A 135,249-nucleotide genomic window follows, 5' to 3' on the forward strand; every position below is an offset into this window, starting at 1 on the left:
TGTGCCATGCCGGCAGAAACCAGGAGAGCATCTGATCCCCTGAAACTGGGGTTACAGATGATGGTGAGCTGTTATGTAGGGGCCGGGAACTGAACCCAGGTCCTTTGGAAGACTAGCCTGTGCTTTTAATTGCTGAGCCAAATCTCCAGCCCTGCTTTACATTTGGGGTGGGGGCAGGGGATGGGGACGGGGGACAAGTTATCCTCAGACTCACTATATAGCCAAGGCTGGCCTGCCTGCAGCTCCCAAGTGCTAGGATTACAGGCATGTACCACCATGTTCAGCCTCCAAAGAACTTTTCAAAGTCCCCATGTTAAGATTTTCCTACAGTGAATAAAGAATGGAATCCTTGGCTATGTGCATGTTGCCCACTTCCAGGCAAAAGCTGGTCATTTTCACTTCCATCCCTTCCTATGCCTTGGTCCTACAGCTAGCAGAGACTGAACCCAGAACTCCTGATATTTAACCCTGGAACGCAGGCCCAAGAAACACAGTTGTTTCCTTGTGTTGGCGTTGAGAATATGTGCTATACGGCTTTAAATGCGCCACTTGTCCTCTTCAGGTTTCAATTCCCTCATCTCAAAACCGAGTGTGTGGCTACAAACCGGTAATCCAAGTATTCGGAAAGCTGAGGCAGGAGGCTCTCTAGTTGAAGGCTTGAGTTGCACTGTGAGACCCTGTCTTACTCTTTCTACCCTCACTTAAAAAAAAAATTGAATAACATAATGATTGGGTAGAGAGGGGAAACTCCTCTCCACATCTGTGGTTTTTTTGAATTATTTTCGGCCTACTTGGGTTTCACTTCTCAGCGGTCTGTTTGGTAACTCCGGGTTCCTAGGAAGGGCTGTCGGTCATGCAATTATTTGTTGGAGAAGCATCTGCCCTGGTCTTCCTGGGAGGAGGAGGAGCAGTACAGCCAGATGCCCTGGGAGACCAGGCTGGCTCCCTACCTTGTTTGCACAGACAGCCTACGATAATCTAAGTCTCGGGTAAACAGAGGACCAATAAAATCATTGCAAACCTAGGCACACAGTTTCTCTTGCTATGCCCTTGAAGAACCAGTTTCCAGGGTGACTCAGAGAGGCTGGACTCAGGGAAGGCAAGGCAGTACCGAAGTCTCCAGTTCAGAGGTCAGCAGAGTCAGCAGTTTCCACCGTACCAGGTGATGAAAAGTCTTTCGTTATCTTTAAAGACTGAATGCAAAACCAGAGTATTTAGGTAGAGGTGGGAGGACCAAAACAAGCTCAACCTGGTCTGTGTAGCAAGTTCTGGTGCTACTTACTGAGACTCTGTCTGTAAAAAACTAAAAGGTCAGGTGGTGATGGTGCACACCTTTAATCCCAGCACTCAGGAGGCAGAGGCAGATGCAGATGGATCTCTATGAGTTCGAGGCCAACCTTATCTACAAAGATAATCTAAGAGCAGCAAAGAAACTCTGCCTTGGGTGGACAGATAGATAGACAGACAGACAGACAGATAAATAAGTAAATGAATAAATAAATAATAAATAAGCAAGCAAACAAAATAAATAAATAAATGAGCAAGCAAGAAAACAAACAAAATGCCTGAGAAGATGGCTCAGTAGGTAAAGTACTTATCATGCAAACAATGAGGACCTGACTCTTTGAGCACTCAGAACACAGACTTGAGCTTTAGAGCACATGATGCTTTTGCATCAGACCCAGGTTCGATCTCCAGCATCCGCATGGCAGCTCACAACCGCTCATAACTCCAGTTCCAGGAGATCCAGCACTTTCTGTTGGCTTCCATAAAGGACAAGCATTCACATGGTGCACAGACACACATACAGCCCAAACATCCATACACATAAAATAATTTTTTATAAATTAAAACCTAAAAATAAAAGGCTGGACACAATAGTGTATGCCTATAGTCCTCTACTAGGGGGAGAGGCAGAGAGAGAGAGAGTTTCTGCACTTTGTTGGCCAACGAATCTAGGTGAATCAATGAGCCAGCCCCAAGTTCAGTAAGAAAACTTGCCTCAATGAATAAGTTAGAGAACAATTAAGGAAGACACTCAAGATTGAACCAGGGTCTCTACATGAATACACACACACATACACACCACAAACTGGTCTCTACATAAATACACACACACACACACACACACCACAAAACTGAATGAGAAAATTTTTCTCCAGAGGGTTTTTTTTTCTTTCAAAAAAGTAAGCTACAGAGAAACCCTGTCTCAAAAAAAAAAAAAGTCTAAAGTAAGTTTTTTTCCTTGCTTAGTGGCACTGACCTAAACAGAAGGATTTTACACAGTCCCAGCCAAATACACAGGCAACGAAGGATTAGCAAGGCAGAGACAGGCAGGAGAGGCACTAGCTGAGCAAAGTGTACTTGTTCAACCACTGGTGGGGACAGAAAAGCCAGTGTGGCCAGAGACAAGACCAAAGGAGGGCCTGGCATGCAGGTCAGTGGACACAGATGTATAGGGCCATATATGGCCAATGTGCCTGCATTCAGCTGCCCAGGTAGGTCAGGTGACCTGCCACCTGGGAATGTAAGCCATAGGCTCAAACATCCGCTCATTCAACTAATGCTAGGTGCCAATACCTTGGGTGTGGAGGATCTCACTGAGCAAAACAGAGCTCTGCCCCAGTCTGGTGGGAGGGGACAGATAAGCATAATAAACAAGTTTCTATATGATGCCTTAGAGGGTGCTGGGGCCCTGGGAAAGACAGCAATGAGAGAGAATACTGGAACAGAGAGGATAGAGCTTCGGGCCAGATGTCATGAGCACTGCAACTTTAAAATTTCCCAAGGCAAGACAAATACCCTTTTACTCTCTATAAATTCTCTCAATTTTACTTACTAATCTATATTATTTATTAGTTGGTTATTTTGAGATAGCTATCATTTTATTTTATTTTATTTTATTTTATTTTATTTTTGGCAGTGCTGGCAATCCAGTCCAAAGCCTCATACATGGCAGGCAAGTGCTGGACCAGTCAGGTCAGGCCTGCTCAACAAGGACTTTACCAACAGCGCTATCTCCGCATCCCTAATGGGCTATACCTTTAACTCTCTGCAGCAGAATTGGTTCTCTCCCTTAACCTTCAGCTTTCTGGTTTCATGGTTTCCCATCAGTCAGAATCAGCACATTAGTAACCAGCTATGACTATCTCTGCTGGATGAGTTATGGCCCTGGTCTTCTCTGTGTTGAACCCTCAGGTCCCCAGACTGTAACTACCAGAAAATGAAATCAATGGGGCTGGAGAGATGGCTCCACACTGACTCTTCTTTCAGAGGACCCAGGTTCAGTTCCCAGCATCCACATGGTGGCTCACAACTGTAACTCCAGTTCTTGGGGACCCGGCCCCCTCACACAGACATACATGCAGGTAAAACACCAATGCACATAAAAAAAATAAAGAAAATAAAATCATCGTAGACTCAGTTTGTAATCCCAGGACAGGCTGTGTGCCGAGCCTCAAATGGCTGGTGTATCTTCGGACAGCACGATGGCTCAGTGGGTAAAGACACTTGTTATTCAAGCCTGATGGACGGAGTTCATATCTGAGTTCATGTGAAGGCAGAGGAGAGAAATGACCCCGACGTTGTCCTCTGACTGCATGTACCTTACCCCCAACACACACACACACAGAGAGAGAGAGAGAGGATTATTGTGTGTACACATACATGGTGTGTGTGTGTGTGTGATTTCTTGAGACAGTGTTTCCTTATGTATCTCGGGCTATCCTGAAACTCACTGTGTACACCAGGCTGGCCTCAAACTCACAGTGATCCACCTGCCTCTGGACCTCAAGCGCTGGGACTAAAGGCGTGCTCCACTATGGTGGGCAAGAATACTTTTTTAAAAGTAAATTTTAAAAAGGAAACATTTGAACAGCTGTGGGAAGGAGGTGATGGCTTTAAGGAAAATCACCAGGAGGTAAAAAATAGACAGGAGACAACCTTCCTCTCCAGTCTTTGAAGAACTCAGCACCTCAACCTCAGACCTCTAGAACTGTAAGACAATAAGTTTCTGTTATTCACAGTGGTATTTTATCTCAACATCCTACTTAACAAGTGAATAGACCTAGATTTTCAGGTTGTCCAGCTAAACTTGCCCTGTGCACACTGCCCCCCACAAAAGATCAAGTGTTGTAAATGTCCTCAATGCAAGAATGCAGGGTCCTTAAGAAGCTCTGACCTGGTGGATCAATTCCTAATGTTAGCATCATCTTCAAGTTCTGCCTCCTCTTGCTCTCTCTGTCTCTCTTTGTCCTCCCGCTGGGGGATGACAGAGTCAGAAGGCCCTCAGTAGATGCTGACCCCTGGATCTTGGACTTCCAGCCTCTGGCATCATGAGTCAATAAATTTCCGATTGTTATAAATTTCCCAACCTATGAGGGTACTGTCAAAGCAACATATGGGACAACAAAAAACGCAAGCCCTGATAGGCTGGCAAAGGAGATAGGACAAGTGCCAGGGCCATTCTTGGTACAAATAGTTTCTTGTTCCCTTTGAGTATCAGTGGGGACACTGGGCTGGGAGGTATCCGGAGCCCTGCTGTAACCACTGCCTACCTGCTTCCTGATGGACAAGCAGCCTGCAGTTAGCTTTGGGGGATCAGCTTGAAGGGGCAGCTATTTCCAACTATTGAGTATAAATAGGAACAATTGCTGCCGGGGGCACAGAGAAAAAACTGCTTGCTCAGACGTATTCTAAAGGTCCGCTCTTATCGTCGACCCAGAAGTCTAGCGCTCCTCACTATTATACTGTCTAAGAGTCAGTTTGAACTGGTTTCTTTTACGAAGCCACACCAGTCCCTCCCACACAGAAACAACACAAATCCTTTCAAACAAACTATCAGCAGCAACAAAGCCTTCCTGCTGGCCCCAGAAAAGATTTGCAGGGTTTCTAGTTGAGAACAGAAGGTCCTGCGGGGATTGCCCAACATCTCTGGATACAACATCACAACCATAAAAACAAACCAAACCCCAAGGCTTGTTGGCAGAGAATCAGTCATAGGACATGCATCAGTGAGGGTCAATGGAGGTTGCCTGGGCCTTCCCCCAGGCCACGTGAAAAGTTCTTGACGGGTAAGAATTCGGTACATGGTAAACTACAGCCGTAGTCACCTGTTAGAGGATGGTTCAGGTCTGCCAGTGAAGCCCACCATATCTGGAGAAGACATTAAAGATAAAGACACAGTCCAGAGCCTGGCTAACTGAAGCTGTTCTTGGACTTGGTACTTCAGGTCCCTTATAATCAGCCTCTGCCTGAATTTACTCATTTTTGTTGTTGTTGTTGTTGTTGTTTGTTTGTTTTGTTTTTTTGAGATAGGGTTTCTTTGTTTAGCTTTGGTGCCTGTGCTGGAACTCCTTCTGTAGCCCAGGCTGGCCTCAAATTCAGAGATCTGCCTGCCTCTGCCTCACAAGTGCTGGGATTAAAGGCGTGCGCCACCCCTGCCCGGCTTGATTTACCTTTTCTCCTACGTCCTCCTCACCTTTGGATTGCACTCCTGCATGTATGTCTCTGCACCGCCATGTGAGGTGCCCGTGCAGGCTGGAAGAGGGTGTCAGGTTTCCTGGAACTGGAGGTACAGACAATTGTTAAGCTGCCATGTAAGTTCTAGAAATGCAACCCAGGTCCTCTGCAAAAGTACCAGAGGTCTGAATTGCTGAGCCATCTCTCCAGCCCACTGATTTCTTCACCTTTGTAAACTCTTCAGCCTATTTCGACATATCTCATAAATGATTCTGGGACTATCCTGAAAAGGGTGATCACAGAAAGAAAAAAAAAGGGGGGGTTATGCATTGTGTGACTAGAACAAGACTACCTGGAAGTCTCTAGAAACACATATTTCAGCTAATATGAAGAACTTTCCAGTCAACAGAACTATATCACAAACTTCAAGGTAAGCTTGGGGTACAGAGTTACTGAAGACTGTATAGACCACCAAGAATGAGGCAGGGGCCGGGCGGTGGTGGCGCACGCCTTTAATCCCAGCACTCGGGAGGCAGAGGCAGGCGGATCTCTGTGAGTTCGAGGCCAGCCTGGTCTACAAGAGCTAGTTCCAGGACAGGCTCTAAAAAAGCTGCAGAGAAACCCTGACTCGAAAAACCAAAAAAAAAAAAAAAAAAAAAGAAAAGAAAAAAAAAGAATGAGGCAGGGATCCAGGCAAGAAGAAGATAAATGGATTGGATAAACACCTGACACTGGTTGATTGATTGGTTGATTGTTTGCTTCACTCATCCTTTCATTCATTTGATGATACTGAGCACCAGGTGTCGTGGCAGGAACTCGAAAGGTGAGCACAGAACAAACACACCCCGTAGCTCTGCACATATCAAGGTCACATGTTGGGTGACAAACAAGACAAAGGAAGCCTTTGACTTCCTGGAGTTTATACGCTTGCAGAGGAGATGCGTATAATTATGAGGACCATTGGGCACCAAGAAAAAATGTGGGCAGAGAACTAGGGTGAAGGCCAAAGAAAAGACATTTCCGTTGAATAGGACCGCCTGTAGGAAGCTTGTTTATGCCTGACCTTGAACTTTCTAAAGAGTTCAGGTGCCTTCTGGCTCCCGTGCCTGCTTTTCTCGTTCACTAAGTCTTCTCCGAGTCAGCTTAGCCTAGCCCACGTGTGTCAGTCCTGGAACTGAGAGTCCTGCTCCAATGACGGATAACCCGGCTGGTCAGCCCACAGGAGACAGGTGGGCTGCAACCACGCCTCCCCCTTTCTTCCCAACTCCACTGATAAGGCTAGCACAGACTTCAGGGTGAAAGGGCACCAGTAATGCCAGGGCATGTGCCAAGAGTCAGGCAAAGACTCGAGTTTCAGAGCAGCCAGCCCTCATCAGAGCAATTCAGTGACACTGGCCAGCATCCAAAGTAGAACGCACACAGCCTGTGAGACAAGGGCATGTGGGTACAAGAGTTCTTGCCACACACCAAAGAGAATAACACCAAAATACAGCAGCTATTTTCAAAATATCTGCTTCATTGTGATAAACAGTAGGCTAGGTCTTGTGTTATTCATATAGGCATTATATAATCACCAGACAGCCCCCATAGGATGGGCAGAATCCATTGTCCCTGTTTTGCAGAAGCTGCCAAAGTGTATCCATAACCATACAGGTACAGAATGGTGACCCGAGTGTCTCTGGAGCCTGGGTTTCTCATTTGCTCTGAGAACCCTCTCACGGAGTTAGATGAGAGCCCACTTAAGCATAGTGAGTCAAAGTGAGCTGCCCTCTCCGAGTTCCAAAAGCAGGTTAGCCCTCACCAGTGTGCAGTGTAGCCAGAGAAGCGGCTAAACTGTGAGTTTACAGTGGGAACAGAGCGAGAAGATATACAAAGGGAAAGAAAGCGTGTTCCTATCTCAGAGAGGTAGTTAAATCCATATAGCCACATTAGAAAAATCTGACAAAGCTCACAAAAATACAACACTCGGTCATGTGAAGCCTGGCAGTGGTGGTGCACACCTTTAATCCAGCACTCAGGAGGCAGAGGCAGGGGGTTCTCTGTGAGTTAGAAGCCAGCTTGTCTACAAAGCGAGTTTCAGGACAGCCAGGGCTACACAGAGAAACCCTGTCTGGAGAAAAAAAAAAAAAGGGTGCCCTTGAAAGAACAATACAAAGGCCATGTCCCTCTGGAAAACCCTGACATTGTACAGCACAGTGGCTTGGCTGTGCTCCGAATCCTGCTCCATCTGCTCATGCTACCTTCTCCACTATGCCGAGATGATTTGTGGGGTGTCCATGGGCACTCAACCCACCCTGGCCAAGATGCAGGAGATAGCTATCAGAGGACATCCAGCTTGAAGAGGAAGAAACCAGGAAGCTCTCTAACGTGGTGTCCTGTGCAAAATCCTTCACAGAGGTCACTGGTAGGTGTTTGTAGGTGAGTCTCCCTTGTGAAGACAAGCCCTTGACCTTGTTTACAGGTCAAATACGTGATGAACTGACCTACTTCTAATTCCAATTCCTTAGTCTCTGTACTCGCCACTCTCTGCTTCCTGGCAGGCAGATATCTGTGAGTTGAGGCCAGTCAGAGCTACACAGTGAGAGTCTGTCTAAACACACACATACAAACTCAAAAGCAAAAACATCCAACACCAACCAACAAATAGATAGATAGGCATTGATGTCTTCTAAAGATTGCACTTCTCCTCACAGACCAGGGATTGATTCCTACTAAATCTCAGAAAGCTTTTGTAGGCAATGGTAAGAGTACTCTGAAATGGATACAGAAAAGGCAAAAAAGAATAAGAATAGCCAAGGAAATTTTAAAAACCAGGAGAGGTGCTCATGGTTAAGAGTACTTGCTCTTGCAACTCCCAGCACCCATACATATGGTGGCTCATAGTTGTCTGAAACTCCAGTTCCAGGGGATCTAGTGCCCTCTTTTGACCCCTGAGGGTACCAGGCACATGTGTGATACCAGATATACGCGCAGGCAAAACACTCTTATACCTAAATAAAAATAAATAAATAAATAAATTGTAAACAAAACAAAACAATCCAAAACCAAAACCAAACAAACAAAAAACAAACAAAAAAAAGAGCTGGTAGTCTTAGACTACTAGACGACAAGATTGCTTTAAACTGGCCGTGGGGCTGCAAGTTTATAATCCCAGCCTAAAGCAAAGGGTGGAAAGTTCAAGGCCAGTCTGTACAAGCTAACAAGACCTCATCTCAAAATACAAAGTAGAGAAAGGGTTTAAAATATAGCCTAGAGATAAAGCACTGGACTAGCACAAAAAAAAAAAAAAAAAAAAGGAAGGAAGGAGCAAAAGAGAAGAGAGGAGAGAGGGAGGAAAGGAGGGCGGGAGGAAGGACAAGGGAAGGAAGGAGAGAGGGAGGGAGGGAAGGAGACAGGGAAAGCTGTACGTAAAGTGGCAATGATTAAAAACAGGCAGCCTTGGTGTAACAATTCAACAAACAGGAAGTTCAGAGAGATTCAGAAGTAAGGAGCTTTGTGTTGTTGCTTTTAAAGTGTTATTGCATTTTCATTTGTGTGTAAAGGAGTCTGTGAGTGAGTGAGTGTGTATGTATTTGTGAGTGAGTGTGTGTATGTATGTGTGTTATGGGTGAGTGTGGTGTGTGTTTGTGTGTGACAGAGAGAGAGAGAGAGAGACAGAGAGAGAGACAGAGAGAGAGAGAGAGTTTGTCTAGGTCAGAGGATAACTGGCAGGAGTCTGTTTTCTCCTTAATCCTGTAGGTTCTAGAGATTGAACTCAGATCATCAGGTTTGCCAGTTGACATCACCCACTGGACCATCTTGCCAGCTTTGTTTGTTCTTGAAGAGTCTCACTTTGTAGCCCAGCCTAACCTTGAGCTCAAAGCAATCTTATCATAACTGCCTAAATGCTACAATTACAGGCATGAAGCACTATGCCAGCCCAAATAAGTATTTATTTGGAAAATATATCTTACCATTATCCTATGCCATACACAAAACCTGTAATGTCAACACTCAGAGCTGAGACTGGAGACTCTTAAGTGACTTAGGGAGACCTTTCCCCTAGAAAGGCTGCCGAGATAGCCCATGGCCCCAAGTTCAATCCCCAGGAAGGGGTGGGGAGAGCAGAAAACCAACGAATTAGAGATGGAGACATTTACAACCCAAAGACCTCCCTGGTCACGAGTTTCACTGGGATGAGGGTTAAATGAGATATAACATCTGGAACGACTACTGTCACAGTGCTTGGCACACAGGAAGCCTGCCGAAGTTTCCTGTGGTGGGGGAGTTTATTGTGAAATTATTGTCAGGAAGACGTGCTACTTACAGGCACGATCGATGGTAAGCCTTTAAATTGGTAAAGGCACTAAGCCCTGTGCCTTCTGTTTCAATACGAATTCATAATTATTTGACTAGGACAGGAACGAAGGTGATTGAACTCTTGAGATGTCACTCTTGTTCTGTGTCTTCTGTCAAGACTAACATTATTTCTCTTCTACTGAGAGACTGAGACAGAGGACTCGCCCTCAAACCACTTCCAGGTGGATCTCCCTGTGTTTCCCTCCCTCCCTCCCTCCCTCCCTCCCTCTCTCCCTCCCTCCCTCCCCTTCTTTCCTATTTATTCTAGATAGGATCTCTCTGTTTAGCTCAGACTGGCCTTGAGCTAGAGGTAATCCTCCTGCCTCAGTCTTCAAATGCAGCTCTGCTCACTCCTCTCTCCAACACTACTCAGGGAAGGGTCTGAGGGATCTCTTGCTCCTCTGAAAACTGGTCCCTAAAGATGCTTAAGCTACCGCTGGCCTTCCCCACCCCAGCTGCACTATGCATGCAGACCCTGCTGCAGCTCTGTATACAATGGAGGCATTAAAGGATACTCTGTGGGGAGGGTGGGAGGGGAGTTTCCCCTTAGCTGTGTCAGCACTTGGTGAGAAATCCCCCTAGAGTGCTGGAACCTGCAGCGAGGGGGCTGGGGCTGATCACAGGACACACAAGAGGGACTTTCAAGCTGGTTCCCAAAGGGTCACCTGAACCCGACAGAGGCAGGTCCAGGAAAAGTCCCTTCTCAGGGAGACAGTGTTTTCCACTTAATGGGAATGGAGAAGTTGGAAGCAAGGGCAAAGTCAGAGGCCTCCCTCCTCTGCAGTGTCCTAAGTCCCCGGGGGTTCAGCAGGGAGGGGCAGAACATTGGAAGAGCTTAGGTTTGCCCATAGCTATCCATTTCAACCCCCTCGCTCCTGGGGATTTACCCACAGATGCCTCGGGACACTGACATGAGCCAACCCTGACATAAAGCCACCCCATCCGTTTTGAAAATCAGCTAATTCCTTAGGTCAGCTTCCAGACGCTTTCTCAAGCCTTCTTGGCTTGCAGAGCCTATACACAAGCCTTCCAGCCCATGATAGCGCCGGGACCAAGGATTGACCTTGCTCCTACTTTACAGTATCCTGGTTGAACTTCAGAGAAACAAAGTGAATTCATCACAAAAGGTATGGACAAAGAGGTCACCCTACTGTAGACCCTACTTCCACTTAGTGCCCAGCAATGGTAGTCATCATCATCCTTTTGAACATCTGTTTTGTGTGTGCACACGTGTGCAGGTACAAGTAGACACACGTGTGCACATGAAGGTCAGAGAGCAACCTTAAGTATCATTCCTCAGGCATCATCCACTTTTTGGGTGGTTTTGCTTTCGAGGCAGGATTTCTCCCTAACCTAGAACTCACCGAGTAGGCTAGGTGTCCTAGCCAGGTTACTGTTGCTCTGATGAAATGTGACCAAAGCGACTGGAGGAGGAGAGAGCTCACACTTCTACCTCACTGTCCATCACTGGAGCAAATCAGGACAGGAACCCAAACAGGGCGGGCACCTGGAGGCAGGAGCTGAAGCAGAGGCCATGGAGGAGGCCTGGCTTGCTCCCCCTGGCTTGCTCAACCTGCTTTTCTATAGAACCCAGGACCACCAGCCCAGGGGTGGCCCTCCCCTGTCAATCACTAAGTAAGAAAATGACCTATAGTCTAGCCGACAGTTCAATCTTAAGGAGGCCTTTTCTCAATGGAGGTTCCCTCCTCTCTGATGACTCCAACTTGTGACAAAAAAATTAGCCAGCATACTATGCTTATGGCCCAGGATTGTCAAGAAACCACCTAAATCAGTCCGCCTGGTGCTGGGATTATAGATGTGACAACTTCTGTGGCCCAGCTTTTTGTTGGTTTTTTTTTTGTTGTTCTTTTTTGTTTGTTTGGTTGGTTGGTTGGCTTTTCGAGACAAGGTCTCTCTGCGTAACAGTCCTGGAACTAGCTCTTGTAGACCAGGCTGCTTCAAACTCACAGAGATCCGCCTGCCTCTGTTTCCCCAGTGCTGGGACTAAAGGCGTGCATCACTACTGCCTGGTTGGTTTTGATTTTTTGAGACAGGGTTTCTCAGGGTAGCCCTGGCTACAGAGAACTTGGAAGAACTTGCTCTGTAGACCATACTGGCCTCAAACTCACAAAGATTTGCCTGCCTCTATCTCCTGAGTGCTAGGATTAAAGGTGTGTGCTACTACTGCCCAGTTTTTTTTTGTTTTGTTTTTTTTTTTTTTTTTTTTTTGGTTTTTCGAGACAGGGTTTCCCTGTAGTTTCTAGAGCCTGTCCTGGAGCTAGCTCTTGTAGACCAGGCTGGCCTCGAACTCAGAGATCCGCCTGCCCCTGCCTCCCGAGTGCTGGGATTAAAGGCGTGCGCCACCACCGCCCGGCTGCCCAGTTTTTTTTAAAAAAATAATTTATTTGTGTCAGATGGTGGTGGCACATGCTTTTAATCCCAGAAATCAGGAGGCAGAGGCAGGCGGATCTCTGTGAGTTCGAGGCCAGCCTGGTCTACAAGAGCTAGTTCTAGGACAGTCAGAACTGTTACATAGAGAAAACCTGTCTCGAAAACAAATAATAATAATAATAATTTATTTGTATTTTATGTGCATTGGTGGTTTGCCTGCATGTATGTCTATGTGAGGGTGTCGGATCCCCTGGAAATGAAGTTATAGACAGTTGTGCGTCACCAGTGGGTGCTGGGAATTGAACCCAGGTCCTTTGGAAAAGCAGCCAGTGCTCTTAACCCATCTCTCTAGCCCTCTCCCCCGCCCTTTTATAACAACTCCCATGAGTACTGATCCCAAGAATCAAAGCTCACAGAGGTAGACTGCTGCATAGCAGCATCTGGCTGTATCAAACTAGCAAGACCAGAATCCAACCTAGCCAGAATCCTTGGCCAGATTTTCTCCCTCTATCTGCTGCTGGCTGGTTGGACCAGGTAGTCAAGCTTCTTGTCTGGGTCTCCATTGGAAGTGCTTGCATAGGAAGTGGAGGAGGAGTATCATGGGACAAGAGAAAGTCCTCTGTGAGCTGTCTACCCCCAAGGAAGGGGAAAGATTAACCACATGGAGGTGGGGGAGAAAGGTGCTGAGCTATGTTCTGGAGTTGTGGGGAAGGGGTAACCTAGCAACCCCTGGACTCTGCACAGTCACAATGCAACAGCTTTGTTAACAGTTCCGACAAGTTTTACCCTTGATTAGTCTTCTTGTCCGTCCTGGTCAGGGGCACCAGGGGCTTCTTGCTCATATGCTGTAGTGGACATCTTCCTGGTAAGTCCTCTGGAGGGCAGGAAATGAAATAGGCTCTCACTCTAGGTGAGGACAAAGGAACGGGGTATAAGAGGGCATCCTGTGGTTAGCTTGGTGATTACCTTTAGATCTCTTGTACCTGACTGTCAAGAAGCCCAGAGTCAAAGGCAGGGGAGAGCAAGGATGGGCTACAGTGACCTCATCTGTCGCTCCTGTTAGGTCCCTACTGACCCCTCTAGTGTGGGTGGTGAACTCATTGAAGCAGTTTAATGGGTCACGTCTAACATGCATAAAGCTAACACACACACACACACACACACACACACACCAAATAAACAAAAATCACAAGAAGCAAGTATCCACGTGCATCACATATATAGCTACTATTTTTGAGTTGCCCGTGTTCATTGCACATGCACACACACACACACACACACACACACACACACACACACACACACACACACACACACACACGTGAACTGAGACCCAAGGAAAACTGGATTTCATGTTGTGAGGTCAAAAGCATTAGAAAGTTTCTATTCTGAAGAGTACCTTTTCCTGTAGGCGGGTGGATGAGGGACTTCCAAATGCCCTGTCTTCAAGCATGAAGCGTCTAAGCACTTGAGAACCCAGCCCCTGCCATCTCTGATACCTGCCTGATGCTTCCTGAAGAAGGAGCCCCGCTCACTGCTTTTAGACAATCAGGAGCCTGTGAATCAGATGCTGGATGCTGGTCCTTGGCTGTGCAGCCTCAGATGAGGCAAGCCATCATTTCCTTCCCGGATGGAGGTGGCACTGAGGCTTCTCAGAGAGCCTTGCGGTCTCTGTGACCCTGAGAGCCGTTCTCAGAATGCACTCAGTTCTATCCCTCGCACTTGCATCGACTTAATCATAATTCTTCGTTTTTGACATCTGTCACCGTTCATCCATTTTCTTTAATTGGTTTGCTCAACAGTGCACTGAACTGTAGTCCAGTACAAGAAGGATGGCATCACCATTATCACATCTCCTGTGTCCTCTTCTCCTTCCTGTCCTAATCTACTTGTAGGAGCTGGTTTTTCTCTCTCCATCATGTGGATCGCAGGGATTAAACTCAGGTGTGGTGACAGGTGCCTAAAACTGTTGAGCCATCTTGATGGCCCTGTGAAACTTTGTTTTTAAAAAGTATTCCCAAACTGGTCATGGTGGAGGAGCTTTTAATTCCAGCAATCTGGAGTCAGAGGCAGATGGAACTCCGAGTTTGAGGCCAAGGCTGGCCTGGTCTACACATCAAGTTCTAGGCTAACTAGGGCTATTTTAGTGAGACCCTGTATCAGTGGTTCTCAACCTTCCTAAATATTGTTGCTAGTTCACAGCTAATTTTGCTACTGTTACAAATCGTAATGTAAATATCTGATATGCGACCCCTGGGAAAGGGTCATTTGACCGCCAAAGGGGTCATGACCCACAGGTTGAGAATCATTGCCCTATGTGGTTTTCTAAATCATGCTAAGCACCATGTGTGTAAGATTTATCCATGCTGTGGCCGTCACTATGGTTCGCTGCTTCTCACAATACTCTAAAAGCTCTATGGTCAGAATGTAGCCCAGGCTCACTCATGCTTCCAGATATACGTGATGGCATTGGGTTTTGGTTTTTGGTTTCTTGTTTTTGTTTGTTTTTCTGTTTTGGACGCTCTGAACAGCACTCTTGCAGACAAATCATGTTGCACATCTGTAGGAGTTTTTCTTACGTCTGGGAGGGTAACCACTGGGTGATATAGTGTTTACCACACACTGTCCCCTTCTCCCCTCAGATTGCCTGTTCCAGTTTGTACACCCATCACCAGTCCACCAGAGCTGCGCCGTCCATCGAGAACACTGGCATTAGGATTCTAGTCTTTACATCTCTCGTTGCAAACCCTGTGATGACTACGGAGGTGAAAACCCAGTTGGCCGAGCAACCACTAGTGAGGTGAGGGCCGAAATGCACACAGGCCAGATAGGAGTGTGTGTGGGGGGGGGTACACACAAAGGGAAATTAAGGCAGAATAGAAGACAAAGGTAGCCTTGGAGGAACTTGGTAAACAGGGGTCCAAGTTCTAGGAAAGTCCCTCCGTCACCTTGGAATGCCATGCGCCAGGGCCTGGGTGCTGAGTTGGCGTGAGCCTCTGAACTACAGGCTAGGAGGCAGCTGGAGTACAGAAGTTTCAGAGTTTCCAGTGGCTTCCCCTTATTTGGGAGAAGAGGAGGCTACTAACTGTCACTTCAGAGAAGCTTTATTTCTTTAAGTCCTAGACTGCCTAGAGCTGAAAGGAAAAAGGAACAGGAAATTCAGGGGACAGCCCAGCACCCAGCGACATCTTTCCAGGAAAGGCACCCCTGGCTTAGCATATTTCCAGCCCACCTCCACTGGACCAAGGGACCTCCCTCCAGCCAGGGCCAGCAGGAGAGGGAAGTACAGAAGCCACCAGGCAGGTGGTACAGCAGGTCCTCCTGGGATACCTTTGGCTCTAGACTGGCCTTCTCCTCATCCTTCAGGGACAGAGGCTAAGTGTTCTCTGATCCTGGGGCTGGGAACCTGAGACAGCTGGTCTTCAGCCTAGCCCAACAAGACAAGAGCTGGACACATCTTTGCCTCCCCCGCCCCCCTCCCCGGCGGTATCTTTGGTGTCAGCTCAGCGTCTTCTGGGAGGGACCACATGGGGAAAGGACTCGCTGGGACTAGCCTGACCTTGGCTCTAGTCCTGACCCTGACCACTGGGTGCTGAGTCTAAGATAAGAACGGCACGGGGCTGGGGGGGGGTGTGTGACAGCCTGAAGCTGCTTCTTGGGATTGCCAAAATTTTGGTTTGGGGAGGGGCCTCTAATGGGGCCAGCCTCTGTTCCCAGGGAATATATAGAGAAGGGGCTTTTTGGCGCATCCTAGGGGTGTGGTGACTAGGTGGGTCTGAGGTTTCTCTTTCTGGTTTTAGATCTGGTCTCAGGAAGAAAGTGGGGATCCTGGAAGGTTCCATCTGCTCTCTGACAGATGGGCCCCAGCTCCCTACCAAGGCTTCTTAGAAAGACAGAGGCTCACTGGGATCGGATGGCATCACTGGGAAAGGATTCTGGGGAACAGAGCTTTGGGGGTTATAGGGTGGGGGTGCCATGAAGGCAGATTTCAGCCTCTGAGACTTGGGTTCCATGATAGGCACTTGAGTCCTGAGGCCCGGTGAGCCAGAGGAAACAACATTCGCCTCTCTTTAACTATCCTCCTTCAGTCCAAAAGCAGAGCCCGAGCCCGAGAAGAAGGCAGAGCACTTTCCGAAGAGCCACGGGGATGTGGGATTCCAGAAAGAGCCCGTGGTCCCAGGCATTGTGGATTTCGAGTTGATCCAAGAGGAGCTGAAGACCTCTAAGCCCCAAACACCAAGTGCCTATCGCTTTGGACGCCTCAGCCACCACTCCTTCTTCTCCCGGCACCACCCCCAGCCACAGCGTGTGACACACATCCAAGGTAAGGCCAAGTGGCAGAATCTTGCTACAGGGCCTGGCAGAAGGGGGTATCACTAATTGGTCACGAGATCTGGTACAGAGGCGCGCATTCTTTCCCATTTCCAGGCAAAGCCTAGAGAGCATGGGGCCTGACAGGCATCCCACGGCTGCCCAGTGGCCAAGCCAGGACTGACCTGGGGGATTAGAGGAAAGTGCAGTCTGCAAGGGCATATCATAAGTGTCCCCTACAGAATTCCCCACCCTCTGAATCAGAGAAAGGGATGAAGGTCTCAGCCCCAGAATGATGCTCTGACTTCCGACACTTGCTGCCTCATCCTTTTGGCCATCCACTCACTCATCCATCCGCAGCGTATACAGAGTGTGAACTACAGAATGACACTTGTCTGGACTCCAAGGACATGACAATAGGCAGAACAGACCACTGTCACTGCTGTCCTGGAGCTTACATCCAGTTGGGAAGGATGGGACATAGACTAGCTGTCACTGTCAGGTTCCAGAGGGGAAGATGGCCACTTTGACAAGGTTGTCGGAGGAGTCCTAGTCAGTGACAAGATATTGAGAAAGATTAAAGGAAGCAAGGGTGGGAGCCGAATCAATCAAGCACTAGAATGTCCTGCTGAGGGATACAATGGCCCTGAATCTGTTGGAGGTACAGCAGGAGAGCCCCTTGGATGTCTGGAGCAGAGTCAGAAGTAGAAGGGAAGAGATGGTTTCAGAGAGACGTTGGAGCTGGATCAGGTGGACCCTGCAGGTCACTGGTGCTGTCTTAAGTCACCTCAGCTTGGCATGTGTGTACTTGTATAATGCTGGCATCTGGAATGCAGAGGCAGAAGGACCGCCGCCGTAAGTTTAAGGCCACCCTGGTCTACCTAAGAGGTCCTGCCTAGCCTGACCCACCTAGGGAGAGTCTGTCTAAAATTTGTAATAGCAATCACTTCACTGAATCAAGTGGGGGCCATTGGGAGGGTGGCAGTAGAGAAGTGACCATGAGAGGTATTTACACAAGGTCCCGCTGGCCTGGATGGAAGCCGAAACATCAGGCTGTGGAAGTTCCACAGCTCTAGTCCAGAGGTACAGAAGGAAGAACCCCTAGGATTCTGACCACTGACTGAAGATGAAGCATAGGGCAGACAGGCAGCAACATCATTCCTTAATCAGAGTACACAAATACCAAGAAGCCATCAAGGGTCAGTGGAGTAGGGGATAGAGGTGGGGAGGAGCCACAGATGGAGGAAACAGCCCCAACAGGCTGGGGAGACACACTGTGAGAGTCATTTGAGAAAAAAACAATGCATTGTGAAGACACAGAGTTTTGGATTAAGAGGTTGAAAAGACTAGGAGACATTAGAGAAGAAGGGGAAAAGCTGAAGAGCCTAGAGAAGCCAGGAGAGTGAGGATCCTGGGATCAAAGCGGTCAAGGCCTAGCCAAACTTGGTGGCCTAGGCTTGTAATCCAAGAGCTGTGGAGGTAGAGACAGGAGGATCCCCAGTGCTCATGGGCCAGCCATCCTAGCTAGATGGGTGAACTGTGGGCCAATGAGAGACTCTATCTCAAATAAAACAAGGTAGATGGCGCCTGGGGAACAAGAGCCAAGGTTATTGTCTGCACACACGTGAACATGCATGTACATGCATGCACGTGCACTGTTTGATTTTGTGTGTACAGTGTGTCATACATGTCTATGAATATGTATGCACCTATGCCTAGGTATGCGTGTGAAGGTCAGAGGACCGTCTCAGGGGTCAATCCTTGCCTTCCATCTTATTTGATACAGAGTGTCTTTGTTTTTCCACTGTGTAAGCCAGGCTAGCTGGCCGGCAAGCTTCCTGGATATTTCCCCTCTACCCTCCCCCACCTCCCCAGATTATAGATGCTCACACCTTGCATCTGGTTTTTATGTGGGTCCTGGGCATTCGGACACAGATCCTCCCATTTGGAAGGCAAGTGCTTTTACTCACGAAGCCATCTTCCCAGTCCCTTTAAAAAATAAATAAATAATAAAACCACGAGTCTAGGTATTGAACTCAAATCCTCTTGTTTTCAAGGTAAGCACTCACCAGCTGAACTGTCTCCCTGGCCCCCATAGTCTTCATCTTTAAGCCACCTACAATTCATTGACCTGTCACAGGAAGCCAGAAGGACCTCAGGAGGTCCCATGAAGGCCTGACTCTGTCTTGCCTCTGCCCAGCTCACTGATGACCCTGAGCATGTACCCATGAGCATGGTTGTTGCTGGTCTAGGGTTTTGACTCTGATGAGGTGAGTTTGCCATTACAGGAGGAGGAGCACTTGAAGCACTCTCTGGCCCTCATCACCTCTTTCCAGCCCCCTAGAGCTCCTGGGAGTCCACCAGGCCCCCCAACCCACAGGTCTCATCCTCTCTGCAGATCTCACCGGGAAGCCTGTGTGCGTGGTCAGGGACGAGTTCTCTTTGGCACCCGTGACTCAGTCTGTGCTCTTATCCAGCTGTTTGATGGGGATGCCCACCATCTCAGTCCCCGTTGGGGACCCACAGTCCAACCGGAACCCCCAGCTTCCTCCGTCTGGTGAGTACTTTGGCCACACCCTTCTATCTGAAGGTTCATACTTCTCCCAAAGTGTGTGGCTGGGCAGGGGCCTGCGACAGAAAGGGACATTGTTCTTCAATGGGCCTTCCTTTCTGTGTTGTTCCCCAGGCCCTAACCCCCTGGATTTGAGGGGTTTTGTTTTGGTTTGGTTTTGGTTTTTCAAGACAAGGTTTCTTTGCGTAGCTTTGGAGCCAGTCCTGGAACTCGCTCTGTAGACCAGGTTGGCCTCGAACTCACAGAGATCTGCCTGCCTCTGCCTACCGAGTACTGAGATTAAAGGCACGCGCTGCCACCGCCCAGTTGAATTTGAGATATTTGAGGAGTAACAAAGAGCCAGACTCAAACTGATTTTGGACACAGTCAGATGACTTAGAGCTAGAGACAAGAGTGACACTTGTCATATCTAGTGACTTGTGTGCTCAGACAGCAATTTTTCAGGACCCCCAGCTGCTTTGTTGGAGGGACTTTGGAGGCCAAGCTCTAATTTTCTGCTACTAAAGTATGGGAGGGTCAGGAGGGTAGGGTTGTGGTAGAAATCCTGTCGAACAGGGTGACAGCTAGCGCAGGGCAGAGAAATTGAGGGCTGGCTGAGGGATACTATACCTGTCTAGAGAACAGTTCAACGTCTTAACAGTCTTAACAACAGGCGTGATGTCTTTTCCAAATCTCAGTGTTGGCTCCAGGCGTCTAAAAGGGAAGAGAAGCCAGATCAAACTGCTTGTGTTTAGACACAGTAGCCTAATGCCCTCCAGCATCCCCCAGAGAGGACTCAGGGAGACTGGCAACATTAGCAACCCTTATTCCACTGCTGTTTCTAATGCTTCTCCCTCCAAGGCAGAAAGGCTTGTAAAGTGGAGAGGGCACTTCTGCCTAGAATCTTTCTTTCCCCTCCGTCCCAGTCCTGATGACACGGGGAGGGCAAACAGGGCCCCCCAAGATCTTGTCCTGTCCTCTCAGACCTCTGGAAGAAAAATCTAAAGGAACTAGCTTCCCGAGTGGCTGTCTTTACTAAGGAAAACGAGTCAAGGATCAACGAGGCTGGTGCTGAACCAAAGAGCGAGCCTGGAAAGAAAGCCTTGGTGAGTCCCTCCAAAGCTCTGCCACTAGCATGAGAGGGGGTGCTCCTAAGGGGGGATGGTGACAGCTGAGATCACAGGGACACAAAATCACACCTAGCAGAGAAATCCAAGTAGGGTCCCCAGAAGCACCCTCTAGGGTCATCCATAGTTGCCTATGGGGAAGACTTCTGAGCAGAGACCCCAGGCCCACTTAGGGACACTTTTAGGGAACAGAGCCTGGAGCACAGGGTAGAAGTGGGTAGTGAGGGAGAATTGAGAGGAGGACTTTGAGTGTGGGAGGAAGAAGTTCTTCCGAACTTCCCCACACAGGTTAGCATCCAAGCTCATCAGGAGTGGAGAACGGTTGGAGGTTTTCAGACAAAATGGGGATGACTTCACAGGTGCCCTTCAGGGACAAAGTGGTAAAGGCAGGTGGTCTTGGGACAGACCTTTGTAATGGAGTGTGTTTTGGGGTAGTCCATGTATAGAGGGGGGACATGGCTGCTTGTCCCTGCTTGCAACTGACGCACTGGGGTGCTCAGGATAATGCAGCCAAGTGTGCAGGTCTGGTTTCCTTTAAAATGTGGAGGAAATAGCTGTGGTGGTCACTTCTCTGATCTCAGCGTTAGGGAGACAGAGGCATGGCTACACATTTATGGCATAGCCTGTTCTGCACAGCAAGTTCGAGGCCTGTCAGGGCTGCTCACTAAGGGCTTGTCTCAAACCAAATAAAAGCAAAGAAAAACAATGGGGGAAGAGAGGGCTTACATGCTTTAGCTGGAATTACAGTGGCAGGAGGCTCTAAGCCTGCCCTGTACCCAGAATTTCCCAGGGCAGAGAAAGGGTGTCAAGGGCTGGGAAGGCAGCTCATTCAGAAAGCACTTGCCAAAAAAAGAAAGAAAAGCACTTACCTTATGAGCGTGGTGGAGCATGCAATCTATCTCTCCCAATCCCTCCAGAGGCAGAGGTTCTGGGATTGGGGAGCTTTGTGAGTTTGAGACCAACCTGGTCTACACAGTGAGTTTTAACACAGCCAGGTCGATTTAGAGAGACCGTCATTCAAAAGCAAAAAGCACTTGCCTTCTAAGCCTGAAGATCTGAATTCAAAATACCCATGTTTAAAAAGCCTGAAGGTGGGGGCAGGGGGCTGGCTGGAGGAATGGCTCTACAGCCAGTTAAGAGTGCTGTTTGCAGGCAGGCGGTGGTGGTGCACACCTTTAATCCCAGCACTCGAGAGGCAGAGGCAGGCGGATCTCTGTGAGTTCAAGGCCAGCCTGGTCGACATGAGTGAGAACCAGGAGAGGCTCCAAAGCTACAGAGAAACCCTGCTGAAAGAAAGAGAGAGAGAGAGAGAGAGAGAGAGAGAGAGAGAGAGAGAGAGAGAGAGAAAGAAGGAAAGAAGGAAGGAAGGAAAGAAGGAAAGAAAGAGAAAGAGAAAGAGAAGAAGAAAACGAAAAAGAAAAAGAAAAAAGAGTGCTGTTTGGTATTACCGAGGATCCAGATTCAATCCCCAGAATCTACAGGGTAGCTCACAATCATTTGTAATTCCAGTTCCAAGAGATCAACAGAGGTCACTGCACCCATGCGGTATGCTTCAGACATGCAGACAAATACTCACACACATGAAATTAATCTTTAAAAAAAGAAATCCTGGCATAGCAATGCATGCTTGTAATCTTTACTCTAGAGAGGCAGAGATAAGTGATTTCCAGGCCAGTGAAGGACCTTGTTTCGGGGCGGGGTAGAGGGAGAGGATGAGGAATGACATTTGAGGTTGTCCTCTGACCTCTGCACACACATACACACTTGAGCAAATGTGTGTACTTGTATACACATGAAAATGTAAAAACACAGGTAGACACATATGCACACAGGTAGACACACATGCACACAGGTAGACACACATGCACACAGGTAGACACACATGCACACACATACACACACAGGGAGGGGGAAGAGAATAAAGGACGTTAAGCTGTGAGTGTAGGGAACAGACCTCAGATATAGGAGCAGCTGAGCTAGGAATCAGGGTTGACACAGGGGTCTTGGCCCAGGATACTACTCCCACACCTCCGATATTTGGAAGAGGACTTGCCTCTGGAGGAGAACAAAGACCACTGGGGCTATCGTCATTCAACCCTGGAATGCTGGGTTAGGATGCAGAAGGAGCCAGGGAGGACCTGGGACAGGATGGAGACGGCTTGATAGCATCCTAGGCCTGGCCTCTTCTTCATTTCCCCCTGCCTTCTCCCACTTTCATGGGCTCCTAGAGTCTCTTGTCACTTTCCTTCTAGCCAAAGGAAGAGCCTCCTGTGAGGGAGCAGGGGGCAAAGTACTCAGCAGAGACTGGTAGGCTTATCCCCGCTTCCAGCCAAGCTCTTAGCCGCCGCAACCGCCAGGGCCAGCGGGGCCACCCTTCTGCCAGAGACGGAGGAGCCCAAGCCTCCGTTCTGGAGGACCAGGAGCTGCTGGTAAGCCCCACTCTGGAGGCAGGGACTGCAGTGGTCTCAGCCTCCAGGATCCCAGGTCTTGCAGCCAGCACCCTCCTGGCCTGCCTTAGGGTGGCTTCTCCAGAGACAGTGCCCCCTAAGACTGTAAGACCACAAAGACCATGCCCGAGGAGTCAGCGTCCTGGGCTCTGAGCTCCTCTGCTTCTAGACAGCCTGTTGTCATCCTGACCCTCTCTGTGTAAGTCCTCTCTCGTGGGTCATTGGTCAAACTGGGAGCATGGCTATGTTAGCACTACATTACCACCGAAGCAGCTCTCCAGGGTCAGCAACCACTGCTCTTGAGAAAGTGGCACAAGGACTGAGAAGCTAGGAGGGAAGGGCCTGCCCAGAGCATTTCAATCCACAGCCTGCAAGGCTAGCCTGGACTGGGCTTCCTGTGGTCTTTTCCTCATTGAGGCTGGAAATGAGCCCCCACTGTGCGGCAGTGGACAAGGGCATCGGTGATCCCTGGGAGCCAAAGTGTCACCACCTCTCATTGAATGGTAGTGCCTTTAGACCCAGCAACATGGGTAGACCAGACAGATCTCAGGATCCCTATTCAACCCACAAAGAGGTTTAGGCTCTTTTGGGTGATGCTCTATGACCAGGTATCCCAGCGGATAGCCAGCATAGCCAGGCTAGAATTGGTACTTTCTCCACCATAGGGCAGCCACATCGTACCTGGAGTTAGGTTCTCAGGTCCCATGGGGAGGGGGCCCAGGGCAGGTAAGGAGGATGGGAAGAATGGGGAAGGGCCAAAGGGCAGTTCAGGGTGGGTGCTGCAAGTGGGTGCTGGGTGGGTGGGTTGGGAGGATAGGGTGGGCATCTAGCAGGTACAGGCCTGAGGGAGAAGCCCAACCCAGTTCCTACTCCACCAAGGATAAGGTGGGCCTGCCAGGGTCTGATAGACCCCTCCAGGTCCTTGGGGAGGCTGCCTGGAAAGGGCTGAGGAAACCCTACTTTCCTAGGACTCCCAGAGCTCCACCTCCTACGGCGGGCCCCCCCTCCAGCCCTCCATAGATACAGCTGCCACCTGCAACTTGGCCTAGGAGGTCCCCAGAGCACATCCTGGACACAGCTGGACCATATACTGCCGCTACTTGCCTGGAGGAGACAGGGGAAGCCACTGGCTGAGGAGGCAGCTAGGAGTCGAGAGTCCCAGCTGCTTCGCTGGATGGAGCCCCTCACTAGGCACCTGGCAGAAACAATCTCTGGCCAGCAGGCTGCCTACAGCGAGTCCCCCACCTCCTGGAAAACATATCCAAATTCTGGGCGCTCCCGGGTGGGGAGGCCCTTGGGGTGCCCCAAACCACCACCCAAAAGATACAAGTATGCAAGACTCGGTGCGTCTCTGAGGTGACTGGCCAGCACTGATTTTGCTGTCCCAATGAAGGGCCCTAGGTTCCAGCCAATCTCATAGTGGAGACTATGGGGCTGAGAGGTCTAACCCGTCCCGTATCTGAGGCTTGATTCTGTTCTCAAGTCCCCGCGTGACACCTTCCTTTCTCAAGGCCTCACAGAGAGCTTAGGGACAATTCTGAGAAAAAAGTCCCCCTCATCAAAGTTCTAGGTCTCATGGAGGAACCTTTAGGAGGAAGCATTTTAGCCAAGCATGTAGCCGGGGGACCCCATGTCATAGGGAGGAGGCTGCTGTTCCCTGAACCCATGTTTGCCTGCACTTCTGGCTGGAGTGTGGTGGGGGCTCCCACTGACCGCGGCCTGTCCTCTTTCACATAGATCTTGGAGCTTCTTTGTCAGATTCTACAGACGGATTCTTTGAGTGCCATCCAGTTCTGGCTGCTCTATGCGCCGCCAAAGGGTGAGGACACCATAGTGTGGCCCCCTCTCTATGTGAAGGGGGGCTGCCCAGCCTTTGCCCTTGTTCCTGATCCTGCAGGACAGATGTCACTCAGCCTTTTCTCTTTTCTCCTTGGGAGTCCCAAAGCATCCCAGAGGCTTCCCATTATCATTCCTCCCTCCTCCCTACTTCCTGGCAGCATTTCTGTGGCCCTGTTCCTTGGAGGGGACCCCTCTTTAGTACTGACCTCAGGCATAGGTGTCTGGGAGGGGAAAACAGTTAAAGATTGTTCCCAGCAGACCCAGCCCCTCCCGGTCACTGTAGGAAACATATGCACACAAGTGCCAATACCAGAACACACAGGCTTGTGCTGAGAGCCCACAGATACACATCTGCTTCGGAACAGTGAGGGGAAGGGGTGGGGTGAATCCCCAGGGAACGAGTTTATAAGCTCACTGAAGGAAGCCATGGGAAAAAGGAGGAGTTGGAGGTGGGGGGCAGGGGGAGAGTAAATCCCAGATTTCCAAATGTGATCCAGGAGTAGGGAGGAAAGGAGGTGGGATGGGGTGGAAGGAGCCAAGCCCAAAGTGCTTATGGCTCTCACGGTAGGAGAGGGCGATGTAGAGAAGAGGGCTCAGCACACAGCTACAAGCACTGTGGGAACCTTTCTTGGGGGCAGGGGCCTATGAGGAGATGCAGGATGATTAGAGGAAGATGTCCTTCACCAGGGCTGGGACCAGCTGGTTGAGACGGGAAAGGGGCTGAGGACACTGTCCTGCACTGTTTATAGAAAAAGACTTGGCGCTGGGACTTCTGCAGACGGCGGTGGCTCAGCTCATCCCCCAGTCCCTCCCAACCCTCCCAGAGGAGAAGCTCTTGAACCAACTCCAAGAGCTTCAAGAACCTCCTCAAGAAATACAACAGGCAACCTACAGGTGGGCTCCGGGGCCCCTCATCTGCCCTTCTGTTTCCAGAACCATGCCCTGGCGGTCAGTATCCGCCTACCCTGGCTTTGTGACCCCACCTGTAATCCCAGCACCATAGCAAGGGGAAAGGAAGGCGTGATCCTTGAAGAAGGCTGGGCTAGATGTGTCCTTGTGCTTCAGAGGCAGTAGAGAGATCCCGCCTCAAGGAATAGGGTGGAGAACATCCATGTGGGTGCAGGACGTCTGGTCCTCACACGCTAGCTAGCACAGCAAGTGCCTTATGCGCTTAGTCATCTTCCCAGCAACACTGAGGACTGGAAACTGCAAAGTTGGGAGACTGGGAAAAGATCATCTCAGGAGGTGGGAGGTGCCCAGGGCCTGGTGGTCAGGAATGAACAGACTGCAGGGACTAAATTTTGGGGTGCTGGGGCACGGTTAAGAAAGTGGCTTAGGGGGGTTGGAGAGATGGCTCAGAGGGTAAGAGCACTGGCTGCTCTTCCAGAGGTCCCGAGTTCAATTCCCAGCAACCACATGGTGGCTCACAACCATCTGTAATGAGATCTGGTGCCTTCCTTGCCAGCAGTACATTGTATGCTTAATAAATAAATAAATCAAAAATTAAAAAAAAAAGAAAGTGGCTTAGGTTTGGAGGAGGCATATTTTGGTGGGTGGTTGTTTTATGGGTCAGACTGGCCTCGAACCTGCTTTGTACCTGAAGATGACCTTGAATTCAACCCTCCTGCCTCTGCTTCCTGAGTGCTGGGATTACAGGTGTGCACCACCACATCCCATTTAAACAGTGCTGGGGATGGAACCCAGAGCTCCCCACACATTAGGCAAGCATTCTACCACCTGAGCTGCAACCCCAGCCCTGGGGCATAGGTTCTTGCTCGGGTCCTAGAGTTGGTTTTTGTTTTCTGCTTGAGAGAAGAAAGGATGCTCAGGGGCTGGGGTTCATCGGTAGACAGTTGTACAGGCCCCGGGTTCAATTCCTACTGCTGCAACACACAGTAAACATACCAGCAGAAGAAGAGGACAACAGGGAAGGCAAACATTACTGTGCTCAGAGGAGAGACCCCCAAGTCGGCCTCTTTACCTCTCTCTCAAGCCTCCTGCCAGAGGTGTGGGGGAAATGACGTGGCTGTATGAAGGGTAACAATAGCTAACAGATCACACGAGGTAGAAGAACATTAGTCACTTGTCCAGAACTAGCTTGACAGGCAAGAGGCTGTGGGATAGACCATAGCCCTGGCTATCTCAGACAAGAGGACCTTGGTTCCCCATGGCTACAGCAGACACACAATCACAACTGTCTGCTTCCTGCTTTGGAGGTGCAGGAGGCTGTCTGGGTCCATCTGTGGACAATCTCGCACCAGCTCTTCAGGAGGGGTGTCTCGCCTATTCTGTGAGCTGGTGGCTAACCACACCTCTGCCACCTCCCAACTCCTAACCAACCTACCATCTGTAGACTTGGTGTCCCAAGCCTGTCATTTGTATTTGGTTATAGTCCATCCCTGAAGAAGACGAAGACACCACCTCTATCCAAGACAGAGAAACCAGGTAAAAGCCCTCAAAGGGAGCTGTTTATTCTAGAGGCGCACTGAGGCCAGCTCAGGCTGGATTCCTGCCCAAGGAAGTTGGTTCACGTCTTCAATGCAGCAAACATGTATTGCATGCTTACTGTGTGTCAGGTTCTGGTGAATCATGAGGAAAAAATTGGGACAAGTTCCTATGTGATTGGGGTTTACATCTTAGAGAGGAAGTATACAAAGGATAGAACCCCCAGGAGGACAGCAGGTTAACTGGGGGGGGGGCTCCCTATCCTGAGCCACAGAAGTGTCCAGGGAGGGCCTTGGAGTAGAGCTCCCCCTGCCTAGAATACTGATGGAATATTAAGCTGGTCAGGGTATTCAGGCCTTCTGGGTGGGGGACAGCAGTATGAGGTAAGACAAGACCAGGCCAGTCTTTTGAAGAGTGTAGAGGGAATAGGATGTAGTATGTCCCTGTGGTCACTGTGCAAGGCATGGAAGGGGGTGGTGATGACAAGAAGGGACAAGGGAGCCCAGGAGGCCCTTGGAGAAGACATAGTATCTTAGACCAGACATTGTGGGGGCAGCTGGAAGGGAGAGAATGCCTGTCGACAGTGGACGTGATTCTCCTTTGTCAGTGTATAGCGTCCCAAGGGCTCAGAAGAGTGTCTGGCATGCAGTAGGTACTTGACTTGCGTTTGGTATCCAGATTAAAAAAAAAAAAAAAAAAAGGACCGGGGAGTGGTAGGGCTCACAGACGTGAGCTAGCTTGTCCCGAGTCCCCCACTGAACTGAAGGCAATGCTGGCTTTGGCATTGGCCTACCTTCCTGTCAGCTCTCTCATCTCTTGCTTCTCCCCTCCTTCAGAGTTCATGGGCAAAGCCCAAGTCCTCCGTGTGCATCCCAACGAGGACTCAGAGGACAAAACGACCAAGTCAAAGGCCGAGAGCTGAGGAGCACAGCCCAGAGCACGGAGACTTCTGTCTAGCTCAAAGGCAGCTTCTAAGCTTGGGGATGGGGGCTCCTGTCACGCTATGTCAATGCCAGCCCCTGGTCTCCAGCCACACTCTACTAAATAAAATGCTGCCTTCCCTGGACGACGGCAGTTCTACCCTCCCACAAGAGTGTCTGTGTTTAGAAGGTTTACTCTAGCAAAGTAGAGCTCCCTGCCATGGAGAAAGCCCGGGGTGCCACTCACAGTTATCGACAATCTTCCCATTAGTTAATGTAATCAAGATAATCTCCCACAGGCAAGCTGTGGGTGTCCTGTGGGTGATTCTAGATCAGAGATTCTCAACCTGTAGGTCACGACCACTCTGGAGGGCCACCTATCAGATATGTACACTATGAATCATAACAGTAGCAAAATTTCAGTTATGAAATAGCAGCAAAAATAAAAATAATTATATGGTTGGGGGGGGTCACCACAATGTGAGGAAGGGTATTAAGGAGTCACAGCAGTAGGAAGGTTGAGAACCGCTGCTCTAGATCCTGTCAGACTGACGACTAACATAAACCTTCACAGTCACCATGCCTGGCTCCAGCTTTCGGTATTAAAGTGCCCTACTGTTGGTTTTTATTATTTTCCCCCAGTGGCGGTATAAGTGACAGCTGTACCCATGGCTGCCTCTCTGGCTTTATCGTCTTTCTGCCACTAGTTGCTTTCACATCTACCCCCCATCCATTTTTTGGAAAACGTGGTCAAATTAACAGGCAGGTTAATCTTAGCCACCCTGAAGGTGTGGTGGTTTGAATAAGAACGGCCACCATAGGCTCATATATTCAGATGCCTAGGGAGTGGCACTATTTGAGCGGATTAGTAGGTGTGGCCATGTTGGAGGAAGTGTGTCACTGGGGGTGGGCTTTGAAGTTTCAAAAGCCCCCCCCCCGCCTGTGGTTCCAGATGTAGAACTCTCTCAGCTACCTCTCCAGCACTATGTCTGTCTGCTATGACAATGGACTAAACCTCTGAAACTGTAACCAGCCCAGTTAAATGCTTTCTTTTATAAGAGTTGCTGTGGTCCTGGTATCTCTTCACCACAACAGAACTCTGGCAAAGACAGAAGGGCAGTGGTCCCTCCATTGTGGGACCATCATCCATCTTTGAGGCTATTCCATCCTGCAGAAGTGAAACTCTGCACCTAAAGACTTTGTCTAGTCTGGTTGAACTACTACTGCCAATATATACTGGATTAGATAATTCATAGACTACCGAAGTCCATTTCGAGCTCTGGAGATTGAAAAGCCCAAGGTCAAGGCTTAGGTAGGTTTGAGGACCTGTCGCTCCTAGACGGTACCTTCTGTATGCCATGTGTGGCAGAATGGAAAGACAGACTCCCATGAGCCTTTTTATAAGGGTCCCTATTCACTTCCTATTCATGGAGACAGAACCCTCAGGAGCCAACCCTTCCCAAAGGCCTACGTTTCAAATTGAGACAGGGGCTCACCAACATTTTCAAGCTGAGACGGGGCCCACCATTTAGCCCAGACAGGCTTTGAACTCCAAATCCTCTTGCTTCAGTCTCTCAAGTGCTGGGGCTACAAACTGTGAGCCACCCTACCTGGTCAAGTACCAATTTCTTAATACTACCAGCCACCCTGGGGACAGTACCTAATATTATCACCTTTCAACATATGAATTTTGGGGGGGGGGGGAAACATTCAAACTATAGCACCCACAAAACGGTAAGCCCCCACTCCCCTCTTCTCGACTATTGGAAATCACCCTCCTGTTTTGTGTCTGAGAGAGGAATAGTTTCCGGGCCTCCACTAGTACAATCCTCTTTGTCTTTCTGTGTCAGGTTTATTTTGCTTGGCATGACATCTTCAAGAGTCAAACGAGTTGTGACGTGTGTCACAGTCGCCTGCCACCTGCTTTTATTGGTGTAGCAGTTAAGCTCTCCAGCCCGGACCACACAGCGTCATCAAGGTCTGAGCCCCACCGAGGATCTGTTCATAGCGCAGGGGACATAATACCATCACCTGCCTTCACTAACAGGTGAACTAACAAAGTATCCACACAGTAAACGAATCATAGACGACACTTGCTTCAAAAACAAATAACTCCAGTTGGCATGAAACCCCTGACACTATGGTGGGCCTGCCTTTAATTTCTCAAGGTATATTGCTATGGGGTGAATAGCTGCCGCTGTAGATTCTCATGGTTTCAGTCCTTGGTCAGTGGCTACCCTGCTCTAAACCTGCGAGGCAGAGCGTCAGGACAACAAATGTATAGGACTGAGAGGTAGAGGCAGATGCTCATTGCAGCCAAGAAGCAGAGTGGCAAGACGGAGCCTCCAAGGACATGCCCCCTCCATTAGGCTCCTCCCTCCAGCTAGCCCTCAAGTTCCCATCCCAACTCCAAAAGTTCCCATCGCCTCCCAACAACTGGAATCCATCAATGGGTTAATCTTGAGGTAGGAGCCCCTTGCAATTCAATCACTTGGTTTAGCAATGTGCAGGTTGGTGGAGGGGGGGGGCAACTACCTGGCATGTCCACTCTCCTCTTCCAAGATTTGCTTAAAGCCCAGCTCTGTCCAACCAGAGCCTGGTCCTTTGGCACAGGACTGATTAATGGGGAAGATAAGTACTGGGCCAAGCACAAGCTATTTGGGAAGATTTTGTGCTGAGCGTCACAGGATGCTGTCTATCACTGGTCATCACCACTTCATGGAGACAAGTGCTGGACACATCCCACTTTCTGTCCCTGGTTCTCTCACGTGATTCTCTCGCGTATGTCTTCCCAGATGTGAAGTGTTAAAATACCAAGTGTTGCTGGGTTGTTGTGGTGCCTGCCTTTAATCTTAGCACTGGGGGAGGCAGAGACAAGGAGATCTCTGTGTTCCAAGCCAGCCTAATCTACAGAGCAAATTCCAGGACGGCCAAGGCTACTCAGAGAAATACTGTCTTGAAAAACAAACAAAAAACAAAGACAAGTGTTAACTTTTATGCTTATTTCTTCCATAAAACTTACCATCTTCGCCATCCTTAAGAGCACAGCTCAGAAGCATCAAGAATGTTCTAACTGTTGTGGAATCTTCCTCATCCTCTCCCAGAGCAGCAAAACTGAACCTCTACTGCCATTAAACAGGAACTCTCCTCCCTCCTCCAAAACACTCCCAGCCCTGGTTCTTTGTTTTGTTCCCGACTGTTTGGCTGCACCTTAGGAGCACCGTTTCCTGACTGGCTTATTCCACCTACCAATGCTTTCAAGGTTCATTTATGTAGCGTTTATGTCAGGATTTCCTACCTTTTGAAGGCTAAATAATATTCCACCATGCAGACAGATCACGCATTTTGGGTTGGTGTTGGGGCGTGTGCGTGCGTGCGTGCGTGCATGCGTGCGTGCGTGCGTGCGTGTGTGTGTGTGTGTGTGTGTGTTGCACTTGCTAGGAAACTGCTCTACTGTTGTGGAATATTATTTTAACTAGGCAAAGATGTGTTACATTTGTTTATGCTGCAGAGTATTTAACTGTGTAAAGGTGTGTTACATTTTTAATGCTGCATTTGTTTAATGATATAAAGATGTGTTGCATCTGGTTCACATTGCCTGCCTAAGGCACCTGATTATTATAATTAAAGGCTCAACGTCCATAGTTAGGCAGAAGAGGGATAAGCAAGGCTGGCCAGCAGAGAGAATAAATAGGAGGAGAAATCTAGGCGCCAGAGAAGAAGAGAATGAGGGAAAAGAAAGAGACATGCCTAGGGCAAGAAGTCAAGAAGCTACCAGACAGACAGATATGAGTAGCAGTGAAAGTAAGTTATACAGAAGGAAAGAAAAGCAAAAATCCCCAAAGGCAAAAGGTAGATAAAGAGAAATAGGCTATTTTAAGTTAAAAGAGGCTAAGCTAGGCTGATTATTCAAAACTAGTAAGTCTCTGTGCCATGACTTGGGAGCTGGATGGTGGCCCCAAAGAAAAAGCCTGGTACACTCTCCCACTAAGTTACATTCCCTGTCCTTCTGCTGGACCACACTGTTGATGTATTTATTCCTCTGATGTATGATGTTAGGCGGGTCCCACGTTTGCCTGTTGCATATACTAATTCTCTGGGGATAAGCATCACAAGGATAGCAATAGATTTCTATGTCACATGTCAACAAAAGAACCCAGAATTAACCTAAAGATAGGTAACTAGAGAGAAGGTTCTAGAATTAGAATCTTTATCATTGGAGTCCTGCCCTCAGGTTCCTGATGCACAACCCTTCATTCCTAAATATGAACCATGCCCACCTCCCCACCGTGAATTTTGCTACAACTGCTGATTGCCTGTTCTGTTCCTAACATTTTTCTAAATGTACCCATGCACCTATTTAGTTCCTAGATGTAATTCCTTTCCAAGCAAGAGTCTCTTCACAGCGTGGTTTTGGTATATTGTTTATAAAAGTTTCTCCTGTACATGAAAATAAATTCCGGGGCTGCCAAGATGGCTCTGTGGGTAAGGGGACTTGCTTCTAACTAATGATCCGAGTCAGATTCCCCAGGGCCTGTGTGGTAGAAGGAGAAACAGACTCCTTGTAAGTTCTCTGACTCCCACAACTGTTGTCATAGCATGTGTCCCCAAACTCTCTTTTCTCTCTCTCTCCTCTCTCTACCCCTATCTCCCCCTACTCTCTCTCATACACACACTGAATAAAAGGAATAACATCTTTTAAAAAATTAAATGAGCCGGGCGGTGGTGGCGCACGCCCTTTAATCCCAGCACTCGGGAGGCAGAGGCAGGCGGATCTCTGTGAGTTCGAGGCCAGCCTGGTCTACAAGAGCTAGTTCCAGGACAGGCTCTAGAAACTACAGGGAAACCCTGTCTTGAGAAACCAAAAAAATAAAAATAAAAATAAAAAATTAAATGAATTGGGTAGGGAGGGGGAGAGAGGATCTGGAAGGACTTGGGGGAGGGGAAGGATGTGAAATAGAAAAAAAAAAGTAATGTAAATTAAAAGGTCCCACTTACTCTAAATAAAACCAAATGCTTCTCTGCATCACCTCCGTTCATCTCTTCTGATCACGCCTTGGAGAGTGCTGATGGGAAGAGATGGCGAAATAATGCTACAATGAAAATAGTTCTGTGGACACACGCAGGAATGTTCCCGTGCCTGGTTCTCCCACCCAGTCCGCTTGCTCAACCATCAGGCCCCTCCCCTGTTCCGCTTCAACAGATGAGAAAGGGACAGAGAGACATCCATCCCACAGTCTGGCTTCAAACGCAGTACAGACAGGGAGCATGGCCTTGAACTCTTGATCTTTCTTGTTTCCACTTCCCCTGTGCTGGGACTACAGGTGTACGCCACCAAGCCTGGTTGCGTCTTCAATTCTTAAATGTTTAATCTACACAGAACAATTAGGAGGCTGATACTCTTGTTAAGATTAGATAAGGCGCTTAAAGAAACAATGTGTGGGGCTTGGGAGACTGCTGAATGACCTGGGTTTGGATACTCAGAACCCACAGAAAAAGCAAGGCACATCAGTGTACATCTGTAACCCCAGCACTTCTGTCGAGATGGGCGAGAGAGACAGGAGGTTATCTGGTAGCCAGCTATCCTGGTATACAATGCGGTAGATAGCCAGGGACCCTGTCTCAAGAAGGCTAGGACTGACACCTGAGGTTGTTTTCTGACCCCACCCCCACCAGCATAATAATAGCAGTGATCTTACCATGAGGACCCAAAGACATAATCTATAGAAAGTGCTACACAGGATGCTGCTTTTAACAGGCATTAGTGGGCCCATGCTTTTAATCAGCACACAGATCAAAAAACAACTCAGGCCCAGTGAGGGCTGAAGTGCTTGTTTTGAACATACACCACCAGAGCTGAGTCTGCTCTGGACACTACAGGAGCACCTGGTTCTTGTTCTTGGCAAAAGCTCTCAGGCAGTACACCCTTGTTTTCATGGTTTGCCTGGAGTTCAAGAGCCCTACTCAGCCCTCCTACAGGCCCTGGCTGCACACTCTGGAGTACTCAGCCCTCTGACACCCCATGCTCAATGATCCTGCGCCAGCAGCCTCCAGGCTGGGAGACGTTCCCAGGCTCTTCCCATGTCTCTTGGCTGCACCATTGCCTGGTGAGTCTCTAGCTCAGTCACCTCTTTTTCCAGAGTAGCAAAGCCCTCTGGAAGGGAACTATGCCCACAGTCACAGTAGGAAGCTCAATGACACCCTTGTTATTCATAGACCTGCTTTTCAATTATGCTGTTTTCAAGGCAGTCAAGATAAATAAGTGTATTCCCCCCTTCACCCCCCACCTCCCCAACCATTCCATCACTTTCTAATGTATGTCTCTTGTATCCCAGGCTGGCCTCGAACTATGTAGAGCTGGACTTTAAGTTCTGGATCCTCCTGATTCCACTTGCCCAAGTGGTGGGATTACAGGCACACACTACCACATCTAGGTGATGTGATAATGGAGAGGGAACACAGGGATTCCTGCAGGGAAGATGGATTAGTTGGCTTTTCTGTTGCTCTTATAAAACACTCACAAAAAGCAACTTGGGGCTGAAAGAGTTTATTTGGCTTACATGCCCTGATCACGGTCATCTGAGGAAGTCAGAGGCAGGAACCATGGAGGAAAGTATTTTTTCTGGACTATTCAGCTGGCTTTCTTGCACCATCCAGAACCACCTGGCCACGAGTGGAACTGTCCACAGTGGGCTGGGCCCTTTCTTATCATTAATCAAGAAACTGACCACACAGACATGCCCACAGGCCAATCTGATGATGACCGTTCCTCAACCCAGTTTCCTTTTGCCCAGATTCCTTTTGCCAAAAACGCTAGGTAAGAACATTTGAGCCATACCCCAGCCCACTCCCTGTTTATGTGTGCAGATAGGCTGAGGGACCCCAGGAATGCTAGACCTAAGGACCCCCTTGGCAAGGCCTCATGTCTAGCCTGGACTCCATGGACTCCAAGGATATGTGGCAGCCCCAGGTTCCTTGGGCCCCTCTTCCTTGCTTGGGGCACTGAAACCTAAATGCTGACTGAACCAAGGTTTCTCGTGTTGTACATTTAGACAGATCCACTGGCCACTGCTCAGAGCAATTCAAGGTGAAAGTGCAGCAAGGGGCTGGTAATGTCGGCTGTGAGCACAAGCTGGGACTCAGCAGGGTGTGTTCTACATGTCTCTCTGACCTGTTCAACAAGCCACACCACTGCCAGAGCTGGGGCCTCTAGCGCCAGCTCCCTAGGCCAGTCCTCAAAGGTGTGCGCTCCCAGACCCACCTGGCTGTCTACAGAGAGGCAGCTCCCAGAAGCAGGCATTCTGTCAAGCAGCTGAGATGGAGCTTGGCTGTGAAGTCTGCACTGTCTGCACAGGCATGGAAAAAGGCAGGCGCTCTAGGTTGGGGGTGGTGGGTGTCTGTATAGTCTTGGCCAGGGTCCCACAAATGTCAGGGAAGAGCCAGTGTAGTGATAGGTTATTCATGCCTGACATAGACACAAAGCAAGACATGGATTGATTCTTCCATCTCCCCCCTTCCCCAACCTCAGCCCCTCTCTCTTTTTTAATTAATTAATTAGTTAATTAATTATCTTCACAGTGCATTCCAGAAGAGGGCACCAGATCTCATTACAGATGGTTGTGAGCCACCACGTGGTTGCTGGGAATTGAACTCAGGACCTCTGGATGCGCAGCCAGTGCTCTTAATCTCTGCACCACCTCTCCAGCCCCCATCTCCCTCTCTTGGCAGTGTTGGGGTTTAAACCCAGGGTCTCAGATATGCCAGGCAAGCACTCTACCAAGAAGAAGGAGGTGAGGCATAGACAGGTTCCCACCCCCCACGCCTGACCTCCACAGTGCTGGGGACCCAGGGACTCTTGCATGCCAGTCAAGCACTCTGCCAACTGAACTGTATCCAACCCAGTGGACCGTATTTTAAAATCGCACAGTGAGCTTCACATCAGCCCTTCTTGCCCAATAAGATGCCCCACAACCTTTCCTCCTGCTTGGCATCCAGCTTCTGCTTGGATCCTTCCAAGGAAACCACCCTTTGCAGGGTTGCAAGGCTCTGATCATTCAAATACTTTTCTCACCGTGGGCTCCAAAGATATCGCCCAGCCGTCTCCATCCTTTGTGTGGAGGGCTGCCCAAAGCCAGCCAGCTCCTTGATGGTCCTTCCTTGTTTGTTCCCACCTGCAATCATCTTACAACTGCTGGGCCAAGCCTGCAGAGCACTGGCTTCATTGTCCCCATCCTCCAAAACAGAAAAGAAACACACACACACACACACACACACACACACACACACAGAGAGAGAGAGAGAGTGCCACTTTTGAAGTCCAAAACAAAACACCAAGGGCAGTGTTAATAAATAGGTTATATTTTAAAAATCAGACTCTCCATGCTGGGGACTGACTCAGAGAAGCTCCAGCCGCCTGCAAAGGGGACAGCAGTAATGGGGATAGCACACAGAGTCCCTAGCACCCCTGCTCCCCACTGCTTGCAGGCCAGGGGTCTAAGGCTTTCCTTCCTCCATCTGAGGAAGGTGGACGGTTAAGCACCTCTGCCACTGACCCTGAAAGTGAGGATCTAGGCCATTTCCTGAGAACCAGAGGGCGGCGGAAGATGAGCTTGACTCCACGCATCCTCCCTACCCTAATCCAGGAGTAGCAGCTGACATCCTGCCCGGGCCATCCACAGGGTCCAGGTAAGTGGACTCTAGTCCTTGGCCTTGTGACTCCCCCCCACCTGCCTGACCTTCTGAGAATCACACACTCTGTCCCAGCCGGCACCAGAAGGGAAGACCCCCCCCAACTCCAGCAGGCTTTCAGCAGAGTGACGACTGAGGGGTACAGTCTGGGGAATGACATCTCTCTAGGACCTAGTGGTCACCTTTCTGCTGGACCTCCTTCAGGCCTTAGTGACAACTGAAGCTGTTCTTCCTAATCAAACCAGGGGTCAAGCCCCAGCTTGGAAACTCCTGGATGTTGAAGTTATGTATCCAGGCCTCCTTCTCTGGTGGCTTGGATACAAGATTGGAAGGTCAGAGCACTCAGGAGACAGAGGCAGGCGAATCTGTGAGTTCGAGGCCAGCCTGGTCTACAGAGCGAGTTCCAAGACAGCTAGGGCTACACAGAGAAATCCTCTCTCAAAAAACAAAGCAGAACAAAATGTTGAGAGCTCAGTCTACAGCCTGGAATCACCAGTGGAGACATCTACACGACAGAGTGAGTCACAAAAGTGACTCCACAGCCACAAAGGTGAACTGACGTCTGTCCAGGAGTTATTAGCAGCCCTCAGCTGAGAAGAGCCAGGCCTGAGAACACCTCCTCTCCCCTGGCCGACCCTGTGTCAGCCTTTCCCTAGTCTGCCTTTGAGTAGCCCCACCTCCTCCAGTCCCCTTCGGCCTTTGGGAAGAGTGGGGTTGTATGGGTCTCCCTGGTAGTCAGAAGTCATGGACAAGCAAGCATCTCTGTTAGGCCTGCTTCCCCCCTCCCATCCCTGCCCCCTCTCAGTGGCTATGGGAAGGGGCTTTATTGAGCCTAGAGGAATAGATCTCAGGAGCCACTTGGAAGTGGAGCCCAAGCCCTGTTGGCTGAGGTATTTCTGGTTAGGGCAATCCCTGATCTCTCTCTTCCCCCAACCCTGTCAGGGGGTCAAGAGTGTCACAGCCCCAAACAGAACAAGACGGCAAATAATTTAAAAGGAGACCTGTGCTACTTCCTGTCCCCTGTGCTTGAGTCCTCTGAGCCAGGGTCACTGGACCACATGCAGAGTGTAAATGTGACCAGAGGAATGAGTTCAAGTCACCGGGGAGGTAGCAGGAAGGCTGGTGCCTCCATGTCCTGGTTCCTCCCTGGACGGTCCTTGATCCTCAGAGGCTGTCATGGTGGTTTGAGTCCAGCCTGAAGGCAGTGGGGTGGCAGAAGAATCGCCCTCAAATGTTGTAGGGCTTAGCATCTGGGGGGTGAAGGGGTGCTGAGTTCCTGAGGAGATCCTGTCCGCCAGCCCTGGTAGCTGTGTGGGATGGCTTTGCCGATGGTCTTCTACTCTGGCTGGCCCCTTTGAAGACTCCATATCCTCCTGGGTGGCCTTGGGTTCTGGCAAGAGATTCGCAGGAGTGGAGAAGGCGGGTAGTGAGGTCACGTTGGCACTGGGGCCTGAGGTGCAAGACTCACAGCACAGCCGGTGGTAGCCAGGGATGGAGCAGTAGCGGTCCAGTACTTTCATCCGGCAGAAGATGGACCTGTCTCCCACACAGGGCTCCACTGCACATACACCAAGGCAGAGAGATGCCCATCAGGAGTGGACACTATGACTTGCTCCACCAGCAATCCTTCCTCCTCCTTCTGCCCTGGCTGGAATCGCTACATAACTCATTCCAGAGGGGTCATAGTTCTACCCAAGAGGACAGAACCCTTCCATAGGGATGAGAAACTAAAGTGTCCCCCACCCCTGTATCAGCATCACTGGGACCTTGATAGGCTAGTTATCAGGGTCTATGCAGACCTCTGGAGTAGGTCAGACGTTTTAAAAAATCCTCCAGTGCATGGGAAAACCCCAGGGCTATGGCTCTGTCTGGTTCAACCATATACTCGGCTATGCAGTTTTCATCTGGGCCGGGGCCTGAAATTCTAGATCCAGCCAAGCATGAGAACCCTGCTCTAGGAGGAAGCTGGAACCCCTGCCTCTCCTAGCCACCCAATGATCCCTGCAGCCAATGACCAGGCAAAGGTCCTATGAGCTCACCTGTAACCAGGAGATCAGCATCCAGCCTCTTGTTGGGGTACTGGGGGAGCATTAATCCCTTACCACTAAAGTTCAGCCAAGAACACTGAGGCTGAAGTGTTCTAAACTGCTGCTGTGATTGGTCCAGGCACAGCTCTTTAGAGAAAATGTGATGGAGGGCAAGAGCTCGGGTTTGTACTAATTGGTGTTCAGGACTGCTGGGATCAGGAGCCGGCTCTGGAGCAGAGACAGTGGAAGCCAGTGGCCTCTAGATGGCGCCAAAGCTCCAGAGCCAGAATCAGACGGCCAGCTTCTGCTTTGAGGGATTTGCCCAGCCTTTTGGGAGGTGGGGGAAGCAGAGAAGTCAAAGGGTTGCACAAGGTCACACCCTTTAACTAGATTTGGGTTCTGCTCTTTCTACAACTCATCTTTCCAGACTCCATTTGGAGGCCCTAGAGAGAGGACTCTGGTAACCTAGGAAGGGAGTGTAGCATCGCAGGGGCACGCCAAGTCTTTATTCACAGAGACATTCCGGGAGGACCACACAGGATGAGCTCATTGCTACCCCTGTGATGAGATCACTGGAGTAGCAGAGGATGCTCACCCCATGTTTCATTCTCTCAGCTGCCCGGGAAAGAGTTCATATCTATGACGGCAGACCCCAGAAGTGTGGACGCAGACAGGATTAATAATTCAGAACCCTGAGGCATGCATGCTTTACAGGTTTATAAAACAGGACACCCTCACAACAGTGGGACAGTACCTTGTCACCAAGCATGGCAATGTCTCTGCAGCAGAAGCCCATGTGATTTCTTTTTAGCCCGGATCAGGTTTGGCCACCATGGGAATAACAGCAAACTTACAACTCAAGGTGAATGGGATCACAGAAGAGGACACGGGCCAGAACAGAACTTTCATGCTCTCTGAGGCCACCAGACAAGCAAGGCATTAGGTCTGTCCCACTGTCACTAAACCCTGGGGTGCCTGAAAGGCTGGGGGAGGGGAGGGCCAGAGGCGATGCTTACTTGTTGAAATCAGGTTCGTGGGAGTCAGGGGCCTGGATTGGGGTTCCTGGTGTCCCACTTTGGTCACAGGGTCCTGGACCTTGGCCTTCACTGTAAAGTTCTGGAGCCCTCCTGTGAACAGATATGGAGATATACTATACACAGCAGGTAGGCATCCCTTGTCCAGAATGCTTGGGACTCCAATTTTAACGATTTCTCCTGCAATTTGGAATATTTGCCGATTTAATGAGAACTCTTGGAGATGAGACCCAAATCTAAACATGAGTGCATCTGTTTCTTTTTTACTTCATTTCTTTATATTTTGTGTGTGTACAAGGGTGGGTATGTATGTTCCATAGCATGTGCAGAGGTCAGAGGACAATTTGGAGAAGTCAGTTCTCTGCTTGGGTTATCAGGTTTGGTAGCAGTGCCTTTCTCCACTGAGCCATCTTGCTGGCCCCATTTGCTTCTTACACATAAAGTGTGCAGGTAATTTTGTATGATGTTTTAAATGCTTCGGGGAATGGGATACGGTTTGTTTCAAAGTGGAGGGGCCTGGGAAGATCTTTTATCCTCCTCAAGGATGCTGGCTAACTGGGTATTATAGTTTGATCACAACATATCCTATGCAGACAAGAATGCAATCTTCCATCTTTGGCAGCATGCCAGGGCTCCAAAAGTCCTGGATCAGGAAGCGCTTGGGATTGGATTGGGATGCTCAACCTGTTTTTGGACTTTCTAAAGGCCAGGATATGAGCTGTTGCAGGGTCATGGTGAGAGGGTTGGGCTGGGTCTCCCCATCCCATCTGCTCACCTCCACAAGCAGGCAGGCTGCAGACTTGCACAGTGTCCGGCTTGACCCCCTCGCACTGGCCGAGGGCATTGGAACTGTTCCGGCACACCACCTGCCGTTGCTGGATGCCTTCTCCGCAGGTGGCAGAGCACTGTTTAGGAGCAGGAAGGCCAAGAACCACACAATGCCAGGCGCAGGGTAGATAGGAGAGAGAGAAGAGGGGGCAGTAAACTCAGCGACAGGAAGGACCAAGAAGGCTGCTACGCCTTCCTTCATTTGACCAGACGGGCATGCAAGTTCTGTAGCCTCACCAGGACCCTGCCATTGTCGGGTTCTCTGGAGCCAGTGTGATGAACGCTACCCAAGCTTGGGACTCCTTAGATCTTTCCACAATTTGAACTGTGAATGCATCTCAGGAGAGGGCTTCTGGGACCCCGTTCTATCAATTGCGACCTGTGTTCACAGTCTCTACTCAATGCCCCGTTTTCAACTATCTTATGTTTCATCCTGGCAGGCTCCTCTGTTCTGACTTAGCACATGACATAACCAGGGGCTTGTAGGAGCCTGGGTTGCGGCACCTGCTGCTACACTGGCTCTGTAAACCGGGAGAGCTGTAGGGGCCAGACCTTCAATAATGTTGGGGCTCCTTTTACCCAACGTTGATTTGCAAGGGTGTGTCCATGGGGTCTTCTTCCCGGGGGAAGCATCGTTCGAGGACAGAAGGCAAACTGACCTCTGTGTGCAAGGCTATCGTTGCCACCCACACATCTTCCTTGCATTTGACACAGTCCTGACTGATAAATGGACTTGGGGGCACTGTGGGGGCATGGCAGGGTCCCTGGGAAAGCCCTATCACCCAACGTGACTGGGTCACTTCTAGGCACTGCATAGCCTCTCCTGGCAGGACGGGGAAGAATTTGTTCTGGGGCATGTAACCGTTGATCAAGACACAAGTGTCACAGAACCAAAGGGATCCAGGGAACACATGGCTCCTCCTCCCTTGTGCCTGTCACACCCCTTGTGATCCTTGCAAGTCCAGCTGTGCTGTGTAACATCTGCCACTGGTTTGTTTGTCTGTCTTGCTCCCTCACTGGTCTGAAAGCTCCATGAGGGTAAGAGACCAGCCTGTCCAGGGACACTGGGCTTCCAGCCTTCCTTGAATAACATCTAGCATACAGCTGCTGCTCAATAAATATTTCTCGAATATAAGAATGTGACTTAATTTGGTCATCTACGACATGGGGGCATGAAGCTTAGAGGAAAATGGAGATAGGAGGCTCCATGAGGGACCATCACACATGGCGTGCCTGAAGGTTGTTCTCCTTCCTTCTGAGAAATGTCAGATCAACTGTGAGCCCAGAAACCCCTGCCCACGGGTACACCGGAACTCAGACTCCTCCCCTACCCGCACCCATTTCTGTGCCACATGCTTCCACCCACTCTGCCAGGACCACTCACCTGGGACCAGGCTCCTGTCCGCCACTGGGCTGGGCAGGGCACACGGAGGCACGGCCTCTTGGCCTCTGGCCGGTTACCTAGGCAAGCCTTGGCTGGCATGGCCTTGCGGGTGCCGTTGGAGAGGGGCAGTAGGCATTGCACCCCCCGGGTCTGCAGCCCCAGCTTCCCACAGCTCCGGCTGCAGGCATCCCACTCTTCTGCCACCCACCTGGAGACAGACAGGACAAAGGTGGAGGGAGGTGGGACCATAAGGACACTTCTCCTTGGGGCTGCATCCCACCAGAGAAGACAAGTGCTTCAGAATGCTGCTGCCTGGTGGGTTGGCCTCTGGGAGTCTCTCTCGCTATCTCCTTGGGTAAGGGAAAGGTACCTGTGTAACCCTGGTCCCTCAAGTGTCCTTGGGCGGCTGTTAACTCCTCCAAGCCTCAGTTTCCCCATCTTTTCATCGGGATTGCTTTAGTGCTCCATAAAGACTTCAGAGCTACCATATGAAAGACCCATACTGGATGCTGAGACTCAAGGATGCTCCCAAACACACCAAAGCCATACTTCTTGTAGATTTCCCCCCTGGTGGGGGCAAGGATTGTTCTCAGTATCCACAAGACTTCAGTGCCTATAGTTCTGAAGATGGGAGTCTGCAAACTTCTCAGTCAGGGATGAGTTGGTAAAGGGAAGGGGCCCAGACCCCCTTGACTTTTAGCTAACTGGGGTGGGAGGCGTGTTCTCAGAGCCAATTCTTTACTTTGAAGAATAAATCTTGCCAGGTATGGTGGTATATGCCTGTAATCTCAGCACTTGGGAGGCTGAAGCAGGAGGATGGCTGAGAGTTGGAAGTTGGCCTGGGTTAGAGTTTGCTCTCTCTCTCTCTCTCGCTCTCTCTCTCTCTCTCTCTCTCACACACACACACACACACACACACACACACACACACACACACACACACTAGAGATGGGGGGTGAGGAAGAGAGGGAATTGAAGAAGAGGAGAAGGGGAAGGGAAAGGAAGCGGGAAATGGGGAGGAGAAGAAAATCCCCCAACAAACCCTAAGATTGGTTGGGGAAAACCCACCCAGAATCTTAGAGAGTCAGTCCTGCATGTATGCCACATGATCATGATGTAGGAAGTCTTATGAATGACAGAAACAAAGTAATGAGGGTGGGGTGGGGCAGGACACAGACAGAGGGGATGACACTATGTCCCTTCCTGGTTGTGTACCAGGGGAATCACAGTAGACTAATATTGGCTATCAGTTCTCACCCCAGCCCCAGATCACATGTCCAGCCCTGGAGAGCCCCCAGGTTCCACGGTACCCAGTCAGGGGTTATTCCCAGGGAAGCAAGAATGTAAAGAAGACCCTCTGCAGTTTCCTACCAAGCAGCTACCCCCAGCTCTTTGGGAGTCCCCAGGCAGCACTTCTGTGGGCTGAAGGCACCAACCAACCTGGAGTTCTTAAGCCCAGCTCAAGTACCTCCCTTCATGCTCTTTTGTATAATCCTAAAATCATGACCTTGGGTTCCTCAGGCTAGGGAATCTTAACCAGGGATTAGCCACACTGGGGGCTGGACTCTCAGTGACCAAGGAGGGAGAAGGCAATAGACAGTATTCTTGCCCGGAGATAAGAGCCCCCCTGCCTCACCAACAGAAAGCCCGGGGTCTAACAGTGAACAAACACTAGTTGGGGCAAACCAGGTGCTGCCATCCTCTTTTTGGCATTGGAGATTGGCAAAGAAGAAACCCAACAGGGATGGTGGGCCATGGAGGGTTGTCACAGTGCCTGATGTGGGCTGTTGTGTGTCCCCTAAGAACCTGGCTGCAGGCTTTCTGTTTGAGGAAGTGCTAGCGTAGCAACTGCAGCTACCTTCTATGTGGGCAAGGGTGGAGAGAGGCTGAGGCCAAACTTTGCTTCCCTGGAACACTCACGTGGGCTGGGGACATGGGTGCTGGTTACAACGCCGTCGGATAGGCTTGGGCCTCTTTTTGTGGTCACACAGGTGCCGCTGCACCATGTGGTGGTCCCTGCGGCGCCGACAGCCATATTTAGTGAACTGGATTCCTGCAAAGATAGGGCTGCTGTGGGCCAGCTCGAGGCCTTCTGCTCCAGGCCTCCTGCCCTGTTCTTGTCCTCAGGGGGACTTTCTAGAGAGTCTATTTCATCCTTGCCCCAGTACTAAGTCCTACGCAAGTAACTTTCTATAGGGCTCTTCTCTCTGTCAGCACTGGCCGAGAGAGCAGTGGCTTCGGACAGCTGAACAGACAACCTGCCCTGCAGCTTGCTCCTGCAAGCCCCAACTCCACCCAATGCTCTGCTCAGAATGGCCTCTAGGCATGAGAGATCATCAGTGAGAAACTGAGTTAAGAGAAGTTGACCCATCAAATGGAGGCACAGCTAGCTTCCTGACCGCTCTCTCCCACCTCCGCCGCTCCCCACAATAGCTGATACCTCCTCCACAGGCCTTGCTGCAAGGAGACCAGCTCTTGAGAGCCCACTCATAGGTGTCTGTCTCTTCCAGGAGCACATTATTGCTCCCGATGAGGGGTAGCAGGTCCTCGTGGATGACGTACTTATAGGCCAGGCTACCTCGGGGTTTACCTTCCACTGGGGGAAGCACCTGACGGGAGACAAGAGGAAGACAGCATAAGGCCAGAGGCAGAAGCAGGGCCGATGGGGTCCAAGGGGGTCAGAAATATGTTGGGGACTGGGCAGAGGGCCTGGGACATGCCACGGTGGCACTGTAGCCCACAAACACTCCATGAGGGAATCTGATCACAGATTGACATAGGAGAACACACCCACTGCCTGAAACAGAAGCAGTCACTGCCCACAGCGCCCCCCCCCCCCGGGGTTCCATAGTGCTCTTGGGTCTGTGACTGAGACATAACCCACACCACTAATTCACCCTATTAAAGTGTGCAACCCAGTGATTGCTAGTACCTGGCTGGAGCAGGTGGGACAGTCACAAACTCCCACTCGCCAAGCACCTGCGTATCCCAAACCCAAGAGCAGCCAGTACCAGGCCATAAGCCTTTTTCTCTTCCATAGACCTACATCCCAAGGGGGGAAGACCCATGGCCCAAGTCTTTGGCATCTAAACTGTCTGGCTTAACAAAGGTAGAACAGCATGACTTCGAACTTCTGATCACAGGGGTGAACCTCTAGGTTCGGTACATAGGCAAGCATTCTACCAGCTGAGCTACCTCTCCCCCATCTTCCTCTCTCCCTTTTCACTTCCACAAGGACTTGTGTAGCCCACCTCCCAAGTGCTGGGATTGTAGGCATGTGCTACCATGTCTGGTTATTTTTACTTCTTACATTTTCTTTTGAATTATATTTATTATTTGGGGGCAGTGCTGGGGAAGGGGTGGGTGCCCTGAGTATGGAGGCCAGAGGACAAGTTGAGGAAGTGGGTTCTCTCCCTCCGCCATATGAACTCTGGACACTGAGCTCAGGTCATGAAGCTTGGCATTGGCACCAAGTGCCCTGAAGCAGGAACCATCTTGATGGCCTTCCTTCTTACTTCTGGACAGTGTCCTTTAATGCATAAAATGTCTCCAGGTTGGTGGAGTCTAATGTGTTACATCTATCCCTTTTGTTGGCTTATCTCGTTACTGAAGAACAGAAGCTCATGAAAACTTACCCACTTCTTCCTTCTAAGAGTTACAGGCTACCATTCGTACATTTAGGTCTTTCGTCTGTTTTGCGTTACTTGTACATGGCATTAACTAGAGGTCTGGCTTCAGCCTTTTACACATGAAAACCGTGCTGTCTCAGCATCCTTTGTTGAGACTATTCACGCTCCCGTGACCAGCCTCGGTACCCTGAGCAAACATCAGCTGGCTCCAGGCACACAGGTGGCCACAAATACAAGGTGAATGGGAAGGATGTGTTGGATGGAATTCTTACACCAACAGTCTTAGAATTTGCCCTTCAGAGCGCAACGTGACCAATGAGGGCCACACCAGGAACAAAGCCCATCCAAGGCCCCTGTTGTCAGCTCAGGCTGATGACATGGGGACAAAGCTCTTGTTGGCCAATCTGCCGAATTACCAATTCCTGTTCCATGAGCCCTGGCCTAGGAACAGGAAAGGGGGTATAGGCACCAATGGCCTACAGTTAGGATAATGGCCCTGTTCCTTTCTCAGAGGCTGTCGCTGCCATGGTCTCTTCAGGCCAGTTGTCTTAAAGGCCCCAAACCACCTTAAGCCTCACACATATTTCCGTGCCACAATGCACGGGGACGCTGAGGGGTGCTGTGAGGACGCAGGCACTAGCCCTAACTTCACAGGGCTGCCCTTCCAGACCCTGTTTCTCATGCCATGAAAGAGAGCATGTAACTGCTACCTTTGGCCTCCCACACACCTGGGAAAGCGGGCACAAAGGACAGGAAAGGCCACTGCAGGCAAGGAGGCTCACCAGGACGGCGATGGCTTCCGGCAGGGGCCCACTGGTCTTAAGGCTGTCCTTGGTCTCCTCCGCAGCGTGCTCCCACTCCAGTCCCAGTGCAGTGAAGGTCCTGCTAGAGGCTTCCTTGCCCTTAGGGTTGAGGATGAAGCTTCCGGTCACATGGTTCTTCACCGCTGGCCAGGGAGAGGGGCACGGTTTTCTATTGCCCTCTCCAGAGGCCCCTGGCTGACAGTCATGGCTTTCCCAGGTGGCCCCTCCTCAGGTTGCTTGTCTACTTAGCTCCCTGAGCGCCCCCATCAGGGCCACCCAGGAGCCCTTTACAAACCTGTCCCCCGTCTGGGTCCAGATGTACACCACTGATCCTTCATCACCTGCTCGCTTCTTCCACACTGACTAATGGCCGCCTATAGTTATGACTATATAAAGCCCAGCCCTCAGAGATGTCCCTGTAGGATCTATAGCAAAGCACAGAGCACAGGAGAGCAAGCTGTCCCCGTGCAGCCTCAGTTTTACCTTCTATATAAAGTGAAACTAGTCGGGCGGTGGTGGCACACGCCTTTAATCCCAGCACTCGGGAGGTAGAGGCAGGCGGATCTCTGTGAGTTCGAGGCCAGCCTGGTCTACAAGAGCTAGTTCCAGGACAGGCTCTAAAGCTACAGAGAAACCCTGTCTTGAAAAACATAAATAATAAATAAATAAATAAATAAATAAATTGTGAAACTAATGGCTGTAGCCAGCACACAGGGTTGCTTACCCAGATAGACCTTAAACACACACACACACACACACACACACACACACCACACACACACAGGCAATGAAAGGAACTCGTGTATGTAACAGCCTCGACAACCTTTGATGTGCACCAGTTGCTGCCCCTGTAGTCACAGAGCTAACAATGGCATGATGCTAGTGCTGGGAGACCAGGACCCAGGGTAGTTCTGCCTTATCTATCCCCCAAGGGTGAAGGTCCTGAATTGATCCCAGGCCTCAGTTTCTCTGTGGCTACTGTGCCCTCAAAGCTGAAGAGTGGGAACCACAGCAGCTATGCTAGAAAGAAACACAGCTCCAGGAAGCTTGACGTTTCTCATGTTACCGATAATAATCTAAAATGATAACTGGAAACATTTTTGTGATAGCTGAGCTCGCCAAGAAACATCCCATTTCACATAAGTGTTTGTGATGTATAAATCGGAAGTGGCAGGACCTGGTAGCCTAACAGGCTGGAAAGGCCTCTGTGACATGCCATGGTGATAGTGTAGCCTTCATAGCCTCCACGAGGGGATCTGAGCACAGACTGACATTGGAAAACACAGCCATCCCCTGAAGCAGAAGCAGCCACTGTCCACAGCGGACAGGCTGGGTTCCAATCTGCCCTCTTGGGTTTGCCATTGAGACACAAGCCACACCGTGTAATTTGCTCTATTAAAGTGTGCAACCCAGCGATTGTTTGGCACATCTAATCATTATCACTGTGCAATCCCAGAATACTTTCACCACCGCAAAAGAACCCTAGCGCAATGCTCATTCATTGCATCACCCAAGCCCAGCTGCCATGGATCTGTGTGATGTCTTCAGAGAGGAATCTCTTTTGGACATGCTTATTTTTGTGACTGCCAATTGGGTTTCAGTAAAGACAAAACCAAACCAAACAATAAAAACATCTTTCATATTGCATTAATGTCTTAACATGAACTTTTAAAATTGAAAAAGATGTTTTTATCTATTATTACTGGTGAGGAGAGCATATGCCATGGTTTAAGTGTGGGAGGTCAAAGGACAACTTTGTGGGCTCAGTTTTCTTCTATCTTTGTGTGGTTTTCAGGGATCAAACTGTGGTCTCTCAGTTTATGTGACAAGAGCCTTTATCTGTAGACCCATTTGGATGGCTCTTAACTTGAATGTCTATTTCATTTTACATTGAAATAGAGTCTCACTATGTACCCCTGGCTAGCCTGAATTTGCTATGTAAACCAGGCTAGCCTTGAACTCGCAGAGATCCTTCTGTTTTGTTTTCTGGGTATTGGGATAAAAGGTGTACACCACTACCACCACTAAGTTTGGCCTTGACTTTTTAAGTTCAGTATGTTTGGAGATTTTAATTTGTGTGTGTGTGTGTGTGTGTGTGTATATACATGCACATGTTTTTTTTCATATATGTATGTGTTTGTCTACGTGTATATATGCATGTATGTGTGTGGTTATAATGTGGAAGCCAGGGATCTTTGTTACAGTCTTCCTTAGTCACTACTTCATTTATCTATTTCCTCATTTTTGAGACCCTGCTACGACAGATGGTCATGGAGCAGACATCCAGTAAATAGTCCCAGATTTGCTTGCTGGGGTTGGTCATGGCTCAGCCAACTACCAATACCATCTCCACACTTCCTAGACCAAGTAGCTCCCAACCGACCCACCAGTTGCCAGTGTTTGCCTGTTTGGATTCAGGCAACAGTAGAAGAACCACCCAGCCGAGCTACTCATGACCACGGCCACAGAACTGAGATCCCCTAAGAACTGCTGCTTTTAACCCTTATATTCTGGGTGGTTTACCAGGAAGCAAGAGCTGCCTGAGCTTTTTTACAAACACTTTTCTTTAGAGGTCATCTGCTCACATAAGAAATTGGAACAGTAATTGCTCCTCGTGGGAAGAGACTGGCCCTGAGGGATGGGTGTATTTGCTAAACTCCCCTTTAGACCTTTGGGAATTTGAGTTACAGAACAGTTCATCCATTCAGCATAAATTTAGGAATTAGGAAGGGTTGTCTGCCTTTATCTAAGTGTGTGAGGTCCCACCTGCTCTCTAGGATCCGCCCTATCCCTGCCCCCCACTGCACTCACCAATGCGATGGGGCATCTTCTCCAGCAACTCAATCTGAATGTGCCTGGCACCTGCCGGGATCTGCACCTGCTTGAGAGCCGCTGCCACCCGAGGGCATCCAGGAAAGAAAAGAGAGTCCTGAGAGGGTGGCTCCCTGCTCAGCACCCTACCTTTCCTCTTCCACAGCGAGTTTGGTAAGGATGGAGGTGGAAATGAAAGAACTCCAGGTACCAGAAACTCAAAGCAGAAAATGTCCCAGATTTTGTTTGTAAAATGAGAATTGGAAATGAGCGATTCAGTCATAGCCGAGCCATTAATACTGTCTGACCCCCTCACTCTGGCCCAGGGTCAAAGAGATGGCTGGGCACATGCCTTCCCAAGCTATCTACCCCTTTTCCCAAAAGAGCTTTTTGAGCTCCTGGGCTCTACGCTAGCCTGCCAGAAGAGAAGGGACCAACCACAGGCAGTCCGAGGTCTGCAGACAGGTTCCAGAACCCTCCCCTCCCCAGCACTGGTCAAGGAGAAGCACACACCCAGCGGGGCTTACCTGCCTGCTTGGAGGCCTTCCCCAGTGTCCCCTTCACAGTCCTGCAGTGAGAGTTGTCCCCACCACAGACACCGCACTTGTCATCCGCCTTCATGGATCCCACTTCTTTGTCACAACCAAAGGGCTGAGGGTGGAGGTGAGGTCAATGGAAGGAGGCTCCCCTGCCTCCACCTCTCAGGTCCCCTGGCTCCCTCCTGAGACTCCTGGCCCTGGCCAAAGGGGGAACCCTGGAACATGGGAACTCCCCAAAATTCACCCAGTGACCCAGGTGAAGAATTACCCAGTGTGGTAATTAATGAGTCTCAAATTGCCTTTCTTCCCTAACTGTGTAGGGCAGAAAGGGACCCCTCTGCAGCTGTCCTAGCTGTCCTTAAGTGTGGCAGGTGAGCAAACCCTATCATCCTGGGAACAAGGATGGCAGAGCGTAGACAGCTTGCGGGGGGGGGGTACCCACCACGCACTCGCCGCGTGCACAGACGCTATAGGGGTCCCGATAGCTGCAGCGCGTTCCGTCGTGGACTACTTGGTTCATAAATACCACGTCTCCAGTGTCTGCAGACTGGCAAATAAGCTCGCACTTCTGCGCATCTGTGAGGAGAGAGACACTGCTGAGCCCCACTGGGTAGACAGAAAGTGGGAGGGCTCAGGATGTTACCAGCGTGTGAGCTAGCCAAGAAGTCCGGGGCCAGCTCTAGGCAGGGATGGGAGCTCTGTCTGGGGGACGTGTTTAAGAGCCTTGGTATGCATTTAAGGATTGGTTTTGTGACCTGAGGCGAATGTCTTGAGCCTTTTTGAGCCTCAGTTCCTTTATTTTCATGATTGTCGATCAGTAAAATGTATTATCAGTTTGCTGAGAAAAGTCTATTGACAAACCATCAATTGTAAGCCAACACCTACAGCTAGAGAAACAGCTCGGTGATTAAGAATATTTGCTGCTCTTCCAGCAGACCTGCATTCAATTCTCAGCACCTAGGATGGGCCACTAACAACCAACTCCAATTCCAGGGGATCATATGGTCTCTGTGGGCACCTGCACATACATTCACACGAGTGTGTGCACACACAAGTAAAAATATAGCAGATGCTCACTGACTACCAGATCCTCCCAAAGCCCTTTCACACTTTGAGAAACAATAGTAAATGCCTGTCACGATGACTTGATTCATCTCCTTTCAACATCCGAGTGAGGAAGGTTCTAGCAGGATAGGGCATACACTTTTTTTTTTTTTTTTAGTGACCCAGTGAGTTTAACTAGGGTCACTTACATGGACATTGGTAAGGGGTTACTTAGAGGAGCATGGGCAACTAACAACTGCCACAACCACCTCACCCTGCTAGAAGACAACCTTAGTGTTTGCTCAGGAGCTATCCACTTTGGGTTTGTATGTCTGTGTATGTGTGTGTGTGTGTGTGTTGTATCCATATGTATAAATGTATAAGCATGTGGAGGCCAGAGATGGACATCAGGTATCTCCCTCAGTCGCTCACCATCTAGTATTTTAAGACAGAGTCTCTCATTGAACCTGAAGTCTACTGATTTGGCTGGGATCAGTCTCCCTGCCCATCCCCACCAGTACTGGGGTTATACATATTGCCACGGTGCCCAGCCTTTGTATGGGTCCTTGTTGTTGTTGTTATCTTTTATTTTAGAGGCCCGTTCTAATCTTCTCTGTATTGTTCGAATTTTAGTGTATGTGCTGCTGAAGCGAGCACCCTGCCGTGTTTTTTGAGACAGGGTCTCTCATGGGATCTGGAGTGTGCCAATCAGTCTAAACTGACTGGCTAGTAAACCCTGGGGACTCAACTTTTCTATCTCCCTAGTGTTGGAATTTAAAATATATGCCATCATGCCTAGATTTATCTTTTAAAAAAGATTTAAAGAGTTATTTTTAAATTTGTACGTGTATGGATATTTTGTCTGCACAAATGTATGTGTGCCACGTGTGTGCAGTGCCCATGGAGGCCAGAAGAGGGCATCAGATCTCCCTAGAATTGGAGTTACAGATTGATGTTAGCCACCATGTGGTGCTGGGAATCAAACCCGGGTTCTCTGGAAGAGCAGTCGGTATTCTTAAACTCCGAGCCATCTCTCCAGACCCAGACTTACCTTTTTAATGTGGAGTCATTGAACTTCACACATTTGAAGAGCAAACACTTTACCAACTAAGTTATGTTCTCAGCTCACCTCCCCAAGGGGTACTGGGAAGCAAACCTAGGGTCTCATGCATGCTAGACAAGTATTCTACCACTGAGCCTCACCCCAGCCCCGGTTCTACCACCACAGAAGAAACATGGGACCAGAGGCTAAGTCATTTGCTTAAGGCCACACATGGAATGGCTCAGCCAAGTATCTAACTGCAAAGTCACTTGGATCTTGCTTTGGCTCTGCAGCCTGGCCAGGCACACCAGTAGGAGAACTGTATGTCCCAAAGTAAAAAAAAATGTTCCCTTCTTTCTCCCAGCTGACAATGTCCTAAAAAGGAAGTTGCAGAGAACACATAAACATTAGCTGTGTTTCTTAGAAAAAGTGAGGTTGGGGGCTTAGCTCACTTCCTGGAATTGGTCTAAGTTCTGGGAAGGCCTGAGGTCCAGCTGTTCCTCAACCTTCTTGCCCTTCCTGCCCAGGCCTCTCTGCTTAGCTCCCTTCCCAGTGACCTGCAGCCCATCCCAAAACCCGTCCTAAAGAGTCCAGCCAGTGTCTGTTCCTCTCTCCAAGCTCCCAAGACATTGTCATTCCTTGTCTCTCTTACACAGGACTCCAGTATGGAGTCACGACAGCTAAGACCACTTAGAGAACCTGCTTGGGAGTCAGATTCCCAATGAGGTCTGAGTCTGAGAGCTTTACCTCCATGTGAGAAGTAGGGTCCTTGCAGGTGTCTGGGCAATTGCTAGAGGCAAAGGAGTGGTGAGCTACCCAGAGTGGGTGGCATCCAAGTAGAAGGAAGTTCCCGCCCGCTCCTGCAAGGGCAATGCTGAGAAGTCTGGGACTCTGAAGTCCCTTGCAACTTGAGGAATCTCCCATAAACCTGAGTCCAGGAGTTCAAGGTGGTGATGCCAACTTGGGCTTGGGAAGCCACTGTTCTCACAGAAGCTGCCTGGGATCCAAGAGGTGGGAATCACTGCACCAGCAAAGCCTTTCCAGCTTCTGGCCTGAAGAGCCAGGCAACCTGGCCATTCCTGGTCTAATGCTGCAGCAGGAGCTCTTACCGGGCATACATGCAAAGACTGGGGGTTGGTCTCAGTGTGATCCCAGCACCATGCCCTCCAAATCCTACGGTCTCTGTCTATCCTAAAGCAGCCTGGGGTGGGGGAACATGAGGATCCCTCAGGTTCCCACCCTTCTGCTTTTCAAGTGACCTTCAGTAACTGCTAAATGGATGCCTTACCCATGACACCTTGAAGCCTGGCCTGCAGTGATTGAAGCTCTTCTGGACACAGTACTACGTCTCTGGGGTGTGACGAGAGCCCCAGAGTAGGTTTTCCCCAGGACTTTGAGACAAATTCCAGGAAGTAAACTAAGTCTTTGCTTTTCCCTCCCTCCTCCGCCCCCTCTCTCTCGTTCTCTCTTTCTCTCTCGTTCTCTCTCTCTCTCTCTCTCTCTCTCTCTCTCTCTCTCTCTCATCGTCTTCCCCCCACACTTGTTTTTTGAGATAGTGTCTCGCTATGTGTCTTTGGCTGGTTTAGAATTCACTTTGTAGACCAGGCTGACATTCAACTCACAGAGACCTGCCTGCCTCTTTCTCCTGAGCGCTAAGATTAAAGGTGTGCACCACCACATCTAACTTTTTCTTCAATGTTCTCTGTAGTCTCTTTCCTAGAGCAGATGCCTATTTATACCAGTAATGAAAAATATCTGAAAGCCATCCAGCTCTGTGACCAGCTATCAGCATTCCCGGAGAGGGGGCCCCTTCCCCAAGCTGCTTCCCTTGAAAGCATACACACCAGGGATGGCTGGCCTCAGTGATGATGGTGGCTCCAGAAGTACAAGTCACACAAGACACTTAGGCATACCCAAAGGACTTGGGTGCATCTGCCCACCAGTTCCCTGTGCCACCCCCAGGTCCTTGTGCTTCCATAGGTGGGAAAACAGGAGCGGGCACATGCTCCAGAGCTGGGCAGAGCAGGGACACTCACCATCGTCAGGCTCGTAGGGCAGCCAGCTGTGCTTGGCATTCTGGTGGATGTAGTAGGAGTTGCGCTTGGCACACTGCTGGGCCCGGAAGTCCTCGTAGGGCCCAGGGCAGTCGTCACTGTTGCAGATCTGGTACTCAAACATGGGTCCTGTGCATGGGCGGCCTCCATAGGCTGGACTGCAGTGGCAGAGAGACCAGGTGACCTGGCTGGCCAGGAAGGCTGGGCAGAGGGGAGCTTCCTACATGGCACTGTGACACTCAGTCCTATGGTAGCCGTGTGGGAGACCTCCACTGACTTATCCACTCTGAAGAGACCAGTATTGGGTCTGCTGAACTCGGGGCCTTCTGAACCGACTTTCTCCTTTCTTTCTTTTTCTGAGACAGGGTCTCATATAACTCAGGCTGGCCTTGGACTACGTAGCTGAAGCTGGCTTTGACCTTTGGATCTTCTAGCCTCCACCTGCAGAGTATTGGGAGCTATTTGCCATCATACCCAATTTATATGATTGCAGGGATTGAACCCAGGGCTGCATGGTAGGCAAGCACTCCACCAAGGGAGCTACAGCCCCAGCCTCTCCAGGCCCTCTTTCTCCCAGACTATTTCACCTGCAAGAGTAGAGCTAGTTTCTATCTCCCTGGCGGGGGGTGGTGGTGGTGGTAAGAATGACAGACAGATACAGGGACTGGCTAGCCCTCCCCACCAGTCTTGCTTATTCTTCAAACCCCTCCAGTCCTTACTGCAGACTCTGTGGACAGCCAAGGACGAGTTCTCCACATCTACTTTGTTTCATAATAAACTAAGGAACAGCCCAAGAGACTTGGGTTTTGAACCAAAAGAGCTGACATCCTAGTTCTGGCACTGCGGCCTTGGCTTTGCTATGCTTTGATTTCTCCCTTGAAATGTGAGGCTATCCTCTCTCACCTCCTGCTGTGACACAACAGAGCAGGGCAGAGCAACCAGACACTCTTCCCCATTAGGTCAAGAGGATTAGAAAAGACTATCAATACTGGAGCTGGCAAGACGGCTCGGTGGTTAAGAGTACTGGCTCCTCTTGCAAGCAGTTCCCAGCACCCACATGGCAGCTCACTACTGTTTGTAACTCCAGTTCTCAGAGATCTGATGCCCTCTTCTGGCCTGTTCGGGCACTGCAAACACACAGTGCCCATACATACACACAGGCAAAACACATAAAATAAAAATAAATCTTTTTAAAAAGACTATTAAGCTGGATGTGGTAGCACACACCTTTAATGCCCAGCACTTGGGAGGCAGAGGCCAGCCTGGTATACATAGTGAGTTCTAGGCCAGTCAAAGTTACCAAAGTGAGGTCCTAGCTCAAACAAAACAAAACAAACAAAGAAAAACCTATCAGTATAAAGTATCCATCTATAGGATGTAGCAGCTCCCTGCACAGAGACACTAGGAGAACTACAGGCTTACCACTTGAGCACATGGCATCCTGCACACAGTGTTGAGAAAGCTTTTAAACAACACCAGCTCTGGAGTACTTAACCCACGCTCTGGTGTTGTACACACATATTATTCCATTTAAGGCGCATATAACAAAAAGCTATTGCTGCAGGAAACTTACTAAACGATAGCTGTGATCAACGGGATGAGTTGCTGGCACATGCAAGGTGGTTTATAGGAGTAGGCACCACTATGCCTTCCTGCCACTTTGGCTGCGGCGACTCCCAGAGAGGAAAATTACAAGGAAGTCCATGCCGATGGTCATTCGTGCAGCGTGGTTAGCAAAGACACTGGTTGCTCTGGAGGCAGTGAGCCTCCAATCCTCGCAGGTAAACAGTGCGCCATCAGTAACCGCTGTCTCTTTTTTCTCTTACCTCATGTGCATGAGTGTGTGGTGTGCATGTGTGTATGCATAGTTACAAGTATATGGATGTATATGTGTGTGCATGTGCGTGGTGGCCCAAAGCTGACATTGGGTGTCCTCTTCACTTCCCACTTTATTCACTGATCTTGCTGGTTCTGGCTAGTCTTCCCAGCCAGCTTGCCCTGGGGAACCCTGCATCCTCATCTCCCAAGCCTTAGCATTATGAATAGTCATCCTCACACTTGGCCAACTTTTATGTAGGTTCTAGGGAATCCGAACTCCAGTCTAGCTTGCATGACAAGGACTTTAGTCACCAAGCCCAAATGACTATTTCTAAGGGCTCTGGATCCAATGTGGCCCTGTGACCTGTTATTATGAATGTTTATTATGTTACTTGGTACAAGGAGGGCCTCAGCCAGGCCTTGTGGAAGTCCCCAGACCAGTGGACTCGTGGCAGCTTCATCCAGTTTACCCGTTCCTCATTACAGTGTCCTAAGCAAGCAGTTTCATTCTGGAAGATGAGGACTGTGGGGAACCGGGGCTTGGACATTCCACAGCTGTGACAGAGGGGAGGGGATCCTACCAAGATGACAAAAAGGGACAGACAAGTGGTGGGGAATGGAGGAACTGGTATTAGACAGAAGAAGTTAAAAATAATAGGAAAGCCAGGTGGTGGTGGTACATGCCCTTCATCCCAGCACTCGGGAGGCAGGGGCAGGCGGATCCCTGTGAGTTCGAGGCCAGTCTGGTCTACAAGAGCAGGTCCAGAACAGCTAGGGTTATTACACAAAGAAACCCCGTCTCAAAACAAAACAAAAAGGAAAAGTAAGTTTGTGTATGTGGCAGAAAGCAAACCTGATGGTGTGTAATGCATTGAAACTTGTGTTTACTCTGAGTTTGGAAAAGATTGGGTAGTGGGAGGTCTTGAGTACCTGGCAGAGTCCTGGGCCCACCCACTCTCTCTGGGGACTCCTCTGGATATGACAATTTGAAACGCGACTTCAGGCACATTTCTGGAAGTCAGCCCCATGGCTCACTAGCAATGCAAGTAGGAGAGACCTGCCTTGCTCCAACATTCTGGGTTCTTATCCAGGAATCACTTGACTGTCTGTAGGGGTTTCTCCCCTGTACCCTGCCCACTACCTTCCCCTCTGAGTGTCTCTCCTCTGGTAGGAGGTATCCTTTGCCCTGCCCACCTCAGTCCACTGCACTCACGGAGGGTTGTTGCAGCTCCGGCTTCGGGATCGCACTCCACCTCCACACGACCGAGAACATGAACCAAACTTGGTCCAGGAACTCCAGCCTCCATCCTGGCCATAAGTTTGCTCTGGTGACTTCCAGATGCAGTGACCCTTGAAGCACCACTGGGGTAGAACAGAGGGCCTACGGTCACCTTGGGCCACGGCAGTGGAGCCTACAACAAGGGTGTCCCTTGGGGCACACAACATAGCTGACAGATACCACGGCAAGGCCAGAAAGAGAGAGCCATTAAGAGATTAGCCTGGTGAATGAACTGGACAGGATCCCAGTCCTACTGGAATACAGGTAGCTGAGCCACCTCAAAGAAAAGGCTTGCTGTCCTGGGTGTAGCCATCTTTCTCAAGTGCAATGCTGGTAACAGCACACACACAGCCTCCAGAAACAGTAAACATTCATTATCATTGGATAATGAATGAACTACTATTTCCAGCATCACCCTGTCTGGTGTGGGCGGGGCTGAGCGGAGAAGGAAAGACAATCGTCTCACGCTGTCTGAAGCTGACCTGTTCCCTGAAATGCCCCCCCCCCCCCAGAGACCATAAACGTGTATGAGCCAAGTCTGTGGCCTGTAGCCAAGGGATAGACACATAGAATCTGAACAGCCTGGGTTTGAATCCTAGCTCAGCTGTTACAAGATGCGTGTGGCCTCTTCACTTTACTGGAGCTCAGTTTACTCATTGGTTAAACTGCCCAAAGAACTGAAGGTTCAGGGCTGGGTACTCAGACAAGGCCTAAGGTGAATAAGCTCTTCCATTTTATCACAGGGGGTTGGGAAAAATACAGTGCTTTCTGGATGCTTCTCAAGAGAAGAACTGTTCATCTTGGAGTCCCCTAGTGGGGACTGAGCTTCCCCAGACACCTGCGCTTCGCCCAAACAGTTGAGTCAATCTTTTAGGGTCCTGAGATGCTCACAGTAAAGGGTTCTTTACAGATTACAGCGGCTACTCATTCTGAGTGTACAACTCAGTATCTCCACAACCCAAAGTGCATATCCTGCCCGCACCACAGTCGAACTTCAGAATATTTTCACCACCACCCCCAAAACTCCTCTGTACCCCTCAGTGGTCACCTCCTACTCCAGGAGTGGGATTTAAAGTCCCTCAAATGATGTGTAGCCAAGATGGAGACCCACTGGCTAACTGCATACAGGGTTGTTACTGGGAGGGTATGCAGCTTTAGAGGGCTGCTTAGGGCTCTTGGACCAAACAAGGATTTCCCTGCACCATACGAGCCCAAGGAAGCAAACACACACCCAGAAATGCATGAAGGGTGGGCTGTGGAAGAGGAGGAAGAGATGTGGGGTGGGGGAGAGGCAACAAGGAGCAGGGGAATAGGTGGGATAGGTGGAGTCTCTCTTTTATCCCTCTCTGTTAGTCACTTGCCCTGTGGCCTGACCTTAACCCTTTTGGGGTTCAGTCATCTCATCTATACAATGTGAGGAACTGAGCCTGCTGTAGCTCAAAGGACTGTGCTAAACCAGACTGACCATAGAAGCCAAACGACCGTGCTAACCCAGGCTGACCATAGAGGCCAAAGGAGAACGGGCAATGTGAAAGCAAGGGGGTCATAAAAGGACTCTAGGCATGTGTGTCATCCATGGAAGCAAGGTCCTGGCACCTATACCCATGTAAGGTACGGATGGTCTATACCTTAGGAGGGCCATGTCCTCCACAGCCCCACACAGGTACCTTGCCCGGTGCGCACTCCGTCCCATCCAGCGGGGGCCCCTTCTTGGTCTTGCAGAAGTATGGGTTGTCAGGATGGCTGCACCACAGCTGCTTGCAGGGCTCGAAGGTCCTGAACTGTGAGGCAGGGGGATGAGGTAGGTAGTGACAGAGAAGGAAGGAAGGAAGGCATGTGGATGCTGGCATCCAAGACACTACAAGGTAACCAGAACCTCATGTACTGTCAAACTCCACTCGACCCTAATACCAACGGCTCCTGGACCTCCTCTGTGCCCTCCTACAGCCTGAGAAGGAGCCCTTCCCAGTGCACACACCCTGACCTCTCACCATCCTTTACAGAAGCTGTCTGAAGGCTCCACAGAGGTCTGGGCCCAGGATGCCGTTCATCCGTGGGCATGTGGGGGATCTTGAGGGGAAGGGGAACCACGTGAAGTTCAGACTCCCCCCTCTCCTTCTAATATGGACAACCAGTGAGGTCAGAGGTCAGTCACCTTGTGATCCAGATTGGAAGGGCACCCCCAATTTCCTTACTATTTTCTTAGCATCTCCCTTAAGGCAAACAGGACTCCCACAAATACAGCGCTTGGGTACTGAAGTCCACACCCTGTTCTTCAGCCCCAATGCAGTATTGTGTCAAGCCACACGTCCCAGTGTGGCCTGGAGTGGGGAAAATAACCACACAAGGGTTCCATGCTACCAAACAGAGCACCCTATCCTGCAGAGGGGAGGGGAGGGAGGCTTCATTCTCTGAGTTTAGATATAAAGTCCTAACACCCTCAAATGTCCTCTTGTGTGAGTCTCTTTAGGGTCAACCTCAACAGTCAGCCATTGACCTGTCCTGAGGAGTAAGAGCACAGTTATGCTCTTTGATATCTACGGCCTCCAGCAGGAGGACGAAGACGTGGGCAGACCCCATGGAGAGGTAACTTTCAGATGCAGGGCTAAGGAGACAGAATACCATGCCTACTATAGTGTCCAGAGGTGGGAACTCTTCTGACCCAGCCCCAGCCCCTGGCCTGACACCTGGCTGGACTACCTCATAGGTAAACTCCTCAAGGGACTAGACCAGTGAGGGCATTAGTGGCTGCTTGCCCTCCTTGCCTCTGTGCCCAGGCCTCTCTATCTACACGGCTTGAAGTGCGGACGGGATGGAGTCTTCACCCTGCCCCCCATCTCTTCCCAATGCGCTGGAACCAAGCGGGCAAGCCCGTCCCTATGCCCACTGCCGGCAGGATTGACAGTATTCTATAAACCAACAGCCTGGGTCGTACTCGCCTGGCACCCAGTCTACTCACAGCCAAGCAGGTGTGGTACCCAGTGCCGAAGTCGAAACGGCACTGCTCGTCCATGGAGTAGTCGATCCCGGGCAGTTCAGGGGGCTGGGGCCAGGTGCGCTCAAAGGGATCATCAAGGAGGCAGTCATAGGAACTGCAGTGGAGACAGGGAAGGCAAGCCAGCCCGAGGGTTAGAAATCCCAAGCCTTCCATTCCCTTCCCAGGCAGGGGATTTTAATTAGCAAGGAAGGCCAGCCCAGGTTGGGGCTTTTAACTAGCAAGGAAGGCCTCCAGGAATTTGTGCCCAGTGTCCTGGGCCCCAGCTGTCTCTTCCAAGGGGGATGGCCTGTCACAGCATCCTTCTGTGACAGGCTAGCATGAGAATTCCAGGGGCAAGGATACCAAATCCTGGCTAAAGAACTTGGGGTGGATTGAGCTGACCTCCAGATTCAAGGGTCATCCCTTGCTCTGTCCTTCAGGGCAGTGGCAGGGTTATGTTCCCTGGTGACTTTGGCCTCATAGATAGAGCCGATAGCTGGCTTTGGGTATTGGTTTACACACATAAAATGGTGCACTCTGGATAAGATTAGGAGTGGACTTGTGGACAATTTGAGGGTACACCGCCTGAGTCAAAGTGTACCCACCATACAGAAGGCATGCTGGGCAGGCAGTGCCAGCCAGCTGCAATGGAAGGTCAGTGACCGGTGTCCCTGTCTCTGTCTGCTTGAACACCTGTCCTACAGACCTCTCAGGCCCTCCCCACATCCCTGTCTCTGGGGCCCTGGGGGACTGAAGCTCCCCTCGCTCCCCCTGCAGCCCACTTAATGAACACAGATTCCTGGGCCCAACCCACAGAGAACTCTAGTTAGCACCTGGGTAGAGTAGGGAACCCCGGTTTTTAATAGTACTCCCACACTTTGGGTCCCTTGGTCACACCGAGGTGGGCCTGCCTCTCATTCCCATCCCTTCCCTGGGGTGGAGGGAACCTACGGGAGGTAGCGGCTGAGCTCCAGCTTGCTGCAGCGGGACCAGTGGAACCGGTGGAAGGCAGCCTGCACCAGGGGTGCCATGACGCTGCCCAGGCTGGTCTCATCGTCACAGCCATTCCCCTGGCCGTCATGCTCCATGCCAAGCCTAGAGGGCAAGGGAAAGTCATACTGTGGGTCCTGACCCTGGACCCCAAACAGCAGACGCTGCCTTGACTGGGCCTACTAGCCTCAGCCCCTTGACCATGCCTTTGCTCCTCTACTCCCTTCCTGGAGACCCACCCCTCCCTCAGACTAAACACATCCTCCCAGCTCTTGAGTATGCCCCAATGGTCACTCACTCTTCCCATCATTCCTGTGGCCTAGGCCTATCCAGGTCTCTGGAAACACACAGCCCACAGATAGGACTGAGGAGGGTGTACATTCTGTTCCCCCTGCACTACTCCCCCATGTGGCTGGCACCAAACTGGCAGGCCCATCCCCCCCGGGGTCCATTGCCCGCTGGATAGAAGGTCCCTATGGGGGCTCCTGTTGCATGACCCCAGCTCCATCTGCCACATTCATGGTTTAACCTCCAAAGCAGGGGCCACTTGCTCTGCTACCAACAGCTCTTGCCTTGTCCCATGGAAAGGCTTCAGCCTGTAAGGACCAGGCTCATTAAGTTCTACCTAGTAAGCCTCACTCGTTGAATCCCTCAGTGTGGGAACTTCTTAAAACCCTCCTTGATGCCAGACTGATCTACGGAGCAAGTTCCAGGACGGGCTCCAAAAACTACACAGAAACCTTTCTTGAAAAACATTTTTAAAAGACCCAAAAAACACAAAACAAAAAACAAAACAACTCTCCCCGATGAATAGGTGGTGATGGCGCACGCTTTTAATCCACCACGTGAGAGGTAGAGGCAGATAGATCTGTATGAGTTCAAGGCCAGTCTTATCTACACAGTGAGTTCCAGGCCAGACCCCAAAGTGAGATCCTGAAACAAACAAACCGACTGCCCCTCCCTCTGGGTAGGATTCTGTATATAGTAGGCACCCATGGAAGTTTCAACTGCAAACTTTGCTCTTTAAACTGGTATTTAAGATCAAAGCCCAACACCCCTAATTTCTGCCAGTGACTTCATCGGCCCTTGACCACTAGATGGACACGGCATAGACCTCTAAGCCTGACCTTGCCTCTCTGCAGGGAGGGGCCTCTACTTAGGAAAGAGTGGGTATCTCCTGCCCTTTACAATAAGTCAAACCCCTAGCACGTAATAGGTGCTCAAGAAATAGTGAACAAAGCCAACTGAAGAGGTGCACAATCACAATCCCAGAATGTGGGTGGTCTTAAGCAGGAGAATCCAGAGTTCAAGGACACCCTTAGCCAGTCTGAGACTAGTTTGGGCTATACGAGACCCTGTCTCAAAAACCCAAACACACAAACAAATGAATAAGGGAAATACTGGCAAAGGAGAGAATGTGTGTTCTAAACAGCATCCGAGTCCACAGAACTGTCTGCCAACCCCAACTGGCTTACTGCCTGGCCTTAAAGTATGCCTGTTTATGGTAGGCTTGGGCCAGCGCCTCAGAGGGCACAAGCCAGGGTGAGCTGGAACTGGTGTCTAAAGGACACTGGGGTAAAGACAAAGTGGAGAAACAGTCAGGATAGAGGCCACCCAGACAGCAGGTCCTGCCTAGGACAGGCATTCTGCCACCAGCCTGACAAAAGCCAAGGCATGTATGGTCCCCACAGCCATGGCGCTGTGTCCCACTCTGGGCAGCTGGTAGATATCATCTGACCTTGTTCTTTTATGCTCAGGCCCCCTCTGAGCTCAATACTCAGCCCATAGCCACATTGCCACTCACCTGCCCTCCCCATTCTACTTACACGTGACCAGTCTCATGAGCCACCACAAAAGCTGAAGAGAAGCCATCCTCGTGGTTGAGGGCACAGCTTCTTAGGGGGTGGCACATACCAGTGACAGGTGCATACCCTGCCAGAGAAAAGGAGAGAGGTCACCATAGGCAGGTGAGATGGGGTGTGCTGACATGTGTGCCCAGCCCAAACCATGCAGAGGCATCCCAACCTGGTGGGTGCCGGATGTTCCTGGAGAAGAGAGGTTCTCAAAAATCTCTCCCCAGAGAACAAACAAAGGCCTGTTGCTACTGTGTCCCAGTTTTAGGACCTGTTCTTAGCCTATAGTTTTCCACATTCTGAACAGGTGGAACTTCCAGGTGAGACCCAAGCCTGCCCATACCCTAATTCTGTGAGCCACTCAATAAATAAGCTCAGAACATTTTCTGTGTGGAGGTCAGGGATGGCCCTGTGTCAGGTACTGTGGGAAGCCAGGTACAGGGGCACCTGCCTATAGCCCCAGCTATTCTTGAGATTAAGGCAGGAAGGCCACATGAGTCCAGAAGTTTGAGACGAGCCTGGATAAGAGAAACATATTAACAACAGCAACATCAAGAAGGGGAGAGAGGAGGAGGAATTGGGAGAGGAGGTGGAGAAGCCAGAGGAGGAGAAAGAGGAGGAGGAGGAAGAGAAAGAGAGAGAGAAGGAGAAGGAAGAGGAGGAGAGGAGGAGAAAGAGGATGAGGAGGAAGAGGAAGGAGAAGAAGGAGAAGAAGAAGATACCCATGGGGAAAATGGAGATGACCATGCCTCTACTCCCAACACACCCCATCATTAAGGAGGGTCTAACTCAGCAGGGAGATGGGAACTGAGTACAGATGTGCCTGAGGACCACAGTTCAAGGATCAAAAGTTCTAAGAGGTGAAGGGAAGGAAAGGAATGGTCCCCTTGGAAGGTTAGATGGGCCCAGGGAAAGAGGCCAAGGGAGTGACCTCTGAGGGCCACCAAACTGGAGAACAGGCAAGATAACTCTCCTAAGTTTGGGGAGACACAGGCAAAGGTGTAGACGGCCCACATGGACATAGGTCAGGCAGTAACGCTGTTAGTAGGCACCACTGTGTGAAGCCTGTGTGTGAGCCAAGGGTCTGCTTTCAGGAGCACCTCTAGGGCTGAGGGCTGGGGTTTAGTGGCTAAGCCTAAGATGAGCTTGCAAGGGACCATGCAGTTTATCCCGGGTGGCAAATAAACAACCAAACAGACGCTAATTGCGGCAGGAGGGCCGACTGGGACAATCTGGAGATGGAGGTGTGGACAGGAAGGGCTCTTCACCCAGGCCTGCAGCCCTCTGTGACATACAGTGGCACTGATTCCACCTTCCATCTTAACAGGGTTTGGGAAGCACAGTGCCATGGAACAGCGAGAAGAGGCGTGGCACGGGGCCTCTTAGCCTGCAGCTCTGGGGTTAGTGCTACGGGCCATGCCGTTCCACACACACACACACATGTGCGTGTCTGTGTCTTGTCCACATGCACATATGTCTGGGTGTCTGTAACTGTACATATGTATACAGTGTCTCTGTGAACAAACATATGTCTAGGCATATGTGCGCACACATATGTGTCTATACACATTTGGAACCTGGTGGTTCAGACAAAGCAACCCTTGGGTAGTCAGACTAGTTGACTCATTTCTACCGTTAGATGAGTAAAACACCCAGAAAGTCCTCAACAAGAGATCTAGAGAGCAGCGTGGCCTTGTGCATTGCCTCTCTGTAAGAGGCACAGGCAAGTTTGGTCACCACCCTGTGCCTCAGTTTCCCCATATGGGAACTATGATCAAAGCTGCATGTATATAGATGCTTAGTTGTTAGCACACCCCTCTACCCAGTGAGCAGCTGGCAGATGGAAGATGGTGAATATTACATTTCCTCCCAGTTGCAACATGGAAGAATCCAGAAGCTGAAGAGTTCCAGGATCCATGAGGTGGCATGGGGCATGGGCTTCCTTTTCTACAGCCATACAATCTCCCCAAGTGCTCACAGTCTGGAGTAAGCAGAATCATGCCTAAGGTCTCTGAGGTCTTCAAGCAACTGGGGGCTTCAAATAGCAGCTCCAGGTAGGACTGAGGCAGTGGCCACCAAAGTGGGCTATATTCCCTGGCCACAGACCTTAAGTTCCAAGGTCATCTAGGTCCATCTAGGTCCTGTCCCCTCTTCTTCCCTGAGTGAGCCCCACAGACAGAACATTGCTCTCCAGGTTCAACCTTGAATCTCCACTCCTGCCCTGCAGGCTGCTTACGCCTGACCACGGTAAACCCAGTCCCTAACATACCTGAGGGACCGAAGTTCTGGCGGGTGAGGAAGATGACGTGGTCATGGTGCTCAGTGTGGTTAGGGTCTTGGCGCTGTTGGGAATGTGCCCAGCGACACACCTGCTCCAGGCTGCGTGCCGGGTTCCCTCGCTCGATAAGGCTCAGGGACTGCAGGGTGCCAACAGTGTAAAGGTTAAAGACCTCAGACATCATAGGAGCTCTCCAGAGGGGAACACGGAGGCTCCCAGGGACTGCGGCACCTCTCCTAGAGATCACCAGCTGTTGCCATCTGGCTGCTGTTGGCACAATCCTCCCTCCACTGGTGCTTGCCAAGCAAGCACTGTCCCGTACCCATGCCCACTAGAGACTCAAGGCATACGATTTCCATCCTCTTCGACCTGCAAGGCAGTCCACTGGGCTGAGCACTTCTCCAGACAGAACACTTATCCCTCATCCAGTCTCTATGGTAACTCGTGAGGAAAGTGTGACTTCACCCCCATTGGGGAGAACAAGAGCCTGGTTTATGGCTGCAGAGGTCAGGGTCCCTAAGCTCAACAATGATGGGACTTGTCCCCGTCATTGCCCCACCTCCAAGCCTCCCTTCCCCTACAGACTCCTCAAGGAGAGGGATTTGGTGGTCTCCTGATTGTCATCCACCCTGCCCCCCTCCAGGTAGCAGGGGCTCACCTGTCGGTAACCCACTATGATCAAGCGGACAAGAGCGATGTTCACGTGGGCCCCCAGCGATTCATCGTGGTAAATCTCATCCACCTACAAGGAGAGTAGTATAAAGGTAGCAGATTTCCCTGAGAGCGCCTACTGCATGCTACACGTCAGGCCAGGCTCTAACATACAGCACCGTTCCACCCCTCCATGACCTTATCCAGCAGGACTTTTCCTTCGTAATTACCAAGTAAGGAAACTGAGGCTGAGAGAGAAGATGACATGCCCAAGGACACATGGCTGGGATTCAAACCCTAGACACCGAATCCCAACTCTGAGCTCCTTCCACGGAGCCCACATCTATGGGAAGAGCTTCAAGCCTAGTGACTGACCAACATGTTCATCAAGATGCTCATCTGCCCCCCTCTGATGATCTGTCCCCCTCCTAAGATCTGTCCCCCTCTGAAGAGTCTTTCCAGAGAAGTCACCCAACTCAAGGGTCCCCCACTGAAGCTCCCTGTTGTAACATCTCTAAGCATTTTCCAATTATCGCTGGGATGGCATTACTTGCTGGTGGAGCCCAAGCCATGGACCCTTCCCAAGGGAAATCCCAGAATAGGACAATGTTCAAGGGCCTTTGGATGGACAGTGGCAGCATCATCCAGAAGCATCTTAGAAACAGTATTCACACCCAAGTCTCCCCAGTCAGATCTGCATTTGAACAAGGTGCCCTGGACTTTTTTAGACTCTATCAAGGGAAGGAGCTCAGGGGTCCAGGATCTGGGAGACTGGGAAGACCCCACAGGCTGTATCTAGAAATTCAGCACTAGGTACTCCCCTGTCAGGAAACCTGGATAGAGAGGGATTTGAGCCTGTTTGTCTACTCTCAAGGATGGGTTGTTTTTGCTTTTGTTTTTGTTTTCCCAAGACAGGGTTTCTCTGTGTAACAGCTCTGGCTGTCCAGGAACTAGCTCGGCAAACCAGGCTGGCCTCGAACTCACAGAGATCTGCCTGCCTTTGCCTCCTGAATGCTAGGATTAAAGGCATATGCCACCACCGCCCGGCATCAAGGATGGGTTATTCATCCTCTCCTGAGGATGTCCATCTCCTGAGTTAACTGGGGACCTGCGTGAAAGCAGGATGAAATAGCACATGCCTTGGTAATCCCAGTGTTCCTATAGCGAGATGGGAGATGGACAGAAGAATCTCCACAAGCTTGCGGTCCACCCAGCCTGGTGTTTGCAGCAGTGGATGATGAAAAAGACCCTGACTCAAGCAAGACAGAAATGACAACCCAAATTGCTGTCTGATCTCCACAGTTACTGTGCCACGCACACATCACACATCTGTGTTGGAGCCCATGGATGTAGATTCCTTCCAGCTTGACCAAAGGTCAGAGAATACAGGCCTATTCTTGCTTCTTCAAGGTTATGACAGGAGATTTGACCCAGGGTGTGTCTGCCTATGAATGTCTGGCCTCAAGTGTGGTCCCTGCATGTCCTGCCTAAACAAGAGAATACTTAACTCAGGGTATAGTTGCTTGATGTTTCGGGTACTGAAGAGGTAATTACTCTGTTCCCCTGCTTTTGGATTGGGGTATATAAAGCATATGGAAAAATAAATGTGGGTGAATTCTGTACTCACTGGGTTGCCCTCCTGACTCTATTCTGTATCTCTGTTTTTTTCTACCTAACATTTTTAATCCACACGCCCCTTCCCTGGAATGTACCAACCTGTCGAGGCTGGACCCTGACACACCTGCACACCTGCACACATGCACGCACACACACATACACACACACACACACACACACACACACACACACTCATACACAAAGGCTTTTGTAAGGGCTTAAAACCAAACAAAATATTTCACTGTAAACACACACACACAAACACACACATGTATGCACACACACAAACACACACATGTATGCACGCACACACACACATACACCCCCCCCATAAACACAAAGAAAATTAAATCACTAGCAACCAACAAAAAAATGACCACAGTTAACAAACTTCCCATCACATGTGCATGCCCGTGTGCTAGTTTATGCTGAATATACTGTTTGTGTTTTGCTGGCTCCAGGGAAATGTTCTGTATCTTTAATGGTCATTCCTGATGTCTGCATAGGATATGCCATCACCAATGTGACTAACATCCCAGACAGCAGGTGGGAGTCTTAGGAATAAATAACTTCTTCAGCCAGTCAATGTAGGCAATAATAAAGCAGTTCCTTTGAGTCCTGGTTTCAAATCCCAGCTCTGGTTTCTTTTTTTAATTTTTAATTTTATGTAATGAGTGTTTTACCTGCCACATATGTATGTCTGTGTACTAAGGGCATGCAGTTCCCACAGAAGCCAGAAGAGGGTGTGGGATCCCCTGAGACTGGGGTGACAAATGGGAGAGACCTGAACTGGGTGTCGAGCCCTGGCCCTCTGGAAAGATAGTACTTTAACTGCTGAGCCATTGCTCCAGCCCCCTCAGCTCTGTTTTTTTTTTTGTTTTGTTTTGGTTTGGTTTTGTTTTTTAAAATCACCTAGCTGTCTTGGGGCACAGCACGGAGCTCCTTTTTCTTTTTCTGCACAATGGAAATACCAATGGCTGTTTGAGGGCTGCCCCCATATACATGTCTGGAACCCACAAGTGAGACACAAGCCCAGAGGCACTGTCAGTGACACACAGCGGTGACCTCTGACTCCTGCCGCGAGGCTTCCTGGGAGCTGGATGGTTTCACCGCTGCCTTTGTCTCACCGTTTCTGTCCCCTGTGCCCTTTAGCACCAGCTCTTTCTCACGCATATAGAAAGTAACCGACCTACAGGCTGTGGAGGGGTGGCTGCCCACTAAACAGAGAGAACACATCCTTCTAACTCAACACATGAGTCCCGCAAGGAGGGAAACCCAGAATGGAGACCTGATGGGCCAGCACAGGATGAAACCAGGCTGTGGGCCCAGAACTATGAATTAGAAGCTGCCTACACCACGGAGCCCAGCCAGCAGCCCATCCTCCCAGTGCCCAGAGCTGGCAGTGGCCCCTGTATATGAATGTGCAGACCTCAGAGCAGTTAGCATTGGGCTTCTGCCATCAGCTTTCCTGGCGCCTGTGTCTGAATCCAACTGAGTACCGAGACCAAAGCCCAGTACCTGCGGTGGACAAACACACACTGCCAATCCCCACCGCAAGACATGATGGAGAGGCCCCAGGGCAAAGGGTTTCCTCCCATCTTCCCGAGCAAAGACTTCATAGAAAGAAAGTGCTTCATTGTGTAATGACAGCAGCTTCCTCTGCCCACACGCCTGAGACTTATCCTAGGAAGACTGCAGCTTCTATCAGCCACCCCCCACACCCACAGAATGCCAACCTCATGACATTTTACTGATACTTGCAGGGAAGTGATCATTTTTACATGTATGAGGCTGCATGTATGTTGGCACACCAAGTGCATACCTGTTGCACATGGAAGGCAAAAGAGAGCCTGTATCCTCTGAGACTGGGATTACAGACAGCTCTGAGCTTGTCATGTAGGTGCTGGGAATCAAAGCTAGGTCCTCTGGAAGAACAACCAGTACTCTTAATTGCTGAGCCACCTCTGCAGCCCCTGAGAAGAGACTCCTGATTTTTCAGCCCGTCCAGCACCAGAATACAGCCTTTCTTCTACACAGGGCTGGGGCAGTACAGTATGTGGGCTCTAAGATGGCCCAAGGAAGACAGGAGAGGCATACACCATTCAACCATATCAGTGACACACACTCCACAGCCTGACACAGGACAAAGAAAAGACAAAGACAACTGGGTCATTTAAGTAAGGATATATACTGGGCTCTGGGCATCTGGAGGGACTTCTGAGTTATTGTTGCCTTCCATGTGTCCTCAAGTCTTTGGGTTGTTGAAAATGCTGTCTGGATCCTGCATGTGGCAGCCAGCCCTCTGTGTCGGAAGGCTTTGCACCTGCAGGCCTAACCAACTGTTCACTGGAAATCTGAGGAAAAACTATTTATATGAAACACGTGTTTTTGTGTTTTTTTTTTTCCTTTGCCACTGCTCCTAACCAATACAGTCTAGCAGCTATGTGCACAGTTCTTACATTGCATCCACTTTTCAAAGTTATCTAGGGGGCTGGAGAGATGACTCAGTGGCTAAGGGCACTGGCTGCTCATCCAGAGAACCTGGGTTCAATTCCCAGCAACCACATAGCCGCTCAAAACTTATTACTCCCGGTCCAGGAGCTGTGACTCCCTCTTGTGGTCTCCATTGGTGCTGCATGTATGTGGTTCACAGACATGGAGGCAAAACACCCATGCACACGACAGAAAAGTAAACCTTAAATAAAAACTCAATCAATGTTATCCTGAGAGGCTGTAAATCACAAAAGCTGAGGGTTCTGCAGCTCAGGGGTGAAATGCTTGCCTAGCACATGGAGGGCCCTGGTTCAATCCTGTCCTAGTTTTCCAAACAAACAAACAAACAAACAAACAACAGAAACGAGCAAAAAGCAACTTGGGAGGAGAGGGTTTATCTGAGGTTACAAACCCAGTCATACGTTATCATGAAAGGAAGTCACGACAGGAACTCAAGTAGAAGCCATGGAGGAACACTGATGCTTTCTTTGAGCAACAGAACCACCTGCCCAGGGGTGGTACCACCCACAGTGAGCTGGGCCCTCTCGCATCAGTAATTAATGAAGAAAGTGCTCTACATACTTGCCTACAGTCAATCTGATGGAGGCATTGTCTCAATTGAGGTTCCACTCCTCAAATAACTTGAGGTTGTGTCAAGTTGAGAAAAACTTAACCAGGACAAAAATCCAGAACTGGAAGGAGGGGAGGGGGATAGGGGAGAGGAAGAGAGGAGGGAAAGGAGTCAGGATGGGAGAGACAGAAGGAGGGAGGGTGGCAATCAGAAACTTGTATACATTACAAAGGAGATTTGAGCATCTACAGATTTGGGGGATCAGGGTGGGGGTCTTAGAAACGATCCCATTAGGATTCCATTAGGACAGAGGGACAACCATACTCGTTTTGGTCACTTGCTCAGCAGACCACATCTACTCATTAAGGACTTTTTGACATAATTTATTTAACTTTATTTTATGTGCATTAGTGTAAAGGTGTTAGATCCCCCGGAACTGGAGTCACAGACAGTTGTGAGTTGCCATGTAGGTGCTGGGAATTGAACCCAGGTCCTCTGGAAGAGCAGCCAGTGCTCCTAACTGCTGAGCCATCTCTCCAGCCCCTACTTTCAATGACCCTTGTTCCAACTGCCACCCAGCCTAGGACACTGGCAGATTGGATAGGCCCTGCCCTCCCAAGCCCCTGCTCCAGTTCTCTGGGCCCTGGCATGTTCATCTCGAATACCCCTGCCAGTCCTGGCCCTAGAGTCGGGAGTGTCGGTGTTTTACATGGGCCAGAAAAGTGACTGGATAGGGCCATCATATTAGCAGAAACTGCCCCCTAAACATGGTGCCACAGCCAGGGGGGAGGTGTGGCTACCTGGCAGGCCCAGAAACCTATCAACCCTAAGACACATTCACAGGGACCCTCTGACAAGCTCCACCCTGGCTGCATACCCAGGACCTGGCCCAACACCCTCAGTCTCCATGGCTGTGGGGAGAGGGGGTCAGGGAACAGTCAGAAATTGCTTCCCATGGTTGGACACAGAATGGCCACAAGACACACACCCACATGGCAGAATGAACCCTGTGTCTGGTTTCCTCGCTCCTCACCTCTAAGCCAAGTTCAAGGCCACCTTTGCCAGGACTCCTAGGTTAGGGTTTGACATCACCTATTGGCCTGAGATAGCCACTGGGTGTGTACCAGAAAAACAAGCAAAGGTCAGGATGCTGGCCAAGGGGAGACAAAACAGCAGAAGGGAGGGGACAGGTGGAGAGTGCTGGGCTGGAGGGGTGCGTCGTTGCTCCCAGAATAACTACCGGGTGCCAGGCACCGGGCCAGGCTTTCTTCACCACCTCTTAACCATCTTAGAGAACAGAACTATTCCAGTTTTATAAGCAAGAAAACACGATTCTCTTTTTCTCTTTCATTCTTTCTTTCTTTTCTTCTGTGTGTGCGTGTGTGTGCATGTACAAGTGTGTGTGTGTGGAAGGGTGTGTGCCCCATGGGCAAGTGTGAACATGCTCATGCCAGAAGAGGACACTGGGTGTCCAGCTCTGTCCCTCTCCACCTTATTCCCTTGAGACAATGTCTCTCACTGATCCCAAACCTAGGCTGGCAGCCAGTAAGGCCCAGCCATCCTCCTGTCTCTGATTCCCACAGTGCTGAGGTTCAAGGCCACACCCAGCTTTCTTTGTGGGTCCCAGGGATTTGAACTCAGGTTCAAGATTCCATGAGGCTAAGTAAGTGCCCAAGGACCCCCATCTGGGAAGAGAGAAACTCTGCGATTTAAACAGTGGCCCCTATTTACACTTGGGGCGGCTGTCCAGACAGTTTCAGGGTGACAGCGAGCGGGCTTCCCACAGCCCAGTACAAAAGAAGAGAGATCAGAGGACAAAGTCAGCCCTAGCTGGGCACCGAAGCCCTGGCTAGTAAGAGTTCAGCTTCCGTCTGATTCCTCCTGGCGCCACCCTCTGTTAGCTGTGTCTCCTCAGGTCTCCTTTCGGAAATATGGCTCCTGGGAGGGTAGGTTTGAAACCCTGTTGCCCGATGACTGACGGTCCCACTGATATGAGCTGCAATTTGGGGAGACGGGACTAGGAAGCCACGGGAGCGCCATGCACCCGAGCCCTGAACACAGCAACTTCAGAGGGACAGACGTGGAGAGAAAGCATCCTCTGTGACAGAGTGAAATGGAGGACAGCGGTGGAAGCGGACCCTGAGCCAGGACCCTATGCCTCGAAGCTTTCTGGAACCTTCACCCAAATAACCCACTTCCCCAAACACACAGTCTGACTTCCAGATCCCAGAAGACTTCCTGGGTTGCAGAAGAGGGTTTCCCAGCCCGATGAAGAGCAAAACAGCATTAGCAAAGACGCCCTCCCCTTCACCCTGTAACCCTGGGGGTGTCTGGCCCCCACAGTCCTGCGGTATGAGAACTGTACATTTTTTAGACTCTGAGCCTGAGGTGGGAGAGCCCCAGCTTCAGTCTGTGGCTAGAGGGGTAAACCAGGCCCCCAGGAGAACATGAGAAGGCTGTGGGCAGTCTTACCCCGGGTTCCATATCAAGACCAGTCAGTCTCTTCTCGGCAGAGCTAGGGCAGAGAGCTCTACGGAGCACAGTGTCCTGCGGTCTGCACTCCCTCTCTCCTGAGGGACGATGCTCGCTCGGAGGAACCGCTGGATAGACTGTCCACCTCTGTCAGAGGGCTCACGCAGGTTTCAGGCCAGGAGACAGAGTAGAGACAGCACCAAGAGGCAAGACCCTGGAGTCTAAGGCCACCTGTGCTCATACAGAGGCAAAGGCACCAACTGCCACTAGGTGCTTACCCAGCCTACGAGGGTCCTCCCTGCCTCACTTCCCTCCCTGAATCCCAGCAATCTTTCCTGACAGAAGAGGAAGCCCTGCCTGCCTGCCTACTTGCTTGCTTTTTAAGAATTTCAAGCATCTATATAAGGAAATACGACCATATCTATTCCCCATGTCCCTCCTTCAATTTTCTTCATGCCCTCAAAAATATATCCCCCTTCCAACTTCATGTCTCATACACACACACACACACACACACACACACACACACACACACACACACACAATCACTGGGTGTGGAGCCATCTGCTGGAGCATGGGAAACCTGCCAGTGGACACATCTTCAACAGAGAACAATTCTCCATTTCCCCTGTGACTGCCACTATCCTCAGTATGGAGTGGGGCCTGAAGATCATTGCCCTAGCTAGGTAGGAATTCTGACTGGCTTATTCTTGTACGGATCTTGTGCAAGTGACCACAACTGCAGTGGTTCATGTACAGAAGATAGCATGCCACGGCACTCCTCCCCACTCTCCATTCTTACATCTTCCCTGCCTCGTCTTCTGAGACGTTGGTGGCGGGGATGATAAGAATGTCCTGCTAGGGCTGAGCACTCGATGGCATATCATCAGTACTGTGACCCCGTGACCATCTCCCCCACTGACCGCTGCACATGGCAGAAGGAGCTTCTCTGTCCAGGGTTGAGAGCATCCCAGGTCTGTTACGCCCAAAAGCTGTGTAAGTGTTATCAGCCCCGTTTTCTTTTGAATTACAGGTTGAACATCCTAAATCTGGAAATGGTCTCTAATTTCCAGAGTAACACTGTAGGTGGAAAATTCCATACCTGGACTGGTTGACGGGTCGCTGTCAAAAAAATCAGGTGCACTAAAAATAACATGTGAAATTACCTTCTGGCTATGTATCTAAGGTGAACATGAAACACATGTGAACTTCATGTTTCGACTTGAATCCTCTCCCCAAGACTGCTGCTGCTGGCATGCAAACATTCCAAACCCCAAACGCTCTGATCCCAAGCGTTCCAGAGAAGAGATACGCAACTCCTAAGGAACCTTACCTTACAGAGAAGTTTTAGGCTTGCAGAGAATTTGCCAGGCAGTAGGGACATCCCATGCACCGTGTACCCATCTGTTACCACTGCCGGCATCTTGAATAAGTATGGTTCAAATTGTCAGGATGAGCCAACCTACACTGGCAGGGAATTACTAACCCAAGTCTGTATATCTATCACTTTGGTCCTCCAGTGTCCCCCTAACTTCCTATTTTGCTGGGAGGTAGGGTGAAGGGGACCTCATCCAGGATACAATAATGCACCAGATCACACACCTGCCACCATTTCTTAGCCCTTCCTGCCTTTTGGTGGCTTTAATGATTTTGGGGAGAACTAACCTGGGACTTTAGAAACTGTCTATCCATTTGTACCAGATTTTTTTTCCCTTCTTTCATTTTTGTATGAGGAGGGAAGGGACAGGGGTTTCACGAGGCAGCCCAGGCTAGATTTAAACACAGGGTTCCCCAGCATTGGTTTGTCTTCCTGGTGCTCGGCCTGACCCCTACAGTTGCTAGGCCTGGCGCCAAAACCTTGTCCCCTCGGAGCACACCTTGCCAAGGTGCCACCATTCCCCATGTGCCACATCAACAAGTCCTGCCTCGAGTCACCAGCTCAGAGGTAAAAGGAGGATGCTGAGTCTCCTAACTTGTCCCCTGGCCCAAGCCAATGAGCACGACCTTATATTTCAAAGGGCTGGTGTGGACTCCCAGTGAGCGGTGTCTCCTGCCTGCCAATCAGTACACACTAAGGGAAGTGGTGTCTCCAAGGCTCCCCAGAGCCTAAGGGCTGGCCTGCATAGCTCCCCTGGGATGGGGCTGTCTGACCCACCTCAGATCCAGGCTGTTTGTGTAAGGTGGCTCAGAGAGCACAGGGACAGACCCGCCCAGCCCAACAGAGACCTTTTCATCCGTCTACAACGCTCAGAATTGATTTCCCCACAGCCTACTTAGGAAACACAGCGGCCTTGATGTCCCAGGCAGGCCTGCCTGCCTACGTATAAACAGAGGCACGAGGAGGCCTGGCAAGCCCGAAGTGCAACATTTCCTGCCTCCTGAACTCAGTTTTGGGTGCTCACTGTGTGTCTCAATGGAGGACGAAGAGGGACAAATGTCCGGTTCGGGAGCCTGGACTTAATCAATGGCATCTGTTAGATTAAAACGAACTTCTATTCTGGGAGCCATTGTCCTGGAAATAGGATGTCTAGAGTCTCCTTTGTGGTAGATAAAGTGGAATGCCATAGGAGAAAGTGCCCTGGGGACAGGAGGGCCCTCTTCGCTCTTTGCTGACATGATTCTCGTGCTGGGTGGGAGCAGCATCTGTGCTGTGCTTTCTATTGGGGTGAGAGCTGTTTCCTCTCAGGGTGGGAAGGCTTAGAAAACATCCATACCTGTGCGTAGCAGTGGGGGCAAATACCTTAGAGCAAGGGCTTCACCTGCCATTGTGGACAACTTGACACTGGCTGGGCTGGGGAGCTGTCTCATTCACTGTAGGATGCTCAGGGGACTCCCTGGTCTCCACTCATGAGATGCCTGCAACATCCCACCTCCTTCAGTTCTTTTAAGGAAGAAATACAGCCTGAAGCTGCCTGTGCAGTCTCTTTGGTCCTATGCCTTTATCACTCTCCCAAAGCCCACTGCTTTTTCGTTTGTTTGGTTGGTTTTGGTTTTGGAGTGGTTTTGTGGTTTTTTGCTAAAAGTTAAAAGCAACCCATTTCAAGGCAGTGGTTTGTGTGTGTGTGTGTGTTACTGGGGATGGAACCCAGCCCCCACCCACACCCCCTGAACCCAGGACCTTCCTTCTCCCTTCTCCACAACTGCCTGTCAAATTCTGCAACGGCAGAAGTGGTAGGTAGGAAACAAGCCAATAGATGTGACCTCTTAGGGCTATGAGTAGGGGGCCAACAAGCCAGCTGTAAAACGCTCAAGCTGTTGCCTGCATGGGACAGGTGGTCCTGCCTCTTGGGCCTCTAAGTCCTTCTGCGTTGTCCTCAATGAATCTGATTATCCCAGAGGCCCAAGGCTTTTCTGTACAGCCCGACTGAAGCTTTGAGAATGAGAGTCTGTCAGGCTCCTGGCAGATGCATACTACATCCTGAAAATAATTACTCATTATGTTTCAGGGGCTCAAAGGGCTCCCTAGCACTGAGACTTGAAGATGCCCTAAGGAAAGGGACCTAAGGTACAGAGAAATACCAGGCATCCAAAGCCTACCATCAGGTGAGAAAAGAATGAAGAAGGAATCCCTGCCCACCATCTGTAGCTGTGGATCTTTCTAACACAACCCAAGTGAGTGCAGAATTAACCCCGAAGCAGCCTGGCTGGGCATGAAAGGCCTGCCATTCTCTCTGCAGCCTTGACTGCTCTGGGGACAGGATCTCCTTGGATGATGCTAACTGCCTCACTCTCTGAATCTGCTCCAACTCCTTCCCATCTCACCCCAGTCCCCACGTACTAGCACAATAAAAGCATCCGTACTGGCAACCAGATATCTTCCGTGATCCCACCAGGCTAACCTTGGCAGAGACAAGGCTGCTCAGGTAGGCAGAGCTTCAAGGCAAAAGTAAAGTGACACCCGTGTACCTGGATCCATGAAGTCTCCCCAGGGCTGTCTGTGCTTCCAGCATCCCAACCAAATAAAAGTATCACACAATGAAGAGAATGAGCTGCGGGTCCCATGGGAGGGCAAGGCTGTCTGCCACCCATCTGCTCACCTTCACGAGCAGGAAGTCTGGCTGGCCATCCTCTGTTCAACAAAGTCACAGCCGCACACAACTGGCTTGCCTGATGGCTGTGGCAGGTATGTATGACAGCCCCATAAGTCATAGCCTGTGTGTGTGCCATGAACATCCATGCCCTGGAAGCTGGGTTCCATGGCAAGCATTGACCTCAGCTGCACCATCTCAGGCCCTGTGATTCCTGTCCATATGGCAAAGTAGCAGTGAGCAAGCAGCCCAGCCTACGGCACTGAACCCGAGTTGGACATAGTGGCCCATTCCTGTAATCCCAGCACTTGGGAAGGGGTGGCAGTGTGTTCAAGGACAGGCTGGACCACATACTAAGTTCAAGAACAGTCTAGGATACACAGGATGACACCAACTCAAAAATAAATAAGCAAAAAGACAGGAGGGGGGGATGAAAGGAGGAAGCGGAGGAGGAAGAAACGAGAGAGAGGTGAGAAGAAAGAATAAACCCAGGTTATCCACACAACAGTCACCAAAGAAGCCCCCCAGAGCATTGTCTTTAGGAGAAGCTGACAATGATTCCTGGCCAAAGGTATAAGCCATAGGTTAGGGGTCAAGGGTCAAAAACCAGGACATAGAAATTGGATGATCCAAGACAGCCAGAGTGGGCCACAGGCCACTTTGTCGAACAGTAAAATATGGGGAAGTGCAGGGGTCCTGGAAAAGAATGGTAGCTGGATACTGACCCACACACACCTAACCACCAGAAGCCCTGGTTGGCCAACCAGGCTTGCAGCACTCACACGTCCCTGCACTAATTAAAGCTGTCACTCCCACACACCCTCTCTAAGGAGCTCCAGGCCTGAGACGCCCACCCACCCACGCCACCCAGTGCCCAGGGACACTCACGATGTTCATAAGCGTGAGGACGTAGTTCTGCGTGTGCTCCTTGCCATGGAAGCGAACCACGGAGTCATCCACCGCCAGCAGCACCTCGATGCTGTAACTGCCAGGCCTGGCATGCCGCCGCTTCCGGTCTGTGTCACCCAGCTGGTCCCCAACCAGATCCAGCACATTGGGCAGGTCACCAAGGCCAAAGGCTAGAACCGGGTAGAAAGAGTGGGAGGCTGTAACACATATTGAATCGATCTTTCTTTCTCTTTCATTCTTCTTCTCTTTTTCTTTCTGCTTTGTTTGAGACAGGGTTTCTCGAAACCTGCAGCCCTGGCCACCCTGGAACTCACTCCATAAACCAGGCTGGTCTCAAACTCAGAGATTTTTCTGCTTCTGCCTCTGCCTCTGCCTCCCGAGTGCTGGGATTAAAGGTGCACACGGCCACCACCCGACCCTTTCTCTCTTTCTTTTTCAGGCAGGGCCTCCTGTAGACCAGTCTGGTCTTGAACTTATTATGTAGCTGAAGATGACCCAGAACATCTGATCCTCGTGCCTCTACTTCCTGAGTACTGAGATGACAGGGCATGCACCACCACATCATTCCAGGGGGTGCAGCTGGGTGAACCCACTAATGGAGTCATATCCCCAGCTCCTCAAACTGTTCCTCAAAACACTCAGGAGTCCACTTACCTCAAATCCCACTAGAGTGGGCCTGAGCTGGGGGTCTGAAGATCCCACAACCGCACTCCTAGCGGCTGGCAGATGGGTAGACAGACAAAGGGCAGTTGGATGATAAATGGGGGAGGGGGGCTGCACTGAAGTCTACAGTTTAGGTATGGTGCCAACATATAGTCTGAGGGCTTCTTATCCGTTTCAGATCAGCATTTTTGGACTTTGGAACTCATACACCAGGACAACTGAGCATCCTTAATCCAAAAATCCCAAGTTGGAAATGCTCCAAAAATCCAAAACAGTGAAGATTCCCGGCAGCCCGGCATCTAAGCCCAATGGTGATTCCAGCATCTCAGAGGAAGGAGGGAGGCATCCTGGCGGGGTGGAGTGGGGCGAGGGGGGTTGGGGTGCGAGGAAGGAGCAAGTACTCTCCATGAGAGGGGAGGGAGCAGAACTCAGATACTCAACAGTCCTGGAGCCCTTCCCTCCACATTTACTGAAGGGAGGCTCAGAAAGGTCACCTAACTCACTCTAGGTCACACAGCAAATTAATGGCAGGGGCCCAAACTGTAAACCTGAGTATCCCTCCACACCCAGGCTGGGACTACCCAAATTTCCCTCTCCGCAAATGAGAAAAGGGGAGTTGTGTGTCAACTGGGGTGTCATAGGTACCTCAGTCACACTCTCTTCTCCATGACCCTCCAGGCACAGTGAAGCCAGAGCTGAGAGCCATGAGGGAGCCCACCCAAGAAGCCCCAAGTAAATGGAAAATGTACAGCTGCCCAAAACCATCAGCAATCTCCAAGCCCTGAAACCTAGAGGGACCCACGGATTCCATTCCCAGACCACACCCAAAGCCAGCTGTATTCACAGAAAACGGCACGCATGCACGTGTTCAGACCAGCACCATCACAGTGGGCCCCAAAGGTGAGCGGACAGAGGAGTGCAGGCGTGAGGGGGGAAACGACAGCGTGCTGAGACCGCTGTAATGCAAAGCCTTGAACGCTAAAGGGAAGACGTCAAACAGGCCTCGAACTGTATTCCTGTGTTCAGAGGGATCCACCCTCATTGTGGGGAGGACGGAAGATTTTAAAGAGAGTGACAAGCACGTTTTGGAATTAAACAAAGGTCTTGGTTGCACGCATTGTGAAGGTGGCGTAAAGCCACACAGCTATGCAATTTAAAAGGGTGAGTTTGAGAGCTGAGGAGACGGCTCTGCCAGTAAAGGAATTCTACATGAGCGTGTGGCCCGGAGTTGGATCCTTGACCCCTAGATAAATGCTGGGGACGTGTGGCTGCCAGCTTGTAGTCTTAACAGGTGGGAGGCAGGGTCAGACTCCTCAGAGCAGGCTTCAGACCCAAGTGCAAGAGCCTGCCTCAGTATACAAGAACGGTTGAGGAAGACAGACACGTGAACATACATGCTCCCACAAGTACCCCCTCACATACACATAAGCAAAGCATGCACATGAACACACATGGACATACACCTCCTCACACGCATATGCTTATGGCTGAGGTCCAGAGCTCGGCCATAGGAATCTATGCTGGTTCACACATCCAGTTGCCTCTCACGAAGGAAGTGGGAGGAAGGAACAAGGCACAGGGCAGGCCAGGGCTGAAGAAGATGGCGGTGTTAGGAAATGGACAGGGAGCTGGGGATATTGAGGTGCAGCCAAAGCATAGGGGGATACCCCAACAGCCCGGCTGAGCAGTTCAGACTTCTGAGTGCTAAGGGACGGCTGACTCCATTTTCTTTTTAGTTAAACAATGTTAGACTTTGATCATGTCCTTAGCTACAAGTCAGTTGTTTTTTTTTTTTTTTTTTTTTTTGACTGGCTCTTCATCAATAATCTTGTGAATTACACATCATCAATTGTTTCCATTGTTCTGAGAAATGACTGACCAGAAGATGTTTTGTGGTATGTCAACTGTCTGACCATAAACCCACACATGTACCCTTCCTGTGATCATAAAGATAACTGCAAAATTTTACTTTTAATTACTGGCTGCTTGCTATAAGGGGACTCTACCTTTAACCTGGGTTGTTTATTTTCATTCTCCTACTATGGGAGACTGAAAATATGGCCCAGGAGTCATTAAATTTTTCTTTTCCAACATCTCAGTGTTCGCTCCTGGTTTTTTGACACCGGAACACTGAAATTGGGCCATTGCATGCTTGACCACGCCCTGAAAGAGATTCTTTGGGGGCCCAAGTCTCAAGGGCCAGTGAGCAAAAGAGTGAGGGTCTGGGCATTGTACGCACATGTGGGGGTGTATGGTTTGAGAGTGGGGGAGGTGTTCACAAGGTCAAGCATGAATAGGCGAGGGCTCATGAGGAGAGATGTTACTGTAGTGGGTATTTCACTGTGTGAGAATGTGTGAGTGTATAGACGGAAATGTGGGAATGTGAGGGTGCAGGAGTTTGTGTGTGTATACAGTAACAGTGTGTAGGTGTGCAGGTACAGCAATGCTGCACACATACCCTCTGCAAGAAGCTGCAGCCAAAGCCACACCCTGAGGCCCTGGAGGACTAGTCCCCTCCACCCCAAGTTCATGGGTGAATGCTGTATCCCTTAACAAAGAAGCTTGAAGGCAGTCTGCCCCTCCAGAGGCAGCTTGAGTAACAGGTCCACCTGATAAAGCCCCTCAGGCCTCCTGTCTGTCCTCCTCCAGACAGTTGGACACCACCAGCACACACACAGAGACAAGAGTCCATACGGGGGGGGGGGGGTGGGTCACACAAAGGTGATGAAGCCTTGGGATCTGTCCCTCAGGAACCCCTCTCCCAGTGTCTAAAGAAGATGGAACAATAGGAAGCAGTGCTGACTCAAAGGGACAAGGAGAAGGACACTCACACAGGATAGAAACAGGCAGATATGGGGTGACTCAAGCTGGGGCGCCCTCTGCCAGGCTCAGAAATGATACCCTACAGGCCGGGCAGAAAGCAGACCTAAGAGAAACCTTCGGCTTGTGATGGCACAAGGAGACAGGCACACCTGGGATCTTCTCACAAGAAGTGTCCCTACCAATGCCCTTCAGAGTCACAGGTGCCCAACAAAGCGTTCTACCATCCCTTGCCACTCAGACGAAAGACCTTGGGAGACCAGTCTCTGGCCATTGGCTGGTACTCAGGGGTTTCACCCACATAGCTTGAGGTACAGAACACCGGACACAGTTCCATGGGCAGATACCCCCACTCCGCAAGCTTGGCCTTGGGACCTCCATCTGTGTGGCTATTAAGGAGACTGGGGATCAGGCTAATGAAAAGAAGCTCAACTCTCCAAGACACTCTTTAAAGATAGATCCATGGCTTTTGGTTCAGAATTGGAAAATAAAAACAATCCCAATGTTCTCCTTAGGAAGGAGGAACTGTGCCCTTGCCAGCCTGACTCACACCGGCCAAGAATGTCCATCCAGTCCCTTGTGTCCACCTGCTAGCCTGCAGACTCTTACAAGTGACACTTGGAGCACAGCTGAAGCTTCACAGAGCGTAGGGAACAACTGGCTTCTGGGCATTCCTTCACATGGGGCCCCACCCCACGGGACCCTGGCGTGAGGGTGTGGCCAACTCAAGACCAGATTCCAACCAGCCAGTATCATTGCTTCTCAAAGGAACTCCATAGCGAAGCTACAACTCACTGTGAAGTTGGCCGCAGGGCCAGGAACAGCACCTGTCACATTCCCTACATCCCTTCTCTCAGCAGGGGTGCCCAAGTACTGGGAGAGAGTTGCTCCTGCTTTTAAGGGGTTCCTACCTACTCCAAGTGACTGCAGTGAGACCTGCCATTCATCAAGGGTCTGCTGTTTGCCTGGCTTTGCGCAGACTTTACTGTGTACTCCACGATACATGCAACCGCCTTAGCACGTCGCTTCGATCGATTTCACCTCACTCATTTGGAAGCTCTGAGATGTTAAAGTACCCGCCTAGGATCATAGAACAAGAATCCAAAAGGGTGCACTGGACACCAAGCTGTCCCTGTTGCTCTAACACCAGGAACTGATTAGCAAGGACCTTAAGGATCTTCTGTGGCCCCCACACAGTGGGGCTGGGTTTTAGTGGGAAAGAACCAATAGCCATTCAACCTTCTGCTTCAGCTTAGCCACAGCCTCCATCATACCGAGCATCCTCGGAGATGCTGAAATCCTGAGGACCCCTGGTTCAAGACCCAAATGGCTCTCTCTAGCCCCTGGTTTTTGGCCAGTTCTAGCTGCTCAGCCAATCCACTAGGGCTTCTCTCCTGGCTTGGCTGCTCCTTAGGGCCCAGGCCCATTTCACAAATGAGAAAACTGAGGACAAGTACTCAGAGCTTAAACCGGAAGTTAAGCTGTCCATAGCCTACCTTCATTGTGAAGGTCCCCATGAGGCTCTGCCCATTCCTGCTGGACGGCTTCCCGGCGGTATACCACGTGTGTCCTCCCTCCAGCCTCCTTCTCCTGCTGCCCTCGCTCCAGAGGCTCGATGAAGTAGTCTGAGCTGTCTGTGCGGATGAGGCCAGCCTGCGGGCCAGGGAGAGCGGGAGCAAGGTGAGAGAGAGAAGAGGTGAGAATGGGGGACACAAAACAGACACATGTGGGGGTCTCCTTGCAGAGCCTGTAAAGTCCTGGGACTCCCGGAAGTTAGGAAGGCTGATCACGGGATGGGGAGGACCCCTATTTTAAGCGCAGCAGGACCTGCCTTGCTTGTTCTAGTCATTTGAGGCTTCATGTGAAAAAAAGAGTTCTATTATTACTTTTCAAGGTAAGTGGGCACACAGAGCTAGGCACAGTATTCTGACAGTATCCTACTCCCCCTAGAGGCAAAAGGGAAAACCCCAGAACAAAATGGAAATCAGCCTGTGGATAGGTGTGGACCCTGCTCCAGTACAAAGGGTTATTGTTTCAGCCCCAAAGCACACGTGTATGGTACAGCAGGGGGCTATGGGCCCCACAGGAACCTAGCCAGGATGGTGCACCAAGGACACAGGCTCCACTTTCAATCTCACATTCTGTCCACATCAAAATATTCCCTTAAAAAGAAAAAAATCAAATCAAGGGCTGGCCTTAGAAATCAAAATACAAAAATCTAACCTTGGCCAAAGCCAGAAAATGTGTTATTAGCCACCAACCAAGACCATAATGAAAGAGGCCAATAAAGCGTATAAAGAGATGTGTGTTGATATACATATGCCTGCACATGTGTATAGACACACACGCATGCATGTCATCTCCATAAAGCAGGCCAGCCCACCTACCATGGTGTGCGGAAAACAGCAGATACTGTTTAATAAATAAATATTTGTTGAATTCATTCACTTGTTCTAACAAAGACCCACTGAAAGCCTTCAGTATCCCGTACACCGGGAGCCCAGCTGAGAACACAGAGCCGAGCTCCAAGGCACATTTTATAAGCTGACGAGCCTTCTCCATTTGAAGCACAACCCCCTCCTTTCTTAAAGCAGCCACTGCACACCGTTCAATTCCACCCACCTCCCCAGCTCAGCCTGCTTGGGAGCTGAGCCTCGGGGAAGTCCTTCCAAGGACCTGGTGCACCTGCCCCGACAGCATTGGGCCTTTTTTATTTGCTACTGAAGCAGAAAACCAAGCTGGTCAGGACCGAGACGGTCACCGTCACACCTCATTACAGACCCATCCGGGAGGCCAAGAAATGCTCCAGGGAAAAATGGTGGCATTGTGGCAGTGTGTGACCTACCCAGGCTCCATTTCGTCAGGTAATGGGATGGTCTGAGAAAATCCTAGTGTTTTTGTTAAAATTCCAGGGACAATAAGATTCTCAGGCTGGGAAGACTATAGTATAAAGTATATAGAGTATAAAGCACTTGCTGTGTAAGCCTGACAACCTGCATTCAGATTCTCGGAACCCACATAAAAGCTAGACACAGTAGTCCAGGCTACTCCCATAGCCTCAGCATGCCTAGGTGGGGGACTGGAGGCTGAGGCAGGAAGACCTCAGCTATCCTGGCATAAGCACCATGAACAAGAGATCCTGTTTAAATCAAGGTAGAAGATGACTGGACCTAAGCTTGTTGCTCTCTGATTTCATGCATGCTGTGGCTCGTGAATGATTGCATGCACACGCTTGCACCACACACCCATAAGCGTGTGCACATGTGCGCGCATACACACACACACACCACATGTAATGTCAGCATTATCATTCCTTCAAAGACTCAGCACCTACCACTTGCTCCGGGAAACAGACAAATAAGTCTCAGCCTCTGGCTCTGGGAAGGAGCCAAGGACAAGGAACGTCCAACCCTGCCCAGCACTAGGACAGGTGTGGTCCCAAGGGATGGGTGTGCACCTGGTACCTAGTTACAAGAGCTGACACCCCTGCTCAAAGGGGTCTGTGTTGGCCCCATGGAAATACTAGCCAGAATAGGGACTAGAAGCAAGGGGTTCAAATGCTTCCTGGTACCAGCTTCATTCTCTCCCATGTTGACAACATACCTCCATTCTGCTGCCAGACAGTGCAGTCTGAGGAAGAGTGGTGGTGGCTGCAGCTGTCAATCAGGCACCAGGGCTCATAAAGGGAACAGTGCCCTCCCACTCCCCAGGTGACTTCCCATCTCTCAACCAGAAAGGACACTCAGCCCACACTAACCTGCCTACCACACCCCCCTCAGATTCCTCGGTCCTGTCTGCTTAGGCTCACCCCTTGACCCAGGGCAGAGCTGGAGAATGCCCCCACCCCAAAAAAACCAATTTACTAATTATGGCAAAAGAGCTAGACCCAGCAACTAGGGGCACACTTTGTGACTGTGCGTCTCATGGTCCCCAGAGATCAAGAGCGGAGAACAGTCCAAAGATTGTTCTTATCCCATTTGGGGCATGATGCCTAGGCCTGGGCCATATCTGGGCTCTCTCTGGGCCTCAGAGACCCTGGTCTTGGAGAGAGGATAAGGAGGCAAGCCTGGTCCTGGCCCCTAGCTCCAGCTTTCCCTAACCTTCATGGAGACCTCTAGGGTATGACCCACCTGGGCAACACAAACCCTGGCCCTTCCCCACCAGCTTTGCTTGCTTCCCTGACACACAGAGAGGCTTGGCACAAGTTCCCTTGAATCCCTGCCCTGGCCAGGAAGCCAGGCACCGCGCAAGCAAGGCCGACAGCCTGGCAAGCAGGGCCTCCTGGCTCCCTGCCTCCTCACTAAACCACCCCGACTCTCAATTTATGCGACGTTTATATTTCTGAAAAGTGGTAGCTAATTTTAAAGCACTAAAATCAAATCAAATTTCTGGATGAAACATCAAGGAAAAGGGGGGAAAAGATTTGTGGAAGGGCTGGAAAACGAATGCCGGGCCTAGCTATTTCCACCCCGCTGCTTCTTCTTTCACAAACAGTACATAAGCAGGAAATACACACTACAAAGGCTCCTCACACAACAAAAGCAAAACAAAGAATAAATCCTTGGTTACGTCTTAGAGAGCCAGATACCAGGTGGGCCCTCAGCCAGTCGCTCAGGATGGAAACCCTCAAGGGATGGCCTGGCCACCCTAGCCTTGCACTGAACTCCCTTGAATGTGGCTGTTTCTGCAGTGTCCTTCCTGAGAGGCACACAGCTAGTGGGGGCAGAGGTTCTCGTTGGATTTTTCCAATGCGCTGTGCAGTGACATAGATCACTTCAATAGCAAAGGCAAAGGCTTTCTCTCAGTCTGCATCCAGAGTTCTCCAGGCCCAGGGTGGGGAAGAACTCACAATTTCAGTGAAATCCCAGGGCACCTGAAGAAGTGGTCACATGACAGCTGAGGTGGGGAACGGGGTTTAGAAATCACCTTGTGTAAAGCCGGGCAGTGGTGGTGCACGCCTTTAATCCCAGCACTCAGGAGAGGCAGAGGCAGGCAGACCTCTGTGAGTTCCAGGCCAGCCTGGTCTACAAGAGCTAGTTCCAGGACAGCTAGGACAGTTACACAGAGAAACCATGTCTTAAAAAGGAAAAAGAAGAGGAAGGAAGGAAGGAAGGAAGGAAGGAAGGAAGGAAGGAAGGAAGGAAGGAAGAAGGGAGGGAGGGAGGGAGGGAGGAAGGGAAGGAAGGAAGGAAGGAAGGAAGGAAGGAAGGAAGGAAGGAAGGAAGGAAAAGAAGACACTTTGTGACCTGCTATGGACCTAACTGAGCAAATTCAGTTCATGACTGGTAGTCATCTACCATCAGGATAAAGTCCCAGATATTTCAGTAGATAACGGAAGCCAAATTCTTTTGAAATTTGTTCCTAAGTGTGACTTTGCATGTATAAGCATGTTTATAAGATGCATGTATGTACATGGAGATCTAGAGACAAGGGGACATTGAGACAACAAACAAGCCTCCAGGGTGACTACAGGAAGGCCTGGGCTATGTGTTCTCAAACGAAATGGAAATCCAAGCTTAGAAATAGGCCAGACTCGACTCCTGCGATCATGGCTGTCTTCAGCAACACCACACGCTCCTCTGCTAGACCCTAAACACTCAGCCCATCCAGGGATCTCCCCTCCCTACCCAGCTGAGGCTCCAGGCTCATGGGAAAGAGCCACCTACACTCGTTGCCCCATGTCTCACCATATCCCTGTCTCTCTTTCCCCACTACAAACGGGCTTCTGGAGCCACCATTCCCTGAAGGGTGCTCACCTAGGACTACACTGTGGCCAAAGTTGGCTAGCCCTTCTTTGCCCTGGCCTGGTCTCCTCTAATCATATGCTCTCCCTAAGCTTATCCCTGATCCTGGCTTAAAAGACCTCATGCAGGCATCTAATTCCTGATCATACCAGCCCTGGACAGAGAGTGAGCCAGATTTCCACCAGCCAGGCAAACTTCAAAGAACTCTAGGCTTGTGTCCAGACCTACTCTCCCCACTTCTTTGACCCATCTATGGTGGGGGGGAACCCAAGGTAGGCTTAGACTCAAGACCTGCAACTCCTGGTACCCTAACTCTGCAGTCAGTTCAGCTGCATGCAGCACCCTGGAGTCCTTCAGGGCCCTGACCCTGAAAGGCCATACTGGACTATAGTGTCTGAGATATGGCATGAGAGAAGTGCCATCCATCTGCCACCCTAGCGTGGGGTTCCCATCAGGGCTTCTCAATGCCCGGGCATGATGGGGACCAATCAAGGCAAAAAAAAAAAAAAAAAAAAAAGACAAGCCTCTACTAGTCTTAATGAACTCATATCTGGATGATAACTTGATAATTAAGGCAAACAACCCAATTTAAAAATAGGCAAAGGATCTGAGTAGCCATTTCTCCAAGGAATATATTTAAATGGCCAATGAAAAGGTGCCCAGTGTCATTAGTCAGCGGAGGAACTCAATCCCAAACCACAATGAAATGCTGCTTCACACCCACCAGGCTGGCTAGAATCAAGGTAAGATAATAACAAGTGTTGGCAAGAACGAGGAGAAACTGGAGCCGTTACACACTGCTGGTGGGAATGTAAAATGGACAGCCACTTGAAAGCAGGCTGGCAGCTCCTTACACAATTAAACAGTTTAATACAACTTCCAGAAAATCTCCTCCTAAGTAGAGATCCAAGACAAACAAAAATACGTCTACACAAAAAAACTTGCCCATGGACTACTGACATTTATTGTCAGCTTAGTTGGATTCAGAACCACCTAGGAGACACACTTCTTGACTGGTTTGGGAAGGCATTTCCAGATAGGTTTAACAGAGGGAGACCCACCCTGAATGTGGGCAGCAGCATCCCATAGCCCCAATAAAAAGGAAAAATGGGGACAGCAAGCTGAGTGGCGGCCTTCACCTCTCTCTGCTACCTGAACAAAGGTGCAGTGTGGCCAGCTGCCTCACAGACACACCGCTTTGTCTCCCCAACACAACAGACTGTACCTCTTCTTAAACCCTGCCAGACATTTCGTCATAGCAACCAGAAGAGCACTGAACACCAGCACTTACAGAAGCATTGTTCATAGCCATCACAAAGGGCAAGTTGTCCAGACGCCTACCGTCAACATGACATATCTGTGCACTAGAGCTGGCCATAAAAAAGAATGAAGTCCCGATGCATGCCACAGAGCAGATGAGCCTGAAAACGCTGGGCAGAGTGAAAGACGCCAGATACGAAAGATGACAAATTCTCGGAGCGCCTTTACAGGAAAGGAAATAGGCAAATGTGTGGAGAGAGTAGGTAAGTGGCTGCAGGGAGGAGGGATCTGACCAGGGGCAAGAGGTAAGGGGCACCCCCTTCTCTCTCTATGAGCCTGCGAAAACTTTGTGTTAGCTATGGAGATAGTTGTGCATCCTTGTCTAAAGAAAACCCCCTGCAAGCCTGGTGTGATGGTGCACTTCAACCCACACTCAGGAAGCAGAGGCAAGCTAATCTCTAAGTCTGAGGCCAGCCTGGTCTACAGAACAAGTTCCAGGGCAGCTAGGACTATACAGAAAAACCCTGTCTTAACAAAAACCAAGCCAAAGGAAAAAAAAAAGAAGAAAGAAGAAAAATCAAATTCACTGAATCGTGTGCTCTGAACGGGTAAACTGCATGGTGCATGAGTCACATCTCAGTAAGGCAGCTGCAGACTCGGGGAGACTAGAACACAAGAGGAGACACACGCACAGCACCCGAGCTGCCTGCTTCCTCAGAAGTGTGAGTCAGCATGGCTCAGACGAAAGCCTAGGGATGCTGCAAACTCAAACCTGATGTGAGGCCCCGACTGCGGGCGATCTGCTAAGAGGCAAGGGCAGCCAAGGCCTCGGCCTGAGCCCAGGAAAGTCTGCAGGCTGATTCAGACTGAATTGCAGCCTTGACAACAGGCAGAAGCATGGAGCCCTTACAGGATGGGGCTGAAAAAGCCAGACTTGTCCTCAATGGGTATGCTCTACCGTGCCCCCAACCCAGCAACAGGAGGACTTCCAGGACAGGACAAGCGCTGGTAGAAACATCAGGAATCCAGAGTCTCCACCAGTTGGGGCTATTGCCTGGGATGGGATGGCCACTGAGTCTCTGTTTCCAGGGTTGTGACCTCTGCAGGCTCTGGGAAGGGCTAAACCTAGCTCATCTGTAGCAATATCGTGGATAATATGGGGAAATGCAGAGACCCTAAGTTCAATGACTTGTCATTCAAATCTTGGCTCTGCTGTTCATCCAGGTGATCTTGGGCAAGGTGACATTCTGTGCATGTATCTGGTAAAGAGGTAATTATATATGCCAGGCAACATTTCTGCCTTCCAGTGACAGATGTGGAGAATCTATATTTTCTGTTGTTGTTGTCATTAACATCACTCAAAACTATGTTTTAGAGCAGTGCTTCTCAACCTCCTAGTGCTGTGACCCTTTAATACAGCTCCACATATCGCAATGACCCCCAACCATAAATTATTTTCATTACTATTTCATAACTGTAATCTGCTACTCTTGTGAACTGCAATGGAAATATCTGTGTTTTCTGATGGCCATAAGTGATCCCTGTAAAAAGATCCTTTGACCCCCAAAGAGCCACAAACCACAGGTTGAGAATCAATGTTTTAGCGCCTGGGGGCTCAGAAAGGGGATGGTGGGCCCAGAGATGGGAGCCCAATTCTTGAATCCCACAAAGGTTTTTCTCTGACTCCTGGCTCTGCCACAACCTGGCTTTTACCCGCTCAGATCCTCTGCCTGGAAATGGGAAGACATTCCCGAGAACTGGGGGAGGAGGGGACACATCCCACTGGTAGGAAAAGTCCCTGAGAAGAATAGGAGACTAGCAGAGGGTAACTTTAACCATGTGTGATTTCTTTCTATTTAAAAGTGCTGTGTTGTCTGACTGGTTTATGGCTTCCTTCTCTCAGAAGGCAATGGAACTCTACAACTCCCCCTCCCCTAAAGCAGTTTCAAAAAGGAGACTGTGGTCATCAGCTTTTCGTGGCTGTGACAAAATGTCTGAGAAAAATCAAGTTTAAAAGAAGGAAAAGTACAGGTGGCTCACAGTTCCAATCCATGGTTGTTCGGAGTCTGTGGTGGCACCGGGCGGCATGGCAGAGGACATGGGGTACAGCAAAGCTGCTTATCTCATGGTGCCAGGAAGCAGTTGGGGGTCTCCATATATCTGTTCAAGAGTCCGCCTTCAATGGCCTAACTTCTGTTAGTCTCTACCTCCTAGCAGCAGCACAAGTTGGTGACCAGACCTTAACACTAGAGCATCTGGGGGAAACATTCTAAATTCTGACCACAGCACCACTACAATGGACTCCTTCTCTCCTGCCAAGCCTCAATTTCTACGTCTGATACCAAAGGGTTGGGGGTGGGGGATAAAATGAGGGAGGTACAGGTGAATGCCTCCTGAGGTCTGACGCCAGCAGGGTGGGGTTTTCTATTTTCTTTCCTGATCCCCCATGATCTGACCCTCACTTCTCTGTCAAATACATGGCTATGACAACCATCCTCCCTCCCTGGATGCTCAATTTAAATCATCCGAGGAATTTGCAGATCTATTGTCACCCAGGCCATGCCCCGGGCCTGTGACATCATAGCTCAGTTGGAGGAGCCTGGACATCAGTATGCCCTCAGAGTTACCCAGGTGGATTCCCACACACAGTCAGGACCAAGAACCACACACCCAAACTGAAAGCTTCCAGTCCATGAAAGGGTTCTCAAAGCCATGACTAAGGGCTTCCAGGTCTTCTTCACCAGATGGGTGGGTCAGCACGGGGGTAGTCAGAAGAAATGCAGAAAGCTAATAGGAAATAGAAACCCCAGTGAACCATCTGTGCATCCCTGAGTGGGGTCAAGCCAAGCCAGGGTGGTTCTGCATGCCTCTGGCATTAGGAGCATCCCTACCCCTGGAGGGTGTGACCAAGGATTCTCTCCTTCTCAGGACCTCACTAACTCCTCCCCACAAAGCCAACACCTCTGAAAGAAAAGTAACTGCCCAAGCAGGGCAGTGGTGGTGCACGCCTTTAATCCTATCACTGGGGAAGCAGAGGCAGGTGGATCTCTGTGAGTCTGAGGCCAGCCTGGTCTATAGAGTTCCAGGATGAGTTTCAAGACAGCCAAGGCTACACAGATAAACCCTGTCTTGAAAATCCAAAAAGGGGAAAAAAAAACTAAGACTGTCCTCAAAGACAATGAGGGTCTTGAGGTCCAGGAAATGGCTGAAGGGTTATGACCTACAGATAGCCAACAGCAAGTCAGGCAAGTCAGTGGCTACCCAAGGTGAGGAAGTCCACAGTGCAAACGTTCATGCCCCTCTGTGGTTTTGATGGTGATGATGATAATGATGACAATGACATAGGTGGTGACAATGAACTGTCCTCTACTGCCAACCAGAACTCAGTTGGCTAGTAACATTAACAGCTTGGTAAATACGCTTAAAGGAGGGGTGGCTGTTTTATTTCCACGCATGCCAGCTCCAGAGGGAGGGGTCCTGGTATAAGTGACAGGGTAGGGTTAACGCCTGCAGGTGTCCTGAGCCTCCCCTTCCTCTGCAAACCATGGCCTGCAGGCCATCCAGAGTCAGAGCATTTCTCCCTGGGGGCCAAAGCCACCATGTTTCCAATTCCCTATGCCCAGAAGACACATGGCTCCAAGGCTTCCCCATCCCACTCTCTCCTTGCCACAGCCCACCATGATCGGACTGGGAGCTCTGCCTGGCCCCTTGCTTGGCTCCCAGTCCTGGCAGCAACTGTGGCTTCAGGACGAGGAGACAGGAAGCAGGCCTTCAGTGCCAGAAGGCAACGTGGCTGCCAAGCCTTGAACTGAGGAACAGCTCCCTGCACGGAGGCCCTCCTGTCTGCTCCCTGTGGCTCAGATGCCAACCAGAATGCTTGGGGCAGCTCCAGCAAAAGGCTACAGACAACCCCCTCAGCAGGGGAGAGCCAGCCAAGGGAGAGCCCAGAAGTCCTGCTGTGGCTCTAAGCTATATCTCTCCCACATTAGATAACAAGTATAAACGTCCATCTCAGACTCTGACACAGGGTCAGTCTGTGGCAAGTGACGGGATGAGCTCTGTGGCAGCCTAGGAGAAGGGTCCTGTGCGAAGAAGGGAAGCACAGGAAAGTAGGGAGTGGGGCATACCAGACACCCAAATCCCATGTCAACAGGCTCCAGCCCCAGTGGCCCTGACAACACACTGACCCTCTGGGAACCCCCAGTTCCCTCTACCGAGGTGCAAGAGCAGACGAAATACAAATAAATTCTCCTTGGGAACTGCTCCACTAGAATGTTTCATATCGCCAGTCTTCTGACACCTCCCCTGTGTGACTCTCAGTTACCAACAGCACAAACGTTTGTGCTGCAGCCGTAAGGCCGCCTCACCTGCAGCGTCATCCATCCATTCATTCATCCATCCATTAGTTCACTTGTTAACCATTCATCAGGGAGGGGGCCATTCTAAATACTCTCAATACAATAAAAAAAATGTGTCGCCGGGCGGTGGTGGCGCACGCCTTTAATCCCAGCACTCGGGAGGCAGAGGCAGGCGGATCTCTGAGTTCAAGGCCAGCCTGGTCTACAACAGCTAGATCCAGGATAGGCTCTAGAAACTACAGGGAAACCCTGTCTCGAAAAACAAAAACAAAAAAAAAAAAAAAAAAATGTGTCCCTATGACCCCGGGAAATGGCCCAGTGGGTGAGAGCACTCGCACACATGAGGACCTAGCATCAGATCCCCAGTATGCATGTAAAGAGCTAAGGGCCGTGTGCTAGGGAGGCAGAGACAGGGGGATTGCTGGGCTTGCTGGCCAGCCAGTCAGCCTAGTTGAAAACAGTAAGCTCTGGCCAGATTCAGTGAGAAGTTGTGTCTCAAACAAATGATTGATAGAGGAAACCATCTGACATCTTCCTCCTCTCCCTCTCTCTCCCTCTCCCTCTCCCTCTCCCTCTCCCTCTCCCTCTCTCTCTCTGTCTCTCTCTCTCTCTCTCTCTCTCTCTCTCTCTCTCTCTCTCTCTCTCTCTCTCACACACACACACACACACACACACCACACCCCTCATCTTCACATTGAACTACCACTTCACTGAGATGGAGACAGACAACAAACACATCTATAGAACTATAACATCCCAAAGAGGACCATGGTAGATGATATAAAGCAATTATAAAGGCCTCTGGGACTAGGATTTTACTTGTGGCATGGCAAATTGAAGCTGGGGCCTTGTAGATGCTAGCATGCTGTCACTGAGCTACATCCCTAGCCCTCTTATGATTTGTTTAAATTCTGGGATAGGATCTCACTAAGTAACCCAGGCTGGCCTTGAACTCGGGCAGGCTTCTGTTTCTTTTTAAATAAGATAGAGCCTCGTGCTGTAGCTCACGTAGCCTGAAACTCTCTATATAACCCAGGCTGGCACCAAACTTGTAGCAATTCTCTTGGCTGAGCCTCCCGGGTAGCTGGTTACAGGCATATGCCACCAAGCCCGAGGAGGTTGGACTGTGGCCATTACTTTTGACACTAGAGAGACGACTCTTGTGGTTGAGAACTCCTGTGGAGGAGCCGGGTTCAGTTCCTAGCCCCCATATGGTTGTCCACAAGCAGCTGTAACTCCAATTACCAGGAATCAGACACCCTTTTCTGACCTCCTCAGGCACGCATATGGGGCACAGACATACATGGAGACAGAACACTCATACATATAAAATTAAATCTACTTTCCCACAACAGTGGCCATGGTTAAGGGGCCAGCAGGAACTGTGGGGACAGTAACCCCACATCTCCAGGCCAGGAGCCTTCTGGAAGCAGTTTGTGTCCTGACGGATGCTTTCACCTAGAGACCTCCCTCTCAAGCCAGCCTATCTAAGTGCCTGCTGCCACATCACTGAAAGCCAAGCAGAACACAAGGCTTGCCGTGTTCTATGACATGCAGTGAGTTATTTCATAGCGGCCCACGCTGAGATCTGAAAATGGATAGAGGACAAACCACGGTGATTTGAGGCTGGGAAACCAGAAAGTTTCACTGGATCTAAAGCCCCCACACAATATGGGCCATTGATGCGTCATTTTTCTTAGTTGAACTCCAAGTTCTAAGGAAGATAATGCTATAGAGAAGGCGGGCAAGTTAGCTCTTGGATCAGGAGCCTTAAAAACACCTCATTTAGCACCCTGCCGAGCCCAGGAGTCCCCGGAACAGCCCTGTGGCTTTCAGTATCCAGGATCCTGAAGCTGTTGCTATGACTACCATCTCAATGGCCATCACTAGCCTTGAGTTACCACTCCTGTGGACTCTATCCTTTTCCATCGAATCAGGAGAGGCTGAGGGATGGTGGGAGGTGCCTTGGCAATCCCACCCACCCTGAGAAGGCATTCACTTGATTGTATGTACCCTGGGTCTTTTCCCATCACTGGGGTTTGGCTTTCTTAGCTGGGAAATGAAGGACACTGGGGCCCAAGAGCCTTTTCCAGACATAGTTTCTTCAAGGGCAGGGACTATTCTGAGCTGAGACCAACAACAGAAAATTTTGTGATAGGGCCACCTTCAGACACATGGGTCACAGCCACTCCTGACCTGCCAGGGATGAGACGTCATGTGGACAGACAATGGTGATGGGTTCAGGTTTTTTAAGGCAGGGAAAGGCCTCTGTGCTGTTTCTAACAGCGTGCCAGGGACCTGGCAGGACCTTCAAAACTTTCCATTGCAGAGCTAGGAGAGCTCCTACAGGCACTCACTAAGAGCCCACCCAGGTCTCTCCCATGGAGACCAGGAGGTCCACCAGCCCCAGCCACCCTCCCCTCCAGCCACAGCCTGGAGATACAGCTAAGGAAGAAAAATCAACGTTTTTGCCCAGCAAGTCCCTAACCAAAGACTAAGCCAGCTCCCAGGCCCACTGCAGCCCTGTTTTAAGGTAAAAGGACTCTAGTTCAGAGGTGGCTGGGACCTAGGGGTGGGAGAAAAATGAGGGCTGGATCCTGCTTTCAAGGCCCCTCCCCAACCCCACCCTATGCCACTAAAAATGCAGCATTTGCAGAGTGGGAAAACAGAACCAGATGTGACAAATCTTACACGTGTGGCCACTTCCGCACCAGACCTTGACTCTGAGAGACACTGAAGACAGACAGGGAGCACTGTGGAACCAACTCCCTTAGAAGCCCAGCACAGGGACCAGGACCCGGGGAGACAGGCTCAGCTGATAGTCTGGGTTCTGGATAGACCCAGTGAGGAGATAGCCCTGACCAAGAGGCAGAGACCCCATTCTGAATCCTGGAGCCCCTCAAGCACCCACAAAGAATTGTCCTCTACCAGAACCCCATGTTCTTCCAGATACAGAGCAACAGTAGCCATGATGAGCAACCCTTTGTGTCACTTGAAATCACCTGGACACAGTCCCAATCTTGATCCTTGCGCCTGAAAGTCTCCCAGCCTATCAGCTCCTGAGGGAACCCTTCCTAGGAGAAGAACTGGGCCTTCGACAACCCTTGTTTGCTACCTAAACACTCTCAGGCCTTTCTGAATCCGTCCTTCTCTCTGCCGTCAAGAGCCCACGCATGAATCCCTGTTGATGCTGGGCAGTTCTAAGGCAACAGGACCTCCTCCCCTAAGCCTGTCTAAGCAGGGGCTCCACCCTCATTTGACCTGTGACCTGCACCAGAGGTAGCGACCCTCATCGCCCACTCTACCATCCAGCCCGGTGAGCACCTAGGATAGAACATATCGTGCACTGCAGTTAATTCCTGCCTATCACTGGGGATGAACCCAGCTAATAAATAAAGGCAATAAAAAAATTTAAGTGTAAATTCTAGAGACGGGGAAACAACTTATCCAAGGTGACATAGCTGGGGGAGGGGGGGCATTTACACAGAGGCCACGGCAATCAGCAACACCATCCTAGGCATGTCCAGCTCCAGGCCCACCCATCCACCAGCCCCGGCCACCATGCACAAGTGTCGTCAAGTGCACTGCACCATGTGGCCCTGTAAGGTATACCTCACTAGTAGTCAGAGTCACATGGCCCTGGTCCCTGCAGCACCTCGCAGTCAGCCACTTGTCAGCAGACCATTGAACTGTCAATGACAAGGACAGTCCCTGAGGAAGTCTGAAAAGTGCTGCTCACCCCTTTCATACCTTAGTTCGGCCCCAAGATACACAGACAAAGCATCTCCCCATGCCTCGATCCAAGTGGGCATGCAGACAGACTCAGGGGAAGAAGCATAGAAAGATTAGCTCATCCAGATCTACACAGCTTTTGAGTACAGCCACCAGCACACCCGACAACAGTGGTTCTCAACCTTCCTACTGCTGGGACCCTTTAATATAGTTCTGAACATTGTGCTGGCCCTCTATTCATAAAATTATCTTCATCACTACTTCATAACTGTGATTTTGCTACTGTTATGAGTCATAATATAAATATCTGATATGCAGATAGCCTTAGGTGATCCCTGTAAAAGGGCCATTTGACCCCCAAAGGTGTCATGACCCACAAGTTGAGAACCATTGACTTAGGCTATGACGTCCTCAGCCCTGTTTCAGTCTGGGCCCAGAGGTCCCAGCAAGTAGCTTATTGGTGGTTTCCTGTTGAATAAAAGCATTAAAAGGTACTATCCCACTACGGCTACCTCACACCCGGCAGAGCACGGCAGCCAGTAAGGGCATGGTGGTGGCACTGTGTATCATGTCCTTGGGAATGGGTCGGGGGTGAGGGCTGTGAAAGGAACTCGATGCTCAGTAGGAGGGAAAATCTTGTCCCTTACCAATCCATCACAGTTGCTGATGGCAACGGCTGCCCCAGGCATTCCAGTGACACCTCCAGTGTACACACACTCCTGCCGCAAGGGTTGTCGGAAGAGCTCCTGGAAGTCCTCGTGCCACTCCACAGGGGCGCCTGGTGCCACCAACCTCCGGTTGGGCTGCAGGTGCAAGTGAAGCAGCTTCCCAAAAACAGTCACGTTGAAGTAGAGGAAGTGGTGCCTTGGACCAGCGGGCCTCAGAGTCTCTCTTTCCAGTCTCGGGGGGCTGCGAGCCACCCGGAGGTGGCCATGTGAAGCGGCAGCTGTGGGGGCAGAAACCACATGGGACAAGAAGCGTCCCCGAAAATCCGTGCTACAGGGCACAGTCACGACATAGTCACGGAGTTTCCCAGAGAGGTGCAGGTCTGTCGAAGGTAAACACAGAGTCACTTCATGGTACGCTGTACAAAGGTAAGAGGAATCTGGGAATCCCCTTTGGGGAGGGGGAGATGGACAGGCAGCGCTGAGCATAACCTATCACTGAGCCCTTAGCCCAAGTTCATTCATTTTCTCCCCATTACTTCCTGAGCCTGCACAGTCACCCAGAACTTGGCTGAATGACATTCAGGAAGACATAAATTTGTGAACATATATTCCTTCTGTAGCTGTCCGGTCTTTTATTATATTTAGCAGAGTAAACAAATGATGTCAAATAGAGTCCCGTCACCATAGCAACAAGCCTTCCAACTTTGAGCACTGCTTAGAAAGGGCTGAAATTCCAGACCTGCCTCAACTCCCCCAGTGTACTGAAATCACCAGCCTGGAGTAGGGACCTCGCCAAGCTCCCAAAAATGCCGCTGCCAAAACAAACACACCTAGAAACCCAGGGGCCCTTGACACAGATAAAGGAGGGGCTGGAGAAGGGAGTGAGGGAATGCGCCGTTATATATTTTTCCGAGGTTAGAAAGGAAACTTTTTTAAAAGCAGCGAAGTGGCTGTGAGACTTCTGCACTGCCCAGCCCCAAGCAGGATAAATATAGACCTTCAAAAATAAAAAGAGACACGGGGGGTGACCTGCCCACTTGGGCTGACTGAGTGTGAGGTCATGGCCCTGCGCTGTAGGCCATTTGCCAGGCAATGGGCCCCATCCTCATGCAGTCCTCTCTGTGCACAGCCAGGCAGGAATGACAGCTCACTGGCTCTCAGGCCTGGTGATTCATGGACACAAGTTGGAAGGAATTTCCACTTCTCCATAGTCCTATCCCTCGCCTCCCCAGCTAACAGCACTGATAAAACACACAGAGAAGGATGCGCCCTTAAGATCTCCCAGGGACAACTGCAAATGGGGAGATGGTGTCCCTTTATCTTTTTGCTGTGACAAGCAAAGGAACCCAAGACTGTGCAAAAGGGGTCCCACTTGGGCACATGAACCTTCCCTAGAAATGACAGAGCCTTTCTGTATGCCCCCAAAGCACCCGAAGGGTACCCATGATGTAAGATGTATGTGGTATGTCTCTGGTCCATGCCTGGGAGACAACCTATAGTATCTGAGGATGCTATGTGGTGGGCTTGGAGGGGAATAGGGGAAGAGCCTTTTTTTTTTTTCTGATCAGAAGCAACGGTACCCATAGTTTTCTGCTGTGGGAAGCAATCACCTGCTAGCCTGATTCCGTGTGGGACAACCAGACATGCACACTCAGACACGCACGCACGTGCACACAACTCCACAAGTACCACCCAAGTTGGAGACAAGGCATTAAAAGATCAAGAGAAGTGGGGGAAGAGAGGGGGAGGGGGAGCTCACTGTGACTTTTTCTCATGGGCAGAGACGCGTGTTCCCAAACCCCTCCTGCAGGTCACTTCGCCAGTGACAGAATGGGGCAGAAATGGCTAAAAGCAGCCAAAACGAAGCAACTCATCTTGAACCAGGTACATACCGCCTTCTACCCGCCTCGAACCCTGCTAGGCTGGCTCCTGCATCCTGGGGCCACTCCTACCCCTAGCACCCCATAAACCCCACGTCCCCGCGCGACCCGCACGCACGCACCTGGGGTCTGACTGCCCGCGGCCGCGCAGAGCGTGCAGTACCAGGGCAGCAGGCAGGGCAGCAGCGCGCAGAACCGAGCCATGTGGCCGTGCGAGGACGGGAACGGGCAGGCGCCCGAGTCCCCGGACTGCCAGATCGCAGAGCAGCCGGCAGCCACCGCCTCCTGCTGGCCCGCTCCCGGCCCCCACGGCAGGGCGCCCGCACAGTTGGCTCCAGCTGCAGCCGCTCTGTCCGCCCGTGCTGTCCCGAGCCGCCCGGACTCGGCGAGACCGGCTAGGGGCTCGGGGCGGGTACACAGGCAGGGCGGGCCGAGCGGCTCGGGCGGGGGGCGCGGGCGCTGGGGGCGGGGGCGGGCCAGGCGAGCCACGGCGTGCGGCCCGAATCGGAAGTGCCACGCGGAGCCCGCGCGCGGGGGCTCCTGGCGCACGGGGCAATCGTCCCTTCAGACGCCAGAGCTTTCCGGAGCGACTGCCTGAACAGCTTCCCAGGACCGCTCCGCCCCCTTTGCCCGCTCTGTGACTACTCCAGAGGCATTGCTCTTAGGGGTGTCCCACCACATTTTGAGGATGAGGATGGGGAGTTCCCCCTCACCTCCCGGGTTGCCCTACTAGTTCCTGACCCCTTGGATCTTCGCACTTTGCAGATGACAACGCCATGAATCCTAGGGTACTTCTGCCGTCCTGTGTTCTAATCAAGAGCAGGGCACAGAAAGGTGAAGAGAGGGGCCCTGTAGGGTCACACAGCCCAACTGCCCAGATGGAAATCCCAACTCTGAGCCTGTTTCCTCATCTGTGGCATAGCTGTTAGCCACAGGACACAAAAGACACACAATAAACGATGAACGCCCAGTATGTCCGCCCCGCACTCTGTAGCCTGCAGTGCAAAGACCAGGCAGGCACAGCAGATGCTGCCTTGACGACTTGTCGAGACCAGTTCCACAGTCAGGGCCCACAGCCCATCAGAAAACCCCGTGTTCTTGTTCCACTTTACAAGTATGTTCTTAATAACTTGAAATTAGACTATGCTTCAAAGTACTCACAGGTGGAGACTTAGAGGAAGGAGGATCTGGTTGGCTTCGCTATTCTTGTTGTTTTCTTGTTTGTGTTTAACTGTGCCTATGGCTTTGAAATGACACTGAGGTCTGGGGAGGCCAGCTCCGAGAGCAGATGCCCATTATATTCCAAGTGACCTCGAAGCACTCAGTTATAAACGGCATCAACCACCAGTGAGGTCAAGACAGGGCAGAGGGGGCTATGTGTGAAGTTGATGTGGGCAGGAAGTGGGCCAGGGTCAAAGGAGGGTCAAGGAGATGAGCAGGCTATGGGCTGCAAAGGTTCAGCTCCAGAACGCTGCAAACCTACTAAATGATTCTAAGATATCGGCTTGCCTGCCCGGCGCCTCAGTCTTCCAGGCAGTGAAGTGGTAACAGATGTGGCAAAGTAATATAAGGATAGCTCCCTTGCTCCCTATGGGAAAAGCCATCCCTGAGAAGATTCCTCTAGAAAGCTCAAGCACCCTGGCCCCCACTCCTCCTCCTCCTTCCTGCCCCCAGCAGAGCAAGTCAAGAGACACAGACTGCAAATGCAGCCCCAGAGGCTGAGTCATGAGCTGTGGGCTGGGGCCTTCCCTGGAGCCAGCCTTGGCAAAGGGAAATCAAAACCTCATCCTATTTCTCTACCCCCACCCCCTTTCCCTAAGGCTACAATGGTTGCTTGTGTTGGCCGAGGATTATGTGTCCAGGCCCTTTTCCACTGAGAAAGGCTTTGTTAGGGAGAGGGCGATAGGGACAAAAGGTGAGGAAGTGGCTGGGTAGCCCTGCTTCTGGACGTGAACAGGGCCCTGTGAAGAAACCCACTCTTGTAGCCTGGAGGAGTCTCCAAGGAAGACTGCAAGTTCTGGGTTTCCCAAGCTGATGCCTTGGGAGAGTGGCTTGGTGGAGCGGGTGGGTGGCACTCCATGGGCAATGACCTTCCCACACTTAGCCAATGTTCAGTGCAAGGTCCCAGGGAAGATGCTAGAAGGTGTCATTTGTCACTGGGGCCAGTCAGAAGAGATGGCTCATGTTTCAATAAGCTTTGCACCAGGTGAGAGAAGGCTGGAGAAACACCAGCGGCTATAGGAGCAGGGAGGCTAGTAAGGACAAGGGCATGTATTGGAGAAGGAGCCTGGGGAAGATAGGGAAGCCAGATGAGAGAAGGATGTGTCCCGGCAGGGAGGGAGCCATGCACAGAGAAGGTAAACCAGCCTGCCTGGGTGAGTGTCCCACACAGAGGAAAGGCAGCATTAGCTAGACGCCATGATCCAGTTACCGAGAAGGAAAGAGGAAGCAGGCGTGTGCATTGAGAGGTTACATTGTAGCAAGTGTGAGAGAGAGCGACTGAGCCGGCTGGAGATGTGCCCAACCTCTAGCCTGAGCTCCTCGGAACCACCAAAATCCCAGGGGGTAGGGTCTACAAGGGCCAGTCTTCGGCTCAATAGTTCCACTAGACAGCTGAGGTCACACAACTGATTCAGCTGGGGGAGGGGGGGCAGACCCCTGACCGAGGTCCCTGCTGTCTCCGCTGTGGAAAAAGAGCCTCCACACTTCCTCCCCTCCTGCTTGTGGTCCAGGGTGAAGATTAGCTGGCTCAAGGTTGACACACAAGATGTCTTTACCTTGGGGAGTTCCCGATGGCCCCTAAGGGTGTGAGTTTGTGACAAGGGGCAGTGTTGCCACAGAATGTATCCAGCAGGTGGCTGCGGTTTGTTGAGTCTCAGCTGCAGACAAGTCTGATTACTAGCCGGAGGAGGTGAAAACCCCAAAACACAGGAAGGGGGCTCTCATCTTAGAATCCTTGACGCAATCAGTGGCTCTGAAATTCTCAGGAGAGAAAGAGAATCCCACCAGAGCTCAGTGCAAGCCACCACTTTTCACCTAGACAATCAGGACACCAGGCAGCCTGGGGTCACTTCTAAGTTCACGAAGCAGACTCGGAAGATCTTCTAAATGCAGCATCCTCTTTCTAAGATGAACTCATACCCACAGCACCCAGAACACAGCACGTATTTTCCTGAACAGCACCACTCTGTGTTTCTAAGAGATCTCCCCTCTGGCCCCTGGGATCTTCTCTAGTTATAGCCAGAAGAGACAGCCCCTCATATCATGTGGCTCTCTCTGTTTTCGAATCTCCAAAGCCTTCGTCGGGCTTAGGATAAAGACCAGATCCTTTGTTGCCCATCCTCCTGCCTCCACAGCCCTCCAGCCTAGCTTCTTGCAGGCACTATGCTCACCCAGCCTCAGGACCTTGGCAGGGCTCTTCTCTCTCCTCCAAGGGCTCTACCTTCTTCTAGCCAGTTCTTGCTGCGTTCTGATGTCATCCTATGTGATTTCAAGATCAGCATCTGCTTGCTCCCATCTTCCTTAGGGAGCAGGGACGTGGGAGGGCTTTTTAAACTCCAGGGTCCTCAATCCCTGTGCTGCGTACATAGTTGGCCCCCACAAATGCTAAATAATCAAATGAATCGGAGTCAGAGAAGGATTCATCCCTGGAGAATCTGAGAACTCAGGTGATTCCCAGAACAACCCATCACTCCAGGGGAAAACTAAAGACATGCATGGGAACTGGGAGTCTACGTAAAGGTCTCCAGGTCCACACTGGGGCAGGGATGGGGAAGAGGAGAGATCTTCCTGGTTTCCTAATCTTAAAAGATGTTGAAAACAGAAGCAGTCATCATAGCTTACACTTGGCATGCCTACCTTGATCTTCTCAACAGCCCTGCCAGGTCAGGCAGCTCAGTCCAGAACCCACAGCTGGCAAACATCCATGCCCAGGTGCTATCCCACAACCAGTGTGCTTGCAAGCACAATGGCCCCTGGGAGATGCTGCCTCTCTGTGTTCCTTTTTAGTTTTCAAAATGTCTTCATGATATCAACAATAGTTGTGCTGACTAGAGTGATGTCAAATTGACACAAACTAGATTCATTTAAGAGAAGGAAACCTTAATTTTAAAAATGCCTCCATAAGCCGGGCGGTGGTGGCGCACGCCTTTAATCCCAGCACTCGGGATGCAGGGGCAGGTGGATCTTTGTGAGTTCGAGGCCAGCCTCGTCTACAAGAGCTAGTTCCAGGACAGGCTCCAAAGCTACAGAGAAACCCTGTCTCGAAAAAAACAAAAAACAAAAAACAAAAAAAAAAAAAAAAAAAAAAAAGCCTCCATAAGACTGGGCTTATATAAGGCAAGCTTGTAGAGCCTTTTCTTTTTCTAATTTTTTATTGCTATTTACTGAGCTCTATGTTTTTCTCTGCTCCCCTCCCTGCTTCTCCCCTCCCCCCTTCAATCCCAAGGTCCCCATGCTCCCAATTTACTCAGGAGATCTTGTCTTGTAGAGCCTTTTCTTAATTAATGATTAATGGGGGAGGGCCTGACCCATGGTGGGTGGGACCACCCCTGGTCTGGTGGTCCTGGATTCTATAAGAAAGCAGGCTGAGCAAGTCATGAGGAGTAAGCCAGTAAGCAGTACCCCTCCATGGCCTCTACATCCGTTTCTGCCTCCAGGTTCTTGCCTTGCTTGAGTTCATGTCTTGGCTTCCTTCAGTGATAGAGCCAAATAACCGCCCCCCCCCCCCCAATAGCTTTGGACACATTGTTTCATTGTGGTATTAATGAAGACAATAATACATACAGAAATGTGTCAATTGCATATTTTACAGGGGCACAAATTGAGGCCCAGAAAGGATAGATAACTTTTCAAGACCGCACAGTGAGGTCATTCAGAGCATCTAACCCTCTAAGGCTCTGAGCTCCCTGTCCTCCTGCCCAAATGGGCTGAGATTGTAGCTTGGGGATAGACCACTTGCTTAGCATTCATGAGACCCTGGTTCCGTGCCCAGTACTACAGAAAAATCTAAGCACAACAAACATAACACAAGTCCTCAGCTCCTACCCAGGACCACTTTGAGCCACTTATGGTTGATTCAGCCAAAGTGAAAAGGATAAAGGGTTTGGAGTTCCTCCTCCCTCTGCCCAAGAGTCACGGTCTTGCAGGGGTAAAAGCCAGTGATTGTCAAATATGGAACCTTACTGGTAGAATGGGTTTACTCCTGTGCTTAGTTAGAATGCAGGTTCTCAGGCTCCACCCCAGACCTGCTGGATCAGAAACTGAAAGAGTGAGCCCAGCAGCTAGTGCACTATGGGAGATTCTGATATTTGCTCAAATTTAAGGGTTACAGCTCTACTAAACAAGGTCTTAAAAATCGGGGCCAATTAGGACTGAGGATAACACAGTTTTGTGACCTGCCACTCATCCTGGCTACCGGATCTCAGTTATCCCAATCTCCAATGCCTGGCCTGGAGCACAGCTGAGCCCCAGGCAGAACTCTGTGAGCATCCAAAGGACAGGGAGAGATTCGTGCCTTGTGGCCTTTTTCCACATCCTCCTTGTTCTTCCCCGGCGTTTCCTCCACACATTTTTGGCAACTGTCTAATGTCCGTATCTAGGAGACCCGGCTGGGTTCAGCTAACCACAGTGACTGGTCTTGCATTACAGAATGGAGGACGTCCCCTGAGAGCAGCTGGGCCATGAGGTCAGCTAGAAACAGTGCTGTTTGCACCCTGTGTGTAATCGGTGCGTGGCGCGGTTGCTTGGTGTTGGGGGGGCTCAGAGAAAGGAAGTCTCCTTATCCCTGTGGGCTGGAGGCCAGAAAGGACAGCTGTCCTTCCCAGCTCTGGTTCTGTGATTTCCGCCCCAGAAACTATAAGGTCTGTGATTGGGATGTGGACATCCTCTTCCCCAGAGGCCAGTGGGGAAGCAAAAAGTAGCGCCTTCTGGTGCTTCCTGGAGCCCTAAGAGAGTTTCCTACAAGCTTTTCTTCCCGCCTTGGTGCCCTTTCAGATGCCATGGTGGCACCCGTCATCGAAGAATGTCAGGCCTCTATATTGCTCCTTTTTCTAGAACAATTAAGAGCACCTGTAGCCAAATAATTGTTTTTTTTAACGTTAAATAGCATCTCATGAAAAGGAATTCCAGGCTAGTAAAATGACTAGCCAGGTGAAGGGACTTGCCCCCAATCCTGACAACCTAAGTTTAGTTCCCAGAATCCTCACGGCAGAAGGTGGGAAGTTGTCCCTGAGTGTGCCCAATATGCACCCTCCCACACACACACACACACAAAACACATAAATAAATAAACAACTAAAAAAGAAATCTAAAAGTAAACCAATTCTTGAGCTGGTGAATCTACCACCTCAAAACTATTCCACTCATTGTGAAATCAGCCTACGTGTACATCAGCAGATTAATAAAAAAAAAAATGTGGTTCATATACACCACAGAAATTCATTCAGCCACGAAGAAGAAAGTACTTACGTCATTTGCAGGAAAGCTGAACAAACTGGAGATCACCATAAGATGGGAAATAAGCCAGACTCAGAAGGACACATGTCAAGCATCCCCTCAATTATTGAGCCTACATATCATGTAGATGCGCAAAACCACTTACATATTATATTTTTAAGCTCTCCTTCCGTGATGCCTTACTTGATGCTTAGTCTCATCTTCATGCTTGTCCCCCTCTTCGTCACAAAATGACTGCACTACCCCAGATGCAGTAGTGACCAGGCTCAGTGGGAGAGGGGACGCTTTTGCTTTATTACTCAGAAATGTACACTTATGTAAATGAAGGTAGACTAGTACGAAGACCCCCCCCCTCATTTTCTCATTACCCAGCTCTAATCGTTATAATCACACGGCCAGTATTACATCAGTTCTAGCCCCCACACCCAAGTTATTTAAAGCAAACCCCACACATCATCTCTTAGTCAGAATCCATAGCTGACAGACAGTGCCTCTGACTCCTTTAAAAAACAAAATCAGGGCCAGGGAATAGCAAACCTGAGTTTGATCACCAGCACCCAGGTAAACTTTGTACTTCTGAGGATGAAGACACAGAGACCGGAAGTTCCCCCAAAGAGCCAAGCTAGACAAATCAGCAAGCCCCAGGTACCAGTGAGAGAGACTAACTTGAAAAGTTGAATGGTTCTTCATGAAGACACCAGAGGTTGACTTCTGGTCTCCACGTGGCCACACAGGAACACATCCACACACAAATGAAAATTTCAAAGCACAATAGCAAAGCAAAACACAAAACACCATGAGTTTGGTGGACCCAAAAATCCCTAAAAGTCATTTCTCGCAGTTTCCCAATTAGCACAAAAAAATCCACTTGTTTTGATTTTGTAGTGTAGAGGTTGAGCCCGGGGCCTCATGAATGCTAGGCAAGCATTCACACCAGAAGCCATACCCTTAGGCCTTGACCTAAAGTATCGTCTTCTTTTGTTTTATTTGAGGTGGGGGTCTCACGTAGCCCAGGCTAGCCTTGAACTCATTATTTGGGCAAGGATGACTTTGAACTTCTGATCCTCCTGCCTCCACCTCCCAAATATTGGGATTATAGGAGGGTGCCACCATGGCCATTCTATGAGGTGCTTGACATGGAACACAGAGCTTTGTGGAGATGAGACTAGAAATGCCACTTGCTGTTGAGAAAGGACAGAAGACAGGCGTGGTGACATACGCATTTAATATCAGTGCTCAGGAGCAGAGGCAGGCTGGACTCTGTGCATTCAAGGCCAGGAACTTTCTGTATAGAGTAGGCAAACAAATTTTAAAAGAAGAAAAGAGAGAGAGCATGGCAGGGGAGGGGGGAGAACGGAGTCCCACCAGCCATCAGTCCGGCTCTGTGAGAACTAGGGAGCAGAAGCCAGCAGATGGAATGACACTAGGTCTCAATTTCCTCTTTAGTCTTAGAAACTGAAAGTCCTGAATGACTGAGAAGCCCTCCTTGTGACAACCACTCAGTGGTCATCTGGCTGGAGGTGACACTGGGTCATTTCCAGGATGAGTACCCTGTCAAGCCAAGTCATGCAGATACCTGGAAATCTTTGCTTTCGATTTGGTCAGAGCTTTCGCAAGCCTCATCTCAAACATCAGCGGTCCCAAGGTGTCACCTATGTGTTCTTTAAGAGGCAAGCATCTACCACTACCCAACATCCTGTCATTTTAGAGGACAGGGATGTTTATTGAGCGCCTTGTAAAGTATTGTAGGATCCCCATTAGACGTCAGTCCTCCCCACTCTGTTCCCCGATTGCATAGTAGGAAGGCGGTTCTAAGGACTCAAACGTGTACCTGCTTGGGACCTAGCACGAGGCAGATAACCTTATTTTTGTATATGATACCTAACATTTTCCCTACAAGGAAAAGTCCTGCTGAGCATGAGGAGGCCACGTTCCAGTCAAAGCTGCTTCTGAGCAGTTAGGTAGTGAAGGGATGGCTATGTAGTGATGGGGCGGCTAGCGATGGGGCAGCTGGGTAGCGATGGGGCAGCTAGATAGTGATGGGCTGTCCCTCCAGACTCTACATCCCAGCTCCACTGGGGACACTAGTGGGTAAGAAAGGTCCCCTCTACAGTACCCCTTAGTTCTGAGTCATGATGCAGTCCCCAGACCTTCCTTCAGTGTGGGTCCTCTTTCATAGGCTTCATTTCCTAGAAGTCTTCCCTGGAACAGACCACCCCCATGCCCCCACAGCATGTCATTCCATGCTCCTTCAAAGCTGCTAGCTTGGGCTTCTTGTACCAAACCATTAACTTTTTTTTCTTTTTATCTTACGTGTATGAGTGGTTTGCCTGCTCGTGTGTCTGTGTACCACAGGTGTGCAATGACTGCTGGGAGTAGAAGAGGGCATTGGATCTCCTGGGACTAGAATTACATACATTTGTAAGCCACCACGCGGGTACTAGGACTCTAACCCTGGAAGAGCAACTAGTGCTCTCGACACCTGAGCCATCACTCTAGCCCTTCTTTGTAATTCATCAGCTTAATCCATGCAAACCAGGCGGTCTCACTTCCCCCTCTGTATCCTGTCATTGAGGCTGAACCCAGGCAGAGGCTTTCCAAATGTTTCCAAATGTGTCCGGACGATTGCTACATTATTTCTTAAGCCCACTGAGGGTTAGGAGGTTCCTATCATGGTCTGGAGAGACATACACTTCTTGTTGAAGCTTTCTTTGGTTTGTCTGTTTTGGAGACAGGGTCTCCCTGTGTAGCATAGGTTGACCTTGAGTGTAAGATCTCGCTAGCTCAGCCTGGGATTACAGACTTGCAGAATTCTCCTACTTTAAAGAACTATGCTTTTCTTCCCTCTTCCTTTCTTTTCTAGGCAGGCTTGTAGACTTGAGGCAAGCCATCCTCCTGCCTCAGCTTCCTGGGAATCTGGAAGTACACGCAGAGCAGCACCACACCCGCCTCCCTCACACATTTCTGTTTTGTTGTTGCTGTTTATTGGGAGTAAAGGCTACCATCACTGAGATCAGCAGGGCCTGTGCCTGTGACCCCAGCACTTAGGAAACAGAGGCAGGAGGATTGAGAGTTCAAGGCTATACTGGGCTTCTAACAATAGCCTATCTAAAAAAAAAAGTAAATGTATTATTTGCTTTTTGTTTATTTGGTTGGTTGGTTGGTTGGTTGCTTTTTAATTTGTTTTATTCTTTTGGGTTTTGGTTTTTCGAGACAAGGTTTCTATGTGTCTGGCTGCCCTGGAACTTGTTCTGTAGGATTAGGCTGGCCTTGAACTCACAGAGATGTGCCTGCCTCTCCCTCACAAGTATTGGGACTAACGGTGTGTACCACCACAGCCTGGCCCTTGATTCGGTCACCAGCTGGCTACTTTCGGGCCAGTAGAGCTGAGCTCCTGCCTTAGGTGGAGCTCAGCACAGAGCCATAGAAAGATGAGGTCTCTGAGCAAAGTGCACAGAGAATTAAAGTACAATGCAGGCAGGACATGCTGTGTGTGAGTCAGCCAAGGATAACTCGTCCAATGTTGGGTTAAAAATGATGTTGCTGACTTTTCCATGGCACCCTACTGGCAAAGATAGTGTCCTCATTTCAGAAACAGGGCGACCTGAGGTCCGGAGAAGCTTACATACCCAATGTAAGGGCACACAGCTCATTGGGACTTGAAGGCAGGTCTTGAGACTCCAAAGAACACAGTTCTCATGCTCTTGTCAGATTTGCAAGCATTCAACCTGACCTTCCTCACCAAGCTGTGAGCTTCTCCACCCTGCAGGGAGAGAGGTCTAGCCTTAGAGTGCATGCCCTGCCACCACACCTGAACTTGGCCACATTGCAGGTAGATTGCAGGGAACACTGTGGAGCACTGACAAAGTCAGAAGCGGGCCCTGCAGTCAGCTTGAAAAGTGAGTAAGGCTATCAGCCTCCAGGGAGGAGTCTTGACAACTCAGGGTAAGGGATCCATCATCTTCTCTGACAACTGACGTGACACCTGCAGCCGCTACTATTAGTCACCCTCCGGCCATGATGCTGTTCTTTTTTAAGTCCTAGCAGCTGAATCCAGCTGGGCCCTCCAGCAGCCCCAAAGTTTGGCTCCCAGGCCTCAGGGCTGTTTTTGGCAAGATCTCCAACTCAATTAGCCAAGTCAGCATGGGGAAGCTGGGAGGTGGTAGGGTGGGAACCGGGTCAGAAGTTCCTCCCAGGGCCCCTGATTCGGTCACCAGCTGGCTACTTTCGGGCCAGTAGAGCTGAGCTTCTGCCTTAGGTGGAGCTCAGCACAGAGCCACAGAAAGATGAGGTCTCCGGAGGGTGAAGCGCACGGAGGACTAAAGTACAGTGCGAAGACCCAAATCTGGATGGAGCTAAAAATGACCTTGAGATTGTATGGTACAAAATGCAAAGCCAGAACCCCTGAGCTATGCAGCCCTGCAGCCCACGGCAACTGGCCAAGAGCAGCTTCCTCTGGCTCAGAGGAGCTGACCTCAACTGAGTCTTCCAAAATAAGTGGGGAAGACGCCCAGCCCCACTGTCCAGAGAGCAGCTAGAGATATGTCCTCCCTGTAGGCCAAGTGCCCTATGACCTCACTCGCATACTGACTGGGCAAAGGAAGGAAGACTCACTCATTCCATTCCCGGAAACTGGCTTCTGTAGTGAAAGGCGCGTGTTATCAGTGTTCAAAAACCCGAACCTAAGATCCAGTTTGAGTTTAGGGTCTCAGGAAGAAATGTCAGTAATTGAGGTCTAGCAGCCCATCTGTGGGAGGGGTACCAACCCTGCTTTGGGTTTCAGCAGCCCTCTGACCACCTGGGCTCAGTTTGAACCATCCTGAACTCTCCATCAACGCTGGTGTTCGCTGCTAAGTTAGGCAAACTCCTGCACGGGCTTGAGGGGAGAACCTGCTGCTCTTTAAATGGCGGTGAATTTATTTCCAAAGTCGTCGTTTTTGTTTCAGTGAAAAACTCTTTGGAAAAACTTACAAGGAACGTCTAAGGTCACGACGTCACTCCGACTCATTCTTCTTAGGCAACCTGAAATAAACTTGGCTCGTTATAATACTGAACTGAGCACGCCCGGTAGCATTCATATCTGCCATATTTCCTTTCTGAGCACATGGTCTAGGACTTGCAACCGAGCATGCTCAGGAATGTGTCAGCCATCTTTCCTGTTGGAAGATGGCTTTGTAGGAACTTTAAACTGAGCATGCTCAGAAGTATGCCTGCCCCTGCCTTGACTTTCTTATATGGATATGCATAGAATTTCTGGTGTTTCCTTTGTTTCCCCCGGGGGAGCAAATAACTCAGGGCACACATTACTTGCTGCAAGTGATAAACCTCTCATTCTTTTAGCTCCTGAGTGAGCCGTTCAGTTTTGCACTCACTAACACAAAGCCTGCTGCGTACACTTGCAGAGCCCTAGGGTGGTTCTGTGTAGTGGGCTGTGTCACCTCTATAATCCCAGCACTCAGGAGACTGAGGCAGGTGGACCTCTAAAAATTCCAAGCTAGCCAGAGCTACATAGTGAGACCCTGTCTTTAAAAAAGGAGTGGGGGAGGGTGACATTTGAGCAGGTGGTTTCCATCTCAGCTCCTGCTGACAGCTTCATTAGCTCAGAGGGACCCGTATTCCTGACTTCTCACTACTGGCCAACTGTGCTTCCTTTTTCCATGATACCCCCACCCCTCCACCGCCCCCGCCAAAGAGACTTTAATTGCCTGGGTCTTGCTTCTCCCTACTCCTATTCCCTTAAAGCGAACAGGAATCGTGAGCAGTGACTGAACAGGGGTGGGTTGTCTGAGCACAGAGGGGCTGTCTGACGGACCGTGACAGACATAGGAGGGCCCCTCAGGACACAGACTGAAGATCCAGGAGCAGTGTATTAAGGAAGAAAGGATTTCTTTTGGCTCATAGTCTTCGGGGTTACCATCCACGTGGGCATGACTGGGCAGCTACACAGCAGCAGGGATGTGGGTAGAGCACCTCACGTAGTGATGGGCTGTTGGGGCAGCTGGCCCAATCCCTGCGTTCAGGGGCGTGGCTGCCCCAGGGGAGTAGGGTATCCTTAAAAAGGACCGGGCCCGGAAGGAGCCCCTGTTCTTGTACCCCCCCCTCCCCCGCGTTACCTTCTGCTTAGCTGGACCCTTGGTTCTGTAAGTTCCCTTATTTTCTCCTTTTATTAAAACTGATTTATTATAAAAGGATTATTTTGGTTATTTCCAAACTCCTCCGACCGCCAGTACACTTGGTGCCCAACGTGGGGCAGAACCCTGGGGGCAGTAGCCGCTGGGGACCACTCTTACCCCACTGGGCAGAATGAAGCTACATCTGAACATGCTAGCTATGACCCAACAGTCCTACGTCTGCCAGCTAGGGCTTATGGCCAGTAGTCTCAGCAGCCTCTTGCAACAAAAGGGTTCGAACACATGAGCTTATAAAAGTTTTTCATTTAGGGCTGGAGAGATGGCTCAGAGGTTAAGAGCATTGCCTGCTCTTCCTAAAGATCCTGAGTTCAATTCCCAGCAACCACATGGTGGCTCACAACCATCTGTAATGGGGTCTGGTGCCCTCTTCTGGCCTGCAGGCATACAGAAAGAGAGAATATTGTATACAAAACAAACAAACAAACGAATAAATGAATAAATAAATAAATAAATGTTTTTCATTTAACCCATATTTTGTCCCCGGTATGCTTTGTTTTACCCTGGCTCTACCAAGTACCTGTAGCTTTCCTTGGCAGATGTACCACACCCTACAGTATCCTGGTGTGGTGGTTTGAAAGAAATGGCCCCCAAAGGGAGTGGAACTATTAGGAGGTATGACCTTGTGGGAGTAGGTGTGGTCTTGTTGGAGGAAGTGTGTCACTGTGGAGGTGGGATCTGAGGTCTCATATATGCTCAAGATACTACTCAGGGTCTCAGACCACTTCCTGTTGCCTGCAAGATATAGGACTTTCAGCTACTTCTTCAGCACCATGTCTGCCTGCACGTCACCATGTCCCACCATGATGACAATGGACTAAACCTCTGAAACTGTAAGCCAGCCACCCCAATTAAATGTTATCCTTTTTAAGAGTTGCCATGGTCATGGTGTCTCTTCATAGCAATGGAAACCATGACTCAATGGCAGCTCCAACATCCTGGTCACAGTTTGACACACAGCCTACTCGTGAGATCCACGTGAGAAATCTGCGCATGTGACACGTTGCCCAGCCACACTGGTTTTTCTAGAACCCTGGTGCAAACCTCCATGGCCCTGTAACTTTGCATTCTGCATGCCTAAAAAGCAGGGACTCTTTGAAGGATAGCATGCTCTGTTACCAGTCAAGATGTAGCCTAGTGACCTCCGGGTGCCCCTACAGCCAAACCGGAAAATGCTACCCTCATACTGTGGGATCTTACGCCTGCCCTCAAGGTACTATTTCTATTGTCTTAGCTTCGAGTTTAAACTTGGCTCAGAGACTGGTTGCTTCACCCTCAGGACCTCATAAAAACGTCTTAATTTTCTTAAGTTCCAATTTATCCATTTTCCCTTTATACGAAGATCTTTTTAAAATTCTGATTAGGGGACTAGAGAGTTGGCTCAGCACTTAAGGGTGCTTTCTGTTCTTGCAGAGGACTGGAGGTTGGCTCCCAACCCATGTCACACAGCTCATGACTCCCTATGACTTCAAGGCCAGTTGCTCCGATACCCTCCTTTGGCCTCCACAGATACACGCACACACACACACATGCACGCACACACAACACACACATATACACATGCATACACACACATGCGCGCGCACACACACAACACACACACACATAACACATATACACCCATACACACACACAAATCAAAATAAATTAAGTATTTTTTAAATCTTTAATTAAAATTCTGTTTAATTAGTCTTTAATTTACCAACATTGTAAGGAGAATGTGTCGTGTTATCTTCTAGAAACTTGGTTGTTGCTGTTTTCCATGGAATTTTTCAATATGGTGAATTTAAGATCCGCGTCTTTCTTCTATGGGGTATTTCAGTTCCCTTTGCCATTATACCTAAGCAAACACATTTGACAGAGTTCTAGACAGGTCCATTCTTCTCTCCTGGTGTTGACACCCGAATGGCTGCAGCTCTGTAATAAAGTCTTCATGTTTAATGGTATAAGTTCTCCACTCCATTCTTGCTCCTACATATTCCTTTTAAATTATGTTTGGGGTGCATGTGTGTGTGTGCACATGTGTGCATGCACATGTGTGTAAGAGAGACAGAGACAGAGGGAGACATCAAGGCCATAATGAAAAGACCACATGCAAAAACCTCACAAGATGCAGTCTCGAAGAATTATGGTAGCAAAGCTTGAGCGATGATGGCTCGGCAGCTAAGCACACAAGCTGCTTTTCCAGAGGACCTGGGTTCAGTCCCAGTACCCACAACTTATCAGCACCCAGCAGCTCCTAGCTGTCTGTAACGCCTGTTCCAAGGAATCTGATGCCCTCTTCTAGTCTCTGTGGGCACCAGATGTATATGTGGTGCACATATATACATACAGGCAAAACACCCATACAATTAAAAGTTAAATAATTGATTTTAAAAGGGGGCTGGAGCAATGGCTCAGAGGTTAAGAGCACTGACTGCTCTTCCTGAGGTCCTGAGTTCAATTCCCAGCAACCACATGGTGGTTCACAACCATCAGTAATGAGATCTGGTACCCTCTTTGGGCCTGCAAACAGACAGACAGACAGAACACTGTATACATAATAAATAAATAAATCTTTAAAAAATAATTGATTAAAAATATGTAAGTAAGCCGGGCGGTGGTGGCGCACACCTTTAATCCCAGCACTCGGGAGGCAGAGGCAGACGGATCTCTGTGAGTTCGAGGCCAGCCTGGTCTACAAGAGCTAGTTCCAGGACAGGCTCCAAAGCCACAGAGAAACTCTGTCTCAAAAAACCAAAAAAAAAAAAAATGTAAGTAAAGGGTAAAATATATGTAAGAAAATGCCTCAGTGCTTCCTAAAAGAAGACTGAAAATTAATGAGTGTTTCTAAAGAACTTAGGAAAAAGATCAATAGAAGACTAAATAATATAGAAAAGGAGAAGAAAATAGATAAGGAAAACTATTAACAAAGTAGAAAAATGCCTCCCTACAGGGGTGATTAATAAATCAAGAACAGGGTCTTAAAAAAAACATTATACAGCATCTAAAAATCTTCAGAAAAAAATCCTTTAAAAAGCACTATCAAGCCAGGTACAGTGGCACAGGCTATAGTCTCAGCACTCAGGATGCAGAGGCAGTTGGATCTATGTGCATTTGAGAAGCCTGCTCTGCATATTAAGTCCCAGGCCAGCCAGGACTACACAATGAGATTCCTTCTAAAAATAAAATAGAATACCATACTACCAACTTAGAGAGCTATGTTTTAAAGATAGAGGTACCATACTATAAATAACAAGCCCACAGGCCTGAAATTTTCCATTAGAAATGTCATTTGCCAAAACTGATTCTAGAAAACAAGAAGAAAAACAAAAGACAAGAAAAAAAGGAAAGTAAGCCAAAAGCTGGACAGTGGCTGCACACGCCTTTAATCCTAGCACTCAGGAGGCAGAGGCAGGTGGATCTCTGTGAGTTCAAGGCCAGCCTGGTCTACAGAGGGAAACCCTGTTTTGGAAAAAGGAAAGAAAGAAAGAGAGAGGGAGGGAGGGAGGGAGGGAGGGAGGGAGGAAGAGAGGGAGGAAAGTGGTCCTAAGGGTGTAGACCCATAATCCCAGCTACTCATGAATCTTCAGCAGGACCCTGAGCTTTAGCATGAGTTCAGAGCCAGCTTAGGAGCTGGGGAGACGACTCAGTGATTTAAGAGCACTGGCCTCTCTCCCAGAGGACCTGGGTTCCATTCCCACATGGCAGCTCTCGACTGTCTGTAACTCCAGTCCCAGGGGATCTGACACCACAGCCATTACATGCAAATATGCACAGATACATGCAGGCAAAACACCCATACACATAAAATTTAAAAAGTAAATAAATCCCCCCCCCCATTTTTTTTTACGCTCACATTCTTTTTCTGTTTTATACGTCTGGATGTTTTGCCTGCCTGTGTGTCTGTCAATGCACTGTGTGCATATGGTGCCTGCAGCCCCCAAGTTCGTTCAAAAGAAAGGAAAATCAAAGGGAAGGCTGAGGATAGTTAGTGGAAGAGCACTTGCCCAGAATGAGAAGCCCTGGTTTAACACTTAGTAAAGCAAAAAGGAAAGTGGGGAGGGGGAGAGGGAAAAAAAGAAAAGGAGACCATGAAAAAGAAAAAGACTCAGAAATGAAATATTTGCAAACCATGTGTTGGTAGCCAGGCTGACAAAGGCTATCTCAGAGTACATGATGGAAGGACAAAGGGAACTCTGCTTCTGTGTCCTTGCTGGGTGCAGACTTGGCAAGGTCCAACCTGAGGCTGGGCAGAGCCTCCAAGGTGTTACAATTTCAGTTCCTGGTAACCTGACTTTTCCTCCTTGAAGAGGCTAGGTTATCTGTCCCCAGGCCACTGTGTGCACTTGAGATAGCCTGTGTTCCCTTTGTGCAACATTGCTTGGTTAGCTTCCTGCTGACTTTACCCCACTGTAGGACAGCTTTACGCGGACTCTACCCCATATTCCCCCTACAAGCCAAATACAAGACACTGCACTTCTTAATAAACTTGCTTGGCGTGAGACAAACCTTGCGCAAGACCTCCTGATCCCAAACTCTGCTATCTTCTTTATTTCCTGGTCCCCTGGTCCTTCCTCTCAGAAACCTGTCACTGAAGAATGACCTGCTGGTCCTGGTCAATGGTGTATCCCTGAAGGGTCTAGGATCCAAATATATAAAGAGTTATCACAACTCAGTAATAAAAAAAAATCAGTTCAAAACTGGGCAAAGGATTTGAAAAGCAGTTTTCCAAAGAATATAAACAAATGACCCATGAGCACATGCGAAGCACACATCTCTTAAATGAATAGAAAAAATAAAGAAATAAGAAAGGGAAGGACATGACTGCTCCTAGGTGTGGCAGAGGAGAAGGTTTGTTATAGATAACAGGGAGAGCACAGCCAGAGTCAGGGACATCTAAGGGAGTCCAGGGTGGACATGACCAGACTGAGCTGGGCCATGTGTGGAGTGGGGGATGGGAGAGAGGGGAACCAGGTGTAGCAGCCAGGAGACCCAAAAGAGAAAAGATGAAAGGACCAAGTAACCCAAAATGGTTGGATTATATAGGGAAGGCCAGCTGTGGGGAGGGCAGCCCAGCCCATAGGCTGAAGACGTTTAGGATAGGGAGTGATATATCCCAACCGAGAGGGCCCTATAACAGGTAAAGACTGAGGGATGCAAGCCGGGCGGTGATGGCGCATGCCTTTAATCCCAGCACTCGGGAGGCAGAGGCAGGCGGATCTCTGAGTTCAAGGCCAGCCTGGTCTACAAGAGCTAGTTCCAGGACAGGCTCTAGAAACTACAGGGAGACCCTGTTTCGAAAAACCAAAAAAAAAAAAAAAGGCTGAGGGATGTGAGGGATACAGAGAGAGCCTGGCAGCCAGGATCTGCTTTGACTCATTAAATAGGCATCTCAGCCATTCGCCCCAGGTTTGAGGTCTAACATTATCAACCACCGTTAGGGAAATCAAAATCGAAAGCGCAGTGAGCGCTCTTCATACCTGCTAGGGTAGCACAGTCAGACAATCATAAGGGTGGGAAATACGGTGGGGAAGTCAGAGCCCTCACACAGAGTGGGTGAACACAGAGCGGGTGAGAATGGAAAATGCTTTAGACACTTGGGAAAACAGTTCCCACGAGATTAAAATGGAAGCTACCGCATAACTGTGCAATTCCACTTCTAGGCATACACTGAAGGGAATGAAGACATGTGTTCAAACAAAGAAATCTGTGCCGAAATACTCAGAGCAGCAGGGTTCATAATAATGAGTAAGTGGGAAAATATGACCATCCACTGATGCATAGCTGAGCAAATGTGGTATGCCCATACGATCATATATTATTCCGCCGTGGAAAGGCTGACACATACTCCAGCACTTGTGAAGCTTCAAGCTATTGAGCAAAATAAGCCAGACAGAAACAGTCACATTGCACGATTCCATTTATGTGAAAATTGATGTCCTAGTTGGGTTTCTGTTGCCGTGACAAAAAACCATGGCCAAAAGTAGCATAGAGAGGAATGGGTCTATTTGGCTTACATATCCAGAGCCACAGTTGGCTGAGGAAGCCAAGGCAAGAACTCAAGGCAGGAACCTGGAGGCAGGAGCTGAAGCCGAGACCACGGAGGAGGGCTGTTGACTGGCTTGCTCAGTCTGCTTTTTTAATACAACTCAAGACCACCAGCCCAAGGACGTCACCACCCACAGTGGGCTGGGCCCGCACACATTGATTATCAATTGAGAAAAAGCACTTCAGACTTGTCTACAGGCAATCTAATGGGGACCTTTCCTCCACTGAGGTCCCCCTTCCCAGATGACACCAGTGTGTATCAAGCTGACAAAGAAAAAACAGCCAAAACAGAAATAAAAGAGGAAAATCCAGAGATAGAGACTAGGTTAATGTTAAGGGAAAACAAGATGCTCTCTGGCGACTGAGCGCGGGGACTTTTTATTGGAGAGTGGTGAGAATATTCTAAAGTCTGCTGTGGTGGTAGACGGACAGCCTTCTGAGCATAGCAAAAAATCATGGGGTCAGATACGTTCAACGGGTGCGTGGAGGGCAGGAGAATTACATCTCAAATGCAGTCAAAACCTGTATCTCTGAGGAAAAGCTGTGCCGCTGCACATTTCTACAGACAAGACAACTCTCACCAAGTCTGCCAGTCCAGACCTGTCAGAAGCACTGGCGTCATCTGGCACTCTAAAGGACACCCTCAAGGGGAACCTTTGACACACACATCTTGTCATTTGCTAGGATTATTTTTTAAAAAAATACACACACACACACATACGTATAATTTATTTTTGTTTTGTGTTCATTGGTGTTTTGCCTGCGTGTATGTCTGTGTGAGGGTGTCAGAAACCCTGGGACTGGAGTTCCATATTTGAGTTGCCATGTGAGTGCTGGGGATTGAATCTGGGTCCTCTGTAAGAGCAACCAGTGCTCGTTGTCACTGAGCCATCTCTCCAGTCCCAGCTAAAAGGAGTCTCAAAAAGACAAAGGTTTTGTGATGATTATGGTGGTGGTAATGGTGGCGATGATGATGGTGGTGATGATGATGGTGATGATGATGATGGTGATGATGATGGTGATAATGATTATGGTGATGGTGATGATGATGATGATGGTGGTGATGGTGATTATGGTGATGGTGATGGTGGTGATGATGATGGTAGTGATGGTGGTGATGGTGATGATGATGATTATGGTGATGATGATGGTGGTGATGGTGATGATGATGGTGGTGATGGTGGTGATGGTGATGATGATGGTGGTGATGGTGATGATGATGGTGGTGATGGTGATGATGATGGTGGTGATGGTGATTATGGTGATAGTGATGGTGGTGATGATGATGGTGATGGTGATGATGATGATTATGGTGATAGTGATGGTGGTGATGGTGGTGGTGATGGTGGTGATGGTGATGATGATGGTGGTGATGGTGATGGTGGTGATGGTGGTGGTGATGGTGGTGATGATATAGATGATGGGCTGGTGATGCCATTGATATGATAATTGTGAAGATGATACTGCTTATTTGATGAAGATGGTGGTGATGATGGTGATGCAATCATGATTATGGTGATAGAATTGTGATGATAGTGGTGATCATGATGATAATAATAAGGATAATGACTATAGTCCTGAAGGTAAAGACACGGGGCCTTTCGCATGCCCAGCACCCTCCCTTCGATTTCATAGATGAGACTATAAAGAGGTTAAAACTACTGCGAGAGTGGGTTTCTGGTGTAACTGAGCTAGAGAGAGCCTGTTTCGAGTCCAGACTTTCCCTGTGGGCTTTTTGCAGGTATCTATGCCTTTCCCATTGTCTTTCCAGCATGTCTGGGGACTAAATACCTCCAAGATTTGGCCTCCTGGTCAGGCCACTTGGGTAGACTACCAGCATGGGACAAGGCAGGAGCCGTTTCTAGGAGAGTAACAGAAGAGGAGGCCATGTGGTATTAAGACGATGGTATAAGCCAGGGCGAGATATGACCATGTGGCTTGGGGTCTGTGGCTACTTGTTCCCAGCACGTACGCACTTGGAGGTGCTGAGAACTAGCCCCCCTCGCCCACTTTTCCCCACCTCATAACCAGTATGATTTTGTTTTTGCCCCCAGAAGGTGCCTGTGAGTCACTCCACCCATGGAAACCACCCTGCTCTAACCTCAGGCAAGGCAGAGTGGGCAACAGTCTCTCATTCCTTCCTAGCTCTCAACAGTACTAGCTTGCTCAAACCTGGTGCAGGGCTGGGATGTCGGTATGGACAGGAAGTGGGCACTAGCTGTGAACACCTCCCCCCACCACCCAGGGAGGAGGGGACAGTCACATGTACTGAGAATGAGTGACGATCCAGCCTGATTCTGAACACTGCCCCCCATCTTCATGTCCCTTCTCCCAGGACGTGGTGACTTTCCACAGGTTTGGATGAGGAGTTGAGACAGGAAGAGGCCACTCAAGCCCAGGCCACGCTCACCAACTGACAGCTCCTTGCATCTTATACACTCAGAGCAGAAGCAGAGAATGGTCAGCCTGCTGGTCTGCACCAGAGTCCCACACCCCAACACCTCTGCCTGGCAGATGAAGCCCTGGCCTTCACAGCTGACTTCCTGAAGGCTGTCACAGGCCGGATGACGAGGTGACAACAGGGTAGGTGCTGTGGAGACCTGTGACCACAGTCTGGGGGCAGGGCAGGAAGCAGTAGTGATGTGACAGTGACTAGGGTGGGCCTGCCTGGGGACCGCAGCACCATTTCAAAGGCGTCCATCGGGAGCGCGGGTGTCCCCTGTACTGCAGCATCTCTGTGGGACTTCAGGTACGGGACGGGAGAGGAAGGGTGGGAAACAGGGAGGCTGGGATACTCTGGGAAAGAGAATTGGGAGGCAGAGCCTGAAGGAACCAGAAGTGCTAGGACCATAAAACATGAGCCCTGGGTCTCCGAATGCCTTCAGGTCCGTCACAAACTCCTTCATCGGCCTCGTGCCCACTCTAGGGCTCGTGTGTAAATGAAGACTGTCCACAGTGTCAAAGGCTATTTCAAGTCCTGGCAATTAGAGTCTTTTTTTTAAGATTTACTTATTTATTATGTATACAATATTCTGCCTGCATGTATGTCTGCACACCAGAAGAAGGCACCAGATCTGATGACAGATGGTCATGAGCCACCATGTGATGGCTGGGAATTGAACTCAGGACCTCTGGAAGAGCAGCCAGTGCTCTTAACCGCTGAGCCATCTCTCCAGCCCCCAGTTAGAGTCTTTATAAGATGGAAATGGGCCTCCTGGTGTGGGGTACACCTATGATTCTACCATCGGGAAGGCAGCAAGATCCTGATGCAAAAGATGCAAGAAAGGGGAAGGAAGGAGATGGGAAGAAAAGGGGAGGGGAAGGGAGGGAAAAAGGAAGGGAAAAGGAAAGAGGGAAGGGAAGAGGGAAGGGAAGAGGGAAGAGGGAAGAGGGAAGAGGGAAGGGAAGGGAAGGGAAGGGAAGGGAAGGGAAGGGAAGGGAAGGGAAGGGAAGGGAAGGGAAGGGAAGGGAAGGGAAAGAAGGGAAAGGAAGGGAAGGAAGATACAAAATCCTGTAGACAGACTACCTAACAATACACAATACAATGAGTTCCAGAAGGGAACTGATGAACATGGATCAGTGTCAGGAGCATTCTGGTCACCTAAGCAGGATGACCAGAAAGCTTGACAGGATTCCCTCTTGCCTGTCTGTCTCTCAGCCCCACATGTCACCTGAACTCCGCCTCCAAGTCACTGCTTTGAGTAGGGCATGAAAGCCTGCAGCTAGGTGTGAGAGACACTTCTACGCCCACTCCCTGGCCTAAGACCCTGCTGCGCATGGCAGACGGTGGAGGAAAACGATCTCTGAGGGCCCTGGAAGGAGACAGAGTAACAGGTCTAACACTGTGACTTCACAAGTGTAATTTTGCTCCTGAGCAGCGTCTCAGATCCTAGGACCATCAGAAACACATTTTCCAAAGGTCACCACCCACGGGCTAAGAACCGTTGAAGTGGAGGACCGGAGCTAGACTGGGAAACAAAAATGGGCCCCTAACCCATCTCAAAGCAAGGAAGAACCTTCTAGTTGATTGTTGATCAACAATCCAGGTGATTGTTGCCCAGCAGTTGGCAACAAATAGGTGCCTGTCCCTCCCATTAGTCCAAGTACAAAGAACTTGGTGGGGAATGTCAAGACAGGAAACCTGAGCAGGGGCAGGCACACGAGAGCCAAGGGCACAGACACAGGGCAGCCGTAGTTCACTGTAGCACTGGAGCTAGTGCCCTTCCAGGAGGCTCCCAGCAGCCAAATGGGAAGTACAGGGAGGGGAAGGGAGCACACTGCAGGGAGAGACAGAAGTGCTGCAATTAGAAACACAGAGAGAAAGGATTAGCTAGGAGCCCTGCCTGGGCTCACAGGCTTAGGATCCTAGCTCCTCTAGAGCATCAGACATTCAAGGTGAGTCTGGGCTACAGAGGGACTTCAAAGTCACCCTGAGCAGCTTGTCTCAAAAATAAATAAATGAAGAGGTAAAGTGTGGCTCAGAGGCAGAGCACTTGCCTACCGTGCATGAGGCTCTGGGGTCCATCCCCGAGAGAGGGGAGGGGAATCGGGTAGGAAAAGGTACCATGTTGTGGGTAGAAAATGACACTTCTCTAAAGCCTAAACCTATTATAGATGCTTTGTCCCTTCTTACAGTGAGAGCCATCTCCCCACACCCTGTCCATTGCCCAAGGGTCAGAGTCATCAATCTTGATTCCTACTAGGTCTGAGATAGTAAAATCTCAGCATGGGGCTCCTCCTGGCTGTGTGACTCTGGGCTATATGTCTAACCTTTCTGGGCCTCTCTGCACAATGGACCAGGCCTGTGAGAGGCAGCCAGCTCTGCCATGCAATAACTAAAGAGTTATTTCAGTCTCTCTCTCTGACAATCCCTAGTGGTGTGTGAGGTCAGCATCCTTCATCCCTGTTTCCACAGCTTTCCAGAGCTCACGGCAACTGTACCCACAGCTCCATGGCCACACACTTGTTCCTCCTGAGCCTTTTCCTGCTGCTGCCACCACCTATCCCCGCTCCCTGCTACACTGCCCCTCGGTCCGAATGCAAGGAGAAGCGCAAGTTCGTGCCAGGTGCATGGTTGGCTGGGGAAGGTGTGGACGTGACCACCCTCCGCCGCTCCGGCTCCTTCCCAGTGAACACAATGAATTTCCTGAGGCCTGACCGCACTTGCACCCTCTGTAAAAATGCCCTGCAAAAGGATGCTATACAACGCCTGCCTCTGGCCATTGCCCACTGGCGGCCTCACAGCTCAGGCTGCCAGCGAAAAGTGGCCACAGCCAAAGTCAGCTCGACGGAGGGTGTGGCCCGGGATGCAGCTGCTAACATCAATAATGACTGGCGTGTGGGGCTGGATGTGAACCCCAAGCCCGAGGCAAGCATGCGCGTGTCCATGGCTGGCTCCCACTCCCAGGTAGCCAACTTTGCAACCGAGAAGACCCATCAGGACCAGTACAGCTTCAATTCTGACACAGTGGAGTGTCACCTGTACAGGTAAGAGCTGGGGCGGTGCGCAGCGGGAGAGAGGAGCCAGGAGAGTAGTGGGGAACCCTTCAGGGGTCCTGGAGCTCTGAAACAGCAGGAGAGTCTACAGACGGCCTCACAGAAGGACACCAAATCCTGACTGTTCTAGACCAGTGGTTCTCAACCTTCCTGATGCTGTGACCCTTTAACACGGTTCCTTACGTTGTGCTGACCCCAACCATAAAATTATTTAGTTGCTACTTCATAACTGTAATTTGCTATTGTTATGAATCGTGCTGTAAATATCTGCTCTGTGACACACCCCCTGTGGGGCCGTGACCCACCCCCCCAAGTTTAGAACCACTGCTCCAGATTCATTTCTGTTGCTGCGATAAAATGCCCTGACCATGGAGCAGCTAAAAAGAGAGGGCTGTTTTAGCCCCACTTCCAGGTCAACGTCCTTTATCACACGATGTCAAGGCGGCAGGAACTTGGAGCAGCTCGTCACGTCATACCCACAGTCAAGAGCAGAGAGAAATGCATGCATTCATGCTTAGTACCTTCCTCTATCCGTATACAGTCCAGGGCCCAAAAACAGGAATCGGCGCTCCCTACTTTCAAGCTGGGTCTTCTTCCCACATCCGTTGAGCAGTCCAGACAATCCCCTACAGGCATGACCACAGGCCAGCCTGATCTAGAGAGTCCCTCAGATGATTCTATGTTGTGCCAAGCCAACAAAACTAGCCATGGCACTAGTCCTTCGATTACAGATCCTATAGCCCTGCCTGCCTATCTATCTATCTATCTATCTATCTATCTATCTATCTATCTATCTATGTATCATCTGTGTATGTATGTATGTAAGTATGTATGTATGCATGTATCTATCTATCATCTATGTATGTATGTATGTATGTATGTATGTATGTATCTATCTATCTATCTACCCATCCATCCATCCATCCATCCATCCATCCATGAAAGACCTCCTCTATTTATGAGCACCCACATCTGGAAAAAAACTGGATGGAAGCAAGACTGTTCCTGAGCCCTAGCTTGGTGACATTTAGGTACAGGCAGGGAGCACCTAAGCCCTCTCTTCCAGGCATTGTCAACCTCCCATGGGGTCCTTCCTGGGTAGGGACAGAGACAGGAAACCTGGCTGTGTCCTTCCTCTTCACTGCATGGATACACAGTGACTGAAGATCAGAATGCAGAGCTAAGCTTTATGTGTTAGATCATAAACAAAATATCACCACAGTGGGGTAGAGGGGTAACGTGTCTCAGTGGGTAAACCTTGTTGCTAAGCCTGCCAACCTGAGTTAAGTCCCCAGAACCCACACAGTAGAAACAGAGAAAAGACACTCTCACAGGGTGTTTCCCAATCTCCACACGCTTGCTGTGACACACAGAAGCACAAACTAAATAGTACATAAATAAATGAAATAGAAATAGTTTTTAAAAGCCTGAGATACCAGTGCAGAAGACATGGAGTCACTGTGTATCCATAGAGGTCGGAGTGGTGGCACATACTTTAAATCCCAACACTCAGGAGGCAGAGGCAGAGGCAGACAGATCTCTGTGAGTTCAAGGCCACCCTGGGCTACAGGAGATTGATTCAGTCTAAAAGAGAAACAGAGCCAGGTGGTGACAGCTCACACCTTTAATCCCAGCACTCGGGAGGCAGAGGCTGGCAGATCTCTGAGTTCAAGGCCAGCATGGTCTACAAGAGCTAGTTCCAGGACAGGCTCTTAAAAACTACAGCAAAATCCTGTCTCGAAAAACAAAACAAGAGAGAGAGAGAGAGAGAGAGAGAGAGAGAGAGAGAGAGAGAGAGAGAGAGAGAGAGAAACAGAGCCAGGTGGTGATGGCTCGCACCTTTAATCCCAGCACTTGGGAGTCACACTCCCAACACTGGAGAGGTAGAGGCAGGAGCGATATGGCTGGGCAGAGAGAGGAATCTAAGGCGGAAGAGACAGGCGCTCACAGCATGCAGTCTGAGGATTCCCGGAGACAGGATCTGCTCACTTTGATCTGAGGATTTGGTAGTGGTAAAAAGTCTCTCTAGTGGCTGACTCCTTTACTTCTCTGATCTTTCAGCATTTACCCCAATATCTGACTCTGGGTTTTTAGTATTAAGACAAATTACACTTTGCACAACATCCCACGTATACACGCTTTATATTTTTATATGGCATATATTAATTTTCAATAACAATGGGTTTCACTACATGTATATATTTTAATGACATTCTTCCTTATCCCAGCTCCTGCTAACCCTTTCCTTTTCCCAACTAGCCCCATGTAGCCCCATTCTACTTTCATATCTCTGTGTATGTATGGGGGAGGGGTCCTGAAGGTTGAATCGAGTCAGGGGAATGCCACCCACTAGACTCCTTTAACGCTCTGCTCTCCCCACAGTTTTCGCCTCGTCCAAAAACCCCCACTACACCTCGATTTCAGAAGGGCACTCAGGAGGCTTCCCCCCAACTTCAACACCTCTACGAAGGATGCTTATGACAGACTCATCTCGTCCTACGGCACCCACTTTATTACGGCTATGAACCTAGGTGGCCGTGTCTCGGTCCTCACAGCCCTGCGCACATGTCAGCTGGCCCTGGAAGGGCTCACCGCTGACGAGGTAGGCGACTGCCTGAACGTGGAGGCCCAGGTCAGCATCGGCGCCCAAGCCAGTGCCTCCAGTGAGTACAAAGCCTGTGAGGAGAAGAAGAAACAGCACAAGATGACCACCTCTTTCCACCAGGCTTACCGAGAGCGTCAAGTCGACGTGGTCGGCGGCCACCTCGGTTCCACGCAAGACCTGCTCTTCGGGAACCAGGCTACCCCCGAGCAGTTCTCAACCTGGATAACCTCTCTGGTCAGCAGCCCTGGGCTGGTGGATTACAGCCTGGAGTCCCTGCACGTGCTGGTGGAAGATGTGGACCCGAGGCGGGAGGCACTGAGACAGGCTATCAGCCATTATGTGGTAGGCAGGGCTCGTTGGCAGAACTGTAACCAACCCTGTAGGGTAGGCCGGCATAAGAACACACGGGACTCATGCCAATGCACATGCCACGATTCGAAGGTCACCAACCAGGACTGCTGTCCACGCCAGAGGGGCTTGGCCCACCTGCTGGTGACCAATTTCCAGGCAAAGCATCTGTGGGGAGACTACGTTACAGCCTCTGATGCCTATGTGAAGGTCTTCTTTGGTGGCCAGGAGCTGAGGACCAGCACAGTGTGGAACAATAACCACCCCAAGTGGACTGACAAGCTGAACTTTGGGAATGTGCTCCTGGCCACAGGCGGACCCCTGAGGGTGCAGGTCTGGGATGCTGACAATGGTTGGGATGATGACCTTCTCGGTTCTTGTGACAGGTCTCCCAAGGCTGGTACCCATGAGGCGACCTGTAACCTGAACCATGGCAGTATTACATTCCACTATGAAGTCAAGTGTTTAACCCACCTGACTGGAGAGACCTGCCTGGAGTATGCCCCCGTGAGCTACCTAGGAGATCCTCCAGGAAACCGCAGTGGGGCTGTGTGGTAAAAAAAAGCATGCCTTGTGAGCCGGGCATTGTGGCACAGGACTTTAATCCCAGCCCTTGGGAGGCATAGATATACTTAGGAAGACCCTGTCTCACACACACACACACACACAAAAACAAATAGCAAAATAGCACACCCTGAAGTGCTCAACTGAGTTTGACCAGGGGGGTTCACAATGGCTTAATATTCAATAGAGACTGAGACTTGAACCAGAGCTTCCCTGACCCTCACTGTCCACACTGCCTCAGTCTCCGATGTCACCAAGCCTGACAGCTACTGTTGGTGCACAGCACAAACACTGGCCAGGAACCCAGCAGACAGCCAGAAGGCTGACTCCACCGAACTTTAAGGCCCTCCCTCCTTAACACAGCAAGATCGTTTGTTTGAGACGACCTCTGTGCCCCAATTCCTGTGTGCCCCGATTCCTGTGTGCCTTTTGTCCCTCATTCTGATCCTGACAAATCAAGGCCTGTGACACCGAGTATATAGCTTGATAGAGGGCCAATAAATATGATCTGATGGTAAGCATGCTGGTGGCATGGTGGCAGAGCAGTCAGTGTTCCTGATCACGAGTCATCTCTCCAGTCCCCTCTTCTCACTTTTTAAAGTAGTAACCAGGAGTCCCAGCCTGGCAGACTATAAGACAAAGTGTTTGTGTGTGTGTGTGTGTGTGTGTGTGTGTGTGTGTGTGTACACGCGCAGGCTGTCACCAGCCCAGGGTTGCCCATCAGAAACCTCAGCTTCCAAGAGAATCCATCTGCACAGGTCTGTAAGTTATCCCTTACTTCACACCATGGGGGAAGGAGTGGTTCTTAACAGGGTGGTCCGAGAGTCTCCTAAGTTCAACCTGCTCAGCTGGCATGTCAGGATCTGATATCAAGCAATGTCCTCTTTGATTCACGTGCTTGGGACATAAGCCATGGAGTGCAGGCAAGCTTTGTGGCAGCCTGGGTGCTATGGCAGGACTTGGCGATGCCTGGCTGTTCGTAATCTCAGAGGCTTGGACAAACCACACAGACCCCCAACAAAATTAACTATGAGGTATGTGTGAGACTCAGAGACTCAAACCCCAATCTTTGACATTGCAGTGACCCTAAATCCCCAGCAAGCAGGAGGATCAGAAGGGTCTAGAAGCCATGGAAACCACTGTTCTTACATGTTTCCGGTCTCAGCCACACACGAACAAGACCACAGCTTGACAGCTTAATACATGACACCCACTACCTGTGGCCCTGGGTGAAAATAAAGGGTGGTTGTAGCCAAACTCCACTGAGAAAATAGATCCGCAGGACTGAGGAGGGACGGGATTCACTCAGCAGGTCCTTTAGCCTGCCTCAGTTTCTCTCAAAGAATAATCTTTGCTTTTCTCTTTCCTCGGGACTGCTTAAAGGGGGTTACCAGCTTTTGTAGGATGATAGAAGGGATCCCCAGAGAGAGGTCATGAACTCTGAAAGATCATCTGCTAGCTCTCCTGGTCTCACATATAGAGAAACTGAGGTCAGAGGGGAAAGAGGGCTGTTATTTGAACAGAGTTTTGGGAGGATTTTTTTTTTTATTTCCTACTTGTTTTGTTGTCCAACAAAGAATTTAACTGTGGTCAAAGAAGTTAATGGTAGCAATAAGACAGCCAGGTGTCTGGGTCTGGCACTCCACCCTGGACAAGGTGTTGGGAAGCCAAGGGCACAGGAGAGAGTTGATTTGTACTTTCTAAAGATTTATTATTTTTATATTATGTTATAAACGTTTTGCCTTCAGATATCTATAGAAGCCAGACAAGAATGCCAGATCCCCTAGAACTGGAGTTAAGGACAGTCGTGAGCCACCATGTGGGTGCTGGGAACTGCGCCTGGGTCCTCTGCAAGAGTACTAAGTGCTCCTAGTCATTGAGCCATCTCGCTAGCCCACTATTTACATTTTGAGATAGGGTCTCCCGTAGTCCAGTCTGGATCTGAATTTGATCTGTAGACCTTGAACACATTGACTACATCATTGTCGTACTTAAAACCCTTCCTTCAAGTTGGGAAAGATACATCTATTGGTAAAGTGCTTACCTGGAAAGGATGAAGCCCTGAGCTCAGGTCCCAGAAGCCTGGTGAGGCAGAGACAGGGGAATTCCCGAGTCTTGCTGGCCAACCATTTCAGCCTGATTGGTGAACTTTGGGCCAGTAAGAAACTGTCTCAAGAAAGTGGACCTTGTTTCTGAGAATGACACCAAAACTCAGGCTTCTACACATTCATATACATACATACAAATAAATACACACAGAGAAGTAACCTCTACACAGGCCACACACACACACAGATGGCCTCTACACATGCACACACGCAGACACACATACAAGCATACCACACATACACATAAGCACACATGCATGCATACATGTGTGTATACATGTATGCATACACACTTAACACATTTATACATACACATGCATGCATATATGCCATACACATACACACATATATGCAGCTACACCGAGACATACATATACATGCACATGCATATATGCACACATACATACACACTTATACACATACAAGCACAGATGCATGCACACACAGAGGCATACACACCACACACACTCATACACAGACACAAGCGCACACACATGTACACACACATCCACTCACACATGCACACACCCACACACGCACACACATGAATACATATAAACACACACTTTCCATTTTTATTTTATGTATATGAGTGTCTTGCCTACATGTAAGTCTGTGCACCACATACATGCCTGATGCCCACAGAGGCCGGGAAAGAGACTGTTATGAACCACCAGAGGAGCACACCAAACTGAGGTGCACCTGACCCAGAGGGGGTGAGGTTACCTCCAGTTATCAGGCCCCCTTCAGTCCCCAGGCTGCCTAGTAAGTTCCTTTGGGGACTGACTTCCACTTACAGCTGTCCAGAGACAGGACAGTCCTAGCACCAGTAGGTAGGTGCCAGTGATGGGCTCTGTCCGAGCTGCTGGGGGCCAAAGTCATGCATGGTGAGAGTCTCAGGAGAGGTTAGGATTTGGGCTACTTGCACAGAGACAAGCCTCGGTCACAGGAAGGACCATGGAAAACAATCAAGGAGTGACTCGCACAATTAAAAAAGGCCTTCAATCTCCCCTCAGAGACCAGCTGCTGAGACCTAGCCCTATAGACTCTCTTAAACACACTGAAAAACACATGAGACTGCTCCTCCAACCCCAGGTGTCCCCAGCTGTGCCACAAAGAGATTTCTACAGTAGCTTTGGGGCTCAAAGGGTCTCCGCTGTGATTCCAGTTGTCTCAGCCTGACGGTGCTCAGTGTCACCGGTGTCACCGGTTCAGTCTGCACGGTGGGGATCCTGAGGCACCACCATCCTGGGCCTGGAAGACACCAGAATCTTCCACATCTCTCTCCCCAGAGGCGAGTCCTCAACTCCAGCTAGCCCAGACCAAAACAGCTGCTGTCATTCTGCAAGCTATAACCAGGCTTTGTTATTCACTGTGGTGACTCAGTGGCACATCTGAACTCACTGTTAGTCTCTCCAACATCTGGTTCTTGGATTTTTGTCTTAAAAGAACAGTGATGTCAGCTTTCTGGCTGTACCTTGGGCTTTTCTATGGGAACCCCAGCCTCCCTGTGACCATGAAATAAGGAGGACAGCCTCTTCTCCCTGTTCCTCACTGTTCTCAGGACTCAGTTCCGCTGGGCTCCAGGAAGTTTTCTCAGTGTCCTGCACAGGGCAGAAGGCAGTAATTGAGCAAGCATGGCCATTGTCACCACCCGTGTCTATCCCTCCCCAGGGTGGGTTCTAAGACACCATATGAATGCATTTTATAAAATGTTTTTCTAAGTCAGAGAGTGAGAAGAGGGCCCTCGCTCCCTTCCCTGCCCTCTTCCTTCCCCTTCCCTCCCACATGGCCTCCCCTGAGGTCTGTGAAGCTTTAGGCACAGGGGTGGGTTTCAACATCTCGGACCTTCTCAGCAGTCGAGTGAGGTAGAAACTCATCTTCCCATCACAGAAATGCAGTCACCCATAAAGTCATGGCTTTCCCCCTCACTTTTACAGACACCATGAGACCTCAGAAGTTCACTTACAGGTTTGTGTGTGTGTGTGTGTGTGTGTTTTGTTTTGTTTGCTTTTGTTTTCTTGAGACAGGGTTTCTCTATGTATCCCTGGTTTTCCTAGAACTCTCTCTGTAGACCAGGCTGGCCTTGAATTCAGAGATCTGCCTGCCTCTGCCTCCCAGTGTTGGGATTAAAGGTGTACACCACCACTGCCCAGCTTTTCTCTTAATAGTTTTTATACACAACATCCCTGGGGCTCTTTTTCATATACTCCATATGCTTCTAGTGCCATCACTGGCTGCAGCAAACCCATCGAAAGGCAAGAGCAATGTGCCTATTTCCTTAAACGCGATAAAGCATATACAAAGTAATATTGTGCCACCCAGTGGTATCCAGGGAGTTCACAATATTGCATAATCATCACCCCCAAGCAGATCACAAATTTTTTCACCCTCCTCAAAACAGTACGGTGCCCATGATGCTGAAACTCCTTCACTGGGGTGGGGGGAATGCAAGCCACCTCTACCCCTTCTCCTAAGGTACCAAGGACAAACCAAGACACAGTTCACCGAAGCCTACTCTGGGCAACTGAGTTTATTGGGCTTCCTTACAGAGCATAGATGAGGGGCTACTTACAGGGGTGTAGGTCCTATCCCCACCGATCAGGCCTCACCCAACAAAGATGAGGGCTTCTCTGTAGCTATAAAGGTGAAGTCCACCTCCTCTGGTCTTCCCACCTAAATATTTTAACCTCTCTCCAACCTGCATGCAATTAAGGCATAGCTGCATACAGTGGGCGGTAGGTAGCTGCTGGTGGTAGCTATTTCAGATCCTGGTCTTATGACCCTCCCGATACATCCATGAGGGGATATAGACAGTCAGCAAGCCCAACTGGGATAATCAGGGGGCACTGTTGAACTCCCCAAGTTTACGGTTGCTTGATTCAGAGGACAGTCCCTCACAGGAGACCACTAAACAACAGTAACCCCAGCTCTAGAAACTTCTATCCTCTCCCCTGTTGTTCATTCTGTCACTTACTCTGTGCTGGGTACTCAGTGTGCTTGAGGACTTCTGTGGTCTCATGTTCTGTGTCTGGCTTCTGCCACTTCAGCTGTGCTGGATCAAAATGTCATTCCGTTTGTGGCTGGGTAAAGATGCTAGAACATCAGTGTTCTAGTGTCGAAGCTCGCTGCTCTTCATTAGAGTCGTGCCTCGGAGCAGAACGGCTGCTCATGTGGGGGTTTACTAGTCAGTTTCCCTCAGCCACAATCCTTCCCGTCAGCAGGAGACACAGGTGCATGGGGAGTCCCCACAGATGGATGGGGACTCCGGCTCCTTCCCCACCTTTCCCTATACCCTCCCCACAAGAGTGAGGTCCTGTCTATACAGAGGATTCTATCTGGTAGGCCACCTCCTCTGCCACTGATCCCTCAGTTCTGGTGAGGCTCCCTCTGGCAGGAAGGAGGGCAGCTCGCTCTAGCCCACATAGACCAGCCAGAGGCCCCTCCTCAACAGTCAGACCCTCCCTTCCATCCCAGAACTCCCTGGGCTCAGGGTAATTGCTAAGAGGGTCCTGCCCACAGTGACAGCAGCAAATAGCCCCTGAGTGGCCCTGGGACAGGTGTCCAGCCTGGGCTCCCCTCCTCCACCATGAGCATAGCAAACTGGGCAGAGCAGAGAGGCCTGGGTTACGCCGTAACTGGCAGTGTAAACACACATCTGTTTATAATTTTTAAACACACAAACAAAAAAAAGTCTCTGCGGAACCAATCAAGGGGGTCAGCTGGTTGGTAGGGAGTTACACAACTTTCTTTTTAAAAATTACTCTGTGTATGGAACTCATGGAAGAACTTGCAGGGACGGTTTCTCCCCACCTCATAGGGTCTCAGGGATCAAATTCAGGTCATTCGGCTTCGTCACAAGGGCCTTTGCCTGCTGAGCCGTCTTGTCAGCCCTACATAACTTCCTTAAGAAATCAAAATGCAGCCGGGCATGGTGGCGCATGCCTTTAATGCCAGCACTTGGGAGGGAGAGGCAGGCAGATCTCTGAGTTCACGGCCAGCATGGTCTACAGAGTGAGTTCTAGGACAGCCAGGGCTACACAGATAAACCCTGTCTTGAAACACCTCTCATTTTAAAAATAAAGAAAAAGAAAAAGAAAAAAAGAAAAACATGAATCAAATGCTTCGAAAATCATTCTGACCACACACATTTATTAGGCAAACATGGGAATTGGTCTGGGAGCCAGGAGCAGTAAGATGCCTCTTACTGTGCCCCATAGGAGCTGTGGCCCTTACTCGGGGTAGAAGAAGTTACTCTTGTCACCTTCAGGTACATATCTGAACATTCCAGAAAGGCTCTGTTTGTGAAGCTGGAAGGACTCATTTCTCACCTAGTCTCACCACCTCAGCGCCATTCACTGCCTCCCTTTGTCGGCCTAACAAACCCGGACAAGAGAGTATCTGTGTCGGGTATGACACCGTCTGAGAATCCCAGCCCTCCGGAAGCCGAGCCAAGGAACGCTGTCTTCAGAAGACTGCTATGAATTCAGGGACAGCTTAGGCTCTATGGTAAGACCTAGGCCAGGCTGGACGCTGTCTCAAAAGAACAGAAAGAGAAAAACAGTAGGAAGCCTGTAGGTCCTTGTGCTCAAAGAGAAGCACCAGGGAAACCAAGAAAGTTAAACACGCGGGGTGGTCTCTTCAAAGGGGGAGATGTACAACCTGTTTTCTGCCCAGATGGCTGGGAACGGAAGTGGCTAACAGCCTGGTGACTTCTGTGCTGTCAGTCAGGCCAGGCTACACCGCAGACTCTGTTTATCTCCGCCAGTCAAATCCAGAGCAGTGTTTACCTTCAGCCGGTTCCTCAGTTAACCTATGGAGGTTGTCTCTGTGGAAGTCGTCACTTGTACTTTACAAAGAAGTTTGATCGAACCACGCCTTGAGCTTTGTTGTGAACACGGGAATGAGTTTATCACCAGGAAACTCTTTTCCAAATTGTGCTGTGCTTAAATATGCCTGAAATAAGCGATCCGGTGTTAGAGTCCAACACCAGCCACTGTGGTCTGTGGAGCCACACTTCCCTCTTGCTTCAGGTCATAGAGCTTTGTGACAAGGGTCTTTATCTGCTGAGCCATTGTTAGCCCTACATAACTTTCTTAAGAAATCAAAATGCAGCAAGGCACAGTGGCACACGCCTTTAATCCCAGAACTTGAGAGGCAGAGGCAGGCAGATCTCTGTGAGTTTGAGGACAGCCTGGTCAACAGAGCTAGTTCCAGGACAGCCAGGGCTACACAGAGAAACTCTTGTCACACACACACACAAAACAAACAAATAAACAGAAAGTATATATACCACCAGGCACTGGAGAGATGGCTCAGCTGTTAAGAGCACTGGCTGCTCTTCTAGAGGACATAGGTTCAATTCCAGGCACCCACATAGCAGCTAACAACTGTCTGTAACCCCAAGATCTGACACCCTCAGACAGACAGACATGCAAGCAAAACACTGATATATATAGAATAAAATAAAAATAAAAAGACCAAACAATATTTATCTAGGAACGCAGCAATGATCAACACTGAAAACTCTGTTCCATTATCATGTTTGTTCCAATATCACTACATTAAAAGAAACCAGGCATGATGGCTCACACCTGTTAATTCCAGCATTTGGAAAATAGAGGGAGAGGCAGGAGGAGGTTCAGGAGTTCAAGGCCAGCCTCAACTCCACAGCCTGAGACTTTGTCTCAAAAGAAGGAAAGAGAAGGAAAAGTGGGGAGAGGGAGAAAGGAAGAAGGAAAAAAATATAAACTTGAAAAAAAGAACTTGCAGGGAAGGCTGGTATGCACCTTCATCTCAGCACTGAGGAAGCTGAGGTAGGAAGAATGTGGGTTCAAGGACAGCCCGGACTACTACCATCTGGGCTATGCAGAAAGACTGTCTCAAAACACAAAAACAAAATGAAAACCTAAGGGTCTGGGGACTTAGCTCAGTGCCGGAGTGCTTGCCTAGGATGTATGATGCCCTGGGTTCAACACCCAGAACGTGGGAACAAAAAGGATGAATTAGGAAAAGACTGGCCTGGCTAGCTTCCTATCTGCCTGCCTGCCAATCATCCACCTATCCAGGAAACGGAAACACATTACAATGTCCAGCCTACCACTTTAACAAAAGCAGCAGAAACTGGGTAACTCCCTAAGAGTTGGTCAGAATGGTGGCTAAATAAATAAGAGAATGTTCCAACCTTGACAGAAAATTACAGTAAGGTAAAATAAAGGCACTTGGTTTTGCTTTTTTGTTGTTGTTATTGTTTTCCTTATCAGACTGACAAAAATAAAAGACTATGGCCTTGGTGCTCATCAGGGAAAGGGGAAACTGCTTCCTAAGCCGGCTGAGGGTGGGGAAAGACAGGATGGGGGAGGGGGAGGGAGGGGGAGGGAGCGGGATGGGACTGCTCCACCGAGCTCAGAGCGAGCATGATGTCACTTCCAGGTAGAAGTGGTTAGGCCAGCCTAGCCAAGTTCGTTGTGGTGATGTGGGGGGAGGTAAGACTCTACTGAGAGGCTGTGTAAAGACACTTCAAAGGCCAGTGTCATCATTGCGGGCTCCAGAGGAAAGCACTTTGGGCATGGAGGGGACCACTTGAAAATGGGCAGGGCTTCAACCTGCATCGGGTCAGAACCTCAAGAGCCTAATGGACACTTTTCTAAGTCAGTTGTTCCCCCCTCAGTTCCCACCCTG

At 50.0% G+C, this 135,249-nt stretch overlaps 3 protein-coding genes across 4 annotated transcripts; 2 read left to right on the forward strand and 1 right to left on the reverse strand.

Annotated features, from left to right (window-relative positions):
* The first annotated feature begins 14,942 nt into the window (after positions 1-14,942).
* Positions 14,943-27,831, forward strand: Tbata (thymus, brain and testes associated). 2 transcript variants are annotated; one of them, XM_038343623.1, is made up of 10 exons: positions 14,943-14,989; positions 16,278-16,513; positions 18,899-19,057; positions 20,036-20,099; positions 21,578-21,609; positions 22,441-22,607; positions 24,363-24,444; positions 25,214-25,358; positions 26,857-26,909; positions 27,746-27,831. In XM_038343623.1, exons 1-10 carry the CDS (start codon positions 14,943-14,945, stop codon positions 27,829-27,831), a joined length of 1,071 nt encoding a protein of 356 aa, XP_038199551.1. The 2 variants fall into 2 exon arrangements, with proteins under 2 accessions (XP_038199551.1, XP_038199552.1); XM_038343624.1 differs by having other exon boundaries at positions 21,581-21,609.
* An 8,411-nt stretch (positions 27,832-36,242) lies between these two features.
* Positions 36,243-98,977, reverse strand: Adamts14 (ADAM metallopeptidase with thrombospondin type 1 motif 14). Its single transcript, XM_038342750.1, has 22 exons — positions 98,896-98,977; positions 96,873-97,273; positions 82,628-82,784; positions 77,628-77,818; positions 65,566-65,649; positions 64,899-65,046; positions 62,603-62,708; positions 60,738-60,881; positions 59,769-59,901; positions 58,477-58,590; positions 56,744-56,892; positions 53,695-53,870; positions 50,015-50,148; positions 49,561-49,684; positions 49,034-49,114; positions 46,202-46,365; positions 44,231-44,399; positions 43,711-43,843; positions 41,791-41,998; positions 40,354-40,483; positions 39,561-39,671; positions 36,243-38,075 (listed from the first exon to the last, which is right to left on the reverse strand). Exons 1-22 carry the CDS (start codon positions 98,975-98,977, stop codon positions 37,609-37,611), a joined length of 3,606 nt encoding a protein of 1,201 aa, XP_038198678.1. The 3' UTR covers positions 36,243-37,608.
* Positions 98,978-120,077: 21,100 nt separating this feature from the next.
* On the forward strand, positions 120,078-126,978 carry Prf1 (perforin 1). The gene is made up of 3 exons (XM_038343096.1): positions 120,078-120,196; positions 122,363-122,934; positions 125,326-126,978. The coding sequence occupies exons 2-3, from the start codon at positions 122,399-122,401 to the stop codon at positions 126,452-126,454; spliced, it is 1,665 nt and encodes a 554-aa protein (XP_038199024.1). The 5' UTR covers positions 120,078-120,196; positions 122,363-122,398; the 3' UTR covers positions 126,455-126,978.
* The last annotated feature ends 8,271 nt before the right edge of the window (positions 126,979-135,249 follow it).

This window comes from Arvicola amphibius, chromosome 9 (genome assembly GCF_903992535.2).
Source record: "Arvicola amphibius chromosome 9, mArvAmp1.2, whole genome shotgun sequence".
Lineage (NCBI taxonomy): Eukaryota > Metazoa > Chordata > Mammalia > Rodentia > Cricetidae > Arvicola > Arvicola amphibius.

Excerpts from the sequence above, each read along its gene's own strand:
- Tbata (XM_038343623.1), top strand. The coding sequence starts at position 14,943 with ATGACTACGGAGGTGAAAACCCAGTTGGCCGAGCAACCACTAGTGAG. Across the intron at positions 21,610-22,440 it reads AAAAAGAAAAAGAAAAAAGA|AGCCTCCTGTGAGGGAGCAG; the intron begins GTGCTGTTTGGT and ends AGCCAAAGGAAG. Across the intron at positions 24,445-25,213 it reads GCTCTATGCGCCGCCAAAGG|AAAAAGACTTGGCGCTGGGA; the intron begins GTGAGGACACCA and ends CACTGTTTATAG.
- Prf1 (XM_038343096.1), top strand. The coding sequence starts at position 122,399 with ATGGCCACACACTTGTTCCTCCTGAGCCTTTTCCTGCTGCTGCCACCA. Across the intron at positions 122,935-125,325 it reads GTGGAGTGTCACCTGTACAG|TTTTCGCCTCGTCCAAAAAC; the intron begins GTAAGAGCTGGG and ends CTCTCCCCACAG.
- Adamts14 (XM_038342750.1), bottom strand. The coding sequence starts at position 98,977 with ATGGCTCGGTTCTGCGCGCTGCTGCCCTGCCTGCTGCCCTGGTACTGC. Across the intron at positions 65,650-77,627 it reads TCCTCACGCTTATGAACATC|GTGGATGAGATTTACCACGA; the intron begins GTGAGTGTCCCT and ends CTCTCCTTGTAG. Across the intron at positions 60,882-62,602 it reads GCTCATGAGACTGGTCACGT|GCTTGGCATGGAGCATGACG; the intron begins GTAAGTAGAATG and ends CTTGCCCTCTAG.